The 144179-nt window shown below is 29.8% G+C and overlaps 7 protein-coding genes and 1 pseudogene across 9 annotated transcripts in view; 7 read left to right on the top strand and 1 right to left on the bottom strand.

Annotated features, from left to right (window-relative positions):
* The first annotated feature begins 44310 nt into the window (after positions 1-44310).
* Positions 44311-53606, top strand: LOC124942411 (disease resistance protein RGA2-like). The gene is made up of 3 exons (XM_047482916.1): positions 44311-44346; positions 50029-53228; positions 53343-53606. The coding sequence occupies exon 2, from the start codon at positions 50059-50061 to the stop codon at positions 53206-53208; it is 3150 nt and encodes a 1049-aa protein (XP_047338872.1). The 5' UTR covers positions 44311-44346; positions 50029-50058; the 3' UTR covers positions 53209-53228; positions 53343-53606.
* A 9408-nt stretch (positions 53607-63014) lies between these two features.
* LOC124942937 (putative disease resistance protein RGA4) lies at positions 63015-66122 on the top strand. Its single transcript, XM_047483508.1, has 2 exons — positions 63015-65071; positions 65165-66122. Exons 1-2 carry the CDS (start codon positions 63015-63017, stop codon positions 66120-66122), a joined length of 3015 nt encoding a protein of 1004 aa, XP_047339464.1.
* Positions 66123-74167: 8045 nt separating this feature from the next.
* Positions 74168-98863, top strand: LOC124942936 (putative disease resistance RPP13-like protein 1). Its single transcript, XM_047483507.1, has 5 exons — positions 74168-74844; positions 74969-75761; positions 97778-97939; positions 98061-98285; positions 98367-98863. Exons 1-5 carry the CDS (start codon positions 74168-74170, stop codon positions 98469-98471), a joined length of 1962 nt encoding a protein of 653 aa, XP_047339463.1. The 3' UTR covers positions 98472-98863.
* A 245-nt stretch (positions 98864-99108) lies between these two features.
* Positions 99109-100980, bottom strand: LOC124942695 (chorismate mutase 1, chloroplastic-like). Of its 3 annotated transcripts, none has more exons than XR_007099729.1 (5): positions 100782-100980; positions 99928-100119; positions 99715-99862; positions 99538-99634; positions 99109-99452 (listed from the first exon to the last, which is right to left on the bottom strand). XR_007099729.1 is itself a non-coding variant. In XM_047483241.1 (5 exons), the coding sequence occupies exons 2-5, from the start codon at positions 100082-100084 to the stop codon at positions 99409-99411; spliced, it is 408 nt and encodes a 135-aa protein (XP_047339197.1). In that variant the 5' UTR covers positions 100085-100119; positions 100782-100979; the 3' UTR covers positions 99109-99408. The 3 variants fall into 3 exon arrangements, 2 of the variants coding, with proteins under 2 accessions (XP_047339197.1, XP_047339196.1); XM_047483241.1 differs by having other exon boundaries at positions 99715-99824; positions 100782-100979; XM_047483240.1 differs by lacking the exon at positions 100782-100980 and adding an exon at positions 100226-100325 and having other exon boundaries at positions 99715-99824.
* Positions 100981-103211: 2231 nt separating this feature from the next.
* Positions 103212-105173, top strand: LOC124942935 (putative disease resistance protein RGA4). Its single transcript, XM_047483505.1, has one exon. The coding sequence runs from the start codon at positions 103212-103214 to the stop codon at positions 105171-105173; it is 1962 nt and encodes a 653-aa protein (XP_047339461.1).
* Positions 105174-105486: 313 nt separating this feature from the next.
* Positions 105487-106784, top strand: LOC124942491. Its single transcript, XM_047483010.1, has 2 exons — positions 105487-106417; positions 106510-106784. The coding sequence occupies exon 1, from the start codon at positions 105526-105528 to the stop codon at positions 106378-106380; it is 855 nt and encodes a 284-aa protein (XP_047338966.1). The 5' UTR covers positions 105487-105525; the 3' UTR covers positions 106381-106417; positions 106510-106784.
* Positions 106785-114441: 7657 nt separating this feature from the next.
* Positions 114442-117505, top strand: LOC124942934 (annotated as a pseudogene).
* Positions 117506-136410: 18905 nt separating this feature from the next.
* Positions 136411-144179, top strand: part of LOC124942451 (putative disease resistance protein RGA3) — an 8614-nt gene continuing 845 nt past the window's right edge. Inside the window, exons 1-2 of the mRNA XM_047482963.1 lie at positions 136411-136462; positions 141456-144179. The exon at positions 141456-144179 is cut by the window's right edge and continues 501 nt beyond it. Coding sequence (XP_047338919.1) covers positions 141486-144179 — 2694 coding nt within the window. The 5' untranslated portion in view covers positions 136411-136462; positions 141456-141485. The remainder of the gene's footprint in view (positions 136463-141455) is intronic.

The following is a 144179-nucleotide window of genomic DNA, read 5'->3' as shown; positions in this document are numbered from 1 at the left end:
TGAACCACTCCTTCATCATTTATAGGATATAACCATGATTTTATGCCTAAGAGTTGTAAGTCTTTACGGGCTTTAGTACCATCCTTAGTCTTCTCTTTCACATTCATTATTGTTCCCAACACGCTATCAAAAATATTTTTCTCAATATGCATCACATCCAAATTATGTCTCAATAATAGTGATTTTCAATAAGGCAAACGGAAGAAAATGCTAAGTTTGTTCCAATTGTCTCCCCGCGTTTCATGATATACCTTGGTTTTCTTGCTCAGATCCGTACTAAGAATTATGTCTTCTAGGTCTCGTGCTTGCTCGTAACTTTCTTGCCCCGTTAACAATTTAGGGGGCTCTCTATAATCTGTTCGACCATCAAACGACTCTTTATCCCTTCTATATTTGTGATTTGGTGGAAGGAAGCGTCTATGACTCATGTAACATTGTTTAGAACCATGAACCAATCGAAGAGATACTGTGTCGTTATTACAACAGGGGCAAGCGAATTTACCTTTCTTACTCTAGCCTGATAAATTCGCGTGGGCGGGAAAGCCGTTAATGGTCCACAAGAATGTCGCTCGCATGTTAAAGTATTGCGAGGTGTGTGCATCAAACGTTCTCACACCAGTTTGCCACAGTTCAATCAACTCGTCGATCAATGGTTGGAGAAATATGTCAATTTGCATCTCCCGGACTCTTTGGACCCGGAATTAACATAGATAAAATAAAATTGCTAGAATCCATGCAAGTAGTGGGTGACACATTATAAGGAACGAGAATAACCGACCAAACACTGTATGATTTTTCCCATTCGCAAATGGTTGAAACCCATCGCTTGATAAACTCAGTCTTACGTTTCGAGATTCCGACGCAAAATCTTTATAATTTTCATCAAACGTTTTCCAAGTTAAGGTATTAGCGGGATGTCTCAACGTATCACTATCAACTCTTCCTTCCTTATGCCATCTCATCATTGGAGCCGTTTTTGAGGACATGTATAGTCTTTGCAGTCTTGGTATTAGAGGGAAATATCTCAACACCTTTTTTGGAATGAATTTCTCATTTTGTTTCTCTCGAACTGTCACACTTGTTTGGTCGACTTTCCATCTTGAAAGACCACAAACTCTACAAGAATCTTCATTTTTGTCGTCCATCCAAAATAACATACAGTTGTTCTTACATGCGTCTATCTTGTCTTATTTAAGCCCGATATCAGTAATGAATTTTTTACTTTCGTAGTAGGAGTTTGGCAATTGAGCGTCAATCGGTAATATGTAGTCTTTAAGCAGACGCAGCAACATATCGAACGAAGAATTTGTCCATTGACATGCATTTTTTATGTGAAGTAGTTTCAGTAGTGTTGATGATTTCGTTATTCGAGCACCTTCATACAATGGTCGTTTGCAATCATCAAATAATTTATAAAATCTATGCGCATCTTCGACTGGTTCATGGTTGTTCGGGACATCATTAACATTGGAGGACATATCGTTTATAAAATCGGTATATAACGTTCTTCATTGACCTCTTCATTAACTGTATTATTCATCTCTAGTCTCGCATCATTGAATTCTGGCACGGAATCCTCCGACTAATCATCGTCATCATCATCATTATCATCGAAGTCATCGACATCTTCATCGACATCATCATTAAACACTTGAGTAGTACGTCTCTTTTCTCCATGACAATACCAGTACTCATAATGAACATTTATTCCATAAATGATGAGGTGAGTCTTCACTTCGTCTATTTCCATAAACAGCGTGTTCAAGCATTTCACGCAAGGACATTTCACTATTTGTCGGGATGTACTCCTAATAACAAACTCGAGGAATTTGTCAACATCTTCCTCGTAATCTGGATGATCTCGACGTAAGGTCATCCAACTTTTATCGGGTACTTCCATATTTCTAATAAAATGGAAAATAACCCGCATTATTATTTACATAAATTAGGCTTCCATTTTCTTACTTAATTCTAACCTAAATACATACATTTAACCAAAATATAACTTAAATCAACATCAATCAAAACAAATATTCATAAATCTAACCAAATATCCATTAATCTAACCAGTTTTTTACACTAATCATACCTAATCAAACATCAATCAAACCATAAATCTAACCTAAAATCAAATCTAATCCAACACTATTTCAATCATACATAATTCAAACAATTCAATTCATACCTAAAATCCAATGTAATCCAAATAATTCAATTCTAACCTAAAATATAATTTATTCATACATAAACCAAATCTAACATAAAATCAAATCCAATCCAACACTATTTCAATCATAAACAATTCAAACAATTCAATTCATACCTAAAATTCAATCTAATCCAAACAATTCAATTCTAACCTAAAATATAATTTATTCATACATAAACCAAATCTAATGTAATCAAATCTAATTCAACATAATTCAATTCATAACTAAAATCCAGTATAATCCTAACAACATAATAATATAATTCTAATATTATTAAAAACCTTAAAAACTGACCTTATTTAGCAGTTGTGGCGGCGACGATGGAGGAGGCGGCTGAAGGTGGAGGAAGCTCGACGATCTTCAATAGACGGAGGGTCGGTGCCGATCTGGGTCTTCAGGCGACGGTGGATGAAGGTCCTAATCCAAACCTAATAACAATAAATATAATCAAACTCAATATATAACATATAACTTAATCTAACCAACACTTCAAACATATTCATCAAATCTAACCTAAATCATACCCCAATTAAACCAAAAACAAATCACAATCAAACCTATTAATCAAACAATAAACTATTTATTAAAAACCAAATCCAACAAAATCAACATAAACACATATACCTATTAATCAAACTTAATTCCAACCTAATTTAACCAAAATCAAACATAAGTTAACCTAAATCAATCAAAATTATCATCATATATCCAAAAATAATATCATTCAAAATCATACATATGTCAAACCTAATTTCAACCTAATCAAACCAAAATCATATATAGTTCCAACTTAATCTAACCTAAATCAATACAGATAACCAAATTAAAATCCAAATCATACATATATCAAATTAAAAAACCTAAACTAACCAAAATCAAACATATTTTCAACATAATCTAACATTATCTAACCAAATCATACATATATCAAAATAAAATATAACCTAATCAAAACCTAAATATACCAAATTATTTATGGAATATCCAACCTCAATAACACCTAATCAAACTTAATATAACCTAAAATAAAACTACAAAATCAAAAATCAAACCAATACAACCAAACTCAATATAACCTAAATTCAAACTACAAAATCATCAATCAAACTAATATGACATGATATAACCTAAAATCAAACTACAAAATCATCAATCAAACTAATATAACATGATAAAACCTAAAATCAAACTAATATAACCTAAAATCAAACAAATAACCTAAAATCAAACAAATAACCTAAAATAAAAAAAAAACTAACCTTCAAATGTAGGTTGCGGTGGCGGCTGTAGTGCGGCAGCAGTCTTCAATCAGCGGCAGTGGCGTCTTCAATCCAAACAGAGGCAGCAGCGACAGGGCGAGTCTCCAAGCGGCGGCGGCAGAACTTCAATCGGGCGCGGCGGCATGGCGAGTCTCCAAGCGGCGGCGGCAGGGCGAGTCGTAGTTCTTCAAACGGCTGCAGGTCTTGGCGGCGACGTCTTCGGATTGGTGGCGTCGTCTTCGGGGGGTGAACGAAGAAGAGAACCGACGAAAGGGAAAGAAATCGAGAGGCGGAAGGCGGAAGGAAAAGAAAAAAACGGGGAAAGAAAGAGAAGAGAGGGAAAAGAAAGCGTTTTTTTATTTATTTATTTGGTCATTACTGAAAGTTATATGATTAACTTTCGGTTTTGATCAATTGATCAATTCCGAAAGTTAATCATATAACTCTCGGTTTTGATTATTCATATTTCCGAGAGATTTGGACATATCTCTCGGTTTTGATCAATTAAATTCCGAGAGATGTGTCTAAATCTCTCGGTTTTGAGATATGTAAAATTTAATTAAATTAGATCAAACCGAAAGTTTTATATATAACTTTCGGTTTTGATGGTTATTTTCGAAAGTTATATCATTAACTTTCGGTTTTACCACTTGATAAATTGTTAAATTAATTGGTTTCTCACTTTCTAATAACCTTGAAGACATTAATTTAACACATTTAATATCCTTAAAATATTATACAATCCATATGATCAAACATTACACACATTGATAGGATAATCAAACATAAACATTCATATACACTTCTCTATATAATCAAACACAATCATAAACATTTTAACATTAAACACAATCTCAATTTTTTAAAATACAACACACTTGATTATATTAGTTAGGAGTCTAGATTGGAAAGTAAAAAACCAATGAATTTTACAAATTATGAAATGGTAATTCCAAGGTTAAAGGTGTATAACTTTCGGTTTTGATAGCTATTTCCGGAAGTTATACCCTTAACTTTCGGAATTACCATTTCACAAATTGTTAAATTAATTAGTTTTTAATCTTCTAATGACCTTGAACAACATTAATTTAAAACATTTGATAACCTTAAAACATTACACAATCCACATAATCAAACTTTATACACATGTGATCATCAAACACAAACATACATATACACTTCTTTATATAATCAAACACAATCATAAACATTTTAACATTAAACACAATCTTAATTTTTAAAAAACAACACTCACTTGATTAGATTATTTAGGAGTCTAGATTAGTAAGTGAAAACCAATTAATTTAACAAATTATGAAGCAGTAAAACCGACAGTTTCATATATAACTTTCGGTTTTGATAGCTATTTCGGAAAGTTTTGAATAAACCTCTCGGTCCTGACCTTAAACAGAATGTTTTTGGGAAGGGTCAAAACTAAAGGTTTATTTAAAAACTTTCGGTTTTGACCCTACCCAACACTTAGAATTTTTTCTGCTTTTTTTAAACAAGGGTCAAAACCGAAGGTTTATTTGAAAACCTTCGGTTTTTACCCTTCCCAAAACTTAGAATTTTTCTGTTTTTTTAAACAAGGGTCAAAACCGAATGTTTATTTGAAAACATTCGGTTTTTTCTCTTCCCAACACTTAGAATTTTTTCTACTTTTTTTAAACAATGGTCAAAACCAAAGGTTTATTTGAAAACCTTCGGTTTTTACCCTTCCCAAAACTTAGAATTTTTCTGTTTTTTTGAAATAAGGGTCAAAACCGAAAGTTTATTTGAAAACCTTCAGTTTTTACCCTTCTAAACACTTAGAAATTTTTCTGCTTTTTTTAAACTAGAGTCAAAGCTGAAGGTTTATTTGAAAACCTTCGGTTTTTACCCTTCCCAAAACTTAGAATTTATTATGTTTTTTTTAAACAAGGGTCAAAACCGAATGTTTATTTGAAAACCTTAGAATTTTTTCTACTTTTTTTAAACAAAGGGTCAAAACCGAAGGTTTTCAAATAAACCTTCGGTTTTTACCCTTCCCAACACTTAGAATTTTTTATGCTTTTTTAAATAAGGGTCAAAACCGAATGTTTATTTGAAAATCTTCGGTTTTTATCCTTCCCAAAACTTAGAATTTTTATGCTTTTTTTAAACAAGGGTCAAAACTGAAGGTGTATTTGAAAACCTTCGGTTTTTACCCTTTCCAACACTTAGAATTTTTTCTGCTTTTTTTAAACAAAGGTCAAAACCGAAGGTTTATTTGAAAACCTTCGATTTTGAACCTTCCCAACACCTAGAATTTGGGTCAAAAACGAAGGTTTTCCAATAAAGCTTCGCAATTACCCTATTTTTTTGGCAATCTAATATATAAAGGAAAAAAATTCATAAACAACATTAATAAACAAAAACCAAAGGATAATAATAATAATTCATAATTATGAAAGCAAAACACACCAAAATGTCATCATTCGTACGGAAAAGATAATACATAATTAATCAAACAATATAATTTAGAAATTAGTAGATGTGGGGGGAGGAGGGGGTGGTTGATTCTGTCTCTTCAACAATTCAATTTGTTGTTCGAGATTCTCCAATTTTTGCGCAATTTCAGCCCTGTCCGGTTTAATTTCAGTAAATAATTGGCCTCTTTCTGCATCCCTCAATCGAATTTTCTCCAATTCCAGCGTCATTTTTCTCACATTTTCTCACGTGCCGCAGTTTTTGATGCTGCTAGCAAATTCTGGTATGACCGGGACAGTTTCTCTGGTGTATGTCGGATACTTTGCCATGATTCACCCATCCTAAATGCATTTCATATATATATATATAAATCAAACAAAATAACCGTAATCTAAATCTAATATAACTTAAATCAAAAACAATAACCAAAATATATCATTCATTTAACAAAATCTAACAAAATCATATATATTTAACAAACTAACCTAAATCTAATCTAAACAATAACAAATCTAAATCAAACTATCAAACAAATAATCTAAACTAGCATAAATCTAGATAATATAAACTAAATGATAACAAATCTAAATCTAATAATTAACAAAAAAAAAACAAATAAATCACGGCGAAGAAGAACAAAAATAAAAAATAAAAAAAACTAACCTGGAACGGAGAAGAAGAAGAGAAGCGGCGGAGGCGGATGCGGCGCCGAAGAGAGAGAAAGAAGAGAGACGAATAAAAAAGAGAAGAGTTAATGTTTGTATTTATAAAGGTATTACCGAAGGTTTTAATATTATTACTTTCGGTTTTGACCCTTCTTAAAACCGAAGGTTTTCCAATAAACCTTCGGTAATAAGAACCACGAGATTTATTTTTTTTTGTCTTTTTTTGGATGAGTCAAAACCGACGGTTTAATGGAAAACCTTCGCAATTAACAATTTCAGAAAAAGATAAAAACGAAAGTTCTTTAAATAAACATCGCAATTAATCATTCTCCAACTTAGAATATTTTTTCAATTTTTTGGGATGATTCAAATCCGACGGTTTAATGGAAAACCTTCGTATTTAAACATTTTAGGAAAGGTAAAACCGAAAGTTTGGAATAACCTTTGCAATTAACCAACTCCCAATACTTAGATTTTTTTTTATTTTTGGGGAATATCTAAACCGAAAGTTCTTTGTAGAATTTTCGGTACTAATTAGTAATCCCGAAAGTTTTACACCCCTCTCGGAATCTATTTTCAATAACGAAAGATTTGTTACTCTCGGGATCAATTAGGAGAGTTTTATAAAACCTTCGATAATATCTGTCGGTGAAAGTCATTTTTTTACCAGTGTGAATTGAATTCCAGATATCCTTCTATTGGATATTGCACCTCTCATCCTTGAAATTGAGACTATTGAGGAGTAATGACAATATTAATTTCAAGGAACATCGTCATTCCAAATCTCAAATTCTTACAATCTACCAAGATCAGCAAACCACCGTCACCATGAATGTAAAACTAACTTCCATTGCCTTAAATTGCTAAGATGGGACTAAGAAGAGGATGACTTAACTTTGATTTATCTTGATAGGTGTATGAAGGTGAAAGAAGTATGGAAAAGGATTGCAGAAATCTTGGAAATTTTGATTTGAATCAAAATTCCTCTTGCCCATAGATATATTTAACAATGACCGAAAAATAAATGGATGAATATTATGTAAATATTGTTCTAATAGAAAACAGAGGAACTCCTCAAATTGAAGTAACATTTGAAGTGGATGCAAATTGTATCTTAAATGTGAGGAGTTGAAGATAAAGCTTTAGGGAAATCGAAGAAGATTATCATCACGAATGACAAGGGTTGGTTGAGCTAAGTGGTTAAGAAGGCTCTTGAGTGGCTAGATTAATCGGCAGAGAATGAGGATTATGATAAGAAGATTTAAGGAAATGGAGACGGTTTGTAATTCGATCATCACAACGGTTTATCAAATATCTGGCTCTTGGCGGTGCTCCTAGAGGAGCCGGACCTGGACCTGGACCTGGACCTGGACCGGAGGGGGATCTTGAGAAGAAGGATCTAAAACATGTTTTTTTTCGAGAAAGTAAATGATAGATAAAAAAAATCTATCAAATACATGTCTAGATATTCTCTTTGTGAAACTTGTCTCAATTTTAGGGAGAAGTCATTCTCAATGTCAAACATATGATTTCTCTATTCTACAATGTTAAACATATAATTTCCTCTGCAAACTATCTTTTATTATGTCCGTTATTGTCAACAAATTTAAAAGAGTAAACATATCCAATTAAGATATATTATAATAAAATAAAAAGACAAGTCTTATATTTGAATTTAAATGTTCAACCATCAGTTATAATTTAATTGTTAATAAATGAATTTTATTTTTTTTAAAATTTAACAAGTCACCCAAAGTTATATTTTTTTATACATTTTATTTATTTATTTTTATCAATTATGTAACGCATGAGTTCTTGACTAGTTAATTTAATTTTTCTACAACAGACTTCTATATAGCTTGATCCACATGGATGTGGTTGCATAATGGGGAAAATAAATATTCCAAGTGGACAAATATTATTTTACACTAGAAACTTAAAATTGATGAATCATAAGATGATCAAAATGGCTTCAATTATAAATTATTTTGAATGTACATTTTCCATTTGAAACTATATGTGTTAATTAATTGTATAGCTTGAAAAATATTAATGTTAATTGTATTGCGATGATCATGGTCTTTTAGTTAATATTGTGAATGATATACGTCAAATTTGATTGTTTTTCAATTTATATTAACTCAAAAGAGTCAATATAACAAAACAAACTAGTTATATTTTCAATGGATAAAATCGTTTGCGAAATGGCTAGAGTTTCTAATTATCAAAACAATTTTCTTCAAAATGAAAGAGAAATATTAATGGATGAAAATTATTGTCACTTAAGTGATTGTATTTGTACGCGTTTAAAAACGTTTGCCCCAAAAATGATTTTCTTGACTTTTAAGAAATAAATATAACATATAAAAATCTCTTAAACAAAATTGAAATAAAATCAAATTGGTGAATTGTTTAAAAACCAGTTTGTGACCAAAGAGTCGCCACCTAAATTTTTATAAAACTAGGAAAATAAATTATTTGGCATGTAAAACAATAACGCCTTTGAAAAAGAAATTCTTTAAAGGTTCGGTGCTTGGTTACACGTGAAAAAGGGCTTTTGGCGCTATGTCTCACATGCCTGTTAAAAAACAGTCTCTACTTTAACAATTTTGGCCCTTAAAAAAAATATTATTATACTGGATCCTACCATACTAAATCTTAATGCTAAGGATTATAAAATAAATAAAATAAAATAAAAATAAAAAATAAAATAAAATAAAAGCAGATTGCGTCTTTGTTTTGGCTTTGTGTTTTATATTTTTATTTTTGAAATGGCCAATTTAAGGGCCGGTTTTGGTTTTAAAGAAATTTTAGGTCAATGACCTTTATATACATTAAGTTTTTTTATTTAGATTACATATTTACAACAAGAAAAGTAAAAATCCTAAACACCTATCAAAATAGAAAGCTTAAAGAAACAATATATGGAATTAAAAAAAAAAAAAAAAAAGTAAAAAATGATTGAAATTCAAATTCAAGAAGAAAAAAAAAAGACAAAAGAGCTTACAATGGGGTTGCTCTTTTGATGTTAAGGGTGGTATTTAATCTAAGATTTCCTAAGCAAATCTTGTGACCAACTTAACAAGAGTGGTGTTTGCTTAGAATTTTCAAGCAGCCTAGAGAGGGAAAGATGAAGGTCGAGAGTTCAAAGTTGAAGTCCTCTAGGTGTTAAGATAGGGTGTTAAGAGGGGTATTTATAGGCCAAGCTATGAAACCCTAGGGCCCAAAGGCCCATTTAACAAACTTGACCGTTGGAAAGAAAACTATTTTAAACATTTACAAATGCTTAAAATAATGGAGCAATCTCCACTTGACATGTCACTAAATCAAGTTTTCAATCCAATGGGATTTAATCTTTATTTAATAAATGATGTAATACTTGGTCATTTTAATTTTTAATTAAAAATGACCAAGCCTTCATGCTTCTCCAACGACGGCTGAATTATTCTTCCTTTGACAACTTCTTCTTTTATTTTAGCAATCTCTTTTTTCCTTCTTTGACCTAGGATGCTTCTCATTATTGATTATTGTGTAGACACCGTTATTTTTTTATTTTTGCACGTTATCCCTTTACACACCCTTCATCCTACAAAAAAAAAGATTTTGTTAAAAACAAAAATAAACAATTTTATTTTTAATTATTCCTATTTATAAGGAACAATTCTAATTAAATAAATAAAATGCAAACTAACTTATTCAAGAAATCAAATTTCAAAGTTTAATCTAACTAATCTAACAAACAAAATATAACTAACGAAATTTTATAAAAACGCTAACATATATTTTGTAAAATATATATTTTTTTTTTTAATTTTTTTTTTATAAATACCCAAGGTAATTAATTAAATAAAACCTTGAATATTCTAAGTATAATAACTTCTCTAAGTGTTGTAACATAGACAAATTACTACCTTAACTTTATTAAGAATCCAAAATCAATTATTTTCAAAAACTCAACTGTTCTAAAAATAATCGTCTTTAATATAAATCGTGCAATGAGTCCGTGAATGAATTCGAGAAAATTTTATAGACTCAGATTTATGAAAAGTATAAACTATAAAATTAGGTGTGAAAAATGAGTGTCTACAGAATGCCCCTCTTGGACAAAATTTGTAGAAAACACTCGGTTTAGAAAAATGCATGTCCAAGCTTGAAAATAGGCACTGTGTTTTGAAAACACCCAATTTATAGTTTATTTTTGGCTTCCTTGAATGAAAAGAGAACAAACCTGACGAGTCTCTCGGGAGACCCGTGTAATTTACCCTTCATTCTTCAAAGTCGGTTTATCATCCACTCGTTGACGATTCACCTTTGTTTAGAATATGCATCGCTCCTGGTTTATCGATCGTGTAGATCGAGCCTGGTGGTTTCGACCATATTTCTACACACCTCGCCTAGTCTTTGGATTGTACATGAGTACACATCTTGACTTAGTTTGCTGATTGTATTTCTTAGCGAAACACTATTTAATCACAACTCTACTTAGTGATTATTATAGATTTAGGTATCGCTGGTCAGTTTAGCGAAATACTTTTTAATCACAATTCTGCTTAGTGATTATATGGATTTGAGTATCGCTGGTCAGTTTAGCGAAATACTATTTAATCACAATTCTGCTTAGTGATTATATAGATTTAAGTATCGCTGGTCAGTTTAGCGAAATACTATTTAATCACAATTCTGCTTAGTGATTATATAGATTTAAGTATTGCTGGTCAGTTTAGCGAATACTACTTAATCACAATTCTGCTTAGTGATTATGTAGATTTAAGTGCCGCTGGTCAGTTTAGCTAAACACTTTTTAATCACAATTCTGCTTAGTGATTATATGGATTTGAGTATCGCTGGTCAGTTTAGCGAAATACTATTTAATCACAATTCTGCTTAGTGATTTAATAGATTTAAGTGCCGCTGGTCAGTTTAGCGAAACACTTTTTAATCACAATTCTGCTTAGTGATTATATGGATTTGAGTATCGCTGGTCAGTTTAGCGAAATACTTTTTAATCACAATTCTGCTTAGTGATTATATAGATTTATCTGCCGCTGGTCAGTTTAGCGAAACACTTTTTAATCACAATTCTACTTAGTGATTATGTAGATTTAAGTGTCGCTGGTCAGTTTAGCGAAACACTTTTTAATCACAATTCTGCTTAGTGATTATATGGATTTGAGTATCGCTGGTCAGTTTAGCGAAATACTATTTAATCACAATTTTGCTTAGTGATTATATAGATTTAAGTACCGCTGGTCAGTTTAGCGAAACACTTTTTAATCACAATTCTGCTTAGTGATTATATGGATTTGAGTATCGCTGGTCAGTTTAGCGAAATACTTTTTAATCACAATTCTGATTAGTGATTAAGTTCGAAGTTAGACTTCCTTAATTTTTAAAGCACTAGCGTCTTCTTCAACGGTCTTGAAATACTTTCAAGAATCGGTTCCATACTTTCTTCCTTAGAGTGTGTCGAGAGGAAACCACATGTAATCGATGTTCTTCGAGATTCATGCTGTCACTTTTGGGGACTTGTCTTTCGCCGAGACGTTTTGCCCTGAGTTTTTCGAGGGATTTGTTCGCTCGAATGCTTAATCTTTCAACCACGCGTCATGAGGTTGAGCCTCTCTTCTCAAATTCGGAGGTCAGTGTGCTTAAGATTCTATGGCCTTGGGCTCTTTTATACTCAGGGTATATTTAATAGAATCGGTACATTCTTGTTCTTGCATTGGCAATTTAGACAAGAGTCTAGATGAACAACAAATGGTGATTTCAATATCTCAACCTCTACGAGTATTTTTCTATTTTATTCGGCCTCTTTTCTTTATGACCGGGGTGTATCTGATAGATTCAAACACTTTGTTCTTGCTTAGCAATTAGATAGAATCTAAATGAACAACAATATTGTATTTCATATCTCAACCAACACAGTCTTTGTTTAATTGATTTTACTTTTCTTGAGGTCTTAGATCTTTGGCACTTGACCTCCAATTGAGACGAGACATCGCCTTTGTTGATGACATGGTTCCGAGTTTGGGCATTCATCTTTTTATGAGCTCTCTCTTAAACATCAGTAGTTTAAGCTTTCGTCTAGGCTCGAGGTAGATCCATTTGCGAAGCGCTTTACTCGGATTCCACAAGTTACATTAGTTCGTCAAGAGACATCCATTGGGGGAGAAACGTATTTTCCCGCATCCCTACTTATTTCTTGCACTCGCTCATCAGTTCGCTTGGCATTAGAAAAAAACAAATCAGGGGTCTATCTTTTTTTTTTTTTTATCTTCCACAAATGCCCCTAGTTTCGACACAGGAGGTTTGATTGTTTTGGATAGATTTGTGATCCCAATTTCTCGTTGGTTTTAACTCTTTGGGGATCTTTCAATCATTTCATTTTCATAAAATGCCCTTAGTGTCGATACAGGGTTTGATTTTTGAAAATGTTTAGGACCGGGCTCATACAAGCTGCCTACGTATCCCATAGCTAGGGGAATTCAGGTCCAACGTAGTTCCATGCACATGCTTGTGAAAAATGTTTGTGTATGTGTGAATGTTTTGAAAATCTTTTGAGATCATAGGTCGAAGAGAAAAATACTTTAGCTTTGGGCGTTATATTTTCTCAAGTGGGACTTTGTGAGGATCTTGTGGTCATTTTTATTTTAATAAAAATGCCCCTAGTGTTGACTAGGAGTTTTTGGTTTGGGAGCCAACTCAGAGTGTGATTAACTCCCTTTTTAATGTATATGCAATGAATGTATGCAATGTGATGTGAAATGAAATGTCTATCAATTTCTATCGATAATTGATAGTGGTGACCGCACCCTGGATGGGTTGCCTACGTACTCTCGAGAGAGATCAGGTCTGACGTAGTTCACAACTTGTGAAGTTATGAACTTTCATGTATGTAATGAGCAATGAATGTATGTTATGTGAAATGAAATATCTATCAACTTCTTTCGATAATTGATAGTGGTGACCGCACCCTGGATGGGTTGCCTACGTACTCTCGAGAGAGATCAGGTCTAACGTAGTTCACAACTTGTGAAGTTATGAACTTTCATGTATGTAATGAGCAATGAATGTATGTTATGTGAAATGAAATATCTATCAACTTCTTTTGATAATTGATAGTGGTGACCGCACCCTGGATGGGTTGCCTACGTACTCTCGAGAGAGATCAGGTCTAACGTAGTTCACAGCTTATGAAGTTATGAACTTTGATGTATGTGTAATGAATGCATGTAATGCGAAATGTCTATCAATTTCTGTCGATAATTGATAGTGGTGACCGCACCCTGGATGGGTTGCCTACGTACTCTCGAGAGAGATCAGGTCTGACGTAGTTCACAACTTGTGAAGTTATGAACTTTGATGTATATAATGAGCAATGAATGTATGTTATGTGAAATGAAATGTCTATCAATTTCTTTCGATAATTGATAGTGGTGACCGCACCCTGGATGGGTTGCCTACGTACTCTCGAGAGAGATCAGGTCTTACGTAGTTCACAACTTGTGAAGTTATGAACTTTGATGTATGTAATGAGCAATGAATGCATGTTATGTGAAATAAAATGTCTATCAATTTCTTTCGATAATTGATAGTGGTGACCGCACCCTGGATGGGTTGCCTACGTACTCTCGAGAGAGATCAGGTCTGACGTAGTTCACAACTTGTGAAGTTATGAACTTTGGTTGTATGGGATTCAACACGCATGCTTTAGATGAAGTATCTTTTGAGCATGTCGACATTGAAGGGTGCTGAGAGTTCTTCTCCATCCAAGGTGGTCAATCTCGTGGCGCCACCTGAAAAGACCTTCTTGACGAGGTAGGGTCCTTCCCATGGTGTTTGGAATTTCCCTCTAGGGTCTAGTATCCGTAAGTTCTTCTTTAGAACTAAATCGCCTTCTTGAATGTTCCTAGGTTTCACCTTCTTGTTGAAAGCTCTGGTCATTCTTCTTTGATATGCTTGCGTGTGACATAATGCGTCTAACCTCTTGTCTTCCATAAGGGCTAGCTGATTGTACCGTGACTTACACCAATCTTCCTCCACTACTTGTGTCTCGAGTAAAACTCTTAAAGTAGGAACTTCGATTTCGATAGGTTGCACTGCATCCATTCCGTAGACCAATGCAAATGGCGTTTCTCCCGTTGACGTTCGAATGGTTGTTCTATATCCCCATAAGGCGTATGGATGCTTTTCGTGTCAATCTTTGTATGTCTGAGTGATGATTTTCTTATTCGCTGCCTCTACTGCGCCGTTCGTTTAAGGACGATAAGATGAGGATTTGTGGTGTTCAATCATGTATTCATCTAGTACTTTGAGTACTTCTCCCCGTAAGTGTCCACCATTGTCTGAGATCAAAGCATGAGGAACTCCATAACGTGCAATGATGTTGTTTCGTATGAACTTGGCAACATGTGATGACTTGAGAACCTTGTATGATTGAGCTTCGACCCACTTGGTGAAATAATCGATAGCCACCAGGATGAATTCGTGTCCGTTTGAAGCGTGAGGATAAATTTTCCCGATGATATCTATTCCCCATGTCGAGAATGGCCATGGTGAAGTCATGTTGTAAAGTAGAGATGCTAAGGTGTGCTTCAAGTTCGCGTAAACTTGACATTGATGACACTTCTTAACATATTCTACACATTCTTGTTCCATGTTCTGCTAGTAATAGCCAAAGCGAAGGATCTTCTTAGCGAGTGCTGATCCATTCATGTGTGGGCCACATGTTCATGTATGTACTTCCTCCATGATCTGTGATGCTTGAGGTTGGTCGATGCATAACATGTTCTGACCGTCAAAGGAGCGTCGATATAGCTTTCCTGCGAGTAGCACATAGTTGGTTGCGTATTGGCGTAGAGCTCTCCTCTCTTTCTTTTGGAAGTGTGAAGGATACTCTCCATGCTCAACGTACTTCTGTAGAGGTTCGAACCAAGGTTTGGGCGCCACTTCGGTGTTGGCAATCGTCCTCTTCTCGAAGTCTCGTTTCTGTTTCTGACGAATCTTCAAAGGCTTGATTTTGATTCCTTCCGGAATTTGCGTCATGGCTGCTAACGTGGCCAAAGCGTCTGCGAATCGATTTTGACTTCTCGGAGCATGTGTGAATGTTACATGTTCAAACTTTTCTATTAGAGTCGATAAGTGTTGATGGTAGGGTTTGAGGTTGTCTCTTTTGACTTGCCATTCACCATTAGCTTGTGAAATGACTAAGTTTGAGTCTCCTACTACTTCTAGACGTCTCGCTCCTTTTTCATGAGCAATCTTCAAGCCAGAGATGCACGCTTCATACTCTGCCTCATTGTTAGTCGCTTGATATTCGAGCTTGACTGAGATTGGGTTGTATGTTCCCATAGGATCGATGAGTAGTATCCCGATGCCATAACCTTGTTTTCCTGAAGCTCCATCGAATAATAGCTTCCATGTTGTAAGGTTAATAGTCATCACTTCGTCGTCTGGGAATGTTAACTCCTCTTCGTCTTCAACTTCGATTGGTTGGTCTGCGAGAAATCTGCTACAACGCTCCCCTTGATAGATTTCTGAATTGTGTATACGATATCGTACTCTGATATCATCATCATCCACTTAGCTAACCTCGGAGACAAAAGCGTTTTCTGGAATAAATGACGAATTGGATCGAGTCTTGATACTAACTTGACTGTATGGGCTTGCATGTAATGCCTTAGCCTCTTAGTGACCCAAGCTAGAGCCCAACACACCTTTTCTACTGGCGAGTAATTAAGTTCGTAGCCCGTCATGCGCTTGCTTATGTAGTAGACTGCGACTTCCATTTTTTCCTCGTTTTCTTGGGCTAGTAGACTACCCATTGCGTTTTCCGTGACTATTGAGTATAAGATTAGCGGTATGCCTGGTCTTGGCGGCATAAGAATGGGAGGATTCTTGAGGTATCCTTTTATCTTCTCGAATGCGTTCTGACAAGCATCATCCCAAACGAATCTTTCATTTTTCCTTAAAAGTTTAAACAAAGGATCACATGTCATAGTCAACTTGTTTATGAATCGACTTATATACTGGATCTTTCCTAGAAAGCCTCGCACTTCTTTCTCGCTTCGTGGAGGTGGCATTGTCGTGATCGCTTCTATCTTGCTCGGATCAACCTCAATTCCTCTTTGTGTGATTAAGAAGCCTAACATCTTTCCTGCTATCACTCCAAATGCGCACTTCTTTGGGTTGAGCCTAAATTGGAACTTCCTGATACGTTGTAAGAATTTGTCAAGCTTTTGGATGTGCCCTTCTCGATCTTTTGATTTGGCAATCATATCATCGACATAGACTTCTACCTCCTTATGGATCATATCGTGAAGAATCATCGTGGCAGCTCGTTGATACGTTGCTCCTGCGTTCTTCAGCCCAAAAGGCATGACTCGATAACAAAATGTTCCAACTTCTGTGATGAACGTTGTCTTCTCCTTGTCTTCAGGAGCCATCAATAATTGGTTGTAGCCTGAGAACCCGTCCATGAATGATAGGAGTTGATGGCCTGTTGCATGATCCACTAGCACGTCGATGTGTGGTAGTGGAAAGTTGTCTTTAGGGCTTGCTTTGTTGAGAACCCGATAGTCTACACACACTCGGATCTTTCCATCTTTTTTTGCGACTAGAACTACATTGGCGATCCATTCTAGGTAATCTACCACTTCGAGGAATCCTGCATCGAGCTGTTTCTGAACTTCCTTTTTCATCTTGTCCATGATGTCTGTCTCCATTTTTCGGAGCTTCTACTTTACCGGTTTTGCGTCTTCGTAAAGTGGTATACGGTGTTGGATGATTTCTGGATCAATGCCTGACACATCTTTATAAGACCATGCAAAAACATCTTTGTTTGCTTTTAAAAGTTTAGTTAGATTTTCTCGTTCTAAATCATTTAAACTTTTTCCGATTAAAACAATCTGAGGATTTTCTTCTGTGTTAAGGTTTATTTCAATTGTTTCTTCTGCAACAAGTTCCTTAAGGCCTTCAATAATGACATCATCAAACCGTCAAATTTTCTACGAGGTGGAGCAGTAGTGGCACTCCTTGCTTGTGATGATTGTTGACTTTGTTTAGGAGAAATGAGTTCTCTTGATGAGCATTTTGTCCTTGAGTTTGGCGTGCTTGCATGACTCTTGTTTTGAATAGACCTTTCTGCAGCTTTCCAACCGTCCATGAATGCCCTACTTACCCTTTCTCTTTCTTCTCGCAAGCTTTTCGGATTAAAGGGTTCAATTGTCGCATAAGTTTCGACTTCTGTTGTGAGGTCTTCAAGCTATTGCCCCAATTGTATCAATGTATCACGAAGATCGTTTAGCCTTAGATGAACTGACTCATTGAACCTTCTTGGTGGGTTAGTCATTGTAAATTATGATGAATATGAGTATGTTGTGTTCAAGAGAACAAAGTCAGTTTGAACCCCTTTATCAAGTAAAACAAGCAATGCGTTGCTCGTATGCACATAATCCCTAACACGCGATAGACGCTCAATTTACCCATTCACATTGTAAAACATGTAGAAAAGGATGAGTAAAATAAGAATGAGTTATTTTATTAAAATCCTAAGTGTCATGGATAAAATCACAAACTCAAGTCATAAAATAAAAAAAGAATAGAAAGCAAGCACCCCTCATCCTTTCTTTACAATGTCGCTCATGTATCTTCATAAAGAGATTTACATTTCAAGCATAAAGAAATCTAGTCTAAGTCTTCGAATTTTCAAGTCTTTTCGTCTTTCTTGATCGTCTTTGCGCCTCATGCATCTTTCTTGATCGTCTTTGCATCTCACGCGTCTTTCTTGATTAGATCTTGCGCTTAGAATCTGAGTAGTAAAGACACAAAGAAAGTAAACTAGTTACATTAGATTCTTCTTTTAGCTTTTCTAGGTTTCCTCGATTTTACTCCTTTAAAGTTATTAGGTTTAACCTCAAAATTTCGAAATTGTTCACATGTTTCATGGCATTTTAAAAACTTTGAATGGATAAATTGAGCGCCTAGAAATATCTATATGCATACATGTATTTATCATATATAGTAGTCAAGTAGAGGGCTTCGTGACGTGGCTTTATTGCTCGACAGAATGAGACGAGACAATGGCTTGGTAGAATTGGCTTTTTGGATTTTTGTTCTAAAGTTGGAAATGGCTTAAGAGAGAGTTGTTCCACCGACAAGGATACTATCCCAAAAGGAATCTCTCGATGTAAGGGGAGCTCTCAATTGGACATCCCCCTCACCTCTATTTCAAAATCCCTCATTTTCAATAGTAGGGGATATTTGAAAAGAAGAGAGGGTTAATCCGGGTTTTTCCTTTTGTTTTTCTCAACTCTCAAATCACACAAAAGCCTTCAAGGCAAGGGTTGAGGGTGTCATTCACATTGACAATCCTAGCACATAATCAATAGATGTATAGGCTTCGTCCAATGACGTATACCTTATACTATCTTCACATCGGAGCCCCAGAGCTCATGCACATTAAGAAAACAAATTATTTTATCCCGGGGAATAACATTAAAGTGTAAAATATATTTTTTAAATTGGCCAAAATTGTTTTTTTCAAGTTAAGCATCAAAATGTCCCCAGCAGAGTCGCCAGAAAACTGTACGCGTTTAAAAACGTTTGCCCCAAAAATGATTTTCTTGACTTTTAAGAAATAAATATAACATATAAAAATCTCTTAAACAAAATTGAAATAAAATCAAATTGGTGAATTGTTTAAAAACCAGTTTGTGACCAAAGAGTCGCCACCTAAATTTTTATAAAACTAGGAAAATAAATTATTTGGCATGTAAAACAATAACGCCTTTGAAAAAGAAATTCTTTAAAGGTTCGGTGCTTGGTTACACGTGAAAAAGGGCTTTTGGCGCTATGTCTCACATGCCTGTTAAAAAACAGTCTCTACTTTAACAATTTTGGCCCTTAAAAAAATATTATTATACTGGATCCTACCATACTAAATCTTAATGCTAAGGATTATAAAATAAATAAAATAAAATAAAAATAAAAATAAAATAAAATAAAAGCAGATTGCGTCTTTGTTTTGGCTTTGTGTTTTATATTTTTATTTTTGAAATGGCCAATTTAAGGGCCGGTTTTGGTTTTAAAGAAATTTTAGGTCAATGACCTTTATATACATTAAGTTTTTTTATTTAGATTACATATTTACAACAAGAAAAGTAAAAATCCTAAACACCTATCAAAATAGAAAGCTTAAAGAAACAATATATGGAATTAAAAAAAAAAAAAAAAGTAAAAAATGATTGAAATTCAAATTCAAGAAGAAAAAAAAAAGACAAAAGAGCTTACAATGGGGTTGCTCTTTTGATGTTAAGGGTGGTATTTAATCTAAGATTTCCTAAGCAAATCTTGTGACCAACTTAACAAGAGTGGTGTTTGCTTAGAATTTTCAAGCAGCCTAGAGAGGGAAAGATGAAGGTCGAGAGTTCAAAGTTGAAGTCCTCTAGGTGTTAAGATAGGGTGTTAAGAGGGGTATTTATAGGCCAAGCTATGAAACCCTAGGGCCCAAAGGCCCATTTAACAAACTTGACCGTTGGAAAGAAAACTATTTTAAACATTTACAAATGCTTAAAATAATGGAGCAATCTCCACTTGACATGTCACTAAATCAAGTTTTCAATCCAATGGGATTTAATCTTTATTTAATAAATGATGTAATACTTGGTCATTTTAATTTTTAATTAAAAATGACCAAGCCTTCATGCTTCTCCAACGACGGCTGAATTATTCTTCCTTTGACAACTTCTTCTTTTATTTTAGCAATCTCTTTTTTCCTTCTTTGACCTAGGATGCTTCTCATTATTGTGTAGACACCGTTATTTTTTTATTTTTGCACGTTATCCCTTTACACACCCTTCATCCTACAAAAAAAAAGATTTTGTTAAAAACAAAAATAAACAATTTTATTTTTAATTATTCCTATTTATAAGGAACAATTCTAATTAAATAAATAAAATGCAAACTAACTTATTCAAGAAATCAAATTTCAAAGTTTAATCTAACTAATCTAACAAACAAAATATAACTAACGAAATTTTATAAAAACGCTAACATATATTTTGTAAAATATATATTTTTTTTTTTAATTTTTTTTTTATAAATACCCAAGGTAATTAATTAAATAAAACCTTGAATATTCTAAGTATAATAACTTCTCTAAGTGTTGTAACATAGACAAATTACTACCTTAACTTTATTAAGAATCTAAAATCAATTATTTTCAAAAACTCAACTGTTCTAAAAATAATCGTCTTTAATATAAATCGTGCAATGAGTCCGTGAATGAATTCGAGAAAATTTTATAGACTCAGATTTATGAAAAGTATAAACTATAAAATTAGGTGTGAAAAATGAGTGTCTACAGTATTCTATTACCCTTCAAATTCTTATAAGGAAATCAACTAAATCTAACTCTTCTTTCTCTGGTGTAAAAAAATACAATTGTAATAATAATAATTTAAATATGAAAAATGACTAGTACTTATACAATCTCATTTAAACGTATTAACTTTTAAAATTTCATATAAACTATTATAATTCGGCTTATTTCTTTGTCAGGGTTATTTTTTATTAAAATTAATTAATTAAATTATCCATATTCTCATGACATCCCTGAATCTTTTTTCCTCACTTTATTTTCATCTTCGCTCATAAATATACAAATTCATTCGAGCTTATAACTAGTCAATATCCATGGTGTCATCCAATCGGCTTTCCATCTATTCTTGCATGCACTCTCCTCCGTCAAGATTCAGAGGTCCCTCGATGGCTCCATACGAACCGTCCAGTGTCCGCTCTATAGCGGATACAAATCTTGCTTTCCCCGAGGATCTCACTAATTCCGCGATTTGCATTCAGAAGAGCTCGCCGCTGAAAACCATAAAAGATCTACTAAATCATTTTCCGAGAAAATGAGAAAATGAGAAAATCTTGCTAAAGCTATCTCACGCCTTCAACGATTTTTTAGCATGTAGTAGTAACAATTTTACTCAATTAACAAAGATTAATAGATCGTTAATATTTATAACTTTTTACAATTATGCATATTTATTCAAATAAAATCAAACAAACTTAATCACATGTAAGAATGATTTTTAATAAATTATTAAAATATAACATTTTAATGATAACTGAAATATTCATGTTTAATAGAATATATTATCTTTAAATAATTTCAAAAAGGTTTGTGTTATAACAGAACGCGTAAAAATGACGTAAATAATAAGGACAAAGATTTAACGTGATTCACCAAGATAGAACTTGGCTACGTCCACCCAGAGGAGAGAGATTATTATTGAGAAGATTGTTTACAGAGATGATATGACAAACTAGGGTTATAACACGAGTTTATATAACACTCGGCCTAAAACTGTTGAGTTATGGAGCCTACACTTATAATAAATTCTACATTGTTAATTAGAGTTTATTGGGTTTTCTTTTTTTGGTTTTGGGCTTGGGCTTGACCAAAGTTATTTAGGTTTATTATTACCTGAATGTTTACCCTATAAATATGTGATTATTAAGGGTTTACATTGTTAGACAGAATTCTATAGAGATAAAGTGTGAGGCAAAAACTCTGTATTCCTTCTTCTTCTTCATAATAAATCTGGTGGTGGCTGAAGTGGATGTAACTCAATTTGAGTGAACCACTATAAATCTATGTGTTCTTGTGTTCTTCTTTCTTGTGTTTTTACAGATTGTTTTCAAGCAGGTCAGATTTGGGAGATACAAATCCTAACAACTGGTATCAGAGCAGCTAGACTAGATCTGAGCATTGGAAACAATGACAAGTGAGAACAGTATAGGACATGGGATTGGAAGATTTTATGGGACAAATTATGCCTTTTGGAAAGAATACAGATCTAGAGAATACATATTGAAGATTATCTCTATGGAAAGAAGCTTCATGTTCCTTTGAGTGAGAAACCAGAGAATATGGATGAAGTTGAATGGAAACTCCTTGATAGACAGGTTTTAGGAGTTGTCCGATTGACGCTAGCCAAGACGGTTGCTCACAATATAGCAAAGGAGAAGACCACCATGGGTCTGATGAAAGCTCTTTCTGATATGTATGAGAAACCATCTGCTAACAACAAGGTACACTTAATGAAAAGACTCTTTTACTTAAGAATGGTTGATGGTACTTCTGTCACTACTCATTTGAATGAATTCAATACAATTGTGAATCAATTGCTATCTGTTGAGATTGATTTTGGGGATGAAGTTAGTGCCCTTATTTTGTTAGCATCTCTACCAAATAGTTGGGAACCTATGAGGGCATCAATTAGTAATTCAGTTGGAAATGCTAAATTGAAATTTGTTGAAGTTAGAGATCGTATTCTTGCTGAAGAGGTTCGTAAAATTGATTCTGGTGAAACATTAAAGGTTCTACTCTGAATGTGGAAAACAGGGGAAGAGATAATGATAAAAATTTCAACCGAGGTAAGAGCAGATCTATGTCAAGGAGCAGGAGGAGTCAGTCCAAGTCTGGGAGGACATTTGAGTGCTGGAATTGTGGTAAACAGGGTCATCTGAAGAGGAACTGTAAAGCACCAAAGAAAAACGGTGATGATAAAAATGATGCAGCCAACGTTGTTACAGAATATGTCACTGATGCGTTACTTTTGTCTGTTGATAGCCCGATAGATTCATGAGTTTTGGACTCAGGAGCGTCTTTCCACACCACTGCTCACAAAGAATTAATGGAGAATTATGTGGCTGGAAACTGTGGGAAAGTTTATCTCGTAGATGGTGAGCCACTGGATATTGTTGGCATTGGTGACATCAAATTGAAGATGGTAAATGGTTCTGTTTAGAAGATTACTAAGGTGAGACACATTCCAGGTTTAATGCGCAATCTGATTTCTGTTACACAACTTGATGAAGAAGGTCACAATTTTAGTTGTGGAAATGGTGCGTGGAAAGTGACTAAAGGATCAATTGTTGTTGCTCGAGGTCACAAAACTGGAACGTTATACACGACTTCAACTTGTAGAGAAACAGTTGCTGTTATAGTTGATGACTCGAAGAACAGTGAGTTGTGGCATTGCAGGTTGGGCCATATGAGTGAAAAAGGGATGAAAATTCTTTTGAAGAATGGACAGATTCCAGAACTGAAGTCTGTTGAACATCAGTTATGCGAAAACTGCATTCTTGGAAAACAAAAACGGGTGAGTTTCTTAAAAACGGGGAAGGAGCTCAAGAAAGAAAGACTAGAGTTGGTACACACTGATGTGTGGGGACCTGCACCTGTTTCTTCTATTGGCGGATCATACTACTATGTGACTTTTATAGATGATTCAACAAGAAAAGTATGGGTTTACTTTATGAAGCACAAGTCTGAAGTATTTGCTATTTTCAAGAAGTGGAAGGCTTTGGTTGAAAATGAAACAAATCAGAAAGTTAAGTGCTTGAGATCCGACAACGGAGGTGAATATATCAATTCAGATTTCAAAGAGTATTGTGCTGAGAATGAAATCAGTATGGTGAAGACTGTTCCCCGAACGCCTCAAGATAATGGAGTAGCTGAAAGAATGAATCGAACATTGAACGAGCGTGCTAGAAGCATGAGATTGCATGCAGGGCTGCCTAAAACCTTCTGGGCAGAAGCTATAAATACTGCTGCCTATTTGATAAACAGGGGACCCTCTGTTCCTCTTGAATTCAGAATTCCTGAAGAAACTTGGAGCAATAAAAAGGTAAACCTTTCTTATTTGAAAGTGTTTGGATGTTTATCATATGTTCATATTAATGAATGTGATAGCAGCAAGCTTGATCCAAAGTCTAATAAATGTTTTTTCATTGGTTATGGTGATATCGAGTTTGGTTATCGTTTCTGGGATAATCAAAATCGGAAGATCATTCGTAGCAGAAATGTTATCTTCAATGAACAGGTTCTCTACAAAGATTGTGTTGGGAAGACATCAGATGGTGATTCCAAGTTGGAAGAGACTGGTACAGTCGATTTGAGACAATTTTCAGCTGAATATATACCGGTTGTCGAAGAAGAACAATGTGTTGTTGAAGATGAAATCGTTGAGAATGTGGCCCCAGAGGTAAATCAGCAAACACCGGTTATACAGTTGAGAAGATCATTAAGGAATCGAAAACCAGTTGAGAGGTGGTTTCCATCTCTGAACTATATCTTGTTGACAGATAGAGGTGAACATGAATGTTATGAGGAAGCAATACAATCTGATGAATCGATTAAGTGGAAGTCTGCTATGAAAGATGAGATGAACTCTTTGATGTTGAATCAGACTTGGGAGCTCACTGAACTGCCAAAGGGAAAGAAAGCACTTCACAACAAATGGATCTTCAGGATTAAAGAAGAACATGATAAAAGCATGAGGTACAAAGCAAGGTTGGTTGTGAAAGGATTTCAACAGAAAGAAGGTATTGACTACAATGAAATCTTCTCTCCAGTAGTTAAATTGATGACAATCAGAACTATTTTGAGTTTGGTTGTGAAAGAAGACCTTCATCTTCAACAAATGAATGTCAAAACTGCTTTTCTTCATGGTGATTTAGATGAAGAGATTTATATGCGACAACCAGAAGGATTTGAAATCAAAGGAAAAGATGAGCTTGTGTGTAAGCTTCAGAAGAGTCTGTATGGTTTGAAACAGGCTCCAAGGCAATGATACAAGAAGTTCGATAGTTTAATGAAAAATAACAATTTTCTAAGGTGTGAAGCTGATCATTGTTGTTATATCAAGAGGTTTGATAAATCGTACATTATTCTTCTTCTCTACGTTGATGACATGTTGATTGCTGGAGCAAGCTTGTATAATATTAACAAGCTCAAGAAAGAGTTGTTTGAAAAGTTTGCAATGAAGGATTTGGGTGCTGCTAAACAAATCCTTGGGATGAGAACTTTCAGGGATGAAGAAGTTTTCAATCTTTCACAAGAAGAATATGTGAAGAAAGTTCTTAGCAGGTTTAACTTGTATGATGCAAAACCAGTTACTACCCCCTTAACTAGTCACTTCAGACTATCTAAAGATCAGTCGCCTTCAACAGAGGAGAAGAAAAATTACATGGCCACTGTTCCGTATGCCTCTGCCATTGGTTGTATTATGTATGCGATGATTTGCACAAGACCAGACATAGCACATGCAATGGGAGTTGTTAGCAGATTCATGAGCAACCTGGGTAGACAACATTGGGAAGCAGTAAAGTGGATACTACGATACTTAAGAGGAAGTACAGGTCTCGCTTTGTGTTTTCGAAAGTCTAATATGAGTTTAGAAGGATATGTTGATGCTGACAATGGTGGTGATGTTGATAGTAGGAAGAGCACAACATGGTACATTTATACTCTGGGAGGTACTGCAATCAGTTGGGTATCAAAATTGCAGAAGATTGTTGCTCTTTCTAGTTGTGAGACAGAGTAAGTTGCTGTGACAGAAGCTGCTAAAGAGATGATGTTGTTACAACCCTTTTTGCGAGAATTGGGTTAAGACTACGAGGGAAGTGTGTTGCGATGCGACAGTTAGAGTGCCATTCATTTGGCAAAGAATCCTGTTTATCATGGCAGGACGAAGCATATACAGGTTCGTTATCATTTCATCCGGTCAGCTTTAGAAGATGGAGTATTAGCTCTTGAGAAGATTCCCGGGAGTGAGAATCCAGCTGATATGTTGACGAAAGCTGTGACAAATGAGAAACTGAAGTTGTGTGCAACTTCAGTTGGTCTTCTTCGTTAAGACACCGAATGGAAAACCACTACCGATCGAGAGATGATGAAGTTAGTCTCCAAGTGGGAGATTGTTGAGTTATGGAGTCTACACTTATAATAAATTCTACATTGTTAATTAGAGTTTATTGGGTTTTCTTTTTTTGGTTTTGGGCTTGGGCCTGACCAAAGTTATTTAGGTTTATTATTACCTGAATGTTTACCCTATAAATATGTGATTATTAAGGGTTTACATTGTTAGACAGAATTCTAGAGAGATAAAGTGTGAGACAAAAACTCTGTATTCCTTCTTCTTCTTCATAGTAAATCTGGTGGTGGCTGAAGTGGATGTAACTCAATTTGAGTGAACCACTATAAATCTATGTGTTTTTGTGTTCTTCTTTCTTGTGTTTTTATAGATTGTTTTCAAGCAGGTCAGATTTGGGAGATACAAATCCTAACAGAAACCTAATACAGAAACCCTAACAAATAGAGAATTGGGTCGGCCCATTAAGAAGACTCAACTATTCAAGTCTATTTAACAAATCTCCACCTTGACTTGAATTCTCTCAGATGTATTAGTCAATGCCCAGATCTCCCAAATACATTCGTCAATGTCAGATGGCCTAGATGCACTCGTCGGTACCGGATGGCCAAGATGCATCTGTCGGTGTCAGATGGCCCAGATGCACTCACCGGTGTCGGATGACCCAGATGCACTCGCCGGTGTCAGATGGCTCAAACGTTTTAGTCAATACTAGATGACCCAGATGCATTCATCAATGTCAGATGGCCCAAATGCATTAGTCAATGCCCAGATGACCCGGATGCATTAGTCAATGCCTAGATGGCCCAGATGCATTAGTCAATGCCCAGATATTCAATATTCTCTATCTCTCTCTTCTAAAGTTTCCCCTAAGGCAACTAACATTTTCTGACGTTAAGCAAGTTCAAACAATGTTAGAACTTTCTATGAGGAACTGGCTTGGTGAACATACAAGTAGGATTGTCAGCAGTTCCTACCTTTTTCACCTTTATCCTCTTATTAGTCCTTAGGAAATGATATCGCACATCAATATGCTTAGTCCGTTCATGATGAACTTGATCTTTGGCTAAGCATATAGCACTCAGACTGTCACAGAAGACAGTTGCTTGATCCTGATGTAGGCTCAGATCACTAATTAGTCCTTTCATCCATATTCCCTCTTTAGCAGCTTCTGTTAATGCCATGTACTCTGCTTCTGTTGTAGACAAAATCATAGTAGGTTGCAGAGTTGCTTTCCAACTAACAACTGAGCCCCCAAGAGTAAATACATAACCAGTCATAGATCTCTTACTATCAACGTTTTCAGCATAATCAAAATTTGAATACCTAGTAATCAGACATTGTGTATCACCTCCATATATGAGACCAACATCAAAAGTTCCCCGTAGATACTTGAATATCCTCTTTACAGCTTGCCAATGCTCCTTCCCTAGTTGTACCATAAATCTGCTCACAACACTCACTGCCTGTGTCAGATCTGGTCTTGTACAAACCATAACATACATCAAACTCCATACTGCACTAGAATAAGGAACTTGAGTCATATACTTTTTCTCTTCATCTGTCTAAGGAGAAAACAAAGTAGTAAGATGAATATTAACAACATAAGGTGTATCTATAGGTTTAGCTGATGACATCCCAAACCTTGACAGCACCTTCATAATATAACATTTTTGTGATAAGAAAAGTTTCTTCTGGCCACTATCTCTAAGAATCTCCATTCCTAGAATTTTCCAAGCTGCTCATAGATCTTTCATCTCAAACTCATCATTTAGAAGATCTTTTAACTTCCGAACATTTGTTTTGCTCTTTGCTGGTACCAACATGTCATCTACATACATGACTAGGTAGATGAATGAGTCATCCTTCAACTTGTTGTAATACACACAACAGTCATATGCACTCCTCTTGTAGTTAAAAGACATCATAAAGTTCTCAAACCTGTTATACCACTGCCTTGGAGACTATTTAAGTCTGTATAAAGACTTCTTCAACTTGCAAACATATTTTTCTTTTCCTGGAACTTGGAAACCTTCTAGCTGAGTCATGTATATTTCTTCCTCTAACTCTTCCTATAGAAAAGCTGTTTTCACATCAATTTGTTCGAGCTCTAAATCCTGACGTGTCACTATTTCTAGTAACACCCTGATAGAAGTATGTTTGACTACTGGTGAGAAAATTTTGTTATAGTCTACTCCTTCCTACTGATTGAACCCCCTTGCAACAACTCGAGCTTTAAACTTGACTCCTTCAACCGCTGTTATACCTTCATTTTTCTTGAAAACCCATTTGCAGGTAATAACCTTTCTCCCTGTAGGCAAAGAGACTAACTCCCAAGTATGATTTTCGTGAAGTGATTCCATCTCATCTCCCATTGTTGTGAACCACTACGCAGCTTCAAACCCGGATACAACTTCTTTGTAAGTGGATAGTACAGACGTATTCACTTCCTCCTCAACAACTTGTAGTGCATAACCAACCATATCTTTATAACCGTGTCTCTAAGGTGATCTAACTCCAATCCTCCTTAACTGACCTTCAGCTACACTCTCATGAATAACTTCAGACGGTTGAGAATCTAATTGTTCAGACTCTGGCAGTTGACCCTCAACGTGGGGTTCTTTTTCCTTTTGTAAAGTAGTTTCTAACTCCACCTGTTTGTTAGCACTACTACTTTCTTATATAGATTTCTCAATAGAGTTAAGTATAGAGTTCTCATCAAAGATGACGTTTCTACTCAGAATAACTCTTTTTTCAGATTGAGACCATATTTTGTATCCTTTTACACCATCTCTATAGCCCACAAATACTTCTTTCTTCGCTCTTAGCTCTAGTTTACCGTCACTGATATGATAATAAACTGTGCAACCAAAGACTTTTAGACCCGAGTAGTCAGCAGATTTTCCAAACCATACCTCGTAAGGTGTTTTGCAGTTAATCCCGGTGTGAGGCCCACGATTTATCAAATAACATGATGTAGTCACCGCCGCTTCCCAAAAACTTTTATCAAGCTTTGCATTAGAGAGCATGCACCTTGCTCTTTCTAGTAATGTTTGGTTCATTCTTTCAGCTATATCGTTCTGCTGTGGCGTGTGCCTTACCGTGTGATGTCGAGCAATCCCTGCATCATTGCAGAACTGATTGAAATCAAATGAACAAAACTCCAGACCATTGTCAGTTCGCAACCTTTTGATTTTCTTTCCAGTTTGATTTTCCACCAACGTTTTCCATTCTTTGAAATATCTAAAGGCTTCTCCTTTATTTCTCATGACAAACAACCAAGCCATCCTTGAGAAATCATCAATAATTGTCAAGAAGTATCTCTGACCTCCAATAGATTCAACACTAGCTGAACCCCAACAATCTGAATGGATATAATCAAGGGTGTCTTTTGTCGTGTGAATAGCCTTTGGAAACTTGTTGCGATGTAGTTTCCCAAAAACACAATGCTCATAGAAGTCAAGACTCGTGATCTTGTGACCTCCAAAAAGATCCTCCTTTGCTAGAATTTGCATCCCCCTTTCACTCATATGACCAAGCCTCATATGCCAAAGTTTAGTCATATAATCCTTGTAAATATCTGAGGATGCAACAGAAACAGAACTTGAGACAGTAGAACCTTGCAAAAAAATATAAAGTACCATTCTTGACACCTTTCAGAATAACATCAGAACCCTGGAAGACATTAAAAACTCCACTTTCACCATTCAGAAATCCTTTACTATCTAACATACTTAGAGATATCAAGTTCTTAGTGATAAGTGGAACATGTCTAACCTCATTTAGTGTACATAATCTACCATCGTGTGTCCTGATCTTGATTGAGCCAATCTCAACTGCCTTACAAACAGAACTATTAGCCATAGAAATAATGCCACCATCTACCTGTTTATAAGATTCAAACCACTCTCTTCGAGGGAAAATATGATATGAAGCTCCATAATCAAGAACCCATGCATCAGTTTAATGGGTATGACCATCTACCACTAGAACAATGTCATCGTCAGATAATATATTATCTTCTTCAACAGCTGCAGAACCAGAATCAAATTTCTATGGATTTTTCTTCAAAGGGCATTCATTCTTCCAATGTCTTTTCTCTTTGCAGTAATTGCAGATATCAGTCGGCTTAGGACCCTTTGAAGTAAACGACTTGTCGCGTTTCTTCTCTTTCCCTCGCCTATTACTTCCGCTGGTAAACAACCTTGAAGCTTGACTATCTGTAATTGTACCAGACACCATATGACGTAGATCCCTTGAATGAAGGGCAAACCTGGCATCTTCCAAACTACTGTATCTTTCCCAACAATGAAATATTGAACAAAATTTTCATATGATTGAGGCAAAGATACTAACAAGATTAATGCAGCATCATCATCATCAACCTTAACATCGATATTTCTTAATTCTAACATAATAGAATTTAATTGATCTATGTGTTCTCTGATTTGCATACCTTTCTGCATTCGTAGAGTGAACAAACGTTGCTTCAGAAGCAACTTGTTGGTGAGTGACTTCGTCATATAGAGACTCTTCAACTTCAACCATAACCCAATGGTCTTCTCCTCCTCTGAGACCTCGATGATAACATCGTCTGCAAGACACAATATTATTGTTGAATGTGCCTTCTCCTCTAGGATGGCCATCTCAGCGGTTATATCTGTTAGAAATCTTGTCTTGAAAAATAACAGAAATATATATATAAACGATGTTACAAACAAATTAAATAAATACAATGTTACAAAGAACGAAATCACCAGATAAAATGTTGATTCGAGGCATGTGTTAGACACATTTCCCTTAAAACAGTTCCACCGTCTCCCCGTGTGCTAGAGCTTGTCACAGATGGCTGTCTCCCAGGGTACAACGAATCTAGTAGTGATTCAGCACCGGAATCACTACACAACGAGCTTGACAAAATACCTGAACTATCACCGGGTTTCAACAGAAAATATCGAGCGAAGAACTCGAAGAAACACTCACAAGACAAGAAGAAGGCCTTTTAGAATTCTAGAGTGAGAAAGATGAAGGATGAAGTATGTGTAAAATGAATAATGAATGGGTATATATTGCTGAGAATTAAACCTGTAAATAAAACCATCCAAACGTTTATTAGCAATAAATATTGCTCATTCATTTGTTAATTAATCCATAACTAATTAACATCAGCCTATACGTTGATTTGCAGAAATGCAATGTTAGACATTCAATGCTAATGCTAGCTAATTGAAAAGTCTACGTTAGCCAATAGGCCAATTAAAACTAAATGTTTATCCTAACATTATGCTTTAATTTTCTAATTAGGCATTAAATATTAATTAAACAATTAATATTTAATTATAATTTGGATTAAATTCACCGTTAATTCACGTTTGAATTTGTGTGAATTTTATTTGATTTTATTTATTTACAATCTTATTTCCATTCATTAATGGAATTAGCTTAATTCCAACAATCCCCCACATTAATGGAAATTGAAAGATTAACCCGGTGAAAGGTTCAACAGTTGAATTCTACATAGGATAGGTAGGTGTAACCCTTTGAACCTTCCCTTGTGAAAGCATATAACTTTACTAGCTGATTAGTAGACTCGATGTCCTTGAACTATTCTGCCTTTTGTGTAAACGATTACACACTTTCACATAGAATTCTCCCTAATACATGTCAAGCTCTCATGGTTGTGTCCATTTTGGCCATGGAACACGCGCCTGGTTCTGTGAGAGGGTCTAGAATTGAGCCGTGCAATTCTTTCGAAGCGGCCCCACTTCTCCCTCACATAGGTGATCTCTTTGCTCACAAAGAATCATTAAAAGCGATATACTTATCCTCGTCAAAATATTATTGTTTTGTTATAGGATTAATCTTCAACAATAACTTTCCAAGTCAGTACAATTAGGTTGTCCCATTGAACCTAGTTCTTGGGATCTCCAGTCTGCATAGGTTGGGTTTTCCTTCATACCAACTTATAGTAGGCTAATGTCTCAAAAGACTTCAAACTATCTCTCTATTCAATAATCTGATTAGTGGATCCACAATGTTATCTTTGACTTACATAGTCAAATTTGATAACTCCATTAGAGAGTATAGTCTAATGACATTATGTCTAAGACGTGTATGTCTAGACTTGTCACTGACTCTAAGCTTGTCCAATTTTCAATTACTATCACAATAATTAGAAATTTATGTTGGTACATTCTTAGTTAACCTTGGAACATCTTCTAATAAGAAGCATAGTCATTCGTACATGCTTATCAATTAATTTTTTATGAAAATATTGTTTACCTGGCTAACTAGTAGACAAAATGTCTTTGAACTATATATTCTGCCTTCGTGTAAACAATTATATATTTTACATAAAAATATTTTATTTTTTTGACATAAGTCAAAAATATAGATTATAACGTTTAATCTATCCATCATAAGTTTCTTAGAAGATTTCCATACGTAGATTGCACTTCTAAGTGTAAACATATTCATTTTAAGACGTAAAGTCTTTCATTTAATAATATCAATATATCATTTGATAACAACATGATATTTCGTTTAGTGCAATTCATATCCTTTATGGATTTAATCATTTTTATCGTAATTTTCAACGATAAAAATATCGTACAAAAGACACGTAATGAAATAATTTTCATTGTCTTCATGATATATATAATTGTCACATCCACTTTTTAATAAAAGTATGATCAAATTTTCATATCATTATTATAAAATTTGTTATAAGTCATATCAAGACTTTATAAACTTTTTTTTTTTATTTATTTCATAAAATCCTTTTGAAGACATTAATTCTTCATAGTTTTATGAAAATAATGTCAAAATATGACACGTTTCTTGATTTCAAAATCCCCAAATCTAAAATATCGATTTGAACACCAACTTAGCAAATATAAACAAGACATTTTCTTGTTATTTTTCTTTCTTTTTGTAAAGTTGCGCAACTTTATCTTTTATAGAGAACAGATTTCTCTAACAATAAATTATCTTTTTATTTATCATAATATACACAATTATTTTTGTGTTATAAGCAATAAAAATATTTGCCCCCACATTCGTGTTGGTACCCTTCTTTAAATCACACACTTATATGATTTAAATCAATGATTTTATAATCAAGAAATTGTCACACAATTCTTTTACAAATTTCTTTTGTTATACTTATCATACAATGAATAAGATAACTATATCATAAATATTTAATTGAATAAAATATAATTTCTATACAAGAGATTAGAATGTTTATTCATATATAAATCATTCTTCACATAATCTCTACATAAGAAATTAAAATATTTAATCAATTAAAATATTCATTTCAACAATTAATTTCTATAAAAGAAATTAGAATATTTAATCAAATAAATATTCACCATATCACATGATTTCTACAAAAGAAATCATAATGTTTTAAGCATCTTTGACCGAAACCGCTTAAACATTTATTTTCGATTGCACGTTTGCATCCCGCAATATCGGCACGTTTGCCACATTATTCTCAAATCAAACAAGACTTTTCTTGTAATTATTTGATTTCAAAATATCAAATCCAATAAATCTTTATGATACAATTAAACAATGTATATCAAATATATTATATTATACCAAATTTAATATATCCATATATATGTTATTATATATTATTGCTTCATGAATTTTTGTCACCACAACAAAACAACTATAGTATATATAGTCAATAACATAGAAACGTAATCAAATAAATAATATGTCATATATTATTAAACAAATATATATACAATTTCATTTATCATCAAAAATACGTTTAAAAAATACATGATAATTAATTAGAATATTAATTATTACACTTAATTAGAATGTTGATCATTTATCTTTAATCGAATATAAAACTAACTAATTATAAAAATAAATATTCATGTCATCAATTATTCGTTTCTTAATTAATGACATTTAACATCCTTTAACAATTCTTTGTCAATCAAAGAATACAATTTGTGACAAATTTCAAAATTATCTATTAAAATAAAAATAGATAGAAAATAAATCTTAATTTATATATATATATATAAATTTCTAGATAATCATACTTATTATGAATAACATGAATCATCATATTATTAGCTAATATGCATGATTTATAATAATAACCAATTAGCAATATGATCAAATAAAACATAACTACAAATGTACCTCATGTCTTAATCGAAGTAATTACATTATCGTGTTATGAACGATAATCCACGTGAAGCGGCAATGCTCAAAACAAATCTAGGTGGATCATTCTCACCGAGATAATTCTTGCGAAAATATTTCGACTTACATAATTGTCTCTTTCAATGCATGATTAGAATAAGTTCTAACACAAACAACTTATTTAAACTTAAGAAATTAAAATTTCTATACTCAATTTATTTCATAATTTCTACATAAGAAATTATAATGATTTCAACATTCATAATTAATGTCATTTAGACAAATCATGTTTTTTTTTATAAGAAATCATTATGAACACATTAATCTCATAATTTTTACACAAGAAAATTATAATGATTTTCACATCAAGACTCAAGTCTGAATTTTATAAAGAAATTATTAACTACACCATTCATCTCCAACATCAATGATAGAGTCATTTTAAGGAGTCAGATTTCTACCAAGAAATCATTGACTATCCATTCATCTTATAATTGCTACAAGAAATTGGAATGGTTTCAACATCAATACCTTTAACAAGTCTGATTTCTACAAAGAAATCATTGACTATCCCATTCATCTCATAATTTCTACACAAGAAATTTGAATGGTTTCAATATCAATGACGACTAAAGTCATTTTAGCTAGTCCGATTTATAGACTACCCCCATTCAACTCATAATTTCTACACAAGAAATTGGAATGGTTTTTAACATCAATGACCACTGTCATTTTAACAAATCTGATTTCTACAAAAGAAATCATCTCACCAGCTGGATTCGAACACATGACCTCTTTTCCTCCACGCATCATTACGTCTAAACTTTGAACCACTGCGCCAATGCACCCTTTCAATGTTATATTACTGTTTACGACCTTTTGTCTTCTTTTTAGAGAAACTTAACTTTCTCTTCTTTTTGACTTAAACTCTGTCAAACAATGAATATATACACATTTAAAACCATAACTTATTATCATAATAAAATGTAATATATAAAAAATGTATAAATAAAGATATCATCTCTCTTTATTTATTAAATCATCCTACCATATTCTTATTAATTATATTGTTTAATTAAAAAGAAGGTATATATTATAATTAATTATTTTAAAACTGAAACCATATGTTTCAATTATAATTAATTTTAACACCATGAATTTTATAAAAATTGAAAGCTAACATATTAGTTACTTTCTTATTTTCATTCATTATTATTAATAATTTTAATAACCAAACAAATCTTTAAATAAGACTAGAACAAATTAAATAATTGTGTTCTAATTTATTTTTTTTTATATAACATTTGTATAATGAATATACAAATTAATGTTTCTTGAGAAAATTTTCATATCAAAATATATTAGCTTATAAAACTAAGCTTTAACAGCATAAGAACATATGTGTTAATAATCAAACATATTTATATGCAATAAAGACTTATCTTTATTTGTTCATTCCTTAAGATGAATCTTTTTCATTTTTTCGAAATGAACATCATCTCTTCCGTAACACCGCGACTCGTATTTCTGAAACATCAAAGACAACAAATATATTCGATGGTGCAAGCTCTTAAATAGCTTAGCACAAAGAAACTGTTTTAAGATTGTTAGAAATCTTGTCTTGAAAAATAACAGAAATATATATATAAACGATGTTACAAACAAATTAAATAAATACAATGTTACAAAGAACGAAATCACCAGATAAAATGTTGATTCGAGGCATGTGTTAGACACATTTCCCTTAAAACAGTTCCACCGTCTCCCCGTGTGCTAGAGCTTGTCACAGATGGCTGTCTCCCAGGGTACAACGAATCTAGTAGTGATTCAGCACCGGAATCACTACACAACGAGCTTGACAAAATACCTGAACTATCACCGGGTTTCAACAGAAAATATCGAGCGAAGAACTCGAAGAAACACTCACAAGACAAGAAGAAGGCCTTTTAGAATTCTAGAGTGAGAAAGATGAAGGATGAAGTATGTGTAAAATGAATAATGAATGGGTATATATTGCTGAGAATTAAACCTGTAAATAAAACCATCCAAACGTTTATTAGCAATAAATATTGCTCATTCATTTGTTAATTAATCCATAACTAATTAACATCAGCCTATACGTTGATTTGCAGAAATGCAATGTTAGACATTCAATGCTAATGCTAGCTAATTGAAAAGTCTACGTTAGCCAATAGGCCAATTAAAACTAAATGTTTATCCTAACATTATGCTTTAATTTTCTAATTAGGCATTAAATATTAATTAAACAATTAATATTTAATTATAATTTGGATTAAATTCACCGTTAATTCACGTTTGAATTTGTGTGAATTTTATTTGATTTTATTTATTTACAATCTTATTTCCATTCATTAATGGAATTAGCTTAATTCCAACAATATCTGCTCCTGATGACACTTTCAGTGCCCCCATAAGCTCTGTTGTTTCAGCAAAGGCCGTATCTTGATCTGTCATATGCTAAAATTGTTTCTCCCCATGAACTTGTTGATTTTAATGTTCACTGCTGCCATCTCAGTTGAAGAACAAACAATCGAATAGCCTGAAGCTCTGATACCAGTTTGTTATAACGGAACGCGTGAGAATGACGTAAACAATAAGGATAGAGATTTAACGTGGTTCACCAAGATAGAACTTGGCTACGTCTACCAGAAGAGAGAGATTATTATTGAGAAGATTATTTACAGAGATGATATGACAAATTAGTGTTATAACACGAGTTTATATAACACTCGGTTCCCTAAAATCCTAATACAGAAACCTTAACAAATAGATAATTGGGTCTGCCCATTAAGAAGGTCCAACTATTAAGTTTATTTAACAGTTTGGGTCGATATATATATATATATATATATATATAATTTATTGATTATCTAACATGTAATTTTTTTTATTAATGATTTAGATAATAAAATTAGAAAAATATTTAATTTGTCTATAGGATTCAAATTTGGGCTTTATAAAATATTATACTAAACCAAATATGGTTGATTATAGGGTTGGACTGCACTAGCTCAACAGTTTCTTAATAAACTTACTTAAGAGCCCGTGAGTCTGGTTGGAATTAAAGTATTTTTTTTAAACCATAAGAAAGAAAAATGTAATGTTATGGTGATAATTTTAATGAGATAAAGAATTTATTTTTTTAATACTTAAAAGATATTAATATATAATAATAAAATAAAAAATAATAATTTAAAATAAAAGATATTTATTTTTTATTAATTAATAACTTTAATTATGTGATGGATGAGTACATAGTAAAATAATATTACAATTCATTTTTTTTACACATAAATTATTGTCAGTACAATTCAAAATTTTAGTTTGAAAATGAATTGAGAATAAAAAGTTAAAATGAAAGGTGCATAAGAAAATATGAATTTTTGAAGATAAAAATTATTTAAAATCCTACTATTCATATTGCTATTGTTAGTTTTGGATTTCAAAAGCATTTTTGTACTAGTTTGAATTTTCTACAACAACCTTCTTTATATCTTGGTCCACGTGCACATGATTGTAATTAATATTAGGAAAATAAAAAAAAAATTATTTTGGTTAAGAACAGTAATAAAATAATGTTACAATCATGATGTTTTTACAAATAAATTATTGTCAGGACAATTGAAAACTTTAATTTGACAAGATAATAAGTTAAGATAAATTCTTTCATACTAGTTTGATTTTTCTACAACAACCTTCTTTATATATTGGTCCACATGCACCTGGTTGCAATAAAAATTAGAAAAATTATAAATAAATATATTTTTATTTATTTTGGTTAAGAACATAACGTAACATAACGTAACGGTGATTTTTTTAGACATAAATTATTGTTTAGAGTCCGGAAAACTCAAACTTTAATAATTTGACAACAACGGATAATAATTTAAGATGAAAGTGCATAAGAAAAGATGAATTTTTGAACGTAAATATCATCTAAAATCCTACTATTCATATTTCTATTATTAATCTCGGATTTCAAAATTTTCTTCATACTAGTTTAATTTTTCTACAGCCACTTTCTTGATGTGAAAGGTACATAAAAAAAGATGAATTTATAAATGTAAATATCATCTAAAATATTACTATTCATATGGCTATTATTAGTCTCGGATTTCAAAAACTTCCTCGTACTAGTTTGATTTTTCTACAACAATTATTTTTATATCTGGGTGTTGCAATGAAAATTAGGAAAATTATAAATATTTTTTTATTTTAGTTAAGAATAGGAGTAAAATAATGTTACTAACTCTTGATTTTTTTTACAAATAAATCCGGACAACTGAAAACTTTAATTTAACAACGAATGATAATAAGTTAATATGAAAGATGCATAAAAAAAATGAATTTATAAATGTAAATATCATCTAAAATCATACTATTCATAATTCTATTATTAGTCTCGGATTTCAAAAGATTATTTCATACTAGTTTAATTTTTCTACACCAACCTTCTTTATAGATTAGTCAACATGCATGTGGTTATTTTTTTATTTTGGTTAAGAACAAGAGTAAAATAATGTTACATCCTGTGATTGTTTTTAGACATAAATTATTGTCTGGAGTTTGGACAACTCAAACATGAATTTATGAATGTATTCATATTTCTATTATTAGTCTCCGATTTCAACAAAAAAAAAATCATAGTAGTTTAATTTTTCTACAACCACTTTCTTTATAGCTTGGTCCACATGTGAAGGTACATAAGAAAAGATGATTTTATAAATGTAAATATCATTTAAAATCCTACTATTTATAGGGCTATTATTAGTCTTGGATTTCAAAAAATTCTTCATACTAGTTTGATTTTTCTACAACAATCTTCTTTATATATTGGTCCACATGCATGTGGTTGCAATGAAAATTAGGAAAACTATAAATAAATTTATATTTTATTTTGGTTAAGAACAGGAGTAAAATAATGTTAGAAACGATGATATTTTTTTAGGAGTGATAGGGGAATTTGGATGAGAGAATGGGAGAGTGAATGACTTGTTATCACTTCATTGTTGAAAAAATGTAAAGGTGTGAGGAAAGAGAAAAGAGAGAGAAATTATTTGATTTTTTCGGCTAATCAAATTGTGTCACGTCATTTCCTCTCTTATTCCCCACTCAAATTATCTCTCTCAATCATTTTTTATGTTATTTTATAGACAAATTCAAATAACTGAAAACTTCAATTTGACAATAAAGGATAATAAGTTAAGATGAAAGATGCATAAGAAAAGATAATTTATGGACATAAATATCATCTAAAATCCTATTATTCATATTACTAATAGTCTAAAATTTTACAAGATTCTTTCATACTAGTTTGAGTTTTTAACAACAACCTTTAGTTTTTTAGACATAAATGATTGTCCGGAGTCTGGACAACTCAAAAATTTTAATATGACAACCAAGGATAATAAGTTAAGATGAATTTATGAATGTAATATCATCTAAAATCTTATTATTCATATTTCTATTATTAGTCTCGGATTTTTAAAAGCTTCTTAATATTAGTTTAATTTTTCAACGACCGCTTTCTTTATAGTTCGGTCCACATATAGAAGGTACATAAAAAAAAATGAATTTATAAATATAAATATCATCTAAAAGCATACTATTCATATGGCTATTATTAGTCATGGATTTCAAAAACTTCTTCATACTAGTTTAATTTTACAACAACCTTCCTTCTAGATAGCTTGGTCCACATGCAAGTGGATGCATTGAAAATTGGAAAAACTATTTATTTTCTTGATAGCTTGGTCCACATGCATGTGGGATGCATTAAAAATTGGAAAAATTATAAATAAATATTTTTATTATAAAAGTTTTGTCATAATCCAATAATAGTAAATATATATATATATATATATATATATATATATATATATATATATATATATACATATATATATATATATTGTTAAGTTTGAAGGTTTGATTGTGAGATAGAAAACATTGGTTTAATTGTCAAAGAAGATTATTTAAGTAACTCAAATTTCAACAAACCTTTACAGAAAGATCTTTTAAAAAAAAATAGGTAAACAAAAAAAAAATTAATTTTAAGTTTACAATTCTCAAATATTCTTTAATGTCCATTGATATTTCAAATTCATCTAACTTGTAATTTCTAATTTTCTTCATATATATCAGACAGTTTACTGTATTCAAATGTTTCAATTCTCCATTCCTCTATACAGATGAATTTCCACCATGGAACATTCATAAATATTGATAAAACAAATTATCGATTAACTTATATAAATAAAATATGATTTTATCTATTAAAAATAATTAAAGAGCATATGATATAACTTGAATGCGTTAAGAATTGTTGGACATCTGACCATGTGATAATTTATTGGCCGTTTCCGGAAAACTCTAACTTATTTATAATGGAGATATAGAAGGATAATGGTTTAAAAAGGAATGGTGCAGAAGAAAAGATTAATTTATTATTGCAAATATTATTGTCCTAATATAGGTGGGGACTGGGGATATTTGTTTTTTGACACATAAATTATTGACTTGAAAATTAAAATTTTAATTTGATAATGGAAGGATAAAGACGAATTTATGACGTGTAAATAACTAAATATCATCTAAAAGTTCTACCATTCATATTGTTATTATTAATATCTGATTTCAAAACTTCTTTAATTTCAAAGCTTTGGTCCACATATATGCCAGCATAGTAGAAAAATTATACATAAATATTTATATAAGAGAATATAAAAAAATAGAACCATTGTTAAACATATAACTCGTATACACATTTAACCATTTAACTAGATGAAAAACTTGTCGCCTGACGGGTTTGAACCCAGGATTTCAGGGAGGCTACAAATATTCATCTCTTGTTGCCGCTATCAAGATATTAGAATAGGCTAGCTAAAATGATATTTAAAACTCAAACTTTGAATTATGTATGATACTCGAACTATTATATTTTAGAAATTTGAGGCTTTTCACAAATACACAAAACGTCTGTAGTCTTATTTTAATGCATCAATTTTTTTTTAATTAATTTGTCATGTTTTTAAATGAAATGATATTTAAAAACGTTTTGAACATATTTTTTTAATTAAGAAAATCACAATAATATGTTAAAGTAATAAGAGATGTTGTTTGTGAAAAAATATTAAATTACTAAAATTGTGATAGTTTGAGTCCTATATGTAAACATTCAAATGTTTTGAGTCCCAAATAGCAATTGAGTCTTAAAGAATAACCAATAAAATTGAAATAACCAACCATTATTTCCAAATAAATAAATTGTAACCAATTATTATGAAATTGCCCTTAGAGTTTGTTTGATGTTGGTTGTTGGCTGTGTGAGGGTTTTTAATTGATATTACAAAAATTGTTAAATAGATGAAAATGTAAGTTATTTGAGTTCTTAGTTGGTTAAATTATTATAGTATTTAATTTGTATTTAAATTTTATAAAAATAAATTAAAAATATATTAATATTTTGTCTGATTAATTGAGTAATTAATGATTAAAAAAATGATTGAATGGTTGAATTTAGAAAAAAAAATCTCAAAAATTAAAGCATTTGGCGACGTTTAAATAAATTCACATAAATAAGCGTCGCAAAAACCAAAATCGCCAAGCGCTTTTATGTGGTGAAAAATGTACTTTATGCAGTATATTTTGGTTGTAGTGGTATAATCATGAAAAGGCATATATATAGGAGATATAACTCCATGTCTAATAGAATAGAGTTATCACATTTAATATGACACCTTCTCAAAATCAGTACTCAATGGCATAGTTAATTAAATATTAAAAGTATAGGTAAATGGAGTTTAACTTTATAATTTAAAAATACATTTTTTATTATTCTTGATTATCCAAGATATCACATGAGTTTAAGTATAGATAGGTGGAGTTCATTTTATAATTCTTAATGATCCAAAAGTTGTATGATTTGACATTAGGAATTAAATATCTCACTTTATAATTTGAAAATATACCTTTGATATGCGAGGAAATTGGAGAAATGAAGTGTAGAAGAGAATGACGTATCACCATATCACTAACTAGAAAAGGGATAAAGGATAAGGAGGGAGAAAAATATTCTTATTTTTCAACAAATTAGATTGTCCAAATTAATTTTCTCTCAAATTCTCTCACAATGATTTTCCATTTTTTATTATTCTTGATGATCCAAAAATCTTATGACGCCGTGAGGAACTAAATATCAAAATAGAGGTAGGTGGAGTTCACATTATAATTCTACATTATAATTCTTAATGATTCAAAAATCTTATAATTTTATAAGAGGAATTAAATATCAAAAGTATGAATACTTCACTTTAAAATTATTTTTTTTTTGTAAATAATTCATTTAATAAAAAAACTGTTTATGCATAAAAATAAAAAGTTAAGTACGAAGTAAAATATATTAGAATAATTAATTGACTTGAAAATATTTAAAAAGAGTAATAAGATCTCTATATGAATTCACAGGTTTTTCGGATCAATCTCTAACATCGTCATAATAATGACATTATGAATCCTTAACAGTCTACTTTAGTGTTTAAATGTTCTCCGATTTCTTCGCAATCAAATAGTCCACTATAAAATTATAGGAATAAAGACTTATCTATAGGTCACGCATTTTTAGTCGCCCCAATTCATTCCTCCTGAACCACTGACGGTCTCCAATATAACCCATTGTATTCCGGTAAAATCCCACAAAAGATTTCATATACTTACAATAAAGTGACAATGTAAAAGTATATGAAAAGTCGTTTCAACCTGTTTGTAACACATACGGCAACAACTCACAATAATCATGTATTTTCTCATACATCTATCGTTAGTGAAAATTTTGCCGTGAATAACACTTCAACACAAAAAATATTTTGTTAGGCATCTTAGTAGACTCCCACAAATTTTCCCAACAAATATCAATTGGGCCAACTTTATTGAACAAAGTGTAACAATGTCTCAAATAAAAGTTATTCAAATCATGAATGAAATACTGGGAATAATACTCCAACCAAAAAAAGAGATCTTGTTAGGCATCTTAAGCACTTATAAATTTTTCCAACAAAGATCAATTGGACTAACTTTATTGAACAAAGTTTAATAATGTCTCAAATGAAAGTTATTCAAATCATGAATGAAATTTACATTATTTTTAGTATTTTTGGTGATTCGAAAATTTTATGATTTGACATGAAGAATTAAATATCAAAAGTATAATACATAGAGTTCACTTTATAATTTGAAAATATACAATATTCTTGATAATTGTGATGGTCTCTTTTATCTTTATTTCCACCCCCAATTTCGCTCAGTTATGCATCATCTAATTTAATTAAAATCATTTATGAGTCACATAATTCTTAGATTTAATTTGTATGAAATAATCAAAAGATTTTGGCTAATCAATTTATTTTACAAATAATTTATCTTAATTATTTTTTAATGAATTATATGGCTGGATAGAAGTCTCCGAAGTTTAAGTGAATTATCTAGTTGGAGAGAAATCGTTGAGTTTTAATGACCGTAATCATCTGATGCGTATCATTTATAAAATTATTATTATTGATATGTTCTGAAAAGCCGGTGGAATCGATGGAAGAATTAATGGTTCTTCTGGGGGTAACGAGCTCCGTAATCTATTGGTTGAAGTGGTTGTATAATAATAATAATAATAATAATAATAATAATAATAATAATAATAAAAGAACGAATAAGACAAAGAAAGAAGGAAGAAAAAAAATGAAAGAAAAAAAAAATAAAAAGATAAAAGGAGAAGAAAAGAGGAAACTAGAGTAAACAAATAGAGGAAGAGAGAGGAAGAAGGAAGAAGGAAGAAGAAAAATCAGCAAACAAGGTATATAATTGATTAAATTATATATTCATGTATAATTTTAATTATGAAATTTTAAATATCTTTAATAGTTATTATTTAAATCATTCAAAAATTAGAATGGTAAAATAATAAAATTATAAAATTGGCCAAAAATATAAAGTGGAGACCGTGGTCGTTCTAACGAGACGGAGAAATAAGTGCGAAAACTCTTTCCCGAGTATAATAAAGCTCTGAACTGAAATAGATAATGTAAAACGCGTTTAATTACTCAAACCATTTTCTAATTTTTTATAAAAATTAGGTGGTGACTCTATAATCTAAAAAGTTAATTCTTGATTTATTTAAAATATTTAAAAATATTTTTTAAAACAAATTCAGGAATAAAAATACTAAAATAAAAAATTTAAAAATAGAAAGCTGAGAGAAAATTATATAATTACATTTTTTTTAATTAAAAATTAAAAATATATTTTAATAAAAAAAACTTATAGAAACTAATATATTCGTATAATAATTTATTAATATTTAATATTAATTAAGTTACTATAAAAATTAAATTATTTTAAATAAAAAAATATTAATTATATAATTAAATAGTGAGTTATATATTATTATTAATTTATAAAATATTAAAAGAATGAAAGTGATTAATATAGATATTAATATATATATATATAATTATATATAATATTAATTAATTAAATATTATTACAAATTTAAAAAAATAAATAAATTTGACATCAAAACTTAATTCCAACTCAATTAAAATAAGTTGAATATTCTAAAACATAAATAAATAAATATAAACAATTATTAAGTACAAACTAAATCAAACTCATGTCAGACCTTGTCTGGATTTGAGTTTTCTAAATAACCCAACAAAATCAATTATCTCATCACTTTTCTTCTCATCTATCAAATTAATTAATTCATTAATTAAAATACTAAAATACTTTTTATTTTAAATTATTATTATTTTATTTATATATATAAATATCCTTTAGGTGTTTTACCAAAAAAAAATAAAAAAAATCGTCATCTCCTCAAATTTTTCCCTGAACTGATAATTGGGTGCAAACCTTTATAGATTATAAATAAATATTTTATACTATTTTATAAAACATTAGTTTGAACCAATGTCTTTTTCACACTATTTGAACTTAAAACGGATAACATTAAAGACAATCATAATGGTTTAAATTATAAACATTTTTATTAAAACTAGGAAAATTTTCGCGCGATGCAAACGGATAAGGATAAAAATAAAATAAATAAAATAAAATAAATAAAATAAATTATAATAATATTTATTAAATGTTTAAAATTATTAAAATAAAAAATATAACGCTCTCTCATTTCACATTTTATTCATTTCGATAAAACAACTTATTTTCTCACATGTTTCATCACATATTTTTTTCCGAATGAATCTCTTATTTTGTGACTTTACACTTTCACTTTGTCAATCAAATATTTGATTCATATTTTTTAATAATTAGCTTCATGACCTCACATTTTGGTCAATTAAATATTTGACTCATATTTCTTTAATCACTTTCAAATGATACCGGTCTATTATCCCTCGACAAACCACATCTCAATCACATTTGGTTAAAGGTTGTACTTGTTTTGTTAGGTTGCAATTTCGAAACCTACAAATAACATTTTTAAATTTATTTTTAACCGTTTTAAGTTTATGAGCGGGTCAACCCACAATCCGACCCAAGTATCCATTTACTCTCACATAAATATCCAAATTAACCACAGCTCTCGACCCGGCAATCCGGACATTTTAAAAATTAAGCATCATTATATATATATAGATTAGTTAGTTAAAAATTTGAAATTTTATTGTTAAAATGTCTCGCGTTCATCAAATTTGGTGTTGAATCTTAAATATAAAGTGTTATTAGCTTAGTTGGTTAAAGGGTTGTACTTGTTTTGTTAAGTTGCAAGTTCGAAATCTACAAATAACATTTTTAAATTTATTTTTAACTGTTTCAAGTTTATGGGCGGGTCAACCCACAATCCGACCCAAGTATCCATTTATTCTCACATAAATATCAAAATTAACCACATCTCTCGACCCGCAATCCGGACACTTTAAAAATTAAACATCATTATATATATATAAATTTTTTTTCATATATATTTATTAAATTTGAAACTATATAGGTTAATTAACTATATAAATAATATGTTGAAAAATATTGATGTTAATTGTAATGTTACAATTGTTGTCCATTTAGTTAACGAAGTGAATGTTATATTATCAAATTTTATAGTTTTTAATTTATGTTATTCAACCAAACAAACTAATTTTATTTTCAATCGATAAAACCGTTTATTATCATTTTTAGCTATATAAAAAAGTATTTTCAAAATGAAATAAAAAAAACCATATAGATGACAAAATTATTATATTATATGACCTTTAAAATTCTTAAAAGAAAGCCAATTAACTCTAACTCCTTTTCTCTTAGTGTGAAAAAATATAATTATCTTAAATAATGGTTTTTTAATTTACAATAAATCTATAAGGATCTAATTGAAAATAATAATAGTTTAAATACTATATTAATTTATAATCTAAAAATATATGGTTAATATGTATAACGGTGTAAAATTATTTATGTTTAATAGAATGTATTATCTTTAAATAATTTATTAAATTTTAAAAATAAATAATTAAAATATATTATTTTCAAAAAACTTTAATAATTTTTATATATTATTTTAATTTTTAATATATATATATATATATATATATATATTATTTAATTACATGACTGAAACACTTAATTAGTAAATGTAGATGTTATAAGATTTTTTTAAATTAATAAATTTTATCTAGTTATATATAATACTTTTTTAAATGATTTATGTAATTTAAATAATATATATATATATATATATATATATATATATATATATATATATATATATAAATAATTGAGTCGAATATCCAAAACAGCACTAATGAGTTATCGAAACAAAATTTTATTTAAAAAAAAAATATTTTATTATTATATATTAATAATATTTAAGTCTTTTTAAACTCAAAAATATCATATTTTTTTAAAAATTTAGTCATAAATTATATAAAAAACCCATTAATCCAACAAAAACTCAACTATTATTAGTATATTTTTAACATAATTATATATATATATATATATATATATATAATATTATGAATTTATATAAAGAAAATAATATTTTATATAATATAAATGAAGAACCGGTTAATATTACTTTAATGCATCAATAAATGTTGAATGATGTCTTACAAGTGGGGATATTTGTTTTTTTTTACACATAAATTATTGATTGGAAAATTAAAAGTTTAATTTGATAATGGAAGGATAAATTAAGATGAATTTACAACGTGTAAATAACTAAATATCATCTAAAAGTTCCACCATATATTATATTGCTATTATTAGTCTCTGATTTCAAAACTACTTCAATTTTAAACTTGTTCCACAATAATGTGGTTTCATATATATATATATATATAAATTAATTTTTTTAATTGATAAATTAAAGAGTTGGATAATAAAATTAAAAAAATATTATACTAAACCAAATTTGGTTGCTTATAGGGTTGTAGTTTGTTAAACTTACTCAAGAGTCCCGTGAATCTTACTGGAATTGAAGTTTTTTTTTTTTAAATTGAGAGAAATGTAATGTTATGGAGATAATTTCAAAGAGGTAAAGAATTTGTTTTTTTAATACTTAAAAGATATTAATATAATAATAATTTAAAATAAAATATATTTTATTATTTTAGTTCATAAATTTAATTATGTAACAAATTAAAATAAAATATATTTTATCATTTTAAAAAATAATGTGGCGGCGCAATCTGATTCGTTGAAAAATGAAACAAATTTTCTCTCTTTTCTCTTTTCTTACATTTTACCCATTTTCCAAGTAATGATGAAATAAATTTCTTCTCTTAAATTCCATCCCTATCACCCCTTATATTATATATATAATAAGTTAAGTTTTACAGTTTTATTGTGAGATTGATAAATAAAATATGATTTTATTGTTGGACATTTGACAAGTCATGGATAATGTTTAAAAAGGAACGGTGCAGAAGAAAAGATTAATTTATGATTACAAATATTATTGTCCTAATAGCTAGGTCCCCGACTAGCCTATGTTACATAATTTCAAAGAACACATAATCAAATTTTATTAGTTTAATTGTGTAATAATTTGTTATAATAATTTTAAGTAATAAGTTAAAGTAAAAATTATAATTAAATATAATATTATGAATTTATATAAAGAGTAATATTTATATTATAAAAATGAAGAACGGTTCAATATTACTTTAATGTGTGATATCAATTGGGGATATTTGTTTTTATGATAAATAAATTTTTGGCTGGAAAACTAAAACTTTAATTTGATAATGGAAGGATAAAAATGAATTTATGACGTGTAAATAACTAAATATCATCTAAAACTTCCACCATTCATATTATATTTGCCATTATTAGTCTTTGATTTCAAAAATAACTTTAATCTTAAAGGTTGGTCTACATGCATGTGGTTAAATAGTATAAAAAATATACCTAAATATTTATAAAAGTTATAGAAAACATTAATTTAGGCAAATATTTTTTCACATTATTAGAAAAAATAAACATTTAATCCAAATAAGAGTCTCAAATTTATTTATAATCTAAAAATATTTTTTAATATTTTTTTTAATAAGTGTCTCAAGTTTATGCAGAATGAATAAAATGATATATATATATATATATAATATATATATATATATATATATATAAATTTATTAAAAACATTGAAAATAACATATTACAATTATTTATTTTATAAATTAAAATATATTTTAATAATTTATTAAATTTAATAAACAACTTTTTTGTTGTGTGGTTCAAATGCTTTAATAATTTATTCGTCCGTATAAATAAATATGATACAAATTTACTCTTATGTAAGGTATTGTATAAATCTAATATTTAACAAAAATAAAACAGAATATCTAAAAAAAAAATTAAAATTAATGAAAGGCAATTAAGGAAGAAAATAAAAATAGTACGTAGCTGAGAATACCCAAAGATTAATGTGTACAAATTTCTTCAATAAAGCTTTAAAAGGGATTTCAAATGAGATAATGATAAATCTCATTATGATTTTGAAAGAATGATCTCCCAGACAAGACAATTCATTCTAAGTTCATGGCATCTTCTACTTCTAGGTCTTCATTCATTCGTTTTTAGAAATTAAGATGTTTTTAATTTCCTACGGTCACACAAGTTTAAAATATTTTACATTATAATTTGAAAATAAGACAAGTAAACTAAAGTTTCTTAAGACATTTGAACATCATAAGTTCTGGAACAGAGAATTAATATTGATATGTGAGGAATCAATTCATATAGCATTAGGCAAAATCATGCGAACTTACAATTTACTGCAGCAAAAATATACTTTTTCCGACGCTTAAATTACAGCAATAAAAGCATGCCACAATATCCCAATTTTCTCCGCTATTAAGAAGAGTCAAGTCACATCGCCTAAATTTAAACAAAAATTATTAGTGTCTCGGATTTCAAATTCTTATACATTGCAATCTAATTTTCTTTGGGTCCATATTATATACTGGCAAGTAAGAGTTGCTGCATTTTGTATCTGATTTATTAATTCAACTTCAATTCTCAGATTTCATTTGAGAGCGAGAAATTAACCACCATGGCTGATCCAGCAACTCTAATCAGTGGTTTGCTTTCAAATTTCGCACCTCTGATTGATGATCTGATTAAGGATGAATTCTCGTTGTTTTGGAATTTTAAGAAGGATCTTGAAAACCTATCCAAAACGCTATCTGCAATTGATGCCGCACTTGAGGATGCTGAGATAAAGAACGTGTGGAAGAAGGACAGACAAACCGAAGGTTGGTTGCGGGAACTCAAAGATGTGGCATACGAGGTTCGAGACATCATGGATGAGTGCACCTTTGAAGATCTTCGTCTTCAAGTCAAAAGGCGTAATGCCTCCTCTTCAATCCGGAAAAAGGTAACCAACTTTATCACCCTTCCTCTTAGCAACACTTGGTCACGTCATGAAATAGGTTCCAAAATTAAGGATGTCCAAGAGAAACTGGAACAGATTTATTCACGGCGCAACAATTTACAATTGCGTGAACCTATTCATGACTCGAAAATAATAGACAAGTTTACTAGTAGTTGGCGTGAAACTGTGTCTTTTTCTAGTAGTCCAGTATATGGGAGAAATAAAGAGAAGAAACAGATTATTGATATTCTACTCAATAATAGTGTTGCTACAGAACAATTATCTGTTCTGCCTATTGTTGGGATTGGGGGTCTTGGTAAAACAACACTTGCCCAAATGGTCTTCAATGACCATGAGGTTTCAAAGCATTTTGATCCCAAATTCTGGGTTTGTGTTTCTAATGAATTTGATATTAAGTTGGTGATCAAATCCATTTTAGAAGAAAAGTCAGAAGCTTCTTTGGAAGAATTGCAGAAAAAAGTTAAAGATAAATTGACAGGGAAAAGATATTTGATTGTATTGGATGATGTTTGGAATGAAAATAAAGATGAATGGAATCGGTTGAGATCTATATTAGACTATGGAGCAAATGGCGCGTTCCTCTTTGTCACGACACGTAAAAGAAGAGTGGCAGAAATAATGAAAACTATTCCACATTTTGATTTACCGTCACTCTCTAACGATAATTGTTGGCTCTTATTTAAAGAACGTGCATTTGACCATGGAAAAGCAAAACATCCCAATTTCATTAATATTGGCAAACAAATAGCTAGAAGATGTAAAGGTATTCCTTTAGTTGCCAAGACATTGGGAAGTCAACTGGGATTTTGTGATGACGAAAAAGAATGGCATAGAATAAAAGATAGTGAGATATGGGAGATATCCGAAAATGAAGAAGATCTCTTGCATATTCTAAAGTTGAGTTATTATGACCTCTCTTATCAATTGAGAAGATGCTTTGCGTTTTGTGCTATATTTCCAAAGGATACTATAATTGAAAAGGAGAAATTAATTCAATTGTGGATGGCTCATGGTTTAATTTCTCATGTTCAAAAGCAAGAAGTTGAAGATGTTGGGAATAGAATTTGGAAGGAGTTGTGTTGGAGATCATTTTTTCAAGATGAGAAAGTGAACAAATATGGGAATGGTAGAGTTGATACAACATGTATGATGCACGATCTTATGCATGATCTTTCGCAATCTGTTATGAACGATGAATGTTATACAATGAATGTTAAGAGATTAATTAATGGTTTAGGACGTGAAGTTCGGCATGTTACAATAATGGTTAAACAGTTAGACCAAACATCACTTTGTTCTCTTAAAGAAATTGGAAGGTTGCAGTCAATAATGCTCTATGGCGATGATGATGATGATGGAAATGTCACAAAGGAGATTTTGAGTGGCTTGAAGAAATATTTCCCGTCTTTACGTATCCTTGAAATAAGACGCCATGTGCAATGTCAAGATTTGATTCATCTGAGACGTCTGAAACATCTTAGATACTTGGACATTTCCAAGAGTAAGATAATAACATTGCCCGAGAGTATTTGCGAACTCTTCAACTTACAGACTCTGAAACTCAATGAATGTTCTAAGCTTAAAAGTTTGCCTAGAAATATTTGGAACCTTATTAGCCTGAGGTATCTTTATTTGGAGCGTTGTGATGAATTAATATATATGCCTAGAGGGATGGGGGAATTGAAACATCTCAAGACGTTAAGCTTGTTTGTAATAGGCAGAAATGAAATAGACAGCCAACTAGACGAATTAAAAGAATTGCATATATGTGGATCTTTGAAAATTGTGAACCTGGGAAGAGTTAGTGATGCATCTATTGCAAGAGGGATAAGTATGGCTAAAAAGTCTAGTATCACTAACTTGGAGTTGGATTGGGGTTATACATATGATGATGACGCTGATGACGCTGATGGACATGATAAAATAAGTAAAGCTCTAGAGGTTTCAACTATGAGGCTGGAGAAATTGAGAATGAAAGGTTACAAAGGTGTGAATCTCCTTAAATGGGTGGGAAAGTCATCTCCTTCTATTGGTAGTAGCAGCAGCAGCAGCAATGATAGTGAAATGATGATAGTTCTATTCCCTTTGTTAGAGGAATTGGAGATTTATGAGATGAAGAATTTGAGGGAATTGGTGTCTCCTACTACTATTCCTAGTATTGAAGCATTCCCTAATCTATGCAAGCTGAAGATAGATAAATGCCCAAAGCTAGGGGCCTTGCCATTATCGCATCTCAAAGCACTCAAAGACGTAACGGTTGAAGGTGAATGTTCGAATGAGTTGTTATATAGCATCTCAAATCTTAGTACTCTCACTCATCTCCGCATTGGAATGAATGAAAGAAGTGTTTTATTTGGAGCTGTTTATATGGCATTAATGTTTGGGGACAATAATAAGAATAATAATAATGAAGCACAATTAGGAAGAGGAGGAGTACGCTCAACTTTTCAATCTCTTCAATATCTGACTATTGAGAACTGCAAGAAGTTAAGGCGTTTGTTTGATGAGGAAATGATAATGAAAGAAGAGACATTAAATATTAGTGCCTGCCAGAACCAACAAAACCATCATCTTCAAGGACAAACAGAGAGAACAAGAACTGCCTGCAGGAACCTTTTGAACTCTCTCATGAAATTGTATATTGTGAGATGCCCTGAGTTGATGATATCAGTTGAGGAATTTGGAAACCTCAAAATTATTAATTCACGACAGAGATTGTGTATCATAGATTGTCCTAAGTTGGTGTCTTCTGAAGAAGCGACCGATAATATACGTTCCCGACTTGATCCTATCAACTTCAGAGCATAGTGACCCCATAAGCAAATTTGGTACGTACGTAGTCAAACATTTACATATATTTTATTTTATTTTTTTTAAAATGATCCATCCAATATAATGTAGTTAATTATATAACATGTATGTAACCTAATCTTTTGCATCAGGAGGAAAATTCTGTCAGGCACATCTTCTGCTTCTAGAAAGAAAGTGGGGAACTTATAAACTTAACCGCCAAATGGCAGCAGACCCTTCAAGGCAAGACAAATGTTCTGTAAAAGTATTTGATCTATTTTTCTTTGCAGCTTTAATTGTATTTCATTTTTATTCTTACATATTTTATTTCATACATCTATAGTTAGTTATATCGATCTATCAGTTGATCCGAAAATGTATAATATTCTTGCTCAGCATGTAAATGAATTGGCTTTTATTGACACTCTTGATTTTTTATGGAAGGGCGTTAAACTTTTATAACTAAACCCTTTTACAGATAAATATAATTTTAGACGACTTTAGATATTCAATTAACGATATAATTTGTCAAAATTTGAATGAAAAAATAAAAGAATCATACCTACTAAGTTATGCCTAGCTTAAAACTTTAGAAATCATTTTGACATATTAGAGTTGGAAATCTCTCATTCTCACTTCTACATTGTATCAGAGTTTTTTTTGGTTATTTTCAAAGAACCACAAAAATTCTTACTTTTGACCTTGCAAAAGAAAATTATTTACCCGCGCATAATAGCGTCACAAGGATTTACAAGTTATGCTTAGCGTCGGAAACAATTTTAGTGTCGCTTTATAAACGACGTTAATGGAATAATGAGCTGCTTCACCATCTACCTTTAATCACATTTTCACCATGCCTTCACGATTTGGATTTTATTTATAAATTTTAATTTAATTATCTTTAATTTTTTTAAATAATAAAATTTTAATTTTAATTTATAAATACATAAAAAAAATTATATTTCAGCTACCAATCACATTGAGGAAAAACAATGCATTTCATGATCAATGACGACTTATGAAGTAATAATTATAAATGTATTTATGTTTTGACAAAATGCATAATCTAAATTGATGTCAACTTCATCTATATAGAAGCTTGATTTTTTGCTTCACAATAATGTTTTTTAAAATGTTTTTTCTTCATTATAAAAATCCTATAACAAAATAAAATAAAATTCTCTATATATAAATTTAATTCTTAGTTAAATATTAAAGTGAATTATGATATTTGTAATAGCTTTTAAAGATGCACAAATGTCACCTAAAATGACCACTTACAATTATATATATATATATATTTAATTTTTTCAGAAAGTGAAAGTTATAAAAAAAAATAGAGAGAGTAGAAGAAGAAAAGAAAGGTGTTTCAAGAGAAAAGTTTAAGTCTTGGTTGAGTTGGTAGATCCAATGTACAAAAGATAAAGAGTAAACTATCTATTTTTATGGATCATTTTCCTTCAAATTATAGGTTACTCCTTCTTAAACTTGTCTCAGTTAATATGGAAAAGTCTAACCCACCAAGAGAAACTTGTTTTTTGGATCAGCATATGAATGCAAGACACTAATCTTTAATTTTCTGTTATATTCTGATCACTTTTGAATACCTTTTCATGATCTGTTTTCTAAGACACTGATAAAGATATTTGCATATAGCTAAATGTAGAATCTAAACCAATAATTAAACCTTCTAATAGATATATATGCTCGTCTTTCTGATTAAATTATTTAGGCATTTCTGGAGCATTGGAGTCCTAGAGAATCCTGATATGGTAGTTGAATTGATGCAGAAAGTTATGTTTTTATTGTTTTTTTTTTCTACCAGGAAGCTAGCTAATGCTGATGTTTGTGGATTCTTACAATTTTCCTATTTTCTCAAGTATATGTACGAATTATTAAGTATTGAAACACATTTCTTGAAAATCTATGAGAATGTATTGCCACATCTCATTAAACTAAGTATGAACATACTTATTTGACCTTGGTCGAAACACTGTCGCTCTTAACAAGCTGTTTATCTTTTATTGGTTTGACGACCCACATCGTCATGTTCACCTTACAAGTCTGTCTTATTGAATAATTTGATGCTAAAATTAGATTATTCTTCAGATTTGTAGCTTTGTGATTTTGCATTTGCAAGGGTCATGTCTGTTAATATTGTAGTTATAAGATCAATAAAAGATATAATTTCATGGAACTCCGAATAATCTATTCTTAATGACTACAAATCGTTTATATTTTCTCTTTTTGTGGTTTTTAATTTAACACTCCTCTATGTCGACAAGGTTTTCATCATCGAGCTGAAGAGTTTGATCATGTTGTTTTAAAGTATGTTATTCTCAATAAGCTCGTTTATGAAGTTTTCAAATCATTTTTAATATAGGCTCGGGAATTTTTTTTATTGAAGTTATAAATTCGATGAATATAAAATATGGGTGTCTATAGTTACCAATGAAGGTAATGCATTTCTATTTTGTTTTATGCAAAGGAAGATTGAGGCTAGACAACTTAAGGACTACTAATATATTCTCATAATCAACAATTAGGAGCTTAATGGCAGCAAAAAGATTTCTTCATCATTTCTACTTTCGTGCAGGTCCTTTCTGACATAAAACATTCCAGCAAGAGAAGCTGTAGATTTTATGTAACAAATCATTGAGAGGGACAACATAAAGAATACTCTTCAATTCATCCAAAACAAAATAAAATAAAATTACTCAAGTAAGTCACTAGTCAATAATGCACTTAGTTGATTGAAGGTTGATATATCTAATTTGTGGATCAAATGGTTCAACTTTTAGTATCAATTTATTTCAAATTTGAGCTTCCATTCTAGATAAGGTAAAACATTAGAACTTTCAACACATGCATGTATATTTTTACTATGATAACACTGATTCCCGGGGATTTTACACAGTATTTCTTTGCCTCAATATCCAAAGGGTTTGATGCCTTAGTTGTTTCTACTATTGGAATCATATATTATAATTATTGTTGAATATAAACTTCCTAGTATGCCCACAACCTAAGTAGGTGATGAAGATGACTAAAATTTTTTTACATTATTTTAGTTAATTGAATTTGCAACATATTTGTAGGATATAGTTTCAGCACCATATTTTTTTAAATAGATGATGCTAGCATGACTCCTCAAAATCATAACACTCATTTCAACTTAAAGCGTTTTAAGTGAGAATCGAACTCGTAATCATATTAGTGATGTTGTTTGAATTATAATGTTCACTAATGTGTTTGGTAACCTTAGAATTGGCATTGGAATTGAAATTTCAATATAATTCAATATAGTGTAATTTTATAGTTCTCAATTCCAATATTTTTAGGTTGGAATTGTAATTCCAATTTTTTTTACTTATTTAACACGTTTTCACGTTTTTGACACGTTTAACATGTTTTCACATTTTAATACGTTTTTGGCACGTTTAACACGTTTTTCATGTTTTTGGCACGTTTTTGACATGTTTAATACGTTTTCACGTTTTGACACGTTTTTCACACATTAAACATGTTTATCACATTTAAGTCACGTTTAACATGTATTTAACACATTTAACACGTTTTTTTTATACGTTTAACATGTTTTTTTACACATTTAACACGTTTTGACACGTTTTAATGCGTTGAACACGTTTTTCATGTTTTTGACACGTTTAACACGTTTTTATACGTTTTTCATGTTTTTGACACGTTTAACACGTTTAACACATTTTTCATGTTTTTGACACGCTTAACACGTTTTGGTACGTTTTTCACATTTTGGTACGTTTTTTTGACATATTTCACATGTTTTTCATGTTTTGACACATTTTTGGCATGTTTAACACGTTTAACATGTTTTGACATGCTTAAAACGTTTTTCACATTTTGGTACGTTTTTCACATTTTGGTACGTTTTTCACATTTTGGTACGTTTTTCACATTTTGTTACGTTTTTCACGTTTTGGCACATTTAACATGTTTTTGACATGTTTCACATGTTTTTCACGTTTGACACATTTTTGGCATATTTAACACGTTTTTCACATATTTGGCACCTTTAACACGTTTTTCACACATTATGTTTATCACGTTTTTGGTACGTTTGTGCTAAAAACGTGAAACGCGTGTTAAATGTGCCAAAACATGTTTAATGTGCTAAAAATATGTTAAACTTGCCAAAAATGTGTTCAATTTGTCAAAACGTGTTAAACGTGCTAAAAACGTGTTAAACGTGCCAAAAATGTGTAAAGCATGTGAAAAACGTGTTAAATATGCCAAAAACGTGTTAAATGTGCCAAAAACATGAAAACATGTTAAACGTGTCAAAACCGTGTTAAACATGCTAAAAACATGAAAAATGTGTTAAACTTATCAAAACGTGTGAAAAACATGTTAAATGTATTAAAAATGTCAAAAACGTGTTAAACGTGCCAAAAACATGAAAAACATGTTAAACATGTGAAAATGTGTTTTAAGTGCGAAAACATGTTATACATGTCAAAAATGTATTTAAACGTGCCAAAAACATGAAAATGTGTTAAACGTGTAAAAATGTGTTAAACAGGTCAATAACGTGTTATACATGTCAAAAACGTGTTTAAACGTGCCTAGAGCATGAAAAACGTGTTAAACGTGTAAAAAACGTATTAAACGTGTAAAACATGTCAAAAACGTGTTATACATGTTAAAAATGTGTTTAAACGTGCCAAAAATGTGCAAAACGTGTTAAACATATAAAATCGTATTGAACGTGTTAAACATGTCAAAAACGTGTTAAACATGTCAAAAACGTATTAAACATGCCCAAAACGTGAAAATATGTTAAATGTGTGAAAATGTGTTTTAAGTGTGAAAACGTGTTATACATGTCAAAAACGTGCCAAAAACATGAAAAATGTGTTAAACGTGAAGAGAAGGTGTTGAACGTGTTAAACATGAAAAACAAGATGTTGAACGTGTTAAAAATGTCAAAAACGTGTTATACATGTCAAAAATGTGTTTAAACGTGCCAAAAACGTGCAAAACGTATTAAACATGTAAAAAACATGTTGAACGTGTTAAACATGTCAAAAATGTGTTAAACGTGTCAAAAATGTGAAAACATATTTAAAAAGTTAACATTTTGAACCGATATTTTATTTTTGAATTTAGGAAGTTAAAATGTCACACCGATATTTTTATTTTTAATATATTAAGTTAAATGTTGAACTGATATATTTTCAATAAAAATCGAAACTTATAAAAAAAGTTGACCTTAAGCTAACTTATTCTTAATAAATAATATATATTAAAATTATTTTTATTATAATATAATATAAGAATTGTGATTAAATTACATTTATATAATTTTCTAAACATAGGAATTGAGATTTAATTACAATTCTATAATTTTTCCAAACAGTTACAATGACAATTCTCATGGTAGTGGATTTACAGATGAATGGTGAGAAGTTGATTACACTTTCAAATGCGAGATACTAATTAGAAAAAATTTCATTCATGTGTCGTAAGTAAATCCTTGTACCAATACAGCTACTTCTATAGTTTATTACATTATATTACTAGAGAATGTAATTTGTGTAAATATGAAATATTCTATAATGTCTTTATCACAAAAGTTTATTATTTGAATGAGAAATAACAAAATCTTATAAGATTTACCGGCTCATAAAAATTTTTCCAGGCACATAATTATTATTTATCGACATAAGTTTATATGTCGGTAAATCTCTTTGTCGGCGCATAATTATCCCTTACCGGCATAAATTTATGTGTCGGTTTAGTCCTTTGTCACTCTAATTATACTTTCGCTAATTTTTGTGTCGGTAAATATTTTAGTGCCACGTAGATACGCCACAAAACCCTGATGTGTCGGTAAAAGTTCAATATATAAAAGATTTTAAATCTGTGATTCAATGCAATCACATGTCGTGTTAAACAAATTGTGAAGAACACTTGTATAGAAAAATTAAATTACGATATCGTATTAAGCATTTGAATCAGCTACTTATAATAATAATCAATAAAAGCTTGAGCATTTGAATCAGCTACTTATAATAATAATAATCAATAAAAGCTTGAATTCACTCAAAAGTAATTTGTGATTTTGAAAGAATGGTCTTTAATACGACACATTTCAAATTGTGCATATTCCCACGAATATGATCTTCTACTTCTTGGTCTTCATCATTTTTAGTAATTAAACCATGAGCAATGCATTACATTTTGGATCAATATTTCATTTTTAATTTCAATATTCGATCTTCTCGACTCCATGTTATTGAAATGGTTTTATCTTTCAAATATAAAATGAGTATCATTGTGAATTATAGCACCTAATCAAACTTCTTATCAAGTGATAAAGTGAGATCATAATAACTCAGCCTTCTAGGTTTTATTTATTTATTTATTTTGGGATATCTCACTTTTAATCGCTTTATCCTTTTATGCTTATTCATTTTGATCGTTTTTTAAACCAACTGTTCCCAATCTCTTGGATACTAAAGGAACAATCTTGTCTTTCATAATTTCCAAACCTCCTCTTATAATGTCTAATTCTTTTAATCCATTTAGCTGTTGACAATGATGATCTATCAAAAACAAGTTTAACATGCGATGATGTCTCAATTGCTTCATCCCTTTAGGTATATATTTTAATTCACCACAACCCTCCAAATAAAGATATCAAAGTTAGTTAGGTATTTCATATTTTTTTGGACAAATGTTTGAGATTTAAATAATAATTGGGTTTTAATGTTTGTAAGTTTAAGATCACAAATAATATGAGGTTATATTAATTGTTACCAATTACCTCACGCACAATGGGAAAGGTTTAAGATGTTTTAAACATTCCACATAACATAAATTAAAAATAAAATAAATTACAATATTGTAATTTGAAACAAAGACACGTAGAGACAAAAGTAAGTTCTTCAAAACACTTTTATATAAAAATTATAAGGATTTGACATTTTCTTGCATTGATTTGATGCCTCATTTGATCAGAATATGTTTACAATTAGAATATTTGTTTGGTTAAGGATGTAAATGAGTTGCTATTTGGAGTTGATTTATGACTAATAGTCATTAAACTCTCAGAACTAAAAATATATGGTTATCTAGTTTGGAATCAGTAAAATCTTTGAATATAAACGGTTAAGACTTTCTAAAGGGTTTTTGGATTCATTCTGTTTTGTTAGATCTTAAATGATTTGAGAGGATTTTTATATTTCCGAGCCTATAATTGGACTGTGATCATTTTTAGATGACTTTAGACATCCAGATAGATATAATATTTATTTGCATATATTAATTGAACTGATATAATGATATTTATTTGGGTGATATTTGGACTATAAGATGTAGGATTTTTTAGCTAAGTAATCGAAATGGTGATGATTGTTGGAGGAGATTGGTGTAAGCGTTATTGGTCATAACCCAATCGTTTCGATCAACTAAAAGTGGGCGATCGCGGTAGAATACTAGTGTCATTCAAGGTTTATAATTCTCAAATATCTTCTAATGTCAAATTCTTTAAATTCATCTAGCTTCCAAGCTTTCTTCTTGTCTATCACAAACAAGTTTACTGTCTTCAAATGTTTCAATTTCTTACATCCCTCTAGATGATGAATTTCACAATAGAACAACTAACAAAATACAAAATAATTGTAATTTTGAATTAGAATGACTTGGCTTGTATGTAAGAATAAATCATACCATTTCCCCTAATGGAAGTGCAGGAGTTGAACTTCAAGATTCAAATTTTGATATTGCTAACTAATGGCCGAAGGAAAAAAAAAATAGATTTGAGATTGCAATTAGAGAAGTGATGAAATGTATTAATGTCTAAATCTAATATAATAAGTTATAGATTTTCTAAATGTTCTTATTCAAATCTAAAAGTGAGTTCTAACCAAGTCATTCTAATTCAATATTTCAACTATTTTTAGTATGCAGTAATAAAACATAAAAATATTCAATTTGAAGCTAAAAAAACAGATTTGAAAACACTTTTGCTTTCCATTCTGGAATCAAAATGTAAATGTAGATAAGAAACCACCGAATTATATATAATTGATTAGCTTTGTAATTGAATTTCAATACTTTCTTATTTACAAAATAAAATCAATATAATATGATATAAATGTTAATCGTTTAATCTTAACAGACACAGATATTAAAAAAACACCGGCAGGCAGTGATATAAATGATATATTTTTGTTATCAGGTTAATTACTTTTTTGAAAATAATACAGCTAAACTAAGTTCAACTAAAAGAGCTTGTTTGATGTGGTTTATTGGGTTTATTTTGAAAGTTTATTGTGTTTTAAAAAAATAATCAGTTTTATCAAATTAATATCATTTTAACTATCAAATTACTAATTTTATCAATTAAATAATTTTATTTTATTTTATTAAATTTTAAATATAAAAGAATACTTTAATAATTAAAAATCCAATTAACTTATTTTTTAAAAAAAATTTTTTTCAAGAAATCTATACTAAAACCAAGATCAAACAAACTCTAAGATAGAATTCAACGGAGTAATAATTTTCATTATATATATAAATAAAAATTGGTTTTCTATTATTTGTCTTTTTATCTAGGCGAGCTCAGTTGAATTGAATCGATGAGTTTTTATTCTGATTAATTTTTTTGGTAGATCATTTGACTAAAAAAAACGTAAGACATTCCGATAACACAGTCAACCGATGTGTTTAGTTTGCAAAACTATTATTATAACAATAAGAGGTCTATTCTGGAAAATCTATATCTTATTGTTTTTGGGCTGGGCTGATAATTAGATGTTGTGTTTGTTTGTTTAATTTTTAAAATGTCTGAACGAAGGCAAGAGAATCTTTCTAGATTTATGCTTACCGCAATAGAATCTTTCTATTTTTTAAATTCATCTAACTTGTAATCTCTTTATTGATAATTTATTGGTCGTTTCCAGAAAAGTCATAACTTTATTGATAATGGAAATATAGAATGATAATGGTTTAAAAAGGAATGGCGTAGAAGAAAAGATTAATATATTATTTAGACAAATATTTTTTTAATATTCGTAACTTTGTAAAATAATTTATATTTATTCAAATAAAATCAAACAAACTTCAATCACTTGGATAAGAATGATTGATTATTAATAAAGTTAATAATTTTTTTAAATATAACCTTTTATAATAACTGAATTATTTATGTTTAATATAATGTATTATCTTTAAATAATTCGATAATTTACTTAAATTTATAAATTAAATATTTGAACGTCATAAATTCTGGAACAAAGAATTATTGATATGTGAGGAATCATTCATATAGCATTAGGCAATATCATGCAAACTTACAATTCACTGCAGCAAAAATATACCCTTTAACAATTGATTTTACCGGCGCATATAAGTGTCGAAAATATTTAGGCGACGCTTAAATTACAGCAATAAAAGCATACAACAATATCCCAATTTTCTCTGCTATTAAAAAGAGTAAAGTCACATCGCCTAAATTTAAACAAAAATTATCATATGTCCCGGATTTCAAATTCTTATACATTGCAATCTAATTTTCTTTGGGTCCACAAGCCACTTGCTTATTAGAATCATAAAGTTGGAGATCACTCTGTCACTAAACAATTGTTAAACGACGAATCCCAATCCCAACACTTAAAAAAATCAAATGTATACGGATTTCAAATTCTTATACATTGCAATCTAATTTTCTCTGGGTCCATATTATATACTGGCAAGTAAGAGTTGCTGCATTTTGTATCTGATCTATTAATTCAACTTCGATTCACAGATTTCATTTGAGAGAGAAATTAACCACAATGGCTGATCCAGCAACTATAATCAGTGGTTTACTTTCAAATTTGGCACCTCTGATTAAGGATGAATTCTCGTTGTTTTGGAATTTTAAGAAGGATGTTGAAAATCTATCGAGCACGCTATCTGCAATTAATGCCGCACTTGAGGATGCTGAGATAAAGGACGTGTGGAAGAAGGACAGCCAAACCGAAGATTGGTTGCGGAAACTCAAAGATGTGGCATATAAGGTTCGAGACATCATGGATGAGTGCACCTTTGAAGATCTTCGTCATCAAGTCAAAAGGCTTAATGCCTCCTCTTCAACCCGGATCCAGGTAACCAACTTTCTCACCCGTCCTTTTAGCAGCACTTGGTCGATTCATAAAATTGGTTTCAAAATTAAGGATGTTCAAGAGAAACTAGATAAGATTCATTCAGAGAACAATAAATATCAATTGCGTGAACCTATTCATGGCTCGAAAATAAAAGAAGACAAGTTTTCTAGTAGTTGGCGTGAAACCATGTCACTTTCTAGTAGTCCAGTACTATATGGGAGAGGTAAGGAGAAGAAACAGATTATTGATATTCTACTCAATAATAATACATCTACAAGTACTGTTAGTGTTGCTACAAAACAATTGTCTGTTCTGCCTATTGTTGGGATTGGGGGTCTTGGTAAAACAACACTCGCCCAAATGGTCTTCAATGACCGTGAGGTTTCTGATCATTTTGATCCCAAATTCTGGGTTTGTGTTTCTGATGAATTTGATATTAAGCTGGTCATCAAATCCATTTTACAAGAAAAGACAGAAGCTTCTTTGGAAGAATTGCAGAAAAATGTTAGAGATAAACTGAGAGAGAAAAGATATTTGATTGTATTGGATGATGTTTGGAATGAAGACATACATGAATGGAATCAGTTGAGATCTATATTAGATTGTGGATCAAATGATGCGTTTGTCCTTACTACGACACGTAAACTAAATGTGGCAGAAATCATGAAAACGGTTAAACCTTTTGAGTTACAGCCACTCACTTACACATATTGTTGGCAACTATTCAAAGAACGTGCATTTGGGTATGGAAAACCAAAAGATCCAAACTTCATTAATATTGGTGAACAAATAACTATAAGATGTAAGGGTGTTCCTTTAGTTGCCAAGACATTGGGAAGTCATCTGGGGTTTTGTGAAGACGAAAAAGAATGGCATAGAATAAGAGATAGTGAGTTATGGGACATATCCGAAAATGGAAAAGATCTCTTACCTATTCTAAGGTTGAGTTACTATGACCTCTCATACCAGTTGAGAAGATGCTTTGCGTTTTGTGCTATATTTCCCAAAGATACTCTAATTAGAAAGGAGAAATTAATTCAATTGTGGATGGCTCATGGTTTAATTCTTCCAGATACAAATCAAGAAGTTGAAGATGCTGGGAATAGAATTTGGAAGGAGTTGTGTTGGAGATCCTTTTTTCAAGATGAAAAAGAGAACAAAGATGAGTATAATAGAGTTTATACAACGTGTATGATCCACGATCTTATGCACGATCTTGCCCAATCGGTTATGAAAGAGGAATGTTATACGATGAAGGCTAATAGCTCAAGTGATGGTTTAGAACGAGAAATCCATCGTCATGTAACAGTTGATAAGTTCAATGAACCAAATTTTTGTTCTCTTAAGGAAATTAGAGGATCGCATTCAATAATGGTCGTCAACTGCGGAGATTATGATGGAATTGTCGCTAGGGAGATTTTAAATGTCTTGAAGGAACTTCTGCCTTTACGTGTCCTTGAAGTAAGATGGTATGTGCAATATCAAGATTTGAGTTATGTGAGTCGTCTAAAACATCTCAGATACTTGGACATTTCCAAGAGTAAGATAACAACATTGCATGACAGTATTTGCGAACTCTTCAACTTACAGACTCTAAAACTCAATTCTTGTTCTATGCTTGAAAGTTTGCCTAGAAATATGAGGAACCTTGTTAACCTGAGGCATCTTTATTTGGAGGATTGTGATGGATTAAAATATATGCCCAGAGGGATGGGGCAATTGAAACATCTCAAGACGCTAAGCTTGTTTGTGATAGGCAAGAAGGATAGATACGGCCAACTAGATGAAATAAAAGAATTGGATATCGGCTGATCATTGACAATTAAGAACCTTGAAAGAGTTAGTGATGCATCTATTGCAAGAGGGATAAATATAGCTAAATGGTCGAGTATCACTACGTTGGAGTTAGATTGGGGTTTTAATGCTGATGCTGATGGACATGAGAAAATAGGTGAAGCTCTAGAGGTTTCAACTACGAGGTTGAAGACATTGAGAATGAATGTTTACAAAGGTGTGAATCCCCCTAAATGGGTGGGAAAGTCATCTCCTTCTGTATTATTCCCTTTGTTAGAGAGATTGACTGTTTCTTTCATGATGAATTTGAGGGAATTGGTGTCTCCTAATACTATTCCTAGTACCGGAGCATTCCCTAATCTATGCTCGCTGAGGATATCTTATTGCCCAAAGCTAGGGGCCTTGCCAGTACCGCATCTCAAATCACTCAAATATGTAAGTGTTTATGATGAATGTTCGGATGAGTTGTTATATAGCATCTCACATCTTAGTGCTCTCACTCATCTCTATCTTTATGGATTGAACAAAAGAAGTGTTTTATTTCCATCATCAATATTTGCGGACAATAATGAAGCACAATTAGGAGGAGTACGCTCAACTTTCCAATCTCTTCAATCTCTGTCTATTGAGAACTGCGAGAATTTAAGGCGTTTGTTTGATGAGGGAATGATAATGGAAGAAGAGACTCATCATGATCATCATTTTCAAGCTGGACAAACAGAAAGAACAAGAGGTCTCATGAACTCTCTCACGGAATTGGATATTAGTGATTGTTGGGAGTTGATGATATCAGTTGAGGAATTTGGAAACCTCAATTCGCTACAGAGATTGAGGATCATGGATTGTCCTAAGTTGGTGTCTTCAGAAGAAGAAGCGGGCGATTTTAAGGCACTCCTACGTTCCCTTCGAACCAGACTTGGTAGTAAGAAATTGAGAGTAGATATTGAATTGGAAAAGGAAGGAAGAGGGAGAGCATATCAGAGCATAGTGGCCCCATCATGAAGCAAATTTGGTACGTACTTATTCAAACAACTACTACATCTTTTTTATTTTATTTTATTTTTAAAACGATCCATCCAATATAATGTAACCTAATTTTTTTGCAGGAGGAAAATTCGGCATTTACAATTCTGATTCAGCGCTGCTGCAGAAGCCAAATCTCAAACCCTTCAAAAACAAGTCTTTTGTAAAAAAAAGTATTTCATCTAATTTTCTAATTTGCACCTTTAATTGTATTTCAATTTTATTTTTACATTTTTTATTTCATGCATATCTATCTGTTTATCCCAAAATGTCTACATGTTCGAATTCGTGTTTTTGTGAAGGATGTAAATTGGCTGTTATTGACGCTCTTGATTTATGATTGAACTTCATTACTCTTTTATAACTAAATTTTTTATAGATAAATATTGTCATTTTGGGTGTTTTATATTTCTGAATAGACCTTCAATTACGATATAATTTATAGAAAATCCGATATATTTTGATATATTAAACGGGCTGATACGTGGGGAAAATGTTGATGTTAGGCAAAATATATGTTATGATATAAAAATGTATAACAGTCGAATTTACAATGTCACTTGAAAAATGATTTCGAATCTTAAAAAGAAAACTTAATTTTGTTATATAAACATGAAAACTCTTTTGCATACTTCTAAATATGACTCACCGTTTTAAATATAATCGTTGTCTAGTTATAAACTCGTAAAATTTAAAATTTAATTGAAATTATAAGAATTTAATTAGAAAAAGATTAGTAATATATTATTATTAATATTATTTATATATATAATTAATTATTTTATACCTAACTAATTTACATTTAAATATAAAATTATTTTATAAAAATTAAAAATAAGTAAATAATACTATAAAATTATATTTATAAAATCAATTAAATTATTATTTTTATTTATGTCCACGAATTGTTGTCAATAAAGTCCAAAAAGCACAAATTTATCGACGAGCGAGAGGACGACAGACGCCATTAATGGCTGCTTCAATCTTCACTCCCCTTCTCGACACAACGAAGACGCCATTGTGTCTCTACATACATCTTTCATCTTCATTTCTTCCATTTCTTCAATCCAACACAATCAAAATCACACCCAAATCCAGAACAGCGGTCAAAATCAAGGTCTCCAATCCTCAGTCTTCGATTCCCACCGAGGATTTATGTCTAGTTTCGACGGGGACTTGTTTTGGTCAATCAATGGAGTGGGTGCCCCTGATTTTGTAGTGGTGTATGTTCCTGAAGGGTGTAGGATTGAGAGTCCTTTGCATTTGAGGCACTATTCCGTTGAAGGAGCTAAAATTGGAAGAGAACCGAATGCCATTATCGAATCTGAGAGTTGTAGTTATTGTAGAGAAGGGAGAAGAGGTTGATTTGATTTGATTAGATTTGATTTGATTGAGGAGTATGTTGGAGGAGATGGGTGTAAGTGTTACTGGAACCCAATCATTTGAATCGCCTAAAGTGGGAGACCGTTGTAAAATATTAGTGTCATTCAAGGTTGATAATTCTTAAATATCTCAAATGTCTAATCTTGTTTCTTCTTGTCTATCACAAACAAACTTAATGGCTTCAAATGTTTAAAAATTTCTAACATCCTTCTAGATGACAATCATAAAGATTGATAAAAAAATGGATCAATTTATATAAACATCCCTCTAGGTATTTTCAATGCAAAAGAAAAGTGTTTACCGGCACATAACAGCGCCACAAGATATGTTTAGCGTCGGAAGATAATTTTAGTGTCGTTTTATAAACGATGTTAATGAGAAAAATAAGCTGCTTCATCTTCCCGACACATATTTAGCGACGATGAATGTGCCACAAATAGAATTATCATTAACCTTTAATTACATTTTCACAATGCCTTTGTTTTGGATTTTTTTATTTATAAATTTTCAATTAAATTATCTTGAAAATTTTAAATAATAATATAATATAATAATTTTAATTTATAAAAATACATTCACTACAACAAAAATGACTTTCGGCGACGCTTAAAAAGACTTCTGCCAACCTTTAAAAGCGTCGCCAAAACATTACCGACACTTATTCTTGCGTCACCAGAAGCAGGGTGGGCGCAAGTTTTTACCACGCTTATTTAAGCGTCGGTACAAGCGTTGCCGAAAGGCGAAAGTTTTAACTTGGCATAATTAAACAACGTCGCTAAAATTCTATTTTATTTTTAAACTATTATTTTAAAATTTGTTTTTTTCTATTTTCATTTTAAATGTTATTTTTTTATCTTTACTACATAACCCTGAACCCTTAGGGTGAACCCATATTCCAGCACATTATAACCTTAAAAACACTTCAGAAACTAATGAACTCTCTCATATTTTATATACTAAAAACTTCTTCTTTTTCTCCGATGTGGGATAAATGTCATATTAACACTTAGAAACTAATGAACTCTCTCATATTTTACTTTTAATTTAATTAAATTTAAATAATAATTAAATAAAAGACATATATTAATAATACTATAGAAAGTTTAAAAATTATGTTATATAAAAAATATTAATTAAATTTTAATGTTAACAAAATTTTAAGTCAAATTTAATTTTAAAAAAATTAAAAAATTAAAAAAAAAATATTTACAAAGTTTAAAAATAAAACATAAAAATTATTAAAATTTAGAATATTTAAATTATAAGGTTTTAACAAAGTTACAAAGTTGGTATATAAAAAAAATGTGGTTGGTATAGATATAAAGGTTGGCAAAAGTTTTTTTCTTTTAATTTTTACCCACGCTTAATATGGGTTGGCATATAAGAGTCGCTGAAAGTATGTTTTGTTGTAGTGATTAAAGTTATATATTTAAGCTACCAATCACATTGATTAGAAAAAGATGCATTTTATAATAATTGACAACTTATAAAGTAATAATTTGAAATGTGTTTATGTTGTGACAACATGCATAATCTAAATTGATGCAAACATCATCTAGATAGAAGCTTGATTTTCTTCTTCATAATAGTGAATATTTAAATGTTCTTTTTTTGGGTGTATGTACATTCCTATACAAACAAAATAAAATAAAATTCTCTATAAATAAATATTTAATTTTTAGTTAAATATTAAAGTGAGATATTCAAGCCGTTTACTCGAATATATATCAAGGTACTCAATTCTAGTTTAGGCAGCCATTTACATGATTCTAGTTTTGATGGTATTTACTCCATTTTTTATATATTGTTTCAGTTCCTAGTGTTGGATGAAGCTGATAATGTAAGATATATAATAATAAAAATAGATTTGCATATTTTGTTCTGGTACCGATTATAAAAAGATTCGACCAAATATACTTAGAGGTCATGTTACAATAAGAAGTTAGAAAAAGATTAATGGAAATTAATCCATCATTTTCATTGCTACTTGTAACCTTTAAAATTCTTGAAAGAAATTCAATTAACTCTAGCTCTCCTTCTTTTGGTGTAGAAAAACATTAATTGTCTTAAAACATGATTTTCTAACTCACAATAAACTTTTAAGGGCCTAGCTGAAAATAAAAAAAAATAATAATTTACACTACACCAATTCATAATTTTGCCGACTCTTAAATGCTGCCATATATCTTGCGCCGGTAAAACAATAAAATCATGTTATGTTTGATTACACATCTAGTTTAGTGATATTATATCACACTGTGTTTATAGTAAGGGTTCAACTCGCACATTACTCCATTTGTTTTAATATATTTTTTTTTGCAAATTCTAAATTGGCAGCAATAAGCAGGACTTCTCCCATAAAGAAACCTCTTGGAGCATCAAAATGTAAAATTATATAGGGTCAATGTTTAGAAGCTACTACCAAACTTTAAAAATAAATCGGATGGAAACTTATCTAACAACAATGATAGCCCAAACAAGATCTCGAAGAACATTGTGAAGTGCCTATCAAGTATTTTTTTAAGAATGAGCTCACTAATGAATAGGGCGACAATCGATTTTTTACTTTCAATATTGAATTTAACTAATTCACCTATCATGTGTGAGGCATCAACTGGATGTAAGGATTTGTTCCACATCGGCTTGGAATTAAGAAAGAAACATTTATTTAATGGAATTTGGATAAACACATTCAACTCTTGCATTTGAATGCAAGACACTATCATTTCTATTATCTTCTAATTAATCACTTTTGAAAACTTTTCATGACCTGCTTTATAAGACACTAATAAAATATTTGCATATAACTAACTGTAGAATCGGTTGGAATTAAGTTAATTCCATTAATGAATGGAAATAAGATTGTAAATAAATAAAATCAAATAAAATTCACACAAATTCAAACGTGAATTAACGTTGAATTTAATCCAAATTATAATTGTTTAATTAATACTTAATGCCTAATTAGAAAATTAAAGCATAATGTTAGGATAAATGAATTAAGTTAATTCCATTAATGAATGGAAATAAGATTGTAAATAAATAAAATCAAATAAAATTCACACAAATTCAAACGTGAATTAACGTTGAATTTAATCCAAATTATAATTGTTTAATTAATACTTAATGCCTAATTAGAAAATTAAAGCATAATGTTAGGATAAATGAATTAAGTTAATTCCATTAATGAATGGAAATAAGATTGTAAATAAATAAAATCAAATAAAATTCACACAAATTCAAACGTGAATTAACGTTGAATTTAATCCAAATTATAATTGTTTAATTAATACTTAATGACTAATTAGAAAATTAAAGCATAATGTTAGGATAAACATTTAGCTTTAATTGACCTATTGGTTAATGTCTATTGGTTAATGTATGGACTCTTCAATTAGCTAGCATTGAATGTCTAACATTGCATTTCTGCAAATCAACGTATATGCATTATGGATCAATTAACAAATGAATGAGCAATATTTATTGCTAATAAATGTTTGGATGGTTTTATTTGAAGGTTTAATTCAACCATTCATTATTCATTTTACATCACTTCATCATTTCATTTTTTCTCACTCTAAAATTCCAAAAGTCTTCTTCTTGTTTTGTGAGTGTTCTTCGAGTCCTTTGCTCGATATTTCCGTTGAAACCCGGTGATAGTTCAGGTACGCTGATCAAGTTCGACGAGTAGTGATTTCAGTGCAGAATCACTATTGGTTCGTTGTACCCTAGGAGACAGCCATCTACGATAAGCTCTAGCACAAACGGGAGACGATGTAACTGTTTTAAGGGAAATGTGTTTACCACATGCCTCAAATCAACATTTTATCTGGTAATTTCATTCTTTGTAATATTGTATTTATTTAATTTGTTTGTAACATCATTTATATATATATTTCTTTTATTTTTCAAGACAAGATTTCTAACAATTGGAACTATTTTAAGATTGATGAAGTGAGTTTTAGATTAGAGATGAGAGATTTTATATTGTTGAAAATTTAAACCATTAATAAAATCATCAATTGATCCAACGGTTGACATTACTTGCCTCTTCATTTATCTTAACGTTTTTCTCTTCATTATAGAGTAATTCAATACTAACGTTACATGGTTTTCCAATTTGTTAATAATAATATTAATTATCCTAACAAATAATAATAATAACAAACTCATGTGAGTTATACTACAAATTAACAACATTTTTTTAATTGGTCATGAAGGCATTTTAGATCAATTAATTTAAATTAATTGATTTAAATTATACATTTGGATCAAATTTCACAATTTAATTCACGTTTGAATTTCATGTGAATTTGATTTGATTTTATTACCCACATTCTAATTTTCATTCATTAATGGAATTTATAGAACTAGTTTAAAAATTCCAACAATGACAAGATAAAGTTGTTCATCTAAAGGATTAAAAGAATCTACAAATAAAGTTAAGTCTTTATTGTATTCATATAATGTTAATTATTATTTATATTATTTGTATGAAAACTTATTTTTATAAACTAATATATGCTGATGTAGATTTATATTCTAAAAAAAATGATGTATATTTATTATACAAACGTTTTCTTGAAAATAATTTAGAAAATAATAATTTATTTTCTTTTTCATTAAAAGTTTGATAGTTACTAGAATTATTGTTTTTAATAAATGAAAAGGTAACTAAAAGGTTAACTTATAATTTTTAAAATAAAATAAAATTAGTAGTTATATTTAATAGTAATTAAAATTAATTATAATTGAAACATATGGTTTCGGTTTTAAAATAATTAATTATAATATATGCATTCTTAAATTAATTAAGAGTTGATAATTAATAAGAATGTGGTAGGATGATTACTAAATAAGGAGAGATGATCTATTTATTTATACATTATTTTACATACTATATTTTATTGTGGTATTAATATATCATTTTAAAATGTGTGTATATATTTGTTTGTTGACAGAGTTGAGTCAAAGAAAATAAATAGATTCTTCTAATTAAAGGATATAAAAAGTCATAAAAGCGGTACAATGATGAAAGGACGGATTGACGCAGTGGTTCAAAGTTTAGATGCAATGGTGCATGACGGAAGGGAGGTCCCCTGTTCGAACCCTGGAAATCGGACGTGATAAAATGACATTAGTCATTTACGTTGAAACCTAGAAATTATAAGATGAATGAAATGATCAATGATTTCTTTGTAGAAATCTGGGATAGTCAATAATTGTTAAAATGACTATAGACGATGATTTCTTTATAGTAATCAGACTCGTTAAAATGACTATAGTCATTGAAATTGAAACATTCCAATTTCTTAAGCAGAAATTATGAGATGAATCAGTGCCCATAATAATGTCTTATATAGAAATTTGATCTGTCAAAAAGATTTTAACCATGGATGTTAGAATCATTCTAATTTCTTATATAGAAATTATGAAATAAAATGGGGCACTTAACGATTTCTTATGTAGAACTTTAATTTGCTAAAATGAATTTATCACTTATATTTTGAAACATTTTAATTTCTTATATATAAATTATGTGATTAATAATGACATAAAATGATGGTCATATGTATAATGAGATTAAATAAGTTGTTTGTGTTAGAACTTATTCTAATTTTGCATTTAAAGAGACACGACTATGTTAGTCAAAGCAATTAAAGAGACACGACTATGTTAGTCAAAATTGTCTTTACAAAAATTGTCTCGGCGAGAACAATTTACCCAAATTTATTTTGAGAGTGCATACTCGCTTCACGTCAATTATTGTTCAAAAGATGGCAATGTAAGTGCTTCAATTAAGATATGAAATATATTTGTAGTTATATTTAATTTGATTATGTGTTAATTGATTATTAATATAAATCATGCATATTAGCTAATAATATGATGATTCATGTTATTCATAATAAGTATGATTATCTAGAAATTTATATATATATATATATATATATATATATATAAATTAAGATTTATTTTAATAGATAATTTTGAAATTTATCACAAATCATGTGTTCTTTGATGGACAAAGATTTGTTATAGAATGTTGAAGGTCATCTAATTAATTAAGAAACGAATAATTGATGACATGAATATAATTAATTAGTTTTATTTTTAATTAAAGATAAATGATCAACATTCTAATTAAGTGTAATAATTAATATTCTAATTAATTATCATGTATTTTTTAAACAGTATTTTTAATGATAAATGACGTTGTATATATATTTGTTTAATAATATATATGACATATTATTTATCTGATTACATTTATATGTTATTGACTATACATATTAATTAGTTGTTTTGTCATTGTGGTGACTAAAATGAAAGAAGCAATAATATATAATATCATATATATGGATATATTAATTTTGGTTTAATATTATATATTTGATATACATTGTTCAATTGCATCATTAAGACTTACTTAATTTGATAATTTTGAAATCAAATAATTACAAGAAAAATCTTGTTTGATTTGAGAATAATGTGGCAAACGTGCCGATATTACGGGATGCAAACGTGCAACCAAAAATAAATGTTTAAGCGACTTCGGTCAAAGATGCTTGAAACATTATGATTTTTTTTTGTAAAAATTATGTGATATGGTGAATATTTATTTGATTAAATATTCTACAATGTGTATGATGCACGATCTTGCCCAATCGGTTATGAAAGAGGAATGTTATACGATGAAGGCTAATAGCTCAAGTGATGGTTTAGAACGAGAAATCCATCGTCATGTAACAATTGATAAGTTCAACGAACCATATTTTTGTTCTCTTAAGGAAATTAGAGGATCGCATTCAATAATGGTCGTCAACTGCGGAGATTATGATGGAATTGTCGCTAGGGAGATTTTGAATGTCTTGAAGGAACTTCTGCCTTTACGTGTCCTTGAAGTAAGATGGTATGTGCACAATCAAGATTTGAGTTATGTGAGTCGTCTAAAACATCTCAGATACTTGGACATTTCCAAGAGTAAGATAACAACATTGCATGACAATATTTGCGAACTCTTCAACTTACAGACTCTGAAACTCAATTCTTGTTCTATGCTTGAGAGTTTGCCTAGAAATATGAGGAACCTTGTTAACCTGAGGCATCTTTATTTGGAGGATTGTGATGGAATAAAATATATGCATAGAGGAATGGGGCAAATGAAACATCTCAAGACGCTAAGCTTGTTTGTGATAGGCAAGAAGGATAGATACGGTCAACTAGATGAAATAAAAGAATTGGATATCGGCGGATCATTGACAATTAAGAACCTTGGAAGAGTTAGTGATGCATTTATTGCAAGAACCTTGGAAGAGTTAGTGATGCATCTATTGCAAGAGGGATAAATATAGCTAAATGGTCGAGTATCACTACGTTGGAGTTAGATTGGGGTTTTAATGCTGATGCTGATGGACATGAGAAAATAGGTGATGCTCTAGAGGTTTCAACTGCGAGGTTGAAGACATTGAAAATGAACGTTTACAAAGGTGTGAATCCCCTAAATGGGTGGGAAAGTCATCTCCTTCTGTACTATTCCCTTTGTTAGAGAGATTAACTGTTTCTTTCATGATGAATTTGAGGGAATTGGTGTCTCCTACTACTATTCCTAGTACCGGAGCATTCCTAGATCTATGCTCGCTGAGGATATCTTATTGCCCAAAGTTAGGGGCCTTGCTAGTACCGCATCTCAAATCACTCAAATATGTAAGTGTTTACGATGAATGTTCAGATGAGTTGTTATATAGCATCTCAAATCTTAGTACTCTCACTCATCTCTATCTTTATGGATTGAATGAAAGAAGTGTTTTATTTCCATTGTCAATATTTGCGGACAATAATGAAGCACAATTAGGAGGAGTACGCTCAACTTTCCAATCTCTGTCTCTTGAGAACTGCGAGAATTTAAGGCGTTTGTTTGACGAGGGAATGATAATGGAAGAAGAGACTCATCATGATCATCATTTTCAAGCTGGACAAACAGAAAGAACAAGAGGTCTCATCAACTCTCTCACGAAATTGGAAATAGTTGACTGTCCGGAGTTGATGATATCAGTTGAGGAATTTGGAAACCTCAATTCACTACAGAGATTGACTATCCAAGATTGTCCTAAGTTGGTGTCTTCAGAAGAAGAAGCGGACGATTTTAAGGCACTCCTACGTTCCCTTCGAACCAGACTTGGTCGTAAGAAATTCAGAGTAGATATTGAATTGGAAAAGGCGCTACTGCAGAATGTATTTCATCTAAACAAGTGTTTTGTACAAAATGTATTTCATCCCATTTTCTAATTTGCACCTTTATTTGTATTTCAATTTTATTTTTACTTTTTTTTTATTTTTTTTATTTCATACATATCTATCTATCTGTTTATCCCTAAATGTCTATTCTTGCTGCTTTGTAAAGGATATAAATATGGGCTGTTAGCCTGTTATTGGCAGACTTGATTTATGATTGAAGGCCGTTCAACTTTTATAACTAATTTTTTTTACATATAAATATATTATTTAAAATGTTAAGATCTTAAATGATTTTGGATGTTTTATACTTTTGAACTTAAAAGATTATTTTTAGACGACTTTTTAGACGTTGCGTTATAATTTATAGAGAATCCGATATATTTTCAGATGTTAATCGGACTATTTTGAGCAAATGGTAATGTTCTGGCATTACAATGTCAATTGATGAATGATTTTGAAACTTAAAAGAAAACTTGATTTTTTTTTAAACATGATTTTTACAAATTCAAATATACAAATTGTTTAGCATATCTGATCAATAAAATCTGATTGTCTACTAAAATAGTTTAAAAAAACAGTTAAACTATTTATTTTTATTTTTTTATACTTTTAAATACCCACTATTCTAAAAATGAAATATTATGTAAAAAAACAAACTTTTAATAAACTCTTAAATAAGTAAACTCTTACGATTTTGAATTTACAATTATAAGATTTTACGAGTTTATAAATAATTTCAATTTTACAATTTCATATTATTTTAAACTAAAAAAATAAATTTATATTTAAAAATTAAAAAATTATTATTTATTCAAATAAATTAATATAATTAATTTTATAAATATAAGTTTGTATAGTATTATTTAGATCATCTCCAACCCACAAACTCATTCTCAAACTCAAAATAAACGTCACATCAAATAGTAGTTCATCTTCAACCCAAAAACTCATATCCAAACTCAAAAGAATATTCATTTTTTCCCACATATGATCAATTAAGAAAAAATGATGATCATCGTTCATAAACAATATGTGAAAAAAATAAAGATCTTCTAGAAGAAATTAAAAAGACAAACGAATAGATGAAATATCATTTGGATATGATCAAAACAAGAATTATTTTCAAAGAGATTAAGGAAGAAAACACAATTTTATTGAGAGATTGAAGTTCTATAAAAGATCTTAACGATTCAGGTTGAAGCTAAACAGGCACACACATCTTTATAAAGAAAATAAATAATAAAAAATCAAGATCAACCAAATAAATTCACATCCTATTCATTTTCACAATATTTTAATAATGTTGGAAGTCGAAGTAGTGTTAATTTACCAGACTATTAATTGTGTTTTATTGAAGGAAATTGTAATTTTTATTTTTTAGTATTAGTTTAGTAATAAAATATCTTTTATTTTTAATTTGCAGTTTGTAATGTTATTTCCTACTTTGTATTTTATTTTAATGTATTTTTTAATTTTTTTCTAAAATTTTTGTTGATTATTATAAATTTAGGATACATACAAACAAATATATAAGAAAAAAATAATTGAATATATATAAATAAATTATATAAATATATATATAAAAAAATTATATAAACAAGATTATTATAAAAAAAAATTGTATAAAAAAATAAAATTAAACCTAGTTTGTAAATATTAAAATACAACAAAGACATCAAAGACATAAATATATATAAAATGTGTTTTGTTGAATGAATAGTAAATATATTGTAGTTTGAAACAAAAACACGTAAAGACACAAATGTTTCTTAAAAACACTTATAAAAGGATTTGATAATTTCTTTCAATTTCGTGCGCATTGATTTGATGCCTACCTAGATCTATCTGTTGATCAGAATATGTTTACAGCTTATTGAGTTAGAATATTTGTTTTGTTAAGGATGTAAATGAGTTGTTATTTGGACATGATTATGACTGATAGTCATTAAACTCTTAGAACTAAAAATATTTGGTTATCTAGTTTGGAATCAGTAAAAATTTTGAACATGAACGGTTAAGACTTTCTAAAGGGTTTTTGGGTTCATTTATATTTCCAAGCCTATAATCGGATTGTGATCATTTTTAGACGACTTTAGACATTCAGGTAGATATAATTTGATTGCATATGTTAATTGAACTGATATAATGCTCTTTATTTGGGTGATATTTGGACTATAAGACGTAGGATGTTTTAGCTAAGCAATCGAAATGGTGATGATTGTTGGAGGAGATTGGTGTAAGTGTTATCGGTCATAACCCAATCGGTTCGATCAACTAAAAGTGGGCGACCGCGGTAGAATACTAGTGTCATTCAAGGTTTATAATTCTCAAATATCTTCTAATGTCAAATTCTTTAAATTCATCTAGCTTCCAAGCTTTCTTCTTGACTATTACAAACATAAAAATGGATTTGAGATTGCAAATAGAGGAGTGATGAGATGCAGTAATAAAAAATAAAAATGTTCAATTTGAAGCTAAAAAAACAGATTTGAAAACACTTTTGTTTTTTATTTTGGAATCAAAATGTAAATGTAGATAAGAAACCACCAAATTATATATCATCGATTAACTTTATAATTGAATTTCAGAGACATTCTTATTTAAAAATAAAATCAATATAATACGATATAAATGTTAATTGTTTAAGTTAACGAACACAAATATTAAAAACACACTAGCAGTGATATAAATGATATATTTTTGTTATCAGGTTAATTTTTTTTTGAAAATAATACAGCTAAACTAAGTTCAACTAAAAGAGCTTGTTTGATGTGGTTTATTGGGTTTATTTTGAAAATTTATTCAGTTTTCAAAAAAATAAAATTTGTTTTATCACATTAATATCATCTTAATTATCAAATCACTAATTTTATCAATTAAATACTTTTATTTTATTTTTATTAAATTTTAAATATAAAAAAATATTTTAATAATTAAAATAATTATAAATCCAATAAACTTATTTTGTTATTAAATATTTCTTTTTCACAAAATCCTTATTAAAATCAAGATCAAACAAAGATGGAGTAATAATTTTCATTATATATATAAAAAAAATTTAAGTTTCTATTAATTGTCTTTTTTTTCTAGGCGAGCTCAGTTGAATTGAATCGATGGGTTTTTATCCCGATTATGTTTTGGTATTACATTTGACTAAAAAAAACATAGGACATTCTGTGATCGCAGTCAACCGATATATTTACTTTGCAGAACTATTATTATAACAATACGAAGTCTATTCTGGAAAATTTATATCTTATCATCTTTGGGCTGGACTGATAATTAGATTATTTTTTACTTAAAATCCTTACACAACTTTGATTAAAATATGAACCTGCAATAATCATGTAATCATTATACTATTAATGAATTTAAACATATAAATATTATTAAATTGGTTAATATATATTTAATTAAAATATATTTCAAAATATTATTTTATTTAAATCAATATTTCAATAAGATATTGAAACAAATTATTTTTAAATAAATTTAATTTTGTTTTTAAAGACACAAATCAAACTTCGGATCTGAACGTTTTCAAATTTGGTCATTATTTATTTATTTTATGATGTTAAAATGAGTATAAAAACGCTTGAATTCAATGGATAGAGTATGTATATCTTAAGGAATTTTTTATTAAATATATAATTTTCCGCAAAAACAAATTCTATAACGAGTCAATCCAGTCTAAGATACTAATTCTATTAAAAGAGAGAATAAGTTAGAAGCATCCATGACATTCAATTTTATGTAAATAAATGAAAATATTTTAATTTAAAAAATAAAGAAGGGAAAGTATTATTGAAAAAAGATAATTAATTATTTTGTATAGTGTGAAATAATGTGAATATAAGTTGGCTCTTAGTTAACCCAATCATTATTCCTCTGGTTTAATTACTTAATTAATTAGATCTCTTGTGACATGTAAATAAATAAATAAATAAATAAATAATTTTCATTTCATTATGAAGAAATATTAATATAACTAAATATACTATTAGAATTTTTCAGTTTGTTTATTTCTTAAAGCAATAATTTTTTATATTGATTATATCTTATAAAGTTTTATATTTATTAATGTAGTAATATAACATGATACTTGTCTAGAATACGAACATTTATCTATTTTATAGTATTATTATTTTATATATAAATTCTAAAAATATAAATAGTTATTATATAATTTTTTTTTTGTATAATCTTTATTTAAGAAAAATAAAATTAACACAAAACGAAATTATTTTTTAATATTTTATTAGAGTAATATAACTAGGAAATTATTGTGATAATATTTTGAAGATTTTTTTTGTCAATATATTAGTATCGACCTAGTTGAAGCTTATTACTAACTTTGATAAAATGTTACATACAGTTAGGGCTGGTCCCGAGTTTTGGACTACCCAGCCCCCGGTAGAAAAAAAATCGATATTTTTAGTTGCCCTAGCTATAGTTTAAAATTTTGATAAAAAAATATTGGTTTTCGGTGAGGTTTGAACCCATACTCAAATAAAAACTCTATTTTTTTTTATCTTAAACCACAAAATTATAATCCTTTTCAATTTAAAAATACAATAGATTTGACTAACTACTTGAAATAAATGGCTACCCTAGCCGAGGACGTGTCGGGCCGGTTTACCCAGGACCGGTCCTGCATACAGTTGATGAAGAAAGTGGTGAAATTCCTAAAATTTTGTAATAGAACAACAACAATAGAGAGTCTAGATTTATGCTCATCTTACCATACTAAGAGAGTCGCTACTCCTCACCGTGGGTTGATAAGAAGCAATAACAATGACAACTTGAAATTGATTCTGCAATCTATTCCTTATTTTCTTCTCTTACTCTCAAGCATTAATATAAGGCACCATCTTTCTTCTTTATAATATATAAGCTTCTTTTATGAATTTGAGAATGTTATGGTGTATCATAAAGAGTTTTTGAGCCTCTAATCAATTAATAAATTTCTGTGTTAAAATTTTTTTCTGTTAAAAAAATTCATTTTTGATTTAGTTCAATAATTTCGTGCAATAGTGAAATCGAATGACAATACATAAAAGGCGGTGAAGTTGAAGGATAAGATTTTACAATAAAATGAGACGCCGTGATCAAGAATAATGAGTTCGTCGAAGAAATGTTTGAATGAAGGCCTCTGAATTCGAGTATAAAATTATGCTCATTTTTCTCATTATATAGATATTGTGTTTGTTTATTTTTTTAAATGTCTGAATGATGGCCTCTGTATTCAGCCTAAATTTATTCTTACCGCACTAGAATCTTTCTAGTATTCTTTATTGTCCATTTATTTTTTTAAATTCATCTAACTAATTGTAATCTCTTTATTGATAATTATTGGCCGTTTCCGGAAAAGTCATACCTTTATTGATAATGGAAATATGAAAGGATAATGGTTTAAAAAAGAACGGTGTAGAAGAAGAAAAGATTGCAAATATTATTGCAAATATTATTGCAAATATTATTGCCCTAATATAGGTGGGGACAGTGGGAATATTTGTTTTTTGACACATAAATTATTGGCTGGAAAATTAAAACTTTAATTTCATAATGGAATGATAAAGGTGAATTTATGACGTGTAAATAATTAAATATCATCTCATTGTCTCTGATTTCAAAATATATATTATATTATTATTATTACTTTGATTTCAAAACTACTTTAATTTTAAGTTTGTTCCACATGCATGTGGTTGCATAGTAGGAAAACTATACATAAATATTTATAAAAGTTATAGAAAACATTGATTTAGACAAATATGTTTTCACATTATTAGGAAAAATAAACATTTAATCCAAATAAGAGTCTCAAATTTATTTATAATCTAAAAATATCTTTTTAATATTTGTAAATTTGTAAAAAAAAATCATATTTATTCAAATAAAATCAAACAAACTTCAATCACTTGGATAAGAATGATTATTAATAAAGTTAATAAATTATTGAAATATAACCTTTTATAATAACTGGATTATTTATGTTTAATATAATGTATTATCTTTAAATAATTTGATAATTTACATAAATTTATAAATTAAATATTTGAACATCATAAATTATGGAACAAAGAACTATTGATATGTGAGAATCAATTCATATAGCATTAGGCAAAATCATGCGAACTTACAGTTCACTGCAGCAAAAATATACGTTTTCCAACGCTAACAATTGATTTTACCGGCGCATATAAGCGTCGGAAATATATAGGCGACGCTTAAATTACAGCAATAAAAGCATGTCATAATATCCCAATTTTCTCTGCTGTTAAAAAGAGTGAAGTCACATCGCCTAAATTTTAAAAAAATTATCATGTGTCCCGGATTTCAAATTCTTATACATTGCAATCTAATTTTCTTTGGGTCCACAAGCCACTTGCTTATTATAATCATAAAGTTTGAGATCACACAGTCAATAAAAAAATACATTATTCTACAATTGTTAAATGACGAATCCCAATCTCAAAGGAGATTAATGAATAAAAAGTCTCAAATTTTTAATTAAAATAATAATTTATAACTACTTACATATTTATTTATTTGGGGAAACAAATACTAGAAATATTTATATTGTGTTTAAAGTAAATCAACTAAATTTAATTACACATATAGAAAAAACGTTAAGGAACTTTTGTAATAATGGAAAAAAAAACTTATTTATTTATGAGTTTTCTTCAAAATTCAAAGCAGCCACAATGTGAACAACAGCACTATCATAGAAAAATAAATGACAATGTATAAAACATTTGAAATCCGAGACTTATCATAACAATAATATGAATAAAATCTTAGTGCTATCATGTTGCAAGGGCCATCCCGAATAATACTTTTTTAAAGCGGGTCTCTTTTGTCGAACTAAATAATAATAAGGTGTGTTTGATGAGGGGAATTAGAATTAGAATTAGAATTCTAATTCCAATTTCATGAGAATTGACATTAAATTACAATTCAATTCATATGTTTGAATAAATTATAAAATTATAATTCAATTCTAATTCCTATGTTTGGGAAATAATAGAATTGTAATTCAATTCTAATTCTTATGTTTGTAAAATAAAATATCGGTTCAAAATATTGACTTTTTAAATATGTTTTCACGTTTTTGGCACGTTTAATACGTTTTTGACATGTTTAACACGTTTTGGACATGTTTAACACATTTTTACACGTTTTTGGCACGTTTAAACACGTTTTTGACATGTTTAACACATTTTCACACTTAAAACACATTTTCACACGTTTAACATGTTTTTTCATGTTTTTGGTATGCATAACACGTTTTTGACATTTTTAATACGTTTAACATGTTTTTCACATGTTTTAACAAGTTTAACACGGTTTTCACGTTTTTGGCACGTTTTAACATGTTTAAAACTTTTTTCACACGTTTAACATATTTTTCACGTTTTCACACATTTAACACGTTTTTGACATGTCTAACACATTTTACACATTTTTGACACGTTTAACACGTTTTAGCACATTTAACACGTTTTTCACACGTTTTTCACGTTTAACACGTTTTTCACACGTTAAACATGTTTTTCATGTTTTTGGCACGTTAAACACATTTTTGGCATGTCTAACACGTTTTTCACACATTTTCACACGTTTTAACATGTTTTTCATATTTTTTACTCGTTTTCACAGTTTTTCCACGTTTTAACAAGTTTTTCACATTTTCCACACGTTTTCAAGTTTTTCACACATTCTAACATGTTTTTCACATTTTACACGTTTTCACGGTTTTTACACGTTTTTCATGTTTTTCACACGTTTTAACAAGTTTAACACGTTTTCCACACGTTTTTCAAGTTTTTCACACATATGTCACGTTTTAACAAGTTTAACATGTTTTTCACACATTATAACAAGTTTAACATGTTTTTCACACATTATAACAAGTTTAACATGTTTTTAACGTTTTTGGCACGTTTTTAACATGTTTAATACGTTTTTAACACATTTAACATGTTTTTCACGTTTTTGGCATGTCTAACATGTTTTACACATTTTGACACGTTTAACACGTTTTGGCACATTTAACATGTTTTTCACGTTTAACACATTTTTCACATTTAACACATTTTTCACACGTTAAAATGTTTTTCATGTTTTTGGCACGTTAAACACATGTTTGGCATGTCTAACACGTTTTTCACACGTTTTACACATTTTTAACACGTTTAACACGTTTTCACGTTTTCACACGTTTTCACACGTTTTAACATGTTTTTCATGTTTTTGGCACGTTTTGGCATGTTTTTCACATTTTCACACGTTTTTGGCACATTTAACACGTTTTTGACATCCTTAATACGTTTAACATATTTTCACATGTTTTGATAAGTTTAAAATATGTTAAACGTATCAAAAACGTAGAAACATGTTAACCATATCAAAAATGTGTTAAACGTGCCAAATAAGTGAAAAACTTGTTAAACGTGCCAAAACGTGAAAAATGTGTTAAACGTGTTTAAAATGTGTTAAAAATGTGTCAAACTTTTCAAAAACATAAAAAAACATGTGAAATGTGTCAACAACGTGTTAAACGTGTTAAAAACAAGAAAACTTGTCAAAAACGTGTTAAACGTTCCAAACATGTGAAAAACTTGTTAAACGTGTCAAAGCGTGAAAAACGTGTTAAACGTGTCAAAAATGAGGTAAACGTGTCAAAATTGTAAAAAAAATGTGTTAAAGGTTTCAAAAACATGAAAACGTGTCAAAAACGTAAAAAAAACGTGTTTAATTGTCAAAAACGTGAAAATGTGTCAAAATGAGGTAAATGTGTCAAAAACGTAAAAAAATGTGTTAAATGTGTCAAAAACATAAACAAATATATTAAATGTGTCAAAAACGTAAAAAAAACGTGTTATATTTGTCAAAAACGTGAAACGTGATAAACGTATCAAAAACATGTTAATTATATGAAAAACTTGTTAAACGTGCCAAAAAATGCCAAAATATGTCAAAATGTAACAAACATGAAAATGTGTCAAAAACGTGCCAAAATGTGTCAAAATGTAAAAAACATGAAAACGTGTTAAACGTTCCAAACATGTGAAAAACTTGTTAAAAGTGCCAAAATGTGAAAAACGTGTTAAACGTTAAAATCATGTTAAGCGTGTCAAAACGTGTTTAACGTGTCAAGGATGTGTTAAACGTGTCAAGGACGTGAAAAACGTGTTAAATATTTCAAAAACGTTTTGAACGTATTAAGGACGTGAAAAACATGTTAAATGTGTAAAAAAACGTGTTAAACGTGCTAAAAACGTGTTAAATGTGTCAAAAACATGTAAAAACGTGAAAATCATGTTAAACGTGTCAAAAACGTGTTAAACGTGTCAAGAACGTGAAAAACGTGTTAAATGTGTCAAAAATGTGTTAAACGTGCCAAAAACGTGTTAAACGTGCCAAAATATGAAAATATGTTAAACGTGTGAAAAACGTATTAAACGTGTTTAAAACTTGTTAATCGTGTTTAATGTGTGAAAAACGTGTTAAAAATGTCAAAAACAAGAAAAATGTGTTAATTTGGAATTATAATTCCGACCTAAAAAGATTGGAATTGAGAACTATCAAATTACACTATATTGAATTCCATTGGAATTCTAATTCCAATTCCAATTCTTAATATTAAAGTGTCTAACAAACATAAGAATTGGAATTGGACCCTCCAATTCCAATTTCAATTCCAATTCCAGAGTTATCAAACACACCCTAAGTCTCATTGTCATCCTCAAGAATGACACATCATTTCAAGTTGTGTTTTCGACATCTTCTACTTATTGGTCTTCACTTAGGATTTAATACATGGCATAAACATTAATTGGGATAACTATTACTTTTTTAATTTTAGTATTTATTCTTTCACAATGTCTTATCTTTTAAAAAAAATAGTATCCATGGAAAGCATGATACCCTTAGAAAAGAAATATGCCGCTTAGAAGCGTCGGCAAAGAAGTCACCGAGGAATAAAAGTAATTATATTTACCAAATTCTTTTGAGTTATGGAGCCTACACTTATAATAAACTCTACATTGTTAATTAGAGTTTATTGGGTTTTCTTTTTTTGGTTTTGGGCTTGGGCCTGACCAAAGTTATTTAGGTTTATTACCTGAATGTTTACCCTATAAATATGTGATTATTAAGGGTTTACATTGTGGAGACAGAATTCTAGAGAGATAAAGTGTGAGGCAAAAACTTTGTATTCCTTTTTCTTCTTCTTCATAGTAAATATGGTGGTGGCTGAAGTGGATGTAGCTCAATTTGAATGAACCACTATAAATCTGTGTATTCTTGTGTTCTTCTTTCTTGTGTTTTTACAGATTGTTTTCAAGCAGGTCGGATTTGGGAGATACAAATCCTAACAACGGGTATCAGAGCAGCTAGGCTAGATCTGAGCATTGGAAACAATGGCAAGTGAGAATAGTATAGGACATGGGATTAGAAGATTTGATGGGACAGATTATGCCTTATAGAGAATACTGATTGAAGATTATCTCTATGGAAAGAAGCTTCATGTTCCTTTGAGTGAGAAACCAGAGAAGATGGATGAAGCTGAATGGAAACTCCTTGATAGACAGGTTTTGGGAGTTGTCCGATTGACGCTAGTCAAGACAGTTGCTCACAATGTAGCAAAGGAAAAGACCACCATGGGTCTGATGAAAGCTCTTTCTGATATGTATGAGAAACCATCTGCTAACAACAAGGTACACTTAATGAAAAGACTCTTTTACTTAAGAATGGTTGATGGTACTTCTGTCACTACTCATTTGAATGATTCAATACAATTGTGAATCAATTGCTATCTGTTGAGATTGATTTGGGGGATGAAGTTAGTGCCCTAATTTTGTTAGCATCTTTACCAAATAGTTGGGAACCTATGAGGGCAGCAATTAATAATTCAGTTGGAAATGCTAAACTGAAATTTGTTGAAGTTAGAGATCATATTCTTGCTGAAGAGGTTCGTAAAATTGATTCTGGTGAAACATTCAAAGGTTCTGCTCTGAATGTGGAAAACAGGGGAATAGGTAATGATAGAAATTTCAACCGAGGTAAAAGCAGATCTATGTCAAGGAGCAGGAGGAGTCAGTCCAACTCTGGGCGGACATTTGAGTGCTGGATTTGTGGTAAACAAGGTCATTTAAAGAGGAACTGCAAAGCACCGAAGAAAAATGGTGATGATAAAAATGATGCAGCCAACGTTGTTACAAAATCTGTCACTGATGCGTTACTTTTGTCTGTTGATAACCCGATAGATTCATGGGTTTTGGACTCAGGAGCGTCTTTCCACACCACTGCCCACAAAGAATTAATGGAGAATTATGTCGCTGGAAACTGTGGGAAAGTTTATCTCGCAGATGGTGAGCCACTAGATATTGTTGGCATGGGGGACATCAAATTAAAGATGGAAAATGGTTCTGTTTGGAAGATTAATAAGGTGAGACGCATTCTAGGTTTAATGCGCAATTTGATCTCTATTACACAGCTTGATGAAGAAGGTCACAATTTCAGTTGTGGAAATGGTGTGTGGAAGGTGACTAAAGGAGCAATAGTTGTTGCTCGTGGTCACAAAACTGGAACGTTATACACGACTTCAACTTGCAGAGAATCAGTTGCTGCTGTAGTTGATGAGTCCAAGAACAGTGAGCTGTGGCATTGCAGGTTGTGCCATATGAGCGAAAAAGGGATGAAAATTCTTTTGAAGAATGGGCAGATTCCAGAACTGAAGTCTGTTGAACATCAGTTATGTGAAACCTGCATTCTTGGAAAACAGAAATGGGTGAGTTTCTTAAAAATTGGGAAGGAGCTCAAGAAAGAAAGGCTAGAGTTGGTAAACACTGATGTGTGGGACCTGCACTTGTTTCTTCTATTGGCGGATCACAATACTACGTGACATTTATAGATGATTCGACAAGAAAGGTATGGGTATATTTTATGAAGCACAAGTCTGAAGTATTTGTTATTTTCAAGAAATGGAAGGCTTTGGTTGAAAATGAAACAAATCAGAAAGTTAAGTGTTTGAGATCCGACAACGGAGGTGAATATATCAATTCAGATTTCAAAGAGTATTGTGTTGTTAATGTGATCAGTATGGTGAAGACTGTTCCCCGAACGCCTCAAAAGAATGAAGTAGTTGAACGAATGAATCGAACACTGAACGAGCGTGCTAGAAGCATGAGATTGCATGCAGGGCTGCCTAAAACTTTCTGGGCAGAAGCTATTAATACTGTTGCCTATTTGATAAATAGGGGACCCTCTGTTCCTCTTGAATTCAGAATTCCTGAAGAACCAAGCAATAAAAAGGTAAACCTTTCTTATTTGAAAGTGTTTGGTTGTTTATCATATGTTCATATTAATGAATGTGATAGGAGGAAGCTTGATCCAAAGTCTAATAAATGTTTTTTCATTGGTTATGGTGATATCGAGTTTGGTTATCGTTTCTTGGATAATCAAAATCGGAAGATCATTCGTAGTAGAAATGTTATCTTCAATGAACAGGTTCTCTACAAAGATTGTGTTGGGAAGACATCAGATGGTGATTCCAAGTTGGAAGAGACTGGTACAGTCGATTTGAGAGAATTTTCAGCTAAATATATATACTGGTTGTCGAAGAAGAACAATGTGTTGTTGAAGATGAAATCGTTGAGAACGTGGCCCCAGAGGTAAATCAGCAAACACCGGTTATACAGTTGAGAAGATCATTAAGGAATCGAAAACCAGTTGAGAGGTGGTCTCCATCTCTGAACTATATCTTGTTGACAGATAGAGGTGAACCTGAATGTTATGAGGAAGCAATACAATCTGATGAATCGATTAAGTGGGAGTCTGCTATGAAAGATGAGATGGATTCTTTGATGTTGAATAGACTTGGGAGCTCACTGGGCTACCAAAGGGAAAGAAAGCACTTCACAATAAATGGATCTTCAGGATTAAAGAAGAACATGATAAAACCATGAGGTACAAGGCAAAGTTGGTTGTGAAAGGATTTCAACATAAAGGAGGTATTGACTACAATGAAATCTTCTCTCCAGTAGTTAAATTGATGACAATCAGAACTATTTTGAGTTTGGTTGTGAAAGAAGACCTTCATCTTCAACAAATGGATGTAAAAACTTCTTTTCTTCATGGTGATTTAGATGAAGAGATTTATATGCGGCAACCAGAAGGATTTGAAATCAAAAGAAAAGATGAGCTTGTGTGTAAGCTTCAGAAGAGTCTGTATGGTTTGAAACAGGCTCCAAGGCAATGGTACAAGAAGTTTGATAGCTTTATGAAAAGTAACAATTTTTTGAGGTGTAAAGCTGATCATTGCTGCTATATCAAGAGGTTTGATAAATCGTATATTATTCTTCTTCTTAACGTTGATGACATGTTGATTGCTGGAGCAAGCTTGTATGAGATTAACAAGCTCAAGAAAGAGTTGTCTGAAAAGTTTGCAATGAAGGATTTGGGTGCTGCTAAACAAATCCTTGGGATGAGAATTTTCAGGGATGAAGAAGTTCTCAAGCTTTCACAAGAAGAATATATGAAGAAAGTTCTTAGCAGGTTCAACTTGTATGATGCAAAAACAGTTACTACCCGCTTAGCTAGTCACTTCAGACTATCTAAAGATCAGTCGCCTTCAACAGAGGAGGAGAAAAATTACATGGCAACTGTTCTGTATGCCTCTGTCATTGGTTGTATTATGTATGCGATGGTTTGCACAAGACCAGACATAGCACATGCAGTGGGAGTTGTTAGCAGATTCATGAGCAATCCGGGTAGACAACATTGGGAAGTAGTAAAGTGGATACTATGATACTTAAGAGGAAGTATGGGTCTCGCTTTGTGTTTTCGAAAGTCTAATATGGGTTTGGAAGGATATGTTGATGCTGACAATGGTGGTGATGTTGATAGTAGGAAGAGTACAACAGGGTACATTTATACTCTGGGAGGTACTGCAATCAGTTGGGTTTCAAAATTACAGAAGATTGTTGCTCTTTCTAGTTGTGAGGCAGAGTATGTTGCTGTGACAGAAGCTGCTAAGGAAATGATGTGGTTACAACCCTTTTTGCGAGAATTGGGTCAAGACTACGAGGGAAGTGTGTTGCGATGCGACAGTCAGATTTCCATTCATTTGGAAAAGAATCCTGTTTATCATGGCAGGACGAAGCATATACAGGTTCGTTATCATTTCATCCGGTCAGCTTTAGAAGATGGAGTATTAGCTCTTGAGAAGATTCCCGGGAGTGAGAATCCAGCTGATATGTTGACGAAAGTTGTGACAAATGAGAAACTGAAGTTGTGTGCAACTTCAGTTGGTCTTCTTCGTTAAGACACCGAATGGAAAGCCACTACCGATCGAGAGATGATGAAGTTAGTCTCCAAGTGGGAGATTGTTGAGTTATGGAGCCTACACTTATAATAAACTCTACATTGTTAATTAGAGTTTATTGAGTTTTCTTTTTTTGGTTTTGGGCTTGGGCCTGACCAAAGTTATTTAGGTTTATTACCTGAATGTTTACCCTATAAATATGTGATTATTAAGGGTTTACATTGTGGAGACAGAATTTTAGAGAGAATTTCTTCTTCTTCTTCATAGTAAATCTGGTGGTGACTAAAGTGGATGTAGCTCAATTTGAGTGAACCACTATAAATCTGTGTGTTCTTGTGTTCTTCTTTCTTGTGTTTTTACAGATTGTTTTCAAGCAGATCGGATTTGGGAGATACAAATCCTAACAAATTCATTAACATAATAATCACATCATTATGATATAAAAATTACTCACATCGAAGCTTATCAGTTCTCCAATGGAGAAGGTGAGATTGAAATGAGTTCTCCAATGGAGAAGGTGAGATTGAAATGTTTAAATTTCTCCCCCAACTATCACACCATTCATTCATCTCCATATATAATAAGCAGCTTTTCATTTACAATTAGGAGAATGTTTAAATTTCAATTACCGTGTATTTTTCCAACCTTGTCATTTTCTCTTTCACTATCGAGTACCGGTTACCATCGTCTCATCGGAGCCTCCCCTGCGAAGGTCTTTAATCATATTTAGCCCCGACATCTAGCATATGGTCTAAGTTTCTTCTTTAACTTGGTACAAGTTCAATTTTAGGAAAATGATAGAACTTGGATCTTGCACTTGAAAGCTTATGTGTATGCATGTGTTTGGTGAGGAATATTATCATATTTGTTATTCATTGATTTCATTTTTTTTGTACATAGGAGGGAGGTGATCGAATTCAAATATGAGAGGGTAAAGTGAAGTAGAATTCATGCACATGTATATATATAATGGACTGTAAAATGGAAATTAATTTAGGAAATGATTGCCTTTTGGGTACATAGTAGAAAATAGATGTAGTTTTGAATTAGAATGAATTGGCAAGCAAAATCACTATAGAGTTTTAAGACCATTTCAAAATCTATCCCTAATCTTAAAACTCAAACTTTGAATTGTGTATGAGACTCGAACTATTAAAATTTTAGAAATTTGAGGTTTTTCATATATACACAAAATGCCTGTAATCTTATATTAATACATTATTTTTTTAATTACTTTGTCATGTTTTTAAATGAAATGATATTTAAAGACGTTTTGAATGTATTTTTTTGTTAATTAAGAAAAGGACAATACAGTATGTTAAAATAATAAGATTTTTATTCGTTTGTGAAAAAACCTTAAATTACTTAAATTGTGATAGTTAGACTCCTATATGTGAAAATTCAAATATCGAACCCCATAGCATAAAAAGATCAAAGTTTGAGTCTCAAATAGCAATTGATCCTTAAAGAATAAGGAATAAAATTGTAAACAACAAACAATCATTTCCAAATAAATAAATAAATTATAATCAAACTATTATGAAATCTTCCCTTAGAGTTTGTTTTATGTTGGCTGTGTGAGGGTTTTTAATTGATTTTACTAAAAGTGTTAATAGATGAAAATGTAAGTTATTTGAGTTTTTAATTGGTTAAATTATTATAATATTTTTGTATTTAAATTTTATAAAAATATATTAATATTTTGGCTGATTAATTGGGTATTTAATGATTAAGAAAAAAATGTTTAAATTGTTGAATTTAGAAAGACAAAATTTTCGAAAATTAAAGGTCTACCTGTGCATAAATAAGCGTCACCATAACCTAAATCGATTTTGCTGCAATGCTTTCAGAAAAGCATTTATGTGGTCCACATATATATACATATATGCAAACATACTAGAAAAACTAACAATAAATATTTATAAAAGCAAATATAAAAAAATAAAATTACGGGTTAAGCATTTAGCTGCAAACACATTTAACTATTTAACTATACACAAAATATACCGTCTGACGGGTTCGAACTCAGGATCTCAAGGAGTCTGGGAATATTCATTTCTTGTTACCACTAAAATATAAACAACACGCATATCAAGATATTAAAATATGCTGAATTGATATTTAAAACTCAAACTTTGAATTGTGTACGACACTTAGAACTATTAAAATTTTAGAAATTTGAGACTTTTCACAAATATAAAAAGTCTGTAGTCTTATTTTAATGCATCATTTTTTCTAACTAATTTTTAATGTTTTTAATTAAAATGATATTTAGAAATATTTTGAACGTATTTTTTTTAATTAAAAAAACAATAATATGTTAAAGTAATAAGACATATGTTTATTCGTTTGTGAAAAAACATTAAATTACTAAAATTGTGATAGTTAAATTACTATATATATATATATGAAAATTCAAATATTTTGAGTCCCAAATAGCAATTGAGCCTTAAAGAATAAGGAATAAAAGTGCAAACAACCAACAATCATTTCCAAATAAATAAATAAATAAATTGTAATCAAACTATTATGAAATATGCCCTTAGAGTTTGTTTGATGTTGGTTGTGTGAGGGTTTTTATTAAAAGTGTTAATAGATGAAAGTGTAAGTTATTTGAGTTTCTAATTAATTAAATTATTATGATATTTTTGTATTTAAATTTTATAAAAATAAATAAAGAAATATATTAATATTTTAGCTGATTAATTGAGTATTTAATGATTAAAAAAATGATTGAATGGTTGAATTTAGAAAGAAAAAAATCTCAAAAGTTAAAGTATTTGGCGACACTTAAATAAATTTTACCGACGCATAAATAAGCGTCGCCATAATCTAAATCGATTTTGCTACAACACTTTTTTTTTGGGAAAATGTCCTTTATGCATAGCCGATTTCAGTATAATTTGGTTGTAGTGGTATAATCATGAAAAGGTAGAGGAGATATAACTCCATATAATATGCTTTAATTAAAGTTCACCACGAGACACCAACTCAAAATTAGTACTCAATGACATAGGTAATTAATTGTCAAAAGTATAGATCGGTGGAGTTCAACTTTATAATTTAAAAATATACATTTTTTAATATTCTTGTTGATTCAAAATCATATGATAAGTGTAAGTATAGGTGAGTGGAGTTAACTTTATAATTCTTAATGATGCAAATGTCTTATGATTGAAAATTAACATTTTTTTATTATTGTTGATGATCCAAAATCATATGATAAGTTTAAATATAGATAAGTGGAGTTCACTTTATAATTCTTAATGAACCAAATGTCTTATAGGTAAGTAGACTTCACTTTATAATTTGAAAATATACAATTTTTTTATTATTCTTGATGATCTAAAAATCTTATGACTTGACATGAGGAATTAAATATCAAAATATAGGTAAGTGGAGTTCACATTATAATTCTTAATGATCCAAAAATCTTATAATTTTATATGAGGAATAAATATCAAAAGTATGAGTACTTCACTTTATAATTTAAAAATATATATTTTTTTATTTTGAAAACAATCCATTTAATAAAAAAATGTTTATGTATAACATAAAAATAAAAATAAAAAGTTAAGTACAAATTAAAATAGAATAAAATAATTAATTGACTTGAAATTTTTTAAAAAAATGAATAAGATCTCTATATGAATTCACAGGTTTTACAAATCAATCTCTAACCTCATCATGAGATTATGAATAATCTTTAACAGTCTATTTTTGGTGGTTAAATGTAATCTCATTTCTTTGCAATTAAATAGTCCACTATAAAATTAGTCGTCTCAATTCATGCATCCCAAAGCAATTAAATAGTCCACTATAAAATTAGTCGTCTCAATTCATGCATCCCAAATCACTGACGATCTTCGATATAACCCATTGTATTCCGGTAAAATTCCACAAAAGATTTCATATACTTACAAAAACGTGACAATGTAAAAGTAGATGAAAAGTTGTTTCAGCATGTTTGTAATACGATAACGACTCGCAATAATCATGTATTTTCTTAAATATCTATCGTTAGTGAGAATTTTACCGTGAATAACACTTCAACCAAAAAAAAATTAATTACGCATCTTAGACTTCCACAAATTTCCCAACAAAGATCAATCGGGCTAACTTTATTGAAGCAAGTATAACAATGTCCTGAATAAAAGTTATTCAGATCATGAATAAAATACTGTAAATGATACTCCAATAAAAAAAAAAGATCTTATTAGGAATTTTAGACACCTATAAATTTTTCCAACAAAGATCAAAATGTAATTATGTCTTACATGAAAGTTATTCAAATCATGAATGAAATTTACATTTTTCTATTATGATCCAAAATCTTATCATTTGATATGAACAATTAAATATCAAAAGTATAGGTAGATAGAGCTCACTTTATAATTTGAAAATATATTGATGATTGTGATGGTCTCTTTTATCTTTATTTCCACCCGCCAATTGCGCTCCATTATGCATCGTCTTAAAAATTTAAAATAATTCACGAGTCACATGATTCTTAGATTTAATTTTATGAGAGAATCAAAACATTTTGGCTAATCAATTTATTTTACAAATAATTTATCCTAATTATTTTTTAATAAATTATATAGTTGGAGAGAAGTCTCGAACTTTTAATGAATTATCTAGTTTGAGAGAAGTCGTTGAATTTTCAATGACTGTGGTCGTCTGAATCATATCATTTATAAAGTTATTATTATATTTTCTGTGATACGTTTTGGAAAGCCGGTGGAATCGGTCGGGGAGTTAATTGTTATTCTCGGAAAATAACTATCTCCATAATTTATTATGTGACGAGGTTGTATAATAATTAATATAATAATAAAAATAAAGAACGAAGAAGTCAATTAAAGAAGGAATGAAAGAATAGATGGAAGAAAAAAGAGAATAAAAGGAGGAGAGGAGAAGAGGAAACCGAAGAAAGAAAAACAGGAGAAAGGAAAGAAAATAAAGAAACAAGAAATTTTCCACCAACAAGGTACACAATCGGTTATATCTTCATGATTTTAACGATGAAATTTCAATATTTTTAATAATTATTGTTTAAATCATCTAAAATTTAAAATTGCTAAACAATAAAATTATAAAATTGGTCAAAAATATAAAGTGGAGTCCATCGACATTCTAACTGACGGAAAATTTTCTGAGGGTAATAAAGTCCCGAACTGAAATAAATCATATAAAATGCGTTTAATTACGTAAATTATTTTTCTAATTTTTCTAAAAAATTTAAGTGGTGACTCTATGGTCCAAACCTTTATCGATTATAAATAAATATTTTATATTATAAGTTATAAAACATTGGTTTGGACAAATATCCTTTTACACTGTTAGAACTTAAAACTAATAACATTAAAGACGATCATAATGGCTTCAATTATGAACTATTTTATTGAAATTGTTTTCTATATATATATTAAATTTGAAACTATATAGGTTAATTAACTGTATAAATAATATGTTGAAAAATATTTATATTAATTGTACCTTCACGACTGGAGTTCATTTCGTTAACGAATTGAATAATATATTGTCAAATTTTCAATTTATGTTAGTCAACCAAGCAAACTAGTTTTATTTTCAATCGATAAAACCATTTATGAAATTACCCGCGTTTCGAGCTATAAAAAAAAGTATTTTCAAAATGACATAAAAAGAACCATAGATGAAAAAATTATTATATTATATGAACTAACTTTAACTCTTTTTTAGTGTGAAAAATATAATTGTCATACATAATGGTTTTTTAACTCACAATAAATCTGTAAGAATCTAATTGAAAATAGTAATAGTTTAAATACTATATTTATTTATAATCTAAAAATATATTGTTAATATGTATATGGGTGTAAAATTATTTATGTTTAATATAATTTATTATCTTTAAATAATACATTCTAATTTATTTAAATTTAAAAATAAATAATTAAAATATATTATTTTCAAAAACTTTAATAAATTTTTATATATTATTTTAATTTTTAATATATATATATATATATTATTTTACTTAATAAATTTAAATGTTTTAAGATTTTTTTTAAATTTTATAAATTTTATCTAGTTATATATAATACTTTTTAAAATGATTTATGTAATTTAAATATATATATATATATATAATTGAATTGAATATCCAAAACAGCAATAATGTTCTCCAAACAAATTATTATTATTTTTAAAAATATTTTATTATTATATATTAATAATATTTAAGTCTTTTTACTTAAAATATTGTATATTTTAAAATTTAATCATAAATTATTTAAAAAATCATTAATCCAACAAAAACTCAACTATTATTGGTATATTTTTAACATAATTATATATATATATATATATATATATATATATATATAATATTATGAATTTATATATAGAAAGTATTTATATAATAAAAATAAAGAACCGGTTAATATTACAGGTGGGAATATTTGTTTTTTTTTTACACATAATCCTTTGATTCGGCGTGTATGAGCGTTTGTTTAATAAATTGCTACAGTAACTTTGCTTAATAAACTCACTCAACCAATTATAATCAAACATATTTTTGTGTTTAAACTCATTATTGTTTAAGATTATAATCTCAGTTTTTTTTTCTTTCATTATTTATAAATATTTTTTATTCATTCTCTTTTATCTATTTCATTCATTTTTAATTATTTTATTTATTCTCTCTCATTTATTTAATCTTTTTTTAATCATTTTATTCATTCTCTCTCATTTTTTTCATATATTTATAATAATTTTATATATTTATATAAAATTATTATAATAAAAAAAAATTACATTTAAATATATTTTTATTTATTATTTATAATATATGTTTCTTAATATATAAAATAATTAAACAATATATAAAATATAAATATGCTATGATTTTTTTATTTATAATTATAGTCTTAGAAATTAAACTAACCCTAATTAATTATTTAAAAGTACATATTACAATTGAGATAATCAAACATGACGGAAATGAATGATTATACGAAAAGGTGAAAGAGCCTGAAAATGAAAGATTGGGTTAGAGAGGGAGTGTTGAAAGGTGAAAAATATATATAATAGTAATAAATTATTTTTTTTATTCATATTATTTATTTTAATATAAATTATTCTTTAATTTAAGTCATTTATTAATATTTAAAATTATATGTTAACAAAAATTTATAAAAACTAATATATCAATATAATTTATTTTCAAATATATATTATTTTTTAATTTAAATAATGTATTAATATTTAAAATTAAATTAATAAATATATAACATTATATATATAATATTAATTATTAAATAATATAATAAATATAAAAAATAAATAAATTGAGCGGTATAAGCTGAATAAAAATACCAAAACTTAATGATTAAATAAACTGAATCAAAATCGCACATGAATTATTGATTGGAAAATTAAAACTTTAATTTGGTAATGGTACGAATTTATGAAGTGTAAATAACTAAATATCATCGGGAAATTTGATAATATAACCCTAAAAAGAAGTTAATTTTGATATTTAACCTCCATAATAAATTTTTTGATTTTTAACCTTTTTTTTAAATTTTTTCCAATTTTACCCTTAATAACCTTTTTACATATTTTTTTTTTCTTTTTCTTTTCCTTCCTTTCCCCCATTTCCTTTCTTTCTTCCCGTTTTCCTCTTCCCCTGAAGCCGCGGCGACCGTTGGCTTTCTCGAGCATCCCGACCATTCTTCCGGTCCCTTTCTTCCTGCCGAGCATCCCGACGATCGCCAAGCCACAGCCGGACGATCTCCAAGCACCAGCCGGACGTTCTTCGTTTCTCGTTCTCGTTCGAATCATTCAGAGACCTGAGGTTAGTTCTCCTTTCTCGTTCTAATCATTTAGTTTAGTTTAGAGATTAATGATTACTGCAATATGCCTAGATTACTGAAGTTTAGTTTAGGGATTGCTTCATTTCGGAAATGCTTAGTTAGTTTAGGGTTGGGGTTTGGGCGTGGGGTTTGGCTGCGAAAACAGTTTTCGAATCTGATCTTAACATCACACTTATCCCATTGAGTGTCCAGCGTAAGCTCAGTGAATTCCCCGTGATTCTAGGAAGGCTTCGTATCAACAAGAAGACGCCCGAAGCTTTTCTAGCTAAACGATTACTGTCTCGTCTATACAAGCTGCAACAAAAGAAACACAGATATCAACATGTGGTAAGTTGACATCCATTCATTGGTTGGTTACACTAGTTTGTATACAATAAATAATTGGCATTTGTTTATGTTATTCTGCAGGGCATGTTTTTAGGTGAAATATTAGGTGCAGTAGTAATGGCTGGCGACCGGTCTCAAATTTATAGAGAAGTCTGTTGTAGGAATGGCAATGGGATTAGAATCTGAAGATGGGCAGACAATTATTACTGATGCTAATATGGGAAAAATGGTTAGAATTTTGGAAAATGTGGATTCAATTGCATGCTATGATCATTTTGTGGCTCGGCTAGCCGACAGACAACAATCGGCAGTTGTTGGAAGTCTTGAGGAACAGAAACAAACTTGGAGCAAACCACCCAAGTGAACCTACAATCGGTTAGACAAAGTTGTGAACCTACAATCGGTTAGACAAAGTTTCAACTTAGCAAATTTGTTGGAATTTTGTATGCTTATTTTAGTTTGTTATTCAGTGGATTATTATATTCTGTCTCATGAAATTAGTTTGTATTAATTATGATACTAAATCTAAGTTTCATTTTTAGCTAATTATTAACAAGTAACTTGAATCTTAAACTTAGTTAACATATATAATTAATAGATGGATCTGGAAATGAATACAAACAGCAGAGCAGTTAGTGTTATCCAGTTCATACTTGTTTCATTACGCGTCCTCTTCCTTAATACACTTTCATTTTCTTTTCTCAAAAGATCAATAATAATATAAATAAGGAAATCATATTGAAATCTGAAATAAACATACAAATATAATTAATTAATATAAGATTAAGACATCATTCATTGGTCGGCAATAAGACTTTGTTTTGTTCTAAAACAGGGGAGGCCAAACATTAGGGCATTGATTTATAATACATAAGTAGTAAGTAATCTAATAACATATTATTATTATTATTATTATTACATGTCAATCAAGTCTTCTTAACAAATACTCAACTTGAACTTCCTTTGTCAATGGCATGATCCAATCTCCATACAAATCCCCAACCAAGTTTGGTTTTATTCTGTAATTCGGATCTGAACCTGAAACCAGTTCATCCCCTGATTAATCACCACTTCTTGACCATGAGTTTTCGATTTTATCTCCACCATTCTCTTCACTGCTTCTTCAACCATTGGATATGTAAGTAAATCCATCAGCCATTTTCGGTCCTACAACAAAGACAATATCAAAAGTTCATTAATTGACCTCTATTGTAACAACTAACAGGAACTTTATGTAAGTGCTCCCACACACTTAGTTGTGCTTTTATTGCACTTGTATAGTCCTCGGGCGAAGCTCGAAACTTAGCCTCTGCTACAAATTTCCCATAGTGAATTCTCTTCGAAAGGGCCTGGAAGAAGAATTGACACGAATTCGTCAAATTGATCAATGGGGATACCATATCTATATCTATATCTTTATAGACTATACCTGAAGACAAATTGTGTCACATACTGCTGTTGATCCACAATTACCATCATCTCCTTCCTTAACCAATCTGGGAAGAAGGTTTTTAAAGTACATATATATCCCATACTTTCCTGTTAATATTGATCAGGCGACCAATTAGATGAAGAACCTGACAAAGAACCAGCATAAGATCAACTAGATGAATGATGAACACTAAATATTGAACTAGTTTACCTGTGGATACTTTAAAGGTGGATACACGAGCATGAAGCTTCTCAGTTTCTTTGACCATAAACTCAACCAAAGACCCGCTAAACCCATCAACTGGAAAAGCATTAGGATCATTCAATAATCCTAATGGATGAGTCACATTAGAGTTAAGGACAACCATTTGTGAAACATGCGCACTGTAAAGCTTTGAGTTCCCTTAAAGAAAACAAAAATTACAATAAAATTAGCTATAATCTCCACAGTGGCTTCACCAAAAACTGAAGAAGAATCATGTTCAATCCAAATATAGGCTGTTCTCTACCATCGGTTGCATGCAAATGACATATAGAGTAATAAATGACTGAAAAAACAGCTTTGTGCATGATCCTCCGGCCAGGTGAAACCATTTTAGTTTTTAATATTCCTATACTCTTCTAGCTAGATTAGCAAACACAAGAGGATTGTGAGAAATGATAATACACAAGAAGCTATCTTAACTTGTAAGAACTTCACAACAGAAATTCAATTCTTCTATTGGAAAATTCCACGCCCCCTACCACGCCCACGCCCCACGTCACGCCCACGCCCCAACCCACGCCCAAGCCCCACGCCCCAGCCCACGCCCAAGCCCCACGCCCCACGCCCCACGCCCCACGCCCCACGCCCCACGCCCACGCCCCACGCCCCACGCCCCACGCCCCACGCCCCACGCCCCACGCCCCACGCCCCACGCCCCACGCCCCACGCCCACCCAAAACTAACTAAGCATTTCCGAAATGAAGCAATCCCTAAACTAAACTTCAGTAATCTAGGCATATTGCAGTAATCATTAATCCCTAAACTAAACTAAATGATTAGAACGAGAAAGGAGAACTAACCTCAGGTCTCTGAATGATTCGAACGAGAACGAGAAACGAAGAACGTCCGGCTGGTGCTTGGAGATCGTCCGGCTGTGGCTTGGCGATCGTCGGGATGCTCGGCAGGAAGAAAGGGACCGGAAGAATGGTCGGATGCTCGGGGAAAGCCAACGGTCGCCGCGGCTTCAGGGGAAGAGGAAAACGGGAAGAAAGAAAGGAAATGGGGGGAAAGGAAGGAAAAGAAAAGAAAAAGAAAAAAAAAAATATGTAAAAAAGTTATTAAGGGTAAAATTGGAAAAAATTTAAAAAAAAGGTTAAAAATCAAAAAGTTTATTATGAAGGTTAAATATCAAAATTAACTTCTTTTTAGGGTTATATTATCAAATTTCCCATATCATCTAAAAGTTCCACCATACATTATATTGCAATTATTAGTCTCTGACTTCAAAACTATTTTAAAATTGTTCCACATGCATGTGGTTGCATAGTAGGAAAACTATACATAAATATTTATAAAAATTATAGAAAACAATGATTTAGACAAATGTTTTTTCACACATTATTAGGAAAAATAAATATTTTATCCAAAGTAAGACTCTCAAATTTATTTATAATCTAAAAATATGTTTTTAATATTTATAACTTTATAAAAGTGTACATATTTATTCAAATAAAATCAAACAAACTTCAATCACTCTGATAAGAATGATTTTTAATAAAATTAATAAATTATTGAAATATAACCTTTTAATAATAACAGAATTATTTATGTTTAATATAATGTATTATCTTTAAATAATTAGATAATTTACTTAAATTTATAAATTAAATATTTAGAATACATTATTTTCAAAAACTTTAATATATTATATATTATTTTATATGAATGAAAAAAAATAATTAATAAATTTAGATGTTATAAGATTTGTTTATCTAGTTATATATAAAAAAAATTAAATAATCTATGTAATTTAAATAAAAAATTATTTTAAAATAAAAAATATACAATTAATTGAGTCCAATATTTCAAAAGGTTTGGGCCTAATATATATATATATATATATATATATATATATATATATATATATATATATATATATTCTAATTTAATGAGTATTTAACATTAGTAAAGTTTCTTCATTTTCATATGCTTTATAAAATTTGGGATAATAAACCAAATTTGATTGCTAATATGGATTGGACTGCTCTAACTCAATAATAATTTGTTAGACTTATTTAAGAGTAAGTGAATGATTGGGATTGAATTTATTTTTTTTAAACTATAAGAGAGAAAAATGTAATGATACCGTGATAATTTTAAAGAGATAAGTATATTTTTTATACTTAAAAAATATTAATATATAATAATAAAATAAAAAATATTTTATTATTTTAGTTAATAAATTTAATTATGTAATGGATGAGTACATGAGTAAAATAGTGTTATAATCCATTTATTTTTATACATAAATTATTGTATGTACAATTCAAAATTTTAGTTTGACAACAAAGGATAATAAGTTAAAAGATAAAAAGTGAATAAGAAAATATAATTTATAAATGTAAATATCATCTAAAATCTTACCATTCATTTTTATATTATTAGTCAAGAACTTCAAAAGTTTCTTCATACTAATTTAATTTTTCTACAACCACTTTCTTTATAACTTGGATCATATATGAAAGTGCATAAGAAAAGATTAATTTATTATTTGTTTTACATAATTTCAAAGAAAAGCATAATCAAATCAGGAGAATTTGTTTTATTACTTTAATCAAAGTGGTGTAAAACAATAATTTAATTAGGTAAAAATTATAATTGAATATAATATGATGAATTTATTAAAGAAAGTAATATTTTATATAATAAAAATGAAGAACGACAAGTGGGGATACTTGTTTTTTGACACATAAAACTTTAATTTGATAATGGAAGGATAAAGATGAATTTATAATATCATCTAAATAACTTTAATTTTAAACTGGTCCACATGCACGTGGTTGCATAGTAAGAAAACTATACATAAATATTTATAAAAACATTGATTTTGACAAATATTTTTTCACATTATTAGGAAAAATAAACATTTAATTCAAATAAGAGTCTCAAATTTATTTATAATCTAATTTTTTTTTTAATATTTATACCTTAATAAAATTGTACATATTTATTCAAATTTAATCAAACAAACTTCAATCACAGGGATAAATTTATATATATTATTTTAATTTTTAATTCAGTGATTGAAGTAAATAATATATATATATTATATGACTGAAACACTTTAATTATTTCATTAGATTTTTTAAATTTAGTTATACATAATAATTTTTTTAATTATTTCATAAGCAATCTAATTTTCTTTGGCAAGTAAGAGTTGCTGCATTTTGTATCTGATTTATTTGAACTTCGATTCTCAGATTTCATTTGAGAGAGAGAAATTAACCACCATGGCTGATCTAGCAACTCTGATCAGTGGTTTGATTTCAAATTTGGTACCTCTGATTAAGGATGAATTCAAGTTGATTTATGGTTTTGATGATGAGGTTGAAAAGCTATTGGGCACGCTATCTGCAATTAATGCCACACTTGAGGATGCTGAGATAAAGAACGAGTGGAAGAAGGACAAACAAACCGAAGATTGGTTGCGGAAGCTCAAAGGCATGGCATACGAGGTTCGAGACATCATGGATGAGTGCACCTTTGAAGATCTTCGTCTACAAGTCAAAAGGCTTAATCCCTCCTCCTCTTCAACCAAGAAAAAGGTAACCAACTGTATCTCCCATCCTTTTAGCAACACTCGGTCTCGTCGTAAAATTGGTAAAAAAATTAAGGATGTTCAAGAGAAATTAGAAAAGATTCATTTAGAGCGCAAAAATTTACAATTGCATGAACGGGCTATTCATGACTCGAAAATAAAAGAAGACAAGTTTACTAGTAGTTGGCGTGAAACCATGTCTCTTTCTAGTAGTAAAGTATATGGGAGAGATGAGGAGAAGAAACAGATTATTGATATTCTACTCAATAAATCTAATGTTGGTGTTGCTACAGAACAATTATCTGTTCTGCCCATTGTTGGGATTGGGGGTCTTGGTAAAACAACCTTTGCCCAAATGGTCTTCAACGACGAGGAGGTTTCTAAGCATTTTGATACCAAAATATGGGTTTGTGTTTCTGATGAATTTGATATTAAGTTGGTCATCAAAGCCATCATAGGAGCAAATAATGAAAGTTCCTTGGAGATATTGAAGGACTCGATTCAAAATAAATTGAGAGGGAAAATATATTTGATTGTATTGGATGATGTTTGGAATGAAAACGTTTGTGCATGGGATCAGTTGAGATCTGTATTAGACTGTGGAGCAAATGGTTCGTTTGTCCTTACCACGACACGTAAAAGAAGAGTGGCGGAAATCATGAAAACTATTCCAGATTTTGAGTTACCGGCACTCTCTTACGATGATTGTTGGCTACTATTCAAAGAACGTGCATTTGAGTCTGGAAAATCAAAAGATCCAAACTTCGTTAATATTGGTAAACAAATAACTAGAAGATGCAATGGTGTTCCTTTAGTTGCCAAAACATTGGGAAGTCATCTGGGGTTTTGTGACGACGAAAAAGAATGGCATAGAATAAGAGACAGTGAGATATGGGAGATATCCGAAAATGAAGAAGATCTCATGCCTATACTAAGGTTGAGTTACTATGACCTATCTTATCAATTGAGAAGATGCTTTGCGTTTTGTGCTATATTTCCCAAGGATACTAAAATTGAAAAGGAGAGATTAATCAAATTGTGGATAGCTCATGGTTTAATTGCTCCAGTTACAAATCAAGAAGTTGAAGATGTTGGGAATAGAATTTGGAAGGAGTTATGTTGGAGATCCTTTTTTCAAGATGAAAAAGAGAACACATATTGGGATGGTACAGTTTATACAACATGTATAACATGTATGATGCACGATCTTATGCACGATCTTTCGCAATCTGTTATGAAAGATGAATGTTATACGATGAATGCTAAGAAATCAAGTGATGGTTTAGAACGTGAAATTCGTCATGTAACATTAATGGTTGATCAGTTAGACCAAACATCAGTCAATACATCAATTTGTTCTCTTAAGAAAATTGGAGGGTTGCAATCAATGTTTCTCTATGACGAGTGTGGAAATGTCACGAAGGAGATTTTGAGTGACTTGAAGGAATATTTCTTGTCTTTACGTGTCCTTGAAGTAAGACACTGTATGCAATATCAAGATTTGAGTTATGTGAGTCGTCTAAAACATCTTAGATTTTTAGACATTTCTAATAGTGAGATAACAACACTGCCTGATAGTATATGTGATCTCTTTCACTTACAGACTCTGAAACTCATTAAATGTTATATGCTTGAAAGTTTGCCTAAAATATGAGGAACCTTGTTAACCTGAGGCATCTTTATTTGGATGGTTGTGTTAGATTAAAATATATGCCCAGAGGGATGGGGCAATTGAAACATCTCAAGACGTTAAGCTTGTTTGTGATAGGCGAAGAAATAGATTGCTGCCAACTAGACGAATTAAAAGAATTGGATATTGGAGGATCCTTGATAATTGAGAACCTTGGAAGAGTTAGTGATGCATCTATTGCAAGAGGGATAAGTATGGCTAAAAAGTCGAATATCACTAACTTGGAGTTGGATTGGGGTTATAATCGTGATGCTGATGGACATGAGAAAATATGTAAGCTCTAGGGGTTTCAACTGCGAGGCTGAAGACATTGATAATGAGTGGTTACAAAGGTGTGAATCCCCCTAAATGGGTGGGAAAGTCATCTCCTTCTATTGGTAGTAGCAGCAGCGATGATAGTGAAATGATGATAGTACTATTCCCTTTATTAGAGATACTAATTATTATTGAGATGAATAATTTGAGGGAATTGGTATCTCCTACTACTATTCCTAGTAACGAAGCATTCTCTAATCTATGCAAGTTGGGGATATCTAATTGCCCAAAGCTAGGGGCCTTGCCAGTACCGCATCTGAAAGCACTCAAAGATGTATGTGTTTCAGGTGAATGTTCGGATGAGTTGTTATATAGCATCTCAAATCTTAGTGCTCTCGCTCGTCTCACTCTTAGGAATATGAATAAAAGAGTTTTATTTGGAGCTGGTTATATGGTATTAATGTTTGATGATGATGAGATACAATTAAGAGGAGGAGGAGGAGTACGCTCAACTTTCCAATCTCTTCAAACTCTGCGTATTTGGAGGTGCAGCAAGTTAAGGCGTTTGTTTGATTCGGGAATGATAATGGAAGAAGAGAGTACTAATGGCTGCGAGAAGCAACAAAAGCATCATCATCATCTTCAAGCAGAAAGAACAAGAGATCTCATCCACTCTCTCAAGGAATTGTATATTCGTAATTGTTGGGAGTTGATGATATCAGTTGAGGAATTTGGAAACCTCAATTCACTACAGAGTTTGGAAATCAGGGGTTGTCCTAAGTTGGTGTCTTCAGAAGAAGAGGACGATTTTAAGGCACTCCTACGTTCCCTTCGAGCAAGACTTGGTCCTATCTACTTCTCTGTAGATATTGAATTGGAAAAGGAAAAGGAAGAGGGAGAGCATAGCAGAGCATAGTGTGTGGCCCCCATCATCATCATCATAAGCAAATTTGGTACGTATTTAGTCAAACAACTACATCTTTTTTATTTATTTTATTTTAAAAACGATCCATCCAATATAATGTAACCTAATCTTTTGCATCAGGAGGAAAAGTCTTCATCAGGGATCTTCATCTTCTGCTTCTAGAAAGAAAGAAAGAAAGAAAGAAAGAAAGAAAGAAAGAAAGTGGGGGAAACTTCTTTATAATAAAGTTATTTCATCTCATTTTCTAATTTGCACATTTAATTGTATTTCATGCATATCTATCTATCTATCTGTTCATCCCAAAATGTATATTCTTGTTGCTTTGTGAAGGATATAAATATTATTGGCAGACTTGACTTGATTTATAATGATATTTGAAGGCCGTTCAACTTTTATAACTATTTTTTTTTACAGATAAATATATTATTTAAAATGTTAAGATCTTAAATGATTTTGGATGTTTTATACTTTTCAACTTAAAATTACGTTATATTTTATAAAAACCATTTTCAGATGTTAATTGGACTGATTTTGAGCAAAAAGGTGATGTTCTGGCATTACAATGTTATCTTCCAACTAAGAATACCCTGTTTGTTTATCTTGAGAAAGGCCACCAGCAGACTGCCTTAAAGTTATAGATCAAATAAGATTTCGTTTTAAAAGCCCAACAGGCTTCCACAAATCATTGGGCTTACGTACTAGTCTCTATTTATTTATTTATTTATTTTTATTTATGTCCACGAATCGTCGTCAACAAAGTCCAAAAAGCACGACGAGGGAGAGGACGACAGACGCCATTAATCTTCACTCCCCTTCTCAACACAACGAAGACGATTGGGTCTCTACATACATCATCTTCATCTTCATATCTTCCATTTCTCCAATCCAACACAATCAAAATCACACCCAAATCCAGAACAGCGATCAAAATCAGAACAGAGAAAGAGGGATATTGGCGGCCCTTATAAGCATTTATTTACTGGAATTTGGATCAGCACATTCAACTCTTGCATATGAATGCAAGACACTAATCATTTCTATTATATTCTAATCACTTTTTGAATACTTTTCATGATCTGCTTTATAAGACACACATACTTTTTTGCTTAATTTTGTTTTGATTTACCTTTCTGTCATATAAGATATTATATACACATTGTTATTTTGAACTATGTACGTAGGAGAGTATGCAGACCACATCATGTCTATCCTTCATAATGCAATTTGAACAATTGTCTTTATAAATGATGAGAAACAACATATCTTTGTATTTAATTTGTTAGTTGTTTGTCTGAAATATTATTAGTAACAATAATGATTAAATTATTAGTAATAGTATAAATATTGTAGTAGTTAAATCAAATATTATCTATGTCGTTGCTCTATAGAAAGACTATTTTTTATTTATGAAAATCATCAATTATAAGTTAATAGATAATTTAACACCCATGTTTCAGGTCCTAAGCTTCAAACATAAGTGGTCTTACTTATGAACCACACCACACGTTAGCCCGGAAACTAAAATCAATTTACCTAAGAAAAATAAATAGACTATGTCAAGGTTTTCATCATCGAGCTGATGAGTCTTTGATTATGTTGTTTTATATTATGATATTCTCAATAAGCTCATTTATGAAGTTTAAAAATCATTTTTAGTATAGGCTCGGTATTTTTTTTATTTAAAGTTATAAATTCAAAAAATATAAAATATGAGTGTATATAGTTACCAACGGAGGTAATGCATTCTAGCAATAACAATATTTATCTATTTTGTTTTATGCAAAGGAAGGTTGAGGCTATATTTTTCTATTTAGTTTTATGCAAAGGAAGATTGAGGCTAGACAACATAAGAACTATTAATATATTCTCATAATCAACGATTACGAGCTTAATGGCAGCAACAAGGTTTCTTCAGCATTTCTACTTTTGTGCAGGTCCTTTCTGCATTCCAGCAAGAGAAGCTATAGATTTAACCTTATATTAGTCTCTTCCCTTGGAGAACTTAAAATGTGTATCATCGTCTCTATTGCGTTATTAGCAACACATCGTTCATGTAACAAATCATTGAGAGGGACAACATAAAGAATACTCTTCAAATGCATCCAAAACAAAATTCTTTTATTCAAGTAAGTCACTAGTCAATAATGCACTTAGTTGATTGAAGGTTAATGTATCTAATTTGTGGATCAAATGGTTCAACTTCTTAGTAACAATTTATTTCAAATTTAAGCTTCCATTCTCCAATAGCTAAAACATTAGCATTTTCAACATGCATGTATATTTTTACTATGATTACACAGATTCCCAAGGATTGTTACGTACACAATATTTCTTTGCCTCAATATCCAAAGGGTATGATGCCTTAGTTTTTTCTACTATTGGAATCATATATTATAATTATTGTTGAAGCTAAACTTCCTAGTATGCCCACAACCTAAGTAGGTGATGAACATGACTAAACAATTCTTACATTATTTTAGTTAGCAGCATATTTGTAGGATATAATTTCAGCTCCATATTTTTTTTTTTTGAATAAATGATGCTAGCATGACTCTCCACAATCATAACACTTACTTCAACTTAACGCGTTTTAAGTGGGAATCGAACTCGTAACCATATTAGTGATGTTGCTATTTGGAATTTGATATTCACCAATTGTAAGTGATTGTGAAGTGGATTTACAGAAGAAGGGTGAGAAGTTGATTACTCTTCAAAATCAAATGTGAGATACTTATTATAGAAATTTTCATTTATGTGTTGTAAACAAATCTTTGTAGTATTAATACAACTAATTAATTCTACAGTTTATTACATTATATTATTAGAGAATTTCATTTATATAAATATGAATTATTCTATAATTTCTTCATCACAAAAAGTTCTTGATATTATAATTTGAATGAGAACTAACAAAATCTAATAAGATTTACCGGCACATAAATATTTTTACCGACACATAATTATTGTTTATCGACATAACTTTATATACCAGTAAATCTTTGTCGGCGCATAATTAACCCTTATCGACACAAACATATAAGTCGGTATAGTCCTTTGTCGACTAATTATACTTTCGCTAATTTACGTGTCGGTAAATATTTTAGTGGCACATAGATACGCCGCAAAACCATGTTTTATGTGTCGGTAAAAAATCAATACATAAAAGATTTTAAATCCGAGATTATGCAATCACATGTCGTGTTAAACAAATTGTGAAGAACACTTGTGTAGAAAAAAGAAATTACAATATATTAAGCATTTGAAATCAGTTACTTATTGTAATAATCAAATTCACTCAAAAATAATTTGTGATTTTAAAATTATGGTTTTTAAGACAACGCATTTCAAATTGTGCATATTCCCGCCATCTTCTACTTCTTGGTCTTCATCATTTTTAGTGATTAATATTTCTTTTTTAATTTCAATATGTTATTGGAATGGTTTTATCATTCAAATATAATAAGTATCATTGAGAAGTATAGCACCTAATCAAACTTCTTATCCAATGATAAAGTGAAATCATAATAACTCAACCTTCTAGGTTTTATTTATTTATTTTGAGATATCTCACTTTTAATCGTTATATCTTATTCTGCATCATTCATTTTGATCGTTCTTGAACCCCAATTGATCCCAATGTCTTGGAAACTAAAGGAATAATCTTACCTTTAATAATTTCCAAACATCCTCTTATAATGTCCAATTCTTTTAATTCATCTAGCTGTTGACAATGATGATCTATTTCCATGCCTATCACAAACTAGCTTAATATGTGTTATGTCTCAATTGCTTCATCCCTTTAGGTATATATTTTAATTCACCACAACCCTCGAAATAAAATAAAGATATCAAAGTTATTAGGTATTTCATATTTTTTGGACAAATGTTTGAGATTTAAATAATTATTGGGTTTTAATGTTTGTAAGTTTAAGAAATCACAACTAAGGTAATATTAATTGTTACCTCGAGCATAATGAGAAAGGTTTAAGATGTTTTAAGCATTCCACATAACATAAATTAAAAAATTAATCACAATAGTGTAGTTTGAAACAAAGACACGTAAAAACGAAAGTTTCTTCAAAATACTTATAAAATGATTTGGTATTTTCTTTCAATTTATTGCGAATTGTTTTGATGCCATCTATCAGTTGATCAGAATATATTTACAGCTTGGTGAATTAGAATATTTGTTTTTGTTAAGTATGTAAATGAGTTGCTATTTGGACTTAATTTATCTTAGAAGTAAAAATATCTGGTTATCTAGTTTAGGATCAGTAAAAATTTTGAACATGAACGGTTAAGACTTCTAAAGGGTTTTTGGTTCATTTTGTTTTGTTAAATCTTAACTGATTTGAGATGTTTTATATTTCCGAGCCTATAATCAACGGGTTGAGTTGGGTTGGGTTGGGTTGGGTTGGGTTGGGTTGGGTTGGGTTGGGTTGGGTTGGGTTGGGTTGGGTTGGGTTGGGTTGGATTGGGTTGGGTTGGGTTGGGTTGGGTTGGGTTGGGTTGGGTTGGGTTGGCGGTAACTCAGTGCCAGTTTATATATATATTAATTATGATTCAATATTTTTATTAATAAGCTCTATAATTGTATGTATTATTTTTGTTAATATTTTAATTCTGATTCTATACATTATTTGAGCTACAACTACGTCATTATGAAATTGATGTTTCTCGTAATTAGAATTTTTAAAATATATCTTTGATCAACAGATTAATTGAAACAAGTCATCAAATTATATTTTGATTGATTCTACTTGTTTTTGTTTTGACTTTTTTTAGTTTCTACCACCACTCCAGACATATATATCATGTAAAAATCATTTAACAGAATAAGATAAAAGAAGAGTTTTCAATAAATACTATGATAATTTATATTGAACAAGAATTTGTTAAAGATATTGATTCAGATTTTATAATAGATTAATTTTATTCTACAAGGAATAGAAGGTTTCAATTTAAATAATATGTAAAAAAATTTAAAATTTCATAAAATTTTAAATATATAAATTTGCTATTTAAATCAAGTATTTCCGTCACTTTTTAGATCTTGTATATTTATTTTAGTAGGGGTATTTGTGGATTGGTTCGATTAATATGTTTTATATGCTCATTTATTACCCATAATAGTGTAATACATATAATCTTTACATCCTATGGAAAAAATCCTGAATTCACCCTTGTACAATCGAATTGCGGTAGATATAATTTATTTGTCTATCTTAATTGGACTGATATTGGGTAAAATTTAGACTATAACATGTAGGATTTTTTAGCAAATCAATTGAAATATATGTTTTGTTCTAAAAAGGACAACGTCCAAATTTAGAATGTCACTTGAGGAATGATTTATAAATTGTAATGACAACTGGCAAAGTATATGTTAGTTGCATACTAAAAATAATAAATCATACCATTTCCCCTAATTGAAGTATCAAATACATCAAGATGATAAGAATTAACATCAAATAAAAAAAATGAGATTACCTTCATTTGAGTTATGTGAGTCGTCTAAAACATCTTAGATACTTAGACATTTCTCATAGCGAGATAACAACACTACCTAATAGTATTTGTGATCTCTTCAACTTACAGACTCTCTGAAACTCATTTATTGTTCTACGACTTGAAAGTTTGCCTAGAAATATGAGGAACCTTATTAACTTGAGGCATTTTTATTAGAATTACTGTTTTGGATTAGAATATATGCCTAGAGATTGTCAACTAGATGTCATAGCGAGTGGAGCGATAGTTATGGAAAAGGTTCACACAGATAAAAAAATCCCGCATATATGGCCATGAAGGTGGTGACGGGAATCAAGTTTCGGAAATATTGCGACTTGATTCACGTCACAAAGGTTGGAACGTAATCGAAGAAGTAGGAGGATCGGTTCTAGAGTGTTCTTGGTGATGAGGCTCATTTGTTTGACAATAAACATAGAGACAAGGTGGAGAAATTTTGAAATTGGGCCTAGAGATTGCCAACTTGATGTCATAACTAAACTAGCACAATACTATATTTTAAGTGCATTTCTATAGAAGAAGATGATGTCAAGCTTTTCCTTCACATTTGCACAACAATACCTAACACATTTGTTCAGAAGTAATATTGTTACTAACACATTTACCGACACATAATATAAAAATATATCTTAAATAACAATACCAATTTACATCCTACAAAGTATGTGCATCAAATTCGATGATAAAACTCTTAATGTTTTCAAATTGATTGTTTTATCTAATAAGTTTAATGGTATATAAAATCCAATAACACTTCAGCCTAAATAGTTATATATGTACAATATTGTCTAATAAAGAAATGCTAATAAATATAAGAAATTAATTATTTACAAATAATGCGGATCTACTCCAAAATGAGAACAAATTAATAAAATAACTTGAATGGGTTAATGAATGTTGGGCATAAGAGGAGAGGAGAGGTCAACTATATATGTAGTTTACTTTGAAAAAATAGGACATTAATATATATTATTGAAAATTTTAATAATAGCTAGAAATTGTAGGGTCTTCCTTAATTTGTGGATCAAAAACGATCCAAACGAACTGGCAGCAGAATAAAATATTAATTTATGAATGTAAATGAATATGAAGAAGTCATATTATTGCTAAATATTATATTATACATCACGTTTCTTGATAAATATTTTTTTATTATACAAGTTTGCTAATTAAAACCTGTTTATATATTTACATAAAGACAGTTTTCATTGTGAGCTCTAGCTAGCCTTACCAAAAAAAATTGTAATTATAAGAGAGAAACAGAGAGAATCAAACAATCTGGTGCTAGGTAACTCATCTCTCTCAAATGCTAAAGCCTATAATTTAATTTACTATTTTACTTTTAACTCTCTCTCATTTTCACTTTTTGTCTAAATATATAGTCTATGAACTTGTCCTGTGAACTCTGTTCATAAGAGGTTTACCTTCAAATATTATCAAAAACTCTATTGTGCAACATCATATTAAATTATTTGATTAAGAAATGTCGAATCTTGAATTTCACGATTTCTAGAACGTAGCATTTTGATCTAAACATGTTTTGACTGTCAATGCACATTAATTGTCACTGTCACGAGATGCAGGACAAATCTACGTAAGAATTGTACTTTGCATAAACCCATAAAACAACAATTATTATCCACGAATCCTGTATATATTCTAACTTTTAAAAAATAATAACAGTTATATTAGCTGTGTAGTTCTAATCTCAAATTAGTTTTAAGTTTGATTATAAAGTTACATATTATTTTTTTCCATTTAAAAAAATTCTTAAAACAAAAATTAAGTCCATTTTAACTCTAATTTCCTATATATTTTCATTTGATAAGTATTTTTTATACAAGTTCCTAAATATTTTTACACATAAATGGAGGGTTGATAAATATTTTTACACATAATTGTTAACAATAGTTGGTTTATCCCATCCCTTCTAGTTGCTTAGTTGGCAATTAACTTCCAGATCAAAGACCTTCTCGTTAATCATCAAGATCAAAGACTTACTTAATTAATTTTGCTTAAAATCATTATTTTAAATGTTAACAAATTTATATAAACAAAATATTTTTTTATCTATTAAAAATGAGACCAATAAAATAACTTGAAGGGGTTAACGAGGGTATAAGAGGGAGAGGTCAACTATATAGTTTACATTAAACAAAATTTCTTTTTTTTCTTTTCTTTTTTAAATAAGGACGACCCTTTCCAATCAAAAACATTTCCGATGTGAATCGAACTCGTAATATTTTGATCTCTTAGATCGACTCTTCTCACCGGGCTACAATATTGTGTCTGCCAATACATTAAGAATAGTTTTCTTTTGCCTGAAGAAAACTTGTTATGTAACATGTTTATATATTTAATTACAGAGATACGGTCCATACGGATACTAAAGCCTATTCTTATTCTTATTTAAAAAATGCAGTTTCAGCACTTGCTTACACGTTAAAAAGTGCGGCCATTTTGTATCTGATTTATTAATTCAACTTCGATTCTCAGATTTCATTTGAGAGAGAGAAATTAACCACCATGGCTGATCCAGCAACTATAATCAGTGGTTTGCTTTCAGATTTGGCACCTCTGATTAAGGATGAATTCAAGTTGATTTATGGTTTTGATGAGGAGGTTGAAAAGCTATTGGGCACGCTATCTGCAATTAACGCCGCACTTGAGGATGCTGAGATAAAGAACGTGTGGAAGAAGGACAACCAAACCGAAGTTTGGTTGCGGAAACTCAAACGTGTGGCATACGAGGTTCGAGACATCATGGATGAGTGCACCTTTGAAGATCTTCGTCTTCAAGTCAAAAGGCATAATGCCTCCTCTTCAACTCGGATCCAGGTAACCAACTGTATCCCCCTTCCTTTTAGCAACACCTGGTCGCGTCGTGAAATTGGTTACAAAATTAAGGATGTTCAAGAGAAACTAGAACAGATTTATTCAGAGCGCAAAAATTTACAATTGCGTGAACCTATTCATGACTCGAAAATAATAGACAAGTTTACTAGTAGTTGGCGTGAAACCATGTCTCTTTCTAGTAGTCCAGTATATGGGAGAGATAAGGAGAAGAAACAGATTATTGATATTCTACTCAATAATAGTACATCTAGTACTGTTAGTATTGCTACAGAAGTACTATCTATTCTGCCTATAGTTGGGATTGGGGGTCTTGGTAAAACAACACTTGCCCAAATGGTCTTCAATGACGACCAAGTTTCTAAGCATTTTGATCCCAAAATTTGGGTTTGTGTTTCTGATGAATTTGATGTTAAGATGGTGACCAAAGCGATCATGGAAGAAAAGGAAGAAGATAACTTAGAAGAATTGCAGAAAAAAGTTAGAGATAAATTGAGAGGGAAAAGATATTTGATTGTATTGGATGATGTTTGGAATGAAGACATAGATGAATGGAATCGGGTGAAATCTATATTAGATTGTGGATCAAATGGTTCGTTCGTCCTTACTACGACACGTAAACAAAATGTGGCGGAAATCATGAAAACTATTCCACATTTTGAGTTATCGTCACTCACTGACGATGATTGTTGGCTACTATTCAAAAAACGTGCATTTGATGATGGAAAACCAAAAGATCCAAACTTCATTAATATTGGTAAGCAAATAGCTAGAAGATGTAAGGGTGTTCCTTTAGTTGTCAAGACATTGGGAAGTCAACTGGGGTTTTGTGATGACCAAAAAGAATGGCACAAAATAAAAGATAGTGAGATATGGGAGATATTCGAAATTGAAGATGATATCTTGCCTATTCTAAGGTTGAGTTATTATGACCTCCCTTATCATTTGAGAAGATGTTTTGTGTTTTGTGCTATATATATTTCCCAAGGACACTCTAATTGAAAAGGAGAAATTAATTCAATTGTGGATAGCCCATGGTTTAATTCCGACAGTTGAAAAGCAAGATCTGGAAGATGCTGGGAATAGAATTTGGAAGGAGTTGTGTTGGAGATCCTTTTTTCAAGATGAAAAAGAGAACAAATATGGGGATGATAGATTTTATACAACATGCATGATGCACGATCTTATGCACGATCTTTTTCAATCTGTTATGAAAGATGAATGTTATACGATGGATGCTAAGAGATCAAGTGATGGTTTAGGACCTGAAATTCGTCATGTAACATTAATGGTTGATCAGTTAGACCAAGCATCACTTTGTTCTCTTAAAGAAATTGGAGGGTTGCAGTCAATAATGCTCGATGACACGGATTATAATAGAAATGTCCCAAAGGAGATTTTGAGTTTCTTGAAGGAACTTTTGCCTTTACGTGTCCTTGAAGTAAGATGCCATGTCCAATATCAAGATTTGAGTTATGTGAGACGTCTAAAACATCTTAGATACTTAGACATTTCTGATAGTAAGATAACAACCTTGCCTAATAGTATTTGCGATCTCTTCAACTTACAGACTCTAAAACTCAATAATTGTTCTGAGCTTGAAAGTTTTCCTAGAAATATGAGGAACCTTATTAACCTGAGGCATCTTTATTTGGAGGGTTGTGATGGATTAAAATATATGCCTAGAGGGATGGGGCAACTGAAACATCTCAAGACGTTAAGCATGTTTGTGATAGGTGAAGAAATAGATTGCTGCCAACTAGATGAAATAAGAGAATTGGATATCAGCGGATCATTAAAAATTAGGAATCTTGGAAGAGTTAGCGATGCATCTATTGCAAGAGGGATAAGTATGGCTAATAAGTCGAGTATTACTATCTTGGAGTTGGATTGGGGTTATACATATGCTGATGCTGATGGACATGAGAAAATGGGTGAAGCTCTAGAGGTTCCAACTGAGAGGCTGAAGATATTCAGAATGAGTGGTTACAAAGGTGTGAATCTCCCTAAATGGGTGGGAATTGACAATGTGGATACTACTATTCCTAGTCCCAAAGCATTCCCTAATCTATGCAACCTGAAGATATTTGATTGCCCAAAGTTAGGGGCATTGCCACCGCATCTCAAATCACTCAAATATGTAAGTGTTTGGGGTGAATGTTCAGATGAGTTGTTATATAGTACCTCAAATCTTAGTGCTCTCACTCATCTCTATCTTGATGGATTGAATGAAAGAAGTGTTTTATTTGGAACTGGTTATATGGCATTAGTGTTTGATGATGATCAGACGTCAACCCTTGCGGACAATAATGAAGCTCAATTAGGAGTACTATGTTCAACTTTCCAATCTCTTCAATATCTGACTATTGTGGGGTGCGACAAGTTAAGGTGGTTGTTTGATGAGGGAATGATAATGGAAGAAGAAACTCATCATCATCATCTTCAAGCTGGACAAACAAAAAGAACAAGAGGTCTCACGTATTTGGATATTCGTAATTGTCCGGAGTTGATGATATCAGTTGAGGAATTTGGAAACCTCGATATTAATAATTCACTACAGAGATTGACTATCAGGGGTTGTCCTAAGTTGGTGTCTTCAGAAGAAGCCGACGATGTCATGGCACTCCTACGTTCCCTTCGAGCAAGACTTCGTTACTTCGATGTAGATATTGAATTGGAAAAGGAAGATGGAGATCATAGAAGAGCATTATATACATCTTTTTTATTTTTAAAATGATCCATCCAATATAATGTAGTTAATCTTTTGCATCAGGAGGATACCATCCAATAATATGTAAATTATCTGTTATTGACACTTTTGATTTATGATTGAATGTCGTTACACTTTTATAACACATAAATATTGTCATTTTGGATGTTTTATATATATTTCTGAACGTAAATATCATTTTAGATGACTTTAGACATTATGATATAATTTATAGAAAATCTGATAGATTTTCAAATGTTAATCGGGCTGATATACTTGAGCAAATGTTGATGTTTGGCAATATATGTTGTGATCTAAAATTGACTAACGGTTGGATTTACAATGTCAATTGAGGAATGATTTTGAAACTTAAAAAAAAAAACTTAATTTTCTTTTATAAATATGATTTTTACATGTTAAAAAATACAAACTGATGATAAAGAAAAAGCCAAACTATTTTTTTCATACTTTTAAATACTCACTCTTCTAAATATTGACATATCAGGTTGAGAATCTAAATTCTAGAGGCAGATTTGTTTATTTTTGGTTTTTTATTTGATTGTCTATAACTTCCAAGTTCTAACTACTCAATATCCAATATCTGACTTTGTTAAAATCATTTGAGATTTTACGATTTTACATAAGGTTAACGAGTCTGATTTTAAGTAACTCTTAAATATGTATTCTTACGATATAAAAAAAATTATATTTAAGAAAAAGTTATTATTTATTCAAATAAATAAATTAATATAATTAATTTTGTAAGTATAATTTACTTATAATTATTTTTTAATTAATTTTATATTTAAATATATATATATTTTTTAAATTGACTAAGTATAAAATATTTAATTGTATATATATAAATAATAATATATAACTATTATTTTTTCAAATGAAACTCTAGATTTTACGAGTTTATAATTAGCTAATAATTTTACGTAAATCTCAATTTTGACCGTATTACTTCGTAATACTCTAATTCAAATGGATAATCATTGGCGGTCCAACAGGCAGGTTATAAATCATAAGATTTGGTTTAAAAAGCCCGAGAGGCTTCGTACTAATCTCTATTTTAAATAAATAAATAAATATATTTTTTTATTTTTTTATTCCACGAATCATAGTAAACAAAGACAAAAAAAGCACAAATTTCTCGACGTGGACGACATACGCCGTTAATGGATGCATCAATGTTCTCGACACAACGAAGACGATTGTGTCTCAACATATATCTTTCATTTCTCCAATCCAACAGAATCAAAATCACACCCAAATCCAGAAGAACGGTCAAAATCAAGGTCTCCAATCGTGGGTCTTCGAGTCACACCGCCTCTTTAGAAGATGCAATCTCCACCGAATCTGGCTTCCCATCGCCTCTTCCTCTTCAGAGGCTTCGAGACGAGCCATTTCGATTCACAGGCACATCTCTTTATAGACGATGTTATAGAAAAATAAGCTGCTTCATCATCCCGACACATATTTGTTATGTGTCGACTATGAATGTGCCACAAATAGAATTATCATCTACCTTTAATTACATTTTCACCATGACTTTGTTTTGGATTTTTTTATTTATAAATTTTCAATTTAATTATCTTAAAAAAAATTAATAATAATATAATATAATAATTTTAATTTCCAAAAATAATGGTTGAGACTACGTACTAAAAAATAATGATGAAAATAATGATGAGTACTTCAATAAAAGTTTCCAAAAATTGAAGATATACATCATTAAATTGAATTTCAATTATTTGTATAAACATATCAATTAGTAGAACCTTGACTTAAGAGACCAAAAAGTTATGGGTTCAATTATATCTGGAAGCTCTTTGAGTTTACGTGGGGCTATGACTGCATGTAGAGTGTTATGTTAGTTTTTTTTTAATTACCAAAAACAAAATATCAATTAGTAGAACATTTGATAAAAGAATGAGATGTTGTGTTTGAATCACTCACATATTCTTCTGAATTATATGTATTTGGAGGATTAATTTAAAAAACGAGTCAGGACATACAAGATCAAACACTTCTTATTGAAAACATTCGTCTAATGAATTGTAGATGTGAATAAAATGGTTTCTAGTCTCAAGTAAGATTATACTAATTAATTAGCTATGTTTATTCTCTAACAATAATGTAATTCTATATTTTTTATTACTTATTTTTGTTTTGATTTTACTTATCAAATTTAATTGCATCATATTTTTTTAGAATAAATAAGACATTGAGGAAGGTTGAGTAGTTGAATAATGGAGATGTAGGATTGTTTTATTTTTTCTACAGGAAGCTAATGCTGATGTTTGTGGATTCTTAAAAATTTCCTATTTTCTCATGTATATGTACGAACCAGTAAGTATTGAAACACATTTCATGAAAATCTAGTGATATAAATGATATATCTTTGTTATCAGGTTAATTATTTTTTTGAAAATAATACAGCTAAACTTAAGTTCAACTAAGAGCTTGATTGATGTGGTTTTTTGGGTTTATTTTATTTTTATGAAATTTTAAATGGCCCAATTAACATATGAGGCTCGAACTTTAAACAATTTTACCTTACGACCATATGTAAGATCCTCTAACGATCTCAAATCCATTTAGCAGCAGGAAAGCTTTTGGCAACTCTAGTTAAGAAGAAATTCCAGACCGTGGAAGAACAGGAAACTCGATCCTTCTACCTTGAGGAGTAAAAAACAGACTATATATATATATATATATATATATATATATATATATATATATATATATATATATATATATATGTTGAACCCATCAAGCTTACAAAGGAAAATGATGAATAGTAGTAGTGGTGACCTGCAGAAAACTGTCTTGGAGGTGAATCATGAAAAATTAGAGGAGATATTTGGAATACTGGGTACCGATTTCAATATCCACTGTGCAACACTACTTCAAAGAAAGAAAGAAACGGTTGTGTTTGATTGCTAAATCAATGTTCGAGCTCAATACGATAATAACGGTTCAAAGTTCGAGCCTTGTAGCCTTACCTTATACGATAAGTTATTATTATTTTTTGGTTTTTCTATTAATTTTTTTTTTGTCTAGGTGAGCTCAATTGAATTGAATCGATGAATTTTTATCCAGACTAATTTTTGGTAGATCATTCGGCTAAAAAAAACGTAGAACATTCAATGATCGCAATCAACTGATGCGTTTACTTCACAAAACTATTATTATAAGAATACGAGGTCTAGCTATTTTGAAAAATCAGGAGCAGTCCGGTGAACTCTTTGATGTTTTTTTAGAATCTTCAATCTCGTTTTATATTAGGACAATATATAAAAGGCGGTGGAGTTGAAGAATGAGATATTACATTAAAATGAGATGTCTTGCGTGATCAAGAATAAGGAGTTCGTCGAAGAAATGTCTGAATGATGTCCCTTGAATTCGAGCCTAGATTTATGCTCATCTTTCTCATTATTTAGATGTCGTGTTTGTTTATTTATTTACTTACTTTGTTACTTGTGATTGTTATCTTTTTGAAACGCTTGTGAGAGGTTATTTCAAAATGGTTACAATTGAAATACAAACTATATTATTATATTCAACTATTCCATTCTCTTATGGAGCATCATATTCATTCACATATACGATCACAATTATGTGTTCGGTAACGAACCAACCGCTGCAACCATTGCATATGGATTTGACAAGAAATGCGGTGTAAAAAACATCTTCGTCTTTACAACATTTGATGTTAGTGTTTTGACTATTGATAATGGTGTCTTCGAAATACAAGGATTCCCAAGGTTTAATCCAACAAGGGTGTCAATTCATATGAAAAAGTTGCTTATGGTGTCGTTGTACAAAGAGTTATCTTGAGTGGACAGGGTAGTGATGAACCAAATGTACAACTTTTAGTTTATATATCTATTAATGAAAAATGGTTGGGTAGCTAGAGAGGAGAAATAATTAAAATGTTATGACACGGGTGAAAAGGGGTAAAAAACGAGAGTAAAAACTCTCGGTTTTGACTCTATAACTTTCGGTATAGACCCAATACCGAAAGTTTAGATAACTTTCGCCATCCCTAAATATTGACTCTTTCGTTAAAAACAATTGGGAGTTTACCGAGAGATGTCGTAGAGTTTTCGGTTTAGACACCCGAGAGTAAAACCGAGAGTTAATTGTAAAACTTTCGATTTTTTCCTTTGGAGTAAAACCGAAAGTTTTCTAATTAACTTTCGGTTTTACTCCAAAGGGAAAAACCGAAAGTTAATGGTAAACTTTTAGTTTATATATCTATTAATGAAAAATGGTTGTGTAGCTAGGGAGGAGAAAGAATTAAAATGTTATGAATTGAATCCTTCTATTGGATATTGCACCTCTCACCCTTGAAATTGAGACTATTGAGGAGTAATGACAATATTAATTCCAAGGAACATTGTTATAATTTAATTGTTATTCCATCAATTTTATATATTTACAAATGAATTTAATTTTTTTTAAATTTAATAAGTCACCCAAAGTTATATTTTTTTTATACATTTTATTTACTTATTTTTATCCATTTATGTAACGCATGAGTTCTTCACTAGTTAATTTGATTTTTTTACATCAAACTTATATATAGCTTGATCCACATGGATGTGGTTGCATAATGGGAAAAATAATGATCACAATGGTTTCAATTATAAATTATTTTTCATGTACATATTACATTTGAAACTATATGTGTTAAATAATTGTATATGTTGAAAAATATTGATATTTATTGTATTGCGGTGATTGTGGTCTTTTAGTTAATATCGTGAATGATATATGTCAAATTTGATTGTTTTTCAATTTATATTAACTCAGACGAGTCAACATAACAAAATAAACTAGTTATATTTTCGATCATTAAACGCTTGCGAGATTGCTAGAGTTTCTAACTATCAAAACAATTGTCTTCAAAATGAATGAGAAATATTAATAGATGACAAAATTATTGTCTTATCACTTAAGTGATTGAATTCTATTACCCTTAAAATATTATAAAGAAATCAACTAACTCTAATCTAACTCTAACTCTTCTTTTTTGGTGTGAAAAAAAATACAATTGTAATAATAATAATTTAAATATGAAAATGGTCAGTACTTGTATAATAAGCTCATTTAAAATATTAACTTTTAAAATTTCATTTCAATATGTGGACTATTATAATTTGGTTCATTTCCTTATAGGGTTATTTTTTTTTAATTAATTAATTAAATTATCATAGACATCCATGAATCTTCTTTCCTCAATTTATTTTCATCTTCACTCATAGATATACAAATTCCTGCGAGCTTATAACTAGTCAATATCCATGGTGTCATCCAATCGGCTTTCCAACATTCAAACCATCTATATTCTCGCATGCACTTTCCTCCGTCAAGATTCAGAGGTCCCTCGATGGCTCCATACGAACCGTCCGCTCTATAGCGGATACAAATCTTGCTTTCTCCGAGGATCTCACTAATTCCGCGATTTGCATTTGGGAGAGCTCACCGCTGAAAACCATAAAAGATCTACTAAATCATTTTTCGAGAAAATGAGAAAATCTTGCTAAAGCTATCTCACTCCTTCAACGACTTCTTAGTAGGGCTTGTAAACAAGCCGAGTCGAGCTCGAATTAGCACTGGCTCGAGTTCGACTCGACTCGTTTTTTATTGACTCGGCTCGAGCTCGAGTTCGATTGAGCTTTTAATATTAAGCTCGAACTCGGCTCGATCATATAACCATAGACTCGAGTTCGGCTCGAAAGGCTCAAATTTAAATATATTTATATATTAATTTCTTATATTAAAAAAATATATATAAATTAACATTTATCAATCACCAATTAACCAGACAAATATTTCATATCCTTACTTACATATTAATAAAAAAAAAAGACAACCATAACTTTTTTAGAAAAAGTATCGATGAATTTAAACGAGTGAGATTTAAGACTTCGACATCTAAGTTTATTGAAGAAGTATCAATGGGTAGTCTCTTTAATCTTCTTGCAAAATGATTTTGAAAAATAAAATACTTTATAATAAAATAAAAATACTTTTATATCTTATAAAATATAATATATTGAAATTTGCCTATATTAAATAATATTACAATATAATTATATTTTTTTATTTGATTTTCAAATATTATATTTTTGAACTTAATTTAATATCAAATATATCTTTTTTCATATATATTATATAATATATACTTTTAATTTATAAATATTATTCTGGTATATCTTGATATACTAAAATATTGAAAATCTCGTACCTTTTACGTACCAATAATTTTGATATCGGTATCATAAGAAAAAAATAATCTCATAAATATTCTTATGAGTGTATCAAATTTTGATTAAAAAATAAAATATAATAATAAAAAAAATTATATGATTAGGTTCGAAAAAGCTCGACGAACCATTAAGCGAGTCTTACATAAGCTCGAATTCGGCTCAAATCTAAACAAGTTGGCTCGAGCTCGGCTCGAATTCGATTTTGACTGAACTCGAATCGAGCTTTGACCAAGCGGCTCACGAACGGCTCGGCTCATTTACACCCTACTTCTTAGCATGTAGTGGTAACAATTTTACTCAATTACAAAGAATAGATCGTAAATATTTATAATTTTTAAAATTATGCATATTTATTCAAATAAAATCAAACAAACTTAATCACATGTAAGAATGATTTTTAATAAAGTTAATAAATTATTAAAATATAACATTTTAATGATAACTGAAATATTTATGTTTAATAGAATGTATTATCTTTAAATAATTTCAAAAAGGTTTGGGCCGATATATATATATATATATAGATGGTAGTGTTTGTTTATTTATTTTTTAAAATGTCTGAATGATGGCCTCCCAGTCTTGGACAATAATTTATTGTTCGTTTCCGAAAAAGTCATAACTTTATTGATAATGGAAATATAGAAGGATAATAATGGTTTAAAAAGGAATGGTGTAGAAGAAAAGATTAATATATTATTGCAAATATTATTGCCCTAATATAGGTGGGGACAGTGGGAATATTTGTTTTTTTGACACATAAATTATTGGCTGGAAAATTAAAACTTTAATTTCATAATGGAATGATAAAGGTGAATTTATGACGTGTAAATAACTAAATATCATCTCATTGTCTCTGATTTCAAAACATATATTATATTACTATTATTAGTCTTTGATTTCAAAACTACTTTAATTTTAAGTTTGTTCCACATACATGTGGTTGCATAGTAGGAAAACTATACATAAATATTTATAAAAGTTATAGAAAACATTGATTTAGACAAATATTTTTTCACATTATTAGAAAAAATAAACATTGAATCCAAATAAGAGTCTCAAATTTATTTATAATCTAAGAATATCTTTTTAATATTTGTAACTTTGTAAAAAAAATCATATTTATTCAAACAAACTTCAATCACTTGGATAAGAATGATTATTAATAAAGTTAATAAATTATTGAAATATAACCTTTTATAATAACTGAATTATTTATGTTAACCTAATGTATTATCTTTAAATAATTCGATAATTTACTTAAATTAATAAATTAAATATTCGAACATCATAAATTCTGTAACAAAGAATTATTGATATGTGAGGAATCAATTCATATACCATTAGGCAAAATCATGCAAACTTACAATTCACTGCAGCAAAAATATTGATTTTACCGGTGCATATAAGTGTCGAAAATATATAGGCGACGCTTAAATTACAGCAATAAAAACATACAACAATATCCCAATTTTCTCTGCTATTAAAAAGAGTGAAGTCACATCGCCTAAATTTTAAAAAAAATTATCATGTGTCCCGGATTTCAAATTCTTATACATTGCAATCTAACTTTCTTTGGGTCCACAAGCCACTTGCTTATTATAATCATAAAGTTTGAGATCACACAGTCAATAAAAAAATAAATTATTCTCAAATTTTTAATTAAAATAATAATTTATAACTACTTACATATTTATTTATTTGGGGAAACAAATACTAGAAATATTTATATTGTGTTTAAAGTAAATCAACTAAATTTAATTACACATATAGAAAAAACGTTAAGGAACTTTTGTAATAATGGAAAAAAAAAACTTATTTATTTATGAGTTTTCTTCAAAATTCAAAGCAGCCACAATGTGAACAACAGCACTATCATAGAAAAATAAATGACAATGTATAAAACATTTGAAATCCGAGACTTATCATAACAATAATATGAATAAAATCTTAGTGCTATCATGTTGCAAGGGCCATCCCGAATAATACTTTTTTAAAGCGGGTCTCTTTTGTCGAACTAAATAATAATAAGGTGTGTTTGATGGGGGAATTGGAATTAGAAATAGAATTGGTATTAGAATTCCAATTCCATGAGAATTGACATTAAATTACAATTCAATTCCTATGTTTGAAAAAATTATAAAATTATAATTCGATTCTAATTCCTATGTTTGGGAAATGATAGAATTGTAATTCAATTTTAATTCCTATGTTTATAAAATAAAATATTTGTTCAAAATATTGACTTTTTAAATATATTTTCACGTTTTTGGCACGTTTAATACGTTTTTAACATGTTTAACACGTTTTTGACATGTTTAACACATTTTTACACGTTTTTGGCATGTTTAAACACGTTTTTGACATGTTTAACACATTTTTACACTTAAAACACATTTTCACACGTTTAACATGTTTTTTTACGTTTTTGGTATGCTTAACACGTTTTTGATATTTTTAATACGTTTAACATGTTTTTCACATGTTTTAACAAGTTTAACACGTTTTTCATGTTTTTTGCACGTTTTAACATGTTTAAAACTTTTTTCACACGTTTAACATGTTTTTCACGTTTTAACACATTTAACACGTTTTTGACATGTCTAACACGTTTTACACATTTTTGACACGTTTAACACGTTTTAGCACATTTAACACGTTTTTCACGTTTAACACGTTTTTCACACGTTAAACATATTTTTCACGTTTTTGGCACGTTAAACACATTTTTGGCATGTTTAACACGTTTTTCACACATTTTCACACGTTTTAACATGTTTTTCACATTTTTTACTCGTTTTCACAGTTTTTACACGTTTTACCAAGTTTTACCAAGTTTTTCACATTTTCACACGTTTTTCACATTTTTTACACGTTTTCACGGTTTTTACACGTTTTTCATGTTTTTCACACGTTTTAACAAGTTTAACACGTTTTTCACGTTTTCCACACGTTTTTCAAGTTTTTCACACATGTCACGTTTTAACAAGTTTAACATGTTTTTCACACATTATAACAAGTTTAACACGTTTTTAACGTTTTTAGCACGTTTTTAACATGTTTAATACATTTTTCACACATTTAACATGTTTTTCACGTTTAACACGTTTTTGGCATGTCTAACATGTTTTACACATTTTGACACGTTTAACATGTTTTGGCACATTTAACATGTTTTTCACGTTTAACATATTTTTCACATTTAACACATTTTTCACACGTTAAAATGTTTTTCATGTTTTTGGCACGTTAAACACATTTTTGGCATGTCTAACACGTTTTTCACACGTTTTTCACACGTTTTACACATTTTTGACACGTTTTTCACGTTTTCACACGTTTTTCACACGTTTTAACATGTTTTTCACGTTTTGGCACGTTTTGGCATGTTTTTCACATTTTCACACGTTTTTGGCACATTTAACACGTTTTTGACATCCTTAATACGTTTAACATATTTTTCACATGTTTTAATAGGTTTAAAATGTGTTAAACGTGTCAAAAATGTAGAAACATGTTAAACATATCAAAAATGTGTTAAATGTGCCAAATAAGTGAAAAACTTGTTAAACGTGCCAAAACGTGAAAAATGTGTTAAACGTGTTTAAAATGTGTTAAAAATGTGTCAAAATTTTCAAAAACATAAAAAAACATGTGAAATGTGTCAACAACGTGTTAAACGTGTTTAATGTGTTAAAAACGTGTTAAAAACGTTTTAAAAACAAGAAAACTTGTCAAAAACGTGTTAAATGTTCCAAACATGTAAAAAACTTGTTAAACGTGTCAAAGCGTGAAAAACGTGTTAAACGTGTCAAAAATGAGGTAAACGTGTCAAAAGTGTAAAAAATGTGTTAAAGGTTTCAAAAACATGAAAACGTGTCAAAAACGTAAAAAAACGTGTTAAATTGTCAAAAACGTGAAAACATGTCAAAATGAGGTAAATGTGTCGAAAATGTAAAAAAATGTGTTAAATGTGTCAAAAACATAAACAAATGTGTTAAATGTGTCAAAAACGTAAAAAAAAACGTGTTATATTTGTCAAAAACGTGAAAACGTGATAAACGTATCAAAAACATGTTAATTATATGAAAAACTTGTTAAACGTGCCAAAACGTGCCAAAATATGTCAAAATGTAAAAAACATGAAAATGTGTCAAAAACGTGTCAAAATGTGTCAAATTGTAAAAAACATGAAAACGTGTAAAAAATGTGTTAAACGTTCCAAACATGTGAAAAACTTGTTAAACAAGCCAAAATGTGAAAAACGTGTTAAGCGTGTCAAAACGTGTTTAACGTGTCAAGGACGTGAAAAACGTGTTAAATGTATCAAAAACGTTTTGAACGTATTAAGGACGTGAAAAACATGTTAAATGTGTAAAAAAAACGTGTTAAACGTGTCAAAAACATGCTAAAAACGTGTTAAATGTGTCAAAAACGTGTTAAACGTGTTAAAAACATGAAAATCATGTTAAACGTGTCAAAAACGTGTTAAATGTGTCAAGGACGTGAAAAACGTGTTAAATGTGTCAAAAATGTGTTAAACGTGCCAAAAACGTGTTAAACGTGTCAAAATATGAAAATATGTTAAACGTGTGAAAAACGTATTAAACGTGTTTAAAACGTGTTAATCGTGTTTAATGTGTGAAAAACGTGTTAAAAATGTCAAAAACAAGAAAAATGTGTTAATTTGAAATTACAATTCCGATCTAAAAAGATTGGAATTGAGAACTATCAAATTACACTATATTGAATTCCATTGGAATTCTAATTCCAATTCCAATTCTTAATATTAAAGTGTCTAGATATTGTTGGCATGGGGGACATCAAATTGAAGATGGCAAATGGTTCTGTTTGGAAGATTAATAAGGTGAGACACATTCCAGGTTTAATGCGCAATTTGATCTCTATTACACAGCTTGATGAAGAAGGTCACAATTTCAGTTGTGGAAATGGTGCGTGGAAGGTGACTAAAAGAGCAATAGTTGTTGCTCGAGGTCACAAAACTGAAACGTTATACACGACTTCAACATGCAGAGAATCAGTTGCTGCTGTAGTTGATGAGTCCAAGAATAGTGAGCTGTGGCATTGCAGGTTGTGCCATATGAGCGAAAAAAGGATAAAAATTCTTTTGAAGAATTGGCAGATTCCAGAACTGAAGTCTGTTGAACATCAGTTATGTGAAACTTGCATTCTTGGAAAACAAAAATGGGTGAGTTTCTTAAAAATTAGGAAGGAGCTCAAGAAAGAAAGGCTAGAGTTGGTACACACTGATGTGTGGGGACCTGCACTTGTTTCTTCTATTGGCGGATCACAATACTACGTGACATTTATAGATGATTCGACAAGAAAGGTATGGGTATATTTTATGAAGCACAAGTCTGAAGTATTTGTTATTTTCAAGAAATGGAAGGCTTTGGTTGAAAATGAAACAAATCAGAAAGTTAAGTGTTTGAGATCCGACAACGGAGGTGAATATATCAATTCAGATTTCAAAGAGTATTATGCTGTGAATGAGATCAGTATGGTGAAGACTGTTCCCCGAACGCCTCAAAAGAATGAAGTAGTTGAACGAATGAATCGAACATTGAACGAGCGTGCTAGAAGCATGAGATTGCATGCAGGGCTGCCTAAAACCTTCTAGGCATAAGCTATTAATACTGCTGCCTATTTGATAAATAGGGGACCCTCTGTTCCTCTTGAATTCAGAATTCCTGAAGAAGCTTGGAGCAATAAAAAGGTAAACCTTTCTTATTTGAAAGTGTTTGGTTGTTTATCATATGTTCATATTAATGAATGTGATAGGAGCAAGCTTGATCCAAAGTCTAATAAATGTTTTTTCATTGGTTATGGTGATATCGAGTTTGGTTATCGTTTCTGGGATAATCAAAATCGGAATATCATTCGTAGTAGAAATGTTATCTTCAATGAACAGGTTCTCTACAAAGATTGTGTTGGGAAGACATCAGATGGTGATTCCAAGTTGGAAGAGACTGGTATAGTCGATTTGAGAGAATTTTCAGCTGAATATATACCGGTTGTCGAAGAAGAACAATGTGTTGTTGAAGATGAAATCGTTGAGAACGTGGCCCCAAAGGTAAATCAGCAAACACCGGTTATACAGTTGAGAAGATCATCAAGGAATCGAAAACCAGTTGAGAGGTGGTCTCCATATCTAAACTATATCTTGTTGACAGATAGAGGTGAACCTGAATGTTATGAGGAAGCACTACAATCTGATGAATCGATTAAGTGGGAGTCTGCTATGAAAGATGAGATGAATTCTTTGATGTTGAATCAGACTTGGGAGCTCACTGAGCTACCAAAGGGAAAGAAAGCACTTCACAATAAATGGATCTTCAGGATTAAAGAAGAACATGATAAAACCATGAGGTACAAGGCAAAGTTGGTTGTGAAAGGATTTCAACAGAAAGGAGGTATTAACTACAATGAAATCTTCTCTCCAGTAGTTAAATTGATGACAATCAGAACTATTTTGAGTTTGGTTGTGAAAGAAGACCTTCATCTTCAACAAATGGATGTCAAAACTGCTTTTCTTCATGGTGATTTAGATGAAGAGATTTATATGCGACAACCAGAAGGATTTGAAATCAAAGGAAAAGATGAGCTTGTGTGTAAGCTTCAGAAGAGTCTGTATGGTTTGAAACAGGCTCCAAGGCAATGGTACAAGAAGTTTGATAGCTTCATGAAAAGTAACAATTTTTTGAGGTGTGAAGCTGATCATTGCTGCTATATCAAGAGGTTTGATAAATCGTATATTATTCTTCTTCTCTACGTTGATGACATGCTGATTGCTGGAGCAAGCTTGTATGAAAATAACAAGCTCAAGAAAGAGTTGTCTGAAAAGTTTGCAATGAAGGATTTGGGTGCTGCTAAACAAATCTTTGGGATGAGAATTTTCAGGGATGAAGAATTTCTCAAACTTTCACAAGAAGAAAGTTCTTAGCAGGTTCAACTTGTATGATGCAAAACCAGTTACTACCCGCTTAGCTAGTCACTTCAGACTATCTAAAGATCAGTCGCCTTCAACAGAGGAGGAGAAAAATTACATGGCAACTGTTCCGTATGCCTCTGTCATTGGTTGTATTATGTATGCAATGGTTTGCACAAGACCAGACATAGCACATGCAGTGGGAGTTGTTAGTAGATTCATGAGAAATCCGGGTAGACAACATTGGGAAGTAGTAAAGTGGATACTACGATACTTAAGAGGAAGTACGGGTCTCGCTTTGTGTTTTCGAAAGTCTAATATGGGTTTGGAAGGATATGTTGATGCTGACAATGGTGGTGATGTTGATAGTAGGAAGAGTACAACATGGTACATTTATACTCTGGGAGGTACTGCAATCAGTTGGGTTTCAAAATTACAGAAGATTGTTGCTCTTTCTAGTTGTGAGGCAGAGTATGTTGCTGTGACAGAATCTGCTAAAGAAATGATGTGGCTACAACCCTTTTTGCGATAATTGGGTCAAGACTACGAGGGAAGTGTGTTGCGATGCGACAGTCAGATTGCCATTCATTTGGAAAAGAATCCTGTTTATCATGGCAGGACGAAGCATATACAGGTTCGTTATCATTTCATCCGGTCAGCTTTAGAAGATGGAGTATTAGCTCTTGAGAAGATTCCCGGGAGTGAGAATCCAGCTGATATGTTGACGAAAGTTGTGACAAATGAGAAACTGAAGTTGTGTGCAACTTTAGTTGGTCTTCTTCGTTAAGACACCGAATGGAAAACCACTACCGATCAAGAGATGATGAAGTTAGTCTCCAAGTGGGAGATTGTTGAGTTATGGAGTCTACACTTATAATAAACTCTACATTGTTAATTAGAGTTTAATGAGTTTTCTTTTTTTGGTTTTGGGCTTGGGCCTGACCAAAGTTATTTAGGTTTATTACCTGAATGTTTACCCTATAAATATGTGATTATTAAAGGTTTACATTGTGGAGACAGAATTCTAGAGAGAATTTCTTCTTCTTCATAGTAAATCTGGTGATGGCTAAAGTGGATGTAGCTCAATTTGAGTGAACCACTATAAATCTGTGTGTTCTTGTGTTCTTCTTTCTTGTGTTTTTACAGATTGTTTTCAAGCAGGTCGAATTTGGGAGATACAAATCCTAACAAATTCATTAACATAATAATCACATCATTATGATATAAAAATTACTCACATCGAAGCTTATCAGTTCTCCAATGGAGAAGGTGAGATTGAAATGTTTAAATTTCTCCCCCAACTATCACACCATTCATTCATCTCCATATATAATAAGCAGCTTTTCATTTACAATTAGGAGAATGTTTAAATTTCAATTACCATGTATTTTGCCAACCTTGTCATTTTCTCCTTCACTACCGAGTACCGGCTACCATCGTCTCATCGGAGCCTCCCCTGCGAAGGTCTTTAATCATATTTAGCCCTGACATCTAGCATGTGGTCTAAGTTTCTTCTTTAACTTGGTACAAGTTCAATTTTAGGAAAATGATAGAACTTGGATCTTGCACTTGAAAGCTTATGTGTATGCATGTGTTTGGTGATGAATATTATCATATTTGTTATTCATTGATTTCATTTTTTTGTACATAGGAGGGAGGTGATCGAATTCAAATATGAGAGGGTAAAGTGAAGTAGAATTCATGCACATGTATATATATAATGGACTGTAAAATGGAAATTAATTTAGGAAATGGTTGCCTTTTGGGTACATAGTAGAAAATAGATGTAGTTTTGAATTAGAAGAATTGGCAAGCAAAATCACTTTAGAGTTTTAAGACCATTTCGAAATCTATCCCTAATCTTAAAACTCAAACTTTGAATTGTGTACGAGACTCGAACTATTAAAATTTTAGAAATTTGAGGTTTTTCATATATACACAAAATGCCTGTAATCTTATATTAATACATAATTTTTTTAATTACTTTGTCATGTTTTTAAATGAAATAATATTTAAAGACGTTTTGAATGTATTTTTTTGTTAATTAAGAAAAGGACAATACAGTATGTTAAAATAATAAGATTTTTATTCGTTTGTGAAAAAACCTTAAATTACTTAAATTGTGATAGTTAGACTCCTATATGTGAAAATTCAAATATCGAACCCCATATCATAAAAAGATCAAAGTTTGAGTCTCAAATAGCAATTAATCCTTAAAGAATAAGGAATAAAATTGTAAACAACAAACAATCATTTCCAAATAAATAAATAAATTATAATCAAACTATTATGAAATCTTCCCCTAGAGTTTGTTTTATGTTGGCTGTGTGAGGGTTTTTAATTGATTTTACTAAAAGTGTTAATAGATGAAAATGTAAGTTATTTGAGTTTTTAATTGGTTAAATTATTATAATATTTTGTATTTAAATTTTATAAAAATATATTAATATTTTGGCTGATTAATTGGGTATTTAATGATTAAGAAAAAAATGTTTGAATTGTTGAATTTAGAAAGACAAAATTTTAAAAAATTAAAGGTCTACCTGTGCATAAATAAGCGTCACCATAACCTAAATCGCTTTCAGAAAAGCATTTATGTGGTCCACATATATATACATATATGCAAACATACTAGAAAAACTAACAATAAATATTTATAAAAACAAATATAAAAAAATAAAATTACGGGTTAATCATATAGCTGCAAACACATTTAACTATTTAACTATACACAAAATATACCGTCTGACGGGTTCGAACTCAGGATCTCAGGGAGTCTGGGAATATTATTTTTTGTTACCGCTAAAATATAAACAACACGCATATCAAGATATTAAAATATGCTGAATTGATATTTAAAACTCAAACTTTGAATTGTGTCAGACACTTAGAACTATTAAAATTTTAGAAATTTGAGACTTTTCACAAATATAAAAAGTCTGTAGTTTTATTTTAATGCATCATTTTTTCTAACTAATTTTTAATGTTTTTAATTGAAATGATATTAGAAACATTTTGAACGTATTTTTTTATGTAAGAAAAAACAATAATATGTTAAAGTAATAAGACATATGTTTATTCGTTTGTGAAAAAACATTAAATTACTAAAATTGTGATAGTTAAATTAATATATATATATATATATATATATATATATATATGAAAATTCAAATATTTTGAGTCCAATAGCAATTGAGCCTTAAAGAATAAGGAATAAAAGTTCAAACAATTTTCCAAATAAATAAATAAATAAATTGTAATCAAACTATTATGAAATATGCCCTTAGAGTTTGTTTGATGTTGGTTGTTGGTTGTGTGAGGGTTTTTATTAAAAGTGTTAATAGATGAAAATGTAAGTTATTTGAGTTTCTAATTAATTAAATTATTATGATATTTTTGTATTTAAATTTTATAAAAATAAATAAAGAAATATATTAATATTTTAGCTGATTAATTGAGTATTTAATGATTAAAAAAATGATTGAATGGTTGAATTTAGAAAGAAAAAAATCTCAAAAGTTAAAAGTATTTGGCGACACTTAAATAAATTTTACCGACGCATAAATAAGCGTCGCCATAATCTAAATCGATTTTGCTACTAATGCTTTTTTTTTGGGAAAATGTCCTTTATGCATAGCCGATTTCAGTATAATTTGGTTGTAGTGGTATAATCATGAAAAGGTAGAGGAGATATAACTCCATATAATATGCTTTAATTAAAGTTCACCACGAGACACCAACTCAAAATTAGTACTGACATAGGTAATTAATTGTCAAAAGTATAGATAGGTGGAGTTCAACTTTATAATTTAAAAATATACATTTTTTATTATTCTTGTTGATCCAAAATCATATGATAAGTTTAAGTATAGGTGAGTGGAGTTAACTTTATAATTCTTAATGATGCAAAAGTCTTATGATTGAAAATTAACAATTTTTTATTATTGTTGATGATCCAAAATCATATGATAAGTTTAAATATAGGTAAGTGGAGTTCACTTTATAATTCTTAATGAACCAAATGTCTTATAGGTAAGTAGACTTCACTTTATAATTTGAAAATATACAAATTTTTTATTATTCTTAATGATCTAAAAATCTTATGACTTGACATGAGGAATTAAATATCAAAATATAGGTAAGTGGAGTTCACATTATAATTCTTAATGATTCAAAAATCTTATAATTTTATATGAGGAATAAATATCAAAAGTATGAGTACTTCACTTTATAATTTAAAAATATATATATTTTTTATTTTGAAAACAATCCATTTAATAAAAAAATGTTTATGTATAACATAAAAATAAAAATAAAAAGTTAAGTACAAATTAAAATAGAATAAAATAATTAATTGACTTAAATTTTTTTTAAAAAGGAACAAGATCTCTATGTGAATTCACAGGTTTTCCAAATCAATCTCTAACCTCATCATGAGATTGTGAATAATCTTTAACGGTCTATTTTTGGTAGTTAAATGTAATCTGATTTCTTTGCAATTAAATAGTCCACTATAAAATTAGTCGTCTCAATTCATGCATCCCAAATCACTGACGATCTCCGATATAACCCATTGTATTCTGATAAAATTCCACAAAAGACTTCATATACTTACAAAAACGTGACAATATAAAAAAATGAAAAGTCGTTTCAACATGTTTGTAATACGTTAACGACTCGCAATAATCATGTATTTTTCTCAAACATCTATCGTTAGTGAGAATTTTATCGTGAATAACACTTCAACCAAAAAAAATAAATTATTACACATCTTAGATTCCCACAAATTTCCCAACAAAGATCAATCGGGTTAACTTTATTGAATCAAGTATAACAATGTCCTAAATAAAAGTTATTCAGATCATGAATAAAAATAAAATACTGTGAATAATACTCCAACCAAAAAAGAGATCTTATTATGCATTTTAGACACCTATAAAATTTTCCAACAAATATCAAAATGTAACTATGTCTCAAAATGAAAGTTATTCAAATCATGAATGAAATTTATATTTTTTTTATTATTCTTGATGATCCAAAAATCTTATGATTTGATATGAACAATTAAATATCAAAAGTATAGGTAGATGGATCTCACTTTATAATTTAAAAATATACAATTTTTTATTGTTGATGATTGTGATGGTCTCTTTTATCTTTATTTCCACCCGTCAATTGCGCTCCATTATGATGGCTTTCAATTTAATTAAAAATTAAAATAATTCATGAGTCACATAATTCTTAGATTTAATTTTATGAGAAAATCAAACCATTTTGGCTAACCAATTTATTTTACAAATAATTTATCCTAATTATTTTTGAATGAATTATATAATTGGAGAGAAGTCTCGAACTTTTAAAGAATTATCTAGGTTGAGAGAAGTCGTTGAATTTTCAGTTACCGTGGTCGTCTGATACGTATCATTTATAAAGTTATTATTATATTTTCTGTGATACGTTTCGGAAAGTCGGTGGCATCGATCGGGGAGTTAATCGTTATTCTCGGAAAATAACTATCTCCATGGCTGTATAATAATTAATATAATAATATAATAATAAAAATAAAGAACAAAGAAGTCAATGAAAGAAGGAACGGAATAATAGATGGAAGAAAAAAGAGAATAAAAGGAGGAGAGGAGAAGAGGAAACTGAAGAAAGAAAAACCGAAGGAGGAGAAAGAAAAACAGGAGGAAAAGAGAGAAAGAAAGAAAGGAAGGAAGAAAAGGAAAGAAAGAAGAAACATCCACAAACAAGGTACATCTTCATGATTTTAATTATTAGATTTCAATATTTTTAATAATTATTGTTTAAATTATCTAAAATTTAAAATTGTTAAACAATAAAATTATAAAATTGATAAAAAATATACAGTGGAGACCATTGGCGTTCTGACGGACGGAAAATTTTCTAAGTGTAATAAAGTCTCGAACTGAAATAAAACGCGTTTAATTACCTAAACTATTTTTCTAATTTTATAGAAAAATTAGGTGATAACTCTATGGTCCAAACCTTTATCGATTATAAATAAATATTTTATATCATAAGTTATAAAACATTGGTTTGGACAAATATCCTTTTACACTATTAAAACTTAAAGCTAATAACATTAAAAACGATCACAATGGCTTCAATTATAAACTTTTTTATCGAAATTGTTTTCTATATATACATATTAAATTTGAAACTATTTAGGTTAATTAACTGTATAAATAATACGTTGAAAAATATTTATATTAATTGTACATTCACGATTGTGGTTCATTTAGTTAACAAATTGAATAATATATTGTCAAAATTTTATTTTATTTTAGTCAACCAAGCAAACTAGTTTTATTTTCAATGGATAAAATCGTTTATGAAATTATCCGCGTTTCTAACTATTAAAAAAAGTATTTTCAAAATGACATAAAAAGAACTGTGGATGACAAAATTATTATATTATATCAATTAACTTTTAACTTTTTTTTTAGTGTGAAAAAATAAAATTGTCTTACATAATGGTTTTTTAACCCACAATAAATTGGTAAGGATCTAATTGAAAATAATAATAGTTTAAATACTATATTTATTTATAATCTAAAAATATGTAGTGAGTATGTATATCAGTGTAAAATTATTTATGTTTAATATAATGTATTATCTTTAAATAATACATTATAATTTATTTAAATTTAAAAATAAATAATTAAAATATATTATTTTCAAAAACTTTAATAAATTTTTATATGTTATTTTAATTTTTAATATATATATATATATATATATATATATATATTATTTTACATGACTGAAACACTTAATTAATAAGTTTAGATGTTATAAGATTTTTTTTAATTAATAAATTTTATCTAGTTATATATAATACTTTTTTAAATGATTTATGTAATTTAAATATATATATATATATAATGGAATTGAATATCCAAAACAGCAATAATGTTTTCCAAACAAATTATTATTATTTTTAAAATTATTTTATTATTATATATTAATAATATTTAAGTCTTTTTACTTAAGATATCATATATTTTTAAAATTCAGTCATAAATTATTTAAAAAATCATTATTCCAACAAAAACTCAACTATTATTGGTATATTTTTAACATAATTATATAAATATATATATATATAATATTATGAATTTATATATAAGAAGTAATATTTTATATAATAAAAATAAAAAACCGATTAATATTAAGGTGGGAATATTTTTTTTTTTACACATAGGCCTAGTTTGATTCAGAGTTTATAAACCGTGTATATAAAAAGTGTAGGGTTGTTTTGCGTAATAAATTGCTACAGTAACTTTGCTTAATAAGTTCACGTAAACAATTATAATCAAACACATTTTTGTGTTTAAACTCAATTTTCTCTCTACCCTTCATCATTGTTTAAGATTATAATCTCAACATTTTTCTCTCTCATCATTTTTAAATATTTTTTTATTCATTCTCTCTCATTTATTTCATTCTTTTCTAATTACTTTATTCATTCTCTCTCATCTATTTAATCTCTTTCTAATCATTTTATTTCTAATTACTTTATTCATTTCTCATGTATTTAATCTCTTTCTAATCATTTTATTCATTCTCTCTCATTTATTTCATATATTTATAATAATTTTATATATTTATATAAAATTATTATAATAAAAAAATATACATTTAAATTTATTTTTATTTATTATTTATAATATGTATCTTAATATATAAAATAATTAAACAATATATGAAATATAAATATACTTGATTTTTTTTATTTATATTTATAGTTTTAAAAATTAAACTATCCCTAATTAATTATCTAAAAGTAATTGAGATGAATTAAACGTGACTGAAATGATTGATAATACGAGAAAGGTGAGAGAGTCCGAAAATGAAAGATTAAGTTAGAGAGGGAGTGTTGAATGGTGAAAAATATATATAATAGTAATAAATTATTTTCTTATTCATATCATTTATTTTAATATAAATTATTCTTTAATTTAAGTTATTTATTAATATTTAAAATTATATATTAACAAAAATTTATAAAAATTAGTATATCAATATAATTTATTTTCATATATATATTATTTTTTAATTTAAATAATGTTTTAATATTTAAAATTAAATTAATAAATATATAACATTATATGTATAATATTAAATATTAAATAATATTATGAATAAAAATAAATAAATAAATTTTGCGTATAAGCTGAATCAAACCTACCAAAATTAATATTGCAATTATTAGTCTATGACTTCAAAACTATTTTAATATTGTTCCACATGCATGTGATTGCATAGTAGAAAACTATACATAAATATTTATAAAAATTATAGAAACATTGATTTAGACAAATATTTTTTCACACATTATTAGGAAAAAAAAATATTTTATCCAAAGTAAGAGTCTCAAATTTATTTATAATCAAAAAATACGTTTTTAATATTTATAAATTTATAAAAGTGTACATATTTATTCAAATAAAATCAAACAAACTTCAATCACTAGGATAAGAATAATTTTTAATAAAAAAAATAAATTATTGAAATATAACCTTTTAATAATAACAGAATTATTTATGTTTAATATAATGTATTATCTTTAAATAATTCGAGAATTTACTTAAATTTATAAATTAAATATTGAGAATATATTATTTTCAAAAACATTAATAAATTTTAATATATTATATATTATTTTATATGACTGAAAATTAATTAAGAAATTTAGATGTTATAAGATTTTTTTTATCTAGTTATATATAATTTTTTTAAAATAATCTATGTAATTTAAATAAAAAATTAGTTTAAAATAAAAAAATATACAATTAATTGAGTCCAATATTCAAAAAGGTTTGGGCCGCCTAATATATATATTCTAATTTAATGAGTATTTAACATTAGTAAAGTTTCTTCATTTTCATATATATAAATTAATTTTTTTATTGGTAAAACAATGAGTTAGATAATAAACTTAGAAAAATATTTAATTTATCCATAAAATTCAAATTTGGGCTTTATAAAATTTGGGATAATAAACTAAATTTGATTGCTAATATGGATTGAACTGCTCAAACTTGTTTAAGAGCCATGAGTGGTTGGGATATAATTTTTTTTTAAACCATAAGAGAGAAAAATGTAACGATGGTGATAATTTTAAAGATATAAAGATATTTTTTATATTTAAAAGATATTAATATATAATAATAAAATAAAAAATATTTTATTATTTCGATTACTCAATTTAATTATGTAATGGATGAGTACATGAGTAAAATAGTGTTACACTCCATTTATTTTTATACATAAATTATTGTATGTACAATTCAAAATTTTAATTTGACAACAAAGGATAATAAATTAAGATAAAAAGTGCTTAAGAAAATATAATTTATGAATGTAAATAACATCTAAAATCCTACCATTCATATTTATATTATTAGTCTCGGATTTCAAAAGTTTCTTCGTACTAGTTTAATTTTTCTACAGCCACTTTTTTTATAACTTGGATTGAAAGTTGTATCAGAATATGAGGATATAATTTATGAATACAAATATCATCTAAAATCTTACTATTCATATGTCTATTATTAGTCTCGGATTTCAAAAGTTTATTTTTAATTTTTCTACACAAATCTTTTTGATAGCTTGGTCCACATGCATGTGGATGCATTGAAAATTAGAAATAAGTATAAATAAACATTTTTATCTTTACTTCTTATTCAAATGTTTCAATTCCACCTTTCTCTTTTAGATGAATTTCCATTATGGAACATTCATAAACATTGATAATAAATTATCTATTAATTTATATAAATAAAATATGATTTTATCTATTAAAAATAATATAACTTGAATGCGTAGGGTTGTTGGACATGTGATAATTTATTGGTCGTTTCCGAAAAACTCTTAACTTTATTGATAATGGAAATATAGAAGATAATATTTAGAAAAGATTATATTATTTATGATTTGTTTTACACAATTTCAAAGAAAAGCATAATCAAATCAGGAGAATTTGTTTTATTACTTTAATCAAAGTGGTGTAATACAATAATTTTAATTAAATATAATATGATGAATTTATATAAAGAAAGTAATATTTTATATAATAAAAATGAAGAACGACAAGTGGGGATACTTGTTTTTTGACACATAAATTATTGCCTGGGAAATTAAAACTTTAATTTGATAAATGGATGGATAAAGATGAATTTATAACGTGTAAATAACTAAATATTATTTAAATGTTCCACCATTCATTCATATTATATTAATTTCAAAAATAACTTTAATTTTAAACTTGGTCCACATGCATGTGGTTGCATAGTAGGAAAATTATACATTAATATTTATAAAAGTTATATATAAAAACATTGATTTTGACAACTATTTTTTCACATTATTAGGAAAAATAAACATTTAATTCAAATAAGAGTCTCAAATTTATAATCTAATTTTTTTTTTTAATATTTATACCTTTGTAAGATTGTACATATTTATTCAAATTTAATCAAACAAACTTCAATCACAGGGATAAATTTATATATATTATTTTAATTTTTAATTCAGTGATTGAAGTAAATAATATATATATATATATTATATGACTGAAACACTTTAATTATTTCATTAGATTTTTTAAATTTAGTTATACATAATAATTTTTTTAATTATTTCATAAGCAATCTAATTTTCTTTGGCAAGTAAGAGTTGCTGCATTTTGTATCTGATTTATTTGAACTTCGATTCTCAGATTTCATTTGAGAGAGAGAAATTAACCACCATGGCTGATCTAGCAACTCTGATCAGTGGTTTGATTTCAAATTTGGTACCTCTGATTAAGGATGAATTCAAGTTGATTTATGGTTTTGATGATGAGGTTGAAAAGCTATTGGGCACGCTATCTGCAATTAATGCCACACTTGAGGATGCTGAGATAAAGAACGAGTGGAAGAAGGACAAACAAACCGAAGATTGGTTGCGGAAGCTCAAAGGCATGGCATACGAGGTTCGAGACATCATGGATGAGTGCACCTTTGAAGATCTTCGTCTACAAGTCAAAAGGCTTAATCCCTCCTCCTCTTCAACCAAGAAAAAGGTAACCAACTGTATCTCCCATCCTTTTAGCAACACTCGGTCTCGTCGTAAAATTGGTAAAAAAATTAAGGATGTTCAAGAGAAATTAGAAAAGATTCATTTAGAGCGCAAAAATTTACAATTGCATGAACGGGCTATTCATGACTCGAAAATAAAAGAAGACAAGTTTACTAGTAGTTGGCGTGAAACCATGTCTCTTTCTAGTAGTAAAGTATATGGGAGAGATGAGGAGAAGAAACAGATTATTGATATTCTACTCAATAAATCTAATGTTGGTGTTGCTACAGAACAATTATCTGTTCTGCCCATTGTTGGGATTGGGGGTCTTGGTAAAACAACCTTTGCCCAAATGGTCTTCAACGACGAGGAGGTTTCTAAGCATTTTGATACCAAAATATGGGTTTGTGTTTCTGATGAATTTGATATTAAGTTGGTCATCAAAGCCATCATAGGAGCAAATAATGAAAGTTCCTTGGAGATATTGAAGGACTCGATTCAAAATAAATTGAGAGGGAAAATATATTTGATTGTATTGGATGATGTTTGGAATGAAAACGTTTGTGCATGGGATCAGTTGAGATCTGTATTAGACTGTGGAGCAAATGGTTCGTTTGTCCTTACCACGACACGTAAAAGAAGAGTGGCGGAAATCATGAAAACTATTCCAGATTTTGAGTTACCGGCACTCTCTTACGATGATTGTTGGCTACTATTCAAAGAACGTGCATTTGAGTCTGGAAAATCAAAAGATCCAAACTTCGTTAATATTGGTAAACAAATAACTAGAAGATGCAATGGTGTTCCTTTAGTTGCCAAGACAATAGGAAGTCATCTGGGGTTTTGTGACGACGAAAAAGAATGGCATAGAATAAGAGACAGTGAGATATGGGAGATATCCGAAAATGAAGAAGATCTCATGCCTATACTAAGGTTGAGTTACTATGACCTCTCTTATCAATTGAGAAGATGCTTTGCGTTTTGTGCTATATTTCCCAAGGATACTGAAATTGAAAAGAAGAGATTAATCAAATTGTGGATGGCTCATGGTTTAATTGCTCCAGTTACAAATCAAGAAGTTGAAGATGTTGGGAATAGAATTTGGAAGGAGTTATGTTGGAGATCCTTTTTTCAAGATGAAAAAGAGGACACATATTGGGATGGTACAGTTTATACAAGATGTATGATGCACGATCTTATGCACGATCTTTCACAATCTGTTATGAAAGATGAATGTTATTCGATTAATGCTAAGAGATCAAGTGATGGTTTAGAACGTGGAATTCGTCATGTAACATTAATGGTTGATCAGTTAGACAAAATATCAGTCAATACATCAATTTGTTCTCTTAAAGAAATCGGAGGGTTGCAGTCAATAATGCTCAACGATGATGATGATATTCGAAATGTCACGAAGGAGATTTTGAGTGGCTTGAAGGAATATTTCTCGTCTTTACGGGTCCTTGAAGTAAGATACTGTATGCAATATCAAGATTTGAGTTATGTGAGTCGTCTAAAACATCTTAGATTTTTAGACATTTCTAATAGTGAGATAACAATACTACCTGATAGTATATGTGATCTCTTTCACTTACAGACTCTGGAACTCAATTCTTGTTCTAAGCTTGAAAGTTTGCCTAAAAATATGAGAAACCTTATAAGTCTGAGGCATCTTTGTTTGGAGGGTTGTGATGAATTAAAATATATGCCCAGAGGGATGGGGCAATTGAAACATCTCAAGACGTTAAGCTTGTTTGTGATAGGCGAAGAAATAGATTGCTGCCAACTAGACGAATTAAAAGAATTGGATATTGGAGGATACTTGATAATTGAGAACCTTGGAAGAGTTAGTGATGCATCTATTGCAAGAGGGATAAGTATGGCTAAAAATTCGAGTATCACTAACTTGGAGTTGAATTGGGGTTATAATGGTGATGCTGATGGACATGAGAAAATATGTAAAGCTCTAGAGGTTTCAACTGTGAGGCTGAAGAGATTGAAGATGATTGATTACAAAGGTGTGAATCCCCCTAAATGGGTGGGAAAGTCATCTCCTTCTATTGGTAGTAGCTGCAGCGATGATAGTGAAATGATGATAGTACTATTCCCTTTATTAGAGGAACTAAGTATTCAATCGATGATGAATTTAATGGAATTGGTGTCTCCTACTACTATTCCTAGTGCCGGAGCATTCCCTAATCTATGCAAGCTGGAGATATCTTCTTGTCCAAAGCTAGGGGCCTTGCCAGTACCGCATCTCAAAGCACTAAAAAATGTAATTGTTTGGAGTGAATGTTCGGATGAGTTGTTATATAGCATCTCAAATCTTAGTGCTCTCACTCATCTCGAGCTTAGTTGGATGGATGAAAAAAGTGTTATATTT

Source organism: Impatiens glandulifera, chromosome 6 (assembly GCF_907164915.1).
Source record: "Impatiens glandulifera chromosome 6, dImpGla2.1, whole genome shotgun sequence".
NCBI lineage: Eukaryota > Viridiplantae > Streptophyta > Magnoliopsida > Ericales > Balsaminaceae > Impatiens > Impatiens glandulifera.
The sequence above is the reverse complement of the archived record's forward strand: the minus strand, read 5'-3'. Positions and strand labels throughout refer to the sequence as shown.

Excerpts from the sequence above, each read along its gene's own strand:
- LOC124942411 (XM_047482916.1), top strand. The coding sequence starts at position 50,059 with ATGGCTGATCCAGCAACTCTAATCAGTGGTTTGCTTTCAAATTTCGCA.
- LOC124942937 (XM_047483508.1), top strand. The coding sequence starts at position 63,015 with ATGGCTGATCCAGCAACTATAATCAGTGGTTTACTTTCAAATTTGGCA. Across the intron at positions 65,072-65,164 it reads CATCTCAAGACGCTAAGCTT|AGTTAGTGATGCATCTATTG; the intron begins GTTTGTGATAGG and ends GAACCTTGAAAG.
- LOC124942936 (XM_047483507.1), top strand. The coding sequence starts at position 74,168 with ATGTGTATGATGCACGATCTTGCCCAATCGGTTATGAAAGAGGAATGT. Across the intron at positions 74,845-74,968 it reads ATTGCAAGAACCTTGGAAGA|AGGTTTCAACTGCGAGGTTG; the intron begins GTTAGTGATGCA and ends GTGATGCTCTAG. Across the intron at positions 75,762-97,777 it reads AAAAGGCGCTACTGCAGAAT|CCGCGGCGACCGTTGGCTTT; the intron begins GTATTTCATCTA and ends CTTCCCCTGAAG.
- LOC124942695 (XM_047483240.1), bottom strand. The coding sequence starts at position 100,310 with ATGGTTTCACCTGGCCGGAGGATCATGCACAAAGCTGTTTTTTCAGTC. Across the intron at positions 99,825-99,927 it reads CACCTTTAAAGTATCCACAG|GAAAGTATGGGATATATATG; the intron begins GTAAACTAGTTC and ends CAATATTAACAG. Across the intron at positions 99,453-99,537 it reads TGCAATAAAAGCACAACTAA|GACCGAAAATGGCTGATGGA; the intron begins GTGTGTGGGAGC and ends TCTTTGTTGTAG.
- LOC124942935 (XM_047483505.1), top strand. The coding sequence starts at position 103,212 with ATGGCTGATCTAGCAACTCTGATCAGTGGTTTGATTTCAAATTTGGTA.
- LOC124942491 (XM_047483010.1), top strand. The coding sequence starts at position 105,526 with ATGAGTGGTTACAAAGGTGTGAATCCCCCTAAATGGGTGGGAAAGTCA.